Source organism: Furipterus horrens, unplaced genomic scaffold, assembly GCF_987537825.1.
Source record: "Furipterus horrens unplaced genomic scaffold, mFurHor1.1.pri manual_scaffold_3, whole genome shotgun sequence".
Taxonomy (NCBI): domain Eukaryota; kingdom Metazoa; phylum Chordata; class Mammalia; order Chiroptera; family Furipteridae; genus Furipterus; species Furipterus horrens.
This window is the reverse complement of record NW_028327173.1, coordinates 155,838,928-155,947,332: the sequence shown is the minus strand read 5'-3', so window position 1 is coordinate 155,947,332 and position 108,405 is coordinate 155,838,928. Positions and strand designations below refer to the sequence as shown.

The 108,405-nt window shown below is 37.2% G+C and overlaps 1 protein-coding gene and 1 pseudogene across 1 annotated transcript; both read right to left on the bottom strand.

Moving 5' to 3' along the window:
• Positions 1-16,162: 16,162 nt before the first annotated feature.
• On the bottom strand, positions 16,163-76,289 carry AP4E1 (adaptor related protein complex 4 subunit epsilon 1). The gene is made up of 21 exons (XM_090270598.1): positions 76,048-76,289; positions 74,267-74,338; positions 70,748-70,871; positions 66,489-66,562; positions 64,891-65,012; positions 61,265-61,424; positions 59,477-59,643; positions 56,189-56,262; positions 49,239-49,361; positions 49,027-49,136; positions 46,723-46,862; positions 45,454-45,566; positions 45,229-45,347; positions 40,502-40,804; positions 38,552-38,666; positions 33,863-33,986; positions 29,634-29,892; positions 23,253-23,810; positions 21,880-22,070; positions 20,231-20,388; positions 16,163-19,239 (listed from the first exon to the last, which is right to left on the bottom strand). The coding sequence occupies exons 1-21, from the start codon at positions 76,195-76,197 to the stop codon at positions 19,079-19,081; spliced, it is 3,417 nt and encodes a 1,138-aa protein (XP_090126724.1). The 5' UTR covers positions 76,198-76,289; the 3' UTR covers positions 16,163-19,078.
• Positions 76,290-87,155: 10,866 nt separating this feature from the next.
• Positions 87,156-87,330, bottom strand: LOC150016475 (small ribosomal subunit protein eS27-like pseudogene; annotated as a pseudogene).
• Between the last annotated feature and the right edge of the window lie 21,075 nt (positions 87,331-108,405).

Genomic DNA, 108,405 nt, shown 5'->3' with positions numbered 1-108,405 from the left:
ATAAGCCAAGTCATGAATAAGTCATTACTGATTTGAGTCAAATACCTTAGGAGATTATCAGACTAATGTTTAAATGTATTAAGGCCATTTCCCCCAACAAATGGGACATTTTATGGAGTTCTCAAATTTTTCTCCCCACTGTTTGAAATATTTTGAATACATGTCTTTACATAATGTATTCCATGCACCCCAGTGTGGTGAAATAACACTATCCTTCTTCATGTATAGAACTAGCATTCTTTGAAATATCTCTAACATATGTCTTTAGACAGTGTATATACCATGCAACCAGGGTTGTGAACTCACCTTTTTTAATGAACAGCTTTATTGAGATATAATTCACATAACATACAACCCACCCATTTAAAGTGTACAAGTCAGTGGATTCTGGTATATTCACAGATATGTGCAAGCATCACCACCATTTTAAAACATTTTCATCAGCTCAAGAAACCTGGTACCCTTTGGCTCTCACCTCCCTCTGCACACTCAAGACCTTACTAGCAACACAAAAGATGCTCTTTGCCACATACCACACATGATAGTTTCTCTACATCGGAACTGCACTATGCATGTAAATTCAGAACAAACAAATCCCAGTGGCATGTAACTAAGACTCTGTGCAGAAACAGGCTGAGCCTCAAGCACCCCATGCATCACTCCCAAAAAGACAAGCCTCATTACGCTTTTGTTTTTGAAAATTTAATTATTTTTTTTAATTGTCATATTACCCTCTTAATGGGCGGTCTCTGCAGGGAGGTGGATTCATCAAGTTTAAGGATGATGGGATACTGAAGTCTCCAGTTTTTGCTTCATAGATTTTGATTGTCATTAAGTGCATAAACAGTTATAACTGTCTTGCCTTCTTGCTGTATTGAACCTTTTACTAATATGTAACATCCTTTGTCTCTTGTAACCTTTTTGGACTTAAAGTCTATTTTGTCTGATATTAGTATAGCCATTCCTGCTCTCTTTTAGTTACTATTTGCATGGAATATTTTTTCCATCCTTTCACTTTCAATCTGCTTGTGTCTTTGGACCTAAAGTGAGTCTCTTGTCAACAGCATACAGTTGGGTCATATTTTTTTTTCCCATTCTGTCAATCTCTGTCTTTTGCTTGAAGAGTTTAATCCATTTACATTTAAAGTAATTATTGATAAGAAGGGACTTCTGTCATTTTGCTACTTGTTTTCTACATGCCTTATAGCTTTTTTCCCCTTGTTTCCTGCACTTATTTTGTGTATAGTTGATATTTTCTAGTGAAATGCTAAAATTCTTCCTCATTTCCTTTTGTGTATGTTCTGTACCTATTTTCTTTGTGGTTACCATGCAGATTACATTTAACACCCTGGAGTTATAGCATTCTAATTTGAATTTATGCAACTTAACTTCAATAACATACAAAAACTCAGCTCCTTTACAGTTCTGTCCCCATCCCTTTCAACTGCTATCACACAATTATATCACTTTACACGTGTCCAAAAACAGAAATTAGTAATTCTTTTAAATATATTAGTCTCTTAAATCATGGGGAAAAAAAGAGTAGTTATTACAATAATAGCTTTTATAATTGCCCATGTATCTACCTTTATTGTGATCTTTCTCTCTTCATCCTTTCATTTCCCTGTAGCGTTTTGTTTGTTTTTGCAGGATCCGTCTAGTGATATTGAACTCCCTTACTTTTATCTTTCTGAGAATCTTAATTTCTCCCTCACTTTGAAGGACAGGTTTGCCAGATGTAGGATTCTTGGTTGACAATTTTTTGCTGAAAACTGAACATTTGAATCTAAAAATGTAGTAACTCTGGATATCAAGATTCTCCCCTTCCAAGTTTGCTAGTTTAAATTTTTGTTGTCCTTATTTTTCTCATTATAGGCTGTCTCTATGATAAAGATCTGCCTGAGGTATAAACATTAGGTCTTTTCAGGTCTTTCTGGGCCTGTGCCTTTCCCTGGGCATGCACAGTATTTTCTAATTATCCCCGTATATGTAGTTGCTTTTGAACGTCTGAGTTGTTAGTATCTGACTCCCAAAGGGAAAAATGAAAACTATGAAGGGAGAAGATGCTGGCTCTTTAAGCCCCCTGGGAGTCACATCAGCTGGAGAGTGAAGCTCTTACAACAACTGTGGGAGCTGCAGCAACAATGACCACCTGTCTCTTTGCATCTCTCATCAGAGGCAACAATCAGTGATCGGAACCCATATTTGAGGACAGAGTCCTTTTTGCCCATCCTGATTCCCGCAGATTGTATGCAAGCTGCTCCAAGAACACACGTACAGCTGCCTGCCACATGGATGAGAATAGGGAATAAGTAGCTGCTACTGTGCTAAGAGCTGAAATTGACCAAAATTAACCATCCAAACCTTCCCCTGAAAGTTGTAAGCCTTACTGGATAGACCCCAGAGTTCCAAAATAGTTACATCAGACATATTCTGTCAGTGCAACTGTTGCCGAGGTGGGGAGACAGATTTCCTGTTGCCTCTTACTCCACCATCTTCTCCGAATGCTCCTTGCACATTCACTAGTCTCCCGCCTCCTCATGCCGTGCCCTATCACATGGACACATGTATGACATCCATTTTCATGCTTGGGTTCAGACCATTAAAGATGTCGTGAATTCTGCTCGGCAATGGTCACTGGCCAAATGTCAGGATTCATCAATCTGGGAGAACCAAGGACCCACCTCTTTAAATCACTTAACTACATTTTTGCAGTCATGTATCCTCTCCCATTTTCTCCAAATTTTCCACCAATGTGATCAAAATCCCGAGAAAAAGAGAAGGATCTTTATGCTGTGTTTGTGTAAGTGTACACGTGTGGATGTACAAGCACGTTCTTTATAATTCCCAAAACCACAAAGTGTGTGTGTGTGTGTTTTTTTTTTTAAGTAAAATCCTATTGACAAATCTCCCAAACTCTCAAAGTTAACTACAAACAACAGGATTGCTTGAAAGATTCTTGGCAAAACTTAGCATCTCCAAGAACTTGAACAAGGAAAACCAGTCCATGAGCACAAATACTTGATGCCTCTGAGCCTGGAGCAGCTCCTCTGACCGTAACTAGTGAAGAGAAGTGACATTTCTCCTCGCTCCTCTCCCCTCTCTGATTCTTACCCTCTGAATGATGGTCTCATTGTGGACTAATTAACACCGGGTTGATGTGAGGGGAGATTGTAGGCCCCTTCACCCAGACAGGAACTTGACTGGGCTGCTGAGCTGGGCCTTTGTAAGGAATGGGTTCCCCCTGGCTCTCCTCCCCCACCTTGTAAATGCCCAGGGAGAAAAGACTCACAGGGAAGTGGGTGGCCTCACCGTTGTAGCTGGCCAATTCCTCACTCGCCTGTGAGTTCCCAGAGGAAATGCAAACAAATCAGACTACACTTGGCTGTTGGCCAATGAATCTTTGAACTTCTTCAATAAGTCTTTAAAACTTTGGTTCTGACCCAAATCTTTTGCTCCAGCATAAAAACTGCTGGGCCTCAAGTCTCTCTGTTTAGGGAAACAGTGTGTCGGTGGCATTTGAATAAGGGTGTTTATCTAAGAAATGGTTCCTTGAATTCTACCAGATTCTATAGAAAGTTCACTGTGCCCTCAACTTCAGCCTTCAAACCTTCCTGGATATCTAGTGTTTACCTACACCCTTTACTTCGGTTGTTGTATACTTATATTTACTTGCGAATGTTCCTCACTTGGTCTTTTTTCTTTGTAAGTCCCCAATTGTGCTTTGTAAAAGGGCCCAGAGGCTGCTGAGTTTCCAGGAGGAGCGAGAACAAACTCTTCAGCGGGAGGAGGCATTTGAAAGATATTGGCCACTGGTATTCACTAAGCAAAGTAGCCCTGGTGCTACCACTGTTACAAAAATATTTTTTTTAATTATAGAAATTGGTGAGATATAAGGTGCAGTTTCCCTTTTCTTTTAGACTAAATAGTACATTAGGGTTTTGTTGTTGTTGTTTTTGCATTCCCTCTTTTGTTGCTGCTTACTTCCAAAGCAGATTATATGGCAGACACCTGCTCTCCAAAGCCACATCTCCTGCCTTTAAAAACAGAAGTCTCAGGAGAAGGGAGAACCAAGCGTTCCAGACCTCGGCATTCCTCTTAGTCCCAAATCAGTACCCTCACCACCTTCACTCCCACACCCTCCCGGAAATAGTATAACTGAGTTCACTTTAAGTCTTTGAAAGGAAGTCAGTTGCCCGTGAACCACTAACCAGTGATTTTTCTAATCTATCCTATCACCAATTTACCTATGCAACATGGACATTCAAGTAGCAGCCGAATCCTCCCTAGAGCGTCTTCTTAGGAACTAGATTTGAACCTCCTCAACCTGAAATCCGCCTGCTCCAAACCTACAGCAGTTCTGGCAATGAAAGGCATCAAAAAAGTTACCCAGAATCACGAATAACTGGAAAAGTAACTGGGAGCAAAAGAAGACACAGACTCAAGGAAAGAAGAGTGAATCACAGTACATATCCTAGTCATATTTTTAAAGAAAACTCTAGTGATCGATAATTGTTAACCCACTTCCATAACTGCTCTTATAATTAACGCCTTCAGAGTCAAGCTTGAACTGCTCGTTTATAGCTGAATGACTTTCAGTGACAATAGATGGAAACCAATTCCATTTCAGAATTAGTTTTCTTTTATGGCACACTTCCAGACATGTCACAGAGCATTGTGCTGTAAAATAACATTTGTGTTACTCTTAACATGTCAGTTTAAATTTATATGTATAAAAATGTGCTGGGTCTAATATTTCAGGAGCCCACCAAATCATTTACAAAGATGGGCACCATTAACCAAAGAAAAAAGAAAAAGAGGTTCCAAAGATGCCTGCTTCCTGCATTCCCTATTTAGGCATCCTTTTTCTTTTTAGACTGGTGGCAATACACATATCTTCCTGCCATCCCCCAAAAGGGCTTACTTTAACCACTCATAAAACAATTTCATGTTCTATCATAATATTTGTGGTTTAAATGTGCTACTTGACCTCACTGTGTTCTGTTTTCATTTTTTTTCTTACCATTATATTCATATATTTACATGGAGATTTCTGAAATTGGCCAGAACTCTGATAGAGCAGACAAGTTATGTGAGCAGATGAACTAACATATTCATGGATATTTATGATGCTGTAACTTTCTAAAATGCTATAACGTCAACTCCGCATATGCAGATAATATTGTTAATGCTGGTATTTATGGCATGACATAACTGAATGTGTGGGATGCCTATTTTGGGTAATGGCTGTTTTTAGGGCTTTGAAAGAATCCCTCCCTGTAGGTCACTTTGACATTACTCCCTCCCCCTCCTATAGAGAATTTCTGGATGGCAGTTGAAGAGCAGGCTGATCCTGGAGGGAGGCAGCCAAGGCTGCATGTAAAGGGGTCACTGTGGTTTCTGCTGTTCTCAGGTTGTACCCTGTCCTATCTCAGGTGTCTTGAGCCAGCTGGGGATTCACAAAGCTGTGCATTGGCTCCTGCTTCTCTCCTTGTTCTTGTTATCCCTACAAGAACTGGAACCTCATTGCTCTGGAGCTCAAACACAATAACAAATACAGAAAACCCAGTAAGGGATAGCTCAGTGTCCCTAAATAGATTGCTATAATGGGTTGACAGTGAAGTGGGCAATAGTAAGTACCCAAGGATTATGACGAAAAGACAATAGGGGAGAGGTCTGAATCAACCAAGGTTCAATCAGGAAAACAGAAAGCACTCCAGACATTTCAAACTGAGAGCGCTTAGTACAAGGAACTGATTATCAAGCTGATGAAAGAGCTGAGCAATAATGCACCCCAGAGATCGACAATAACCATGAACCCAAATTCCATCAACACTTAGGGCTGGAGGGACCAAGAAAGGGAGGTAATGTTAAAATACTGCTCTTAGGGGCGAGGCCATCCAGTTCAAATGAAATTTGAAGCAGATTTTGGGCATGTTCCAACCTCCATTTCCATATAACACCCTTTTTCAGAACTCCCAGCCTGGGGGGGGGCAAAGCTTTCTTTTACATAGTATTTAAAAGGTTAAAGAAAGCCACTGTACCCCATGGTACTCAGTCTAGATCCCATTAGGCATCAAAGGAATGTTGGGTCCTTTAAGGTCTTTTAATAAACATAAAGGAAAGATAACAAATACAGGGTGTGGCAAAAGCAGACTTACAGTTTTAAGTATGTGAAAGTTTACTCATATTCTTTATTATTGTATTATTTTCCATATGAACTGTAAACCTACTTTTGCCCCACGCTGTACATATTGTTAACATTAACACAATAATCATTTATATAAGTGTAAGTCCTGTATAAACATAAAGGATTTTATAAGCCTTTGCCCCACCCCACCCCCCAGCGGGCTCCCATCTCCATCAAAAGTAGGGAGACCATATTTCATGGTTGGCGAGGGAAAACTCTAATATACTTGTTGTTCTGGCATCCCATCTTTTTAGCAGATATCCTGGAATTTTCATCTTTTTAATTATTTATTTTAGACAGAGGGGGAGAGAGGGAGAAAGAGAGGGAAGGAAACATCACTGTGTGGTTGACTCTCGCATGTGCCCTGACTGGGAATTGAACTGGTGACCCTTTGGTTCGCAGGCTGGCGCTCAGTCCACTGAGCCACACCAGCCAGGGCTCATCTTTTTTTAAAAGCTAAAACTTTGAAACTCTTAGAAGGAAAAAATCTGCATGATCTTGAATTAAGCAACATTTTCTTGGATATGACACCAAATGCACAAGCAACTGAACAACAACAAAAATAAATAAACTGGACTTCATCAAAATTAAAAACTTCTGTGCTTTCAAAGGATCCTATTAAGAAAGTGAAAAGACAATCCACAAAATGGGGAAATTATTTTCAAATTATATATCTGATAAGGGTCTGGTATCCAGAATATACAAAAAACTTATAACAATAAAACAAGTAACCCAATTTAAAAATAGGTAAAGAACTAACTGACATTTCTCCATGGCATTAAGCACATGAAAAGATGCTCAACATCATTATAATTAGGGAAATGCAATCAAGAGCACAATGAGATATCACTTCATCCCTAGCATGAATATAATAAAAGTAACAGACAATAACAAGTGTTGCTGAGGATGTGGAGCAATTTGAACCCTCACACATTGTTCCACGTATCATGCGTCCCTTGTTCTCTTAGTGGAGGGTCTGGGGAGAACCATGGGTACCTATATAAGTAAAAGTTAAAAACTTCAAACATGTTTATTTCATCAAACAATTATACACGTTCCTATGTCTGTGTATCTATGTATGTATTCTGAATCACTCATTTTGGGTGATGGTTGTTCTAATACAAAACACAAAAAATACCAGTGAATCATCAATCATCATTGATTAACTTGTCAAAAATAATTTTCCTCTGCCTTCACAATTACCAGCTTCAATTAAATAAAATAATCACAGCGTTATTTAATTTCCTGACCCAACTACCAAATTAATCTAAAATAAAAACAAATTATTGTCATTTCTCAATTTTCTTTAGACTATCTGGACTCTCAGCATTCAGAATGGCTTCAAATCTGTAAGTAACCAAGAAGAGAAAACACAAAATGTGTCTCTCTCTAGTAGAAAAAGAACCCTCCCAGAGACAGACTTGTCAATCTGCTCACAGAAGTTATGGCACCTTTTAATTTAATTGGCAGAACTCCTAAATGGCCAGCTGCTTCTCACCAAAGCCAAGAGGTGGGGAAGAAAATTAAAAAATGAAAGAAAATAGGCAGAGGATATTTAAGGACGATCATAAAATCCCTAAGAACTAACCCTACTGCAATATATCTGTATGACCTTCGGCAAGTCACATAAGCTCTCTCAGCCTCAATTTTCTCAACAATAAAATAAGAAAATAATATCAGTGTCCAGGGGTTTGGGGAAATAAACCCACGGCAGTGTTTGGAACAGCTTCTGACCCAGTGGCACTCAATGAATGTTTCCTTGTTTTTGTAATGACAAATCACTTTTCTTTGGAGGCTTTAATTACGGAGAGTGAATCAGTGTAGATAGTAGATAAATTACATAAAGAGGTAAGGTTGAGAGGTACCTGCAGTCTACAAGCTAGGAATCCTCTAATGTAAGGGATATTTTAAACCAACTATGTTCTCCTTAAGACAGAGAGGCTTCCTTGTGAGTAGCTAACTCAGACTAAACAGGAATGGATGCCTGCAGCACTATGGTAGGAAGGATTCTGAAGCTGAGTCTTGAATTCAAAGGTAGGAGGGATGTGGCTGTGCCCTGATCTCAGAAGAGGAAGCGATGGCATGTTCCATTCCTAATCTTCTATGCACAAAGTTGGTAGCCAACTTCACAAGAGAAACTCAGACAAGTAACAGTACTTCTTAAATCAAGGAATAATTTAGTAACGAATCACTTCATTTAAAAAATATCTAACAAAAATGCCAATACTGATCAGATCCACGGCATGACAAAGACAACTTGAAACCAGAGGGAGAGGCTGGGAAGGGAGACTCTGTTGGACAGCCCAGGACCTGACAACATTTTTAACCTTTGTTAAGTGTCATGTACATTAGGAAACTTAAAGAAACAAGAACTCTCCTCCTCCTCCAAAAAAACCCCTGCTATATATTATGCAGACAAATCAGTAGTTCCAAGTCCACAATATTCTTCCACAAAGAACAATCCCAAACACCACTCCCAACGCTAGGGAGAGCTCAGCTCAGGCTGGCCTACCACACAATTCTTAGCCTGGGGCTGCAAAGGCCTTCCCTTGTGCCCTCCTGGCCTGTTGGGCAGCGTCTGAGGATGCAAATCTTCAAAGGCTTCATTCCAATAGGAATATTTCAGAAATCCTTTTCCACTCCATTCTACTTTCTTTTTTCTTTGTTTATTCGATTACAGTTGTCCCAATTTCTTTTTGTTCCCTTTTGCCCCTCTCCACCCAGCCCACCCCTCTCGCCAGTCGATCCCCTCTCCACGGTCCATGTCCATGAGTCACTCACACATGTTGACTAGTCCCTTCCCCTTCCCTCCACCATTCCCACCTCCCTCCTCCCCTCCTATAGCTGTCAGTCTGTTCCACGTTTCCATGTCACTGGTTCTATTTTTCTCGTTAGTTTATTTTGTTCATTAGATTCCAGTTGTAAGTGAGGTCATATGGTATTTGTCTTTCATCAACTGGCTTATTTCACTTAGCATAATAGTCTGCGGTTCTATCCATACTATCACAAAAGGTAGGACTTCTTTCTTTCTGCTCCATAGTATTCCATTGTGCAAACGTGCCATGGTTTTTTAATCCACTCATCTACAGATGGGCACTTAGGCTGTTTCCAGCACTTAGCTGTTGTAAAGAATGCTGCTATGGACATAGGGTACATAAGTTCTTCTGAATTGGTGTTTCAGGATTCCTAGAGTATATTCCCAGCAGTAGAATCACTGGGTCACATCCACTGTACTTTCTTAATCAGCACCTAGCTGCCACAAAAAGGGGCTCTTCCTTTTGATCCTAACTGCACTCTCTAATTGTAGGTTTGTATCTTTAATAATCTGGCCAAACCTAAAACATGCAGAGAAGGGTTCTATATTTATACACAGGAATACATATCTCTCCCTTCAAATTCTATATTGAATTTATTTGATCAAGTGCCTCAGGAATTCCTAGAATAGAGTAGGAATGTGCCCTTCATGAACTGAGAACCTGGCTAGGGCACTACCTCTTCTGGACAAGAGTAACAAAGACTGGATTTACTCCCCTGCATTAAACAACTAAGAAACTTGAGAAATTATATGAAATCGTGATTTTTTTTTTAGACATTGAAAAATAAGCAGCACAGGACTCTGATTTCCCTGAGGGAAGGGAAACAAGAGCAAGGAAGGTCCTGGACTGTTCCAGCTTACTGCCTAGAAGCAGTTTCCAGGTCACAAGATAGGGAGGAAAAATTCTAAGAGTTTGGGAGGCCAGGATGGCTAGAATTTAGGACGGAAATAGTTCATGTTTCCACAAGCCACAGTACTGCCATGATAGGAAGTGTTATCATCAGAAGGGTGTTCCCTTTCTGGGGATAAATTAACACTAGACTAAAGACTGCTCTGGACCCAGCATAATAAAGCTTAAAGGCAGGTCTTGAAAGGAGCAATTGCTTCCAAGTAACTTAACTGTGCACCAGAACAAATTCCAACACTATGTAAAGGAATACAGTAAAATCTAACACCCAACAGGGTAAAATTCAGTGTCTGACATCTAGTAAAAATTACCAGGCATGCAAAAAGGCAGGAAAATACTACCAATAACCAAAAGAAAATTCAACAGAAACAGACACAGGCCCCATAGTATAGTGGTTAGCATTCTGGATGCTGAAACAGACACACAAATCACAGAGATGCTGGAATTATCCATCAAAGGCATTACCACAGCTATTAAAAATACACTCCATATATTTAAGGAAGTAGAAGAAAACATAAGCATGACAAAGACAGAAACTGAAGATATAAAAAAGATCCAAATGGAACCTATTATATCTGAACTGCAGAACACATTAATAGCAGTTTAGACAAAGATAAGTTAGAATATAAGAGAGACAAAGAATAGGTCAAAAATTCTTCCAGAAGTAAAGGGAAATGCTTCCTGTGAAGAAGACATGATTCTCTCTGGATTGCCATTAAAGTTTAAAAATAATAGATTTAATGTTAGGATTAGCAGTAAAGGATATAATAATCACTGACTGTTTTTTCTAGATTTGATCTTTGCAGAACTATAAATTGAGATCTTGGTTGAACATTAGATCCAAGACAGGACCGTCCAATAGATATATAATGCAGTCACATATGTAACTTCAAGTTTTCTAGTAGTCACATTAAAAAATAATAAACATGTAAACTTAATTTTAGTATTATAGTTTAGTCTATACCAAAATATTAAAATTTCAATATTATTAAATTTTTAAGTATTTTATATTTCTGTACTAAATCTTTAAAATCCAATGTTTATTGTATACTTAGAACACACCTCAATTCTGACCAGCCACAGTTCATGTGCTCACTTACCGCATGTGGCTAGTGGCTGACACTGGACAGCGTGGGTCTAAGCAGCTGCATCAGTCAAGGTAATGCTAGGCATTCTAAGAAATCCAAAAATTTCAGAGGCTTAACACAACCCAAGACTTATTTTTAGCTCAGGTTACAGTCCAAGGAGGTTGACAGGGAAAAGAACTCTGCTTCATCCATAAACTCGAGCTTCTTCCAGCCAGTGACTCCACTGTCTCCTTTCTGGAGACTTTCACTGGATTTTCTTCATCTAGCCAGCTGGTGAACAAAAGGTGAGGGCCTGCCACTGAAGAGCAGCAGCTACCAGCTCCTCATCTCCTCGTGGCAAATCACAATTATAAAAGAGCCAATCCAAACCACAGACACATTTAAGACCGCTGCTCACTCATATTACATTACCAAAAAATGGAAGGGAAAGGAGAAGAGGAATGAAATGTGCTGAATAAAGAACTATCACATCTTGTGGATGGTTCAATATGAAAAGTCTTCAGAAAAGAGAAAAATTAAAGCTAAGCAAATAATGCTTAGCAGTGATAATCTTGCTGACCCTATCTTGTCCAAAGAGCAGACAACAGAGATTAATATATTATAATTATAGATTAACAATATGGGCCAAAAACAATGATCACTATAGGAAATGACAAATTTCATCAGTAGGGGCCTCTTAATGACCTAGAACATTTTAGAAAACGCTTTTTTTAAACTGTAAAATAAATTATAGATACAGAAAGCCACACTATAGAAATGAGTAACAATAAATTATTATTAAGGGGGAAAGTGTTGTTATACCACATAGATTTTAAAAAGCCCCTTAGAGTGCCCAATTCCAATTACAATCTCCTCCTTACACCCAAAGTAATACTACCCTGGCATTTATTACAATCACTTCCTTCTATTTTTTAGTTTTAATACCCAACTGTGCATGCCTAGACACTATAGTCTTGCCCATTTTTAAGAAACTTGGTATGTCCCCTTTAATCTGAAGATTCCTCTTCATACCTTTCTTTTCCTTATCTGTTGAAGAACCCAGGCCATTTGGCCCCTAGGATTTTCCAGTCTAAATTTTGCTGATTGCAAACTTGTGGTGCAGTTAAACTTATTCCTCTGTCCTCTGTATTTTGAGTTACAAGCTGGCAATTCAATATAAAGACTTGAACAGACACATTATTCTACCACTTTGGATAAAACCATAGGTGATTTGAATTCCTTCATCAAGAGACACAAAACCTCTGCCTGCCTTTCTCTGTGGTATTAGCAGTCATTGATTGGTGTTAAATGCCTAGATCCAGAAGACATTGAACACTGCCAAATGTAGCTATTCTATCAATTGTTTTCATTTATTAGCAAGAATACTTTAAGAAATGCTTCTCTTCATCTACTATTTTGCTATCTAGTAATTTAACCTCTTTATTTGCTAGTTTTCAAGACAATAAATTTATTCCCTACAATCCTCCACTGAAGCTCAAATTATGTCAGTTTTTTGTTTTTTAAAAAGTATGTATTCCTTTTTACTGAATATATTGGGGTGACACTAGTTAACAAAAGTAAATAGGTTTCAGGCACACAAATCTACAACACATCATCTGTACACTGTTGTGTTCTCCACCCCAACTCAAGTCTCCACATGAATTATATCATTTTTGGCCAGTAAGAATCCCTTCAAGTTAGCTACTGTGTCCTTTATTACGACTTTAGTAGCCTTTGATAGATTCTTTGCTACCTGGCATAAAAGACATTCCAGGCTCATTTTGTATAATTTCTTCCCCAGACCTAGAATGAACCATATCTCCAAGAAGCATTAGTTTCTTTTATTGGGAAATGGGGTTACAGTAATTCAGGACCATAATCTGGGTAGTTATGGGTGTGTGTGCACGTAACCTAAATACAAAATGAGAACTATATGTAACTGTCTACTTTCTTCTATGGAGAATCCTGATCTTCAGGATACAGATTATGATAAAATTGAAATATCCCATAATTGTTCATTTGTTTTATCTCACATTAATCTTAAGATAATACTACCACTACCAATTACGAAAATTATTTTTTTAATTTTACATATGCTTTTTCTATTTCCCCCCTTTTTTCAGTTGTACTTTATCTACATCAGTTTTACTGAGCATAAAATCCTTAGTTCACATCTTTCCTGGAGTATCTAAAATGTATTATTCTATATTCTTCTGGTGTAAAGCAAGTGTCAGAAAGTCTGATAATAACCTAACTTCTTTTCATAATAGGTCATTTGCTTTTTTTTCTTATGTGGCAAAGAATTTTTTTCTGTTTTTAAAATGGTTCAGTAACCTTATTAGAATGTCTTGTCTTGGTGTTTATCAATTGAGATCCTCAGGCATGCAGTGTCCTAGTTTCAACTCATTTTTTAAAACTGTGCTTTTAGGAATGTTTCCTGAAATTATCGGGTTTCTTATTTGTTTTGGTTCTGTGCTTTGAGTTTATTTTTTGAGGAGCTCCTACAATTCATATGTTGGACCTCCTTTGCCTACCTTCAATATCTGACACTTTCTTTGAGCTTACATAGCTCTAATTTATGCTGTATTCCTCCCTTCACCCCCTACAGAGTTTTTATGGGATTTGAGCATGGTATCTTTCTATTGTTTGTATTTCTATAAAATTAGTTTTCCTAAATATTTTGAAGGCATGATTCAGAATAACTTTTCTAACTTTACAAAGCTTTTTTCCTATAGTTAAAATATAATGGCAACTTGCTTTCTGATGTTTTTTGGCTCTGCTAAACGTTCCCACTCTTTCCTTTATCTTTATTTCCCCCTCTTTTATTCTTTTCTCATAATGATGTTAAGAAACTGATACAGAAACTGACAAATATGATCACATAGGCCACCATGTGCATTACCTCATTTCACAATCCTATAAGGTAGGTATTATTACCCCCATTATACAGATGGGAAACTGGGACACAGAGTAAGTAATTTGTCTAAAGGTACAAAGTGTTAATAAGTGGAGCCAGGAATCAAATTGGATAATATGGCATCAGAGTCTATGTATTCTGCTCAATTTTGATATTTCTCCAAGCCAGTTCTACTGAGTATGTTGTCCTTTTCTGGAAGAGAACTTTAACTAGTTAGTTTCAAGAGTTGATATGGTCTAGAATGCTTCAGATCTTACTGTGACTTCCACTCATGCCCTACGAATTGCGCAAAATCTTGTCTAGTTTAAGATGCTAACCTCAAATTGACCCACTGTGCTTTCCAGAGACCTGTTGGCTCTTCTGAGATCTATTAGGTAACTATTGTTTCCCTTTGCTTCCTCCTTCACAGAAGCAAATAATATGCACATATTTTGACTTTGGTAATGGTGTTATCACCTGCTTGCATTTGAGGCTCATGGGATTACCATGGGTCTTTCTGGTGACCAACCTCATTTTGAGGTTACGTAGGGGCCCCACTTTCTCACCTCATTGGCATAAACTCAGGTGTACTCAAAAAGGCTCCTTATGAGTAACAAAAGACACTCTTATCACTTAAGTGAAGACTGGTCCAATGTTTGGGTTCAAATCATTTCATCTTTCCCATAGTTCGCAATCAATAACTCCTATTTCAATCCATCAACCATTAATCAGTTAACTAAGATGAAAAATCAATTCTTATACCTTGATATGTATCATCAATGGGGACCAGCTTGTTCCAAACACTGGTTTTGCGCTTACCTTCATTAAATTACATGGTAACTATTCAGACCAAATGCCTCTCCATAAGAATATCTATACCTTGCCTCTGTTTCTCCCTGTCACATACTATAAGGGGGTGGAAGAGATGTACAATTAAAGAGTTCTAATTACTTTTATCTCACTGAAATAAAAATAATCTCTGGGTTCCAGTCTCTATCCATTTGGCACATGTCCTACCAGACCCCATTAGGGAGAAACTTCCTGAGGCCAGCCATTTGGTCACATTGGCAATTTAATGTTTTGGGGAAGGAAAGGTACTCATCCACTTAGGAAAATAGTTTAAAATAACTAAAGGACATTGATTCCTTCCCTTGGAACAAAGCCCACAATCGAACTGCAACCATTTATAAGGACCCATTGTTTTTTCAGCATTACAGGTGCTCCAAACAACTCACGATGTTTGACATCATCTGTACTTTCCCCACATCCAGACCCATCTTCAAGTTCTCAGGGTTCTCTGGGACTCATTTTGGGGGTACCCTCCTATCTTGGATTCATGCACCTACCATAAAGTTTCCCATGTGATTCAAATAAACACATTTCCTTTAAGCAACTCCTTTTTCTGATGCTTTATCCCAGAGGGCTTGTCCCTTCCCTACTTTCCTGATGCTGTTGATTTTATTAATGTCAATATAGTTGTCTCTCCCATTATCATAGTGCTGCCTTTTCTAAACAAATAGGTGATGCTAATTTAGCTGGTAAATCTGCCTTGTCATACTCATTAGCTCCCTGTCTTTAACTTTTAACTTCACTCACCAAATACTTGCTTTTCTGTCCCAACACAAGTTTTTCTAGACCAGTAAAACTTTATGGACATCTGCCATAACTCAGAAAAGTCCCCCTCCTAAAAGTCATAATTTCTATCCATAATCACATTATATAAGCTGGGAGGGGGAAGAGAGAGAATGGTGCAGGGAGTAAGAAGCACAATTGGTAGGAACAAAATAGGGGGATGTTAAGAATAGTATGGGAAATGGAGAAACCAAAGAACTTACATGCACGACCCATGGGCATGAACTGAGGGTTGAAGGGATTGCTGAAGGGTAGGTAGATATCGGGCAGAGGGGGAAAAGGAGGGAAAAATTGTGACAACTGTAACAGTAAAATCAATCAAACATACTTTAAAAAAATAAAGAAATGGAACTCTGGAATGCTCTGGTCAGGCTAGAATGAAAGCAGGGGATACGGACAGGCACCTGAGGATCAATCCACATTCTAACCTGTCTGAAGCCCACACACTTATCTCAGAACCTAATATAAAACAGCAGTATCTTTATTTTTAATAACCAATTAGTCCAGATTCTTATGGGACTTATTGAGTAAATTACTCTTTTCATCTCATTCCAACTGTTTCTACTCTTTAGCTAATGCTTATCAAATGACTGAATAGTACTACTTATTATTCAGCTATTTAGATAATAAAGAATGTATAGACCAAAGAACAGTATAGATCACTTTGCATTTATTACATATTTAACTAAATTATTTCAAATTACAGAATTCAGCTTCAAAAGAAGATAATTAATGCTTGTGAAGTTGTTATTCATTTGCATTTTTCCCTCCTAAAATTTTAACACAGCAAAATACCTTAAAGACATGTGAATAAGTTCAGTGCACTTTAGTGGCTCAAAATTATGAGACAAAGATCACATTTATCTAAAAAAAAATTAAGACAAATAGCTCAATATTTTAAAATATTGACATGAAATAAAGAAAAAAAAATACTGCATTTTTACCACACTGTTTTGGTAGATGAAAGAAGAGTATTGTTTAAAATAATGCCCCTCTGCAGAGCACTCACTGTGGTTGGCATGCTTGGCACATAGCACTTGGTAACTGTTCAGCTGCTATCTCCAGTTTTTTAGGACCCTTATTTGGGCCTACTTCCCCCTGAGCCTGATCCACCTGCCTCCACCGGCACTACTCTAGTGGAAGCCTGATCCTTCTTTTTCCACCTACTCTTAAGACTTTGTTGTCTTTCCTTTATTCTCCCCAGATTCACACTTGCTGCTATCTGCGTTCTCAGCAAAGATGCCTGACACAGAACTCAACAGCTCATAACCCCACCCCCAGCTCTTATTCCAGATGATGCCCCTTCACTTGACTAAATTATGACTATAAGGTAAGAAGACGATACACCAACAGTAATCATTCTCCTGAGTTTACAGTCACATCTCCTACAATGCAAAAGAAGTTGGTGATATCTGATTTAGAACTTAAAACATTAATTAGTTTAGGCAGAATATATACTTCTTCAAAGTTCTTTCCTACTGTTGTTGTTTATAAAAACATAAATACAAAAATTGTAAACATTCTACTGAACAATTCAGTAGAAATTCTGTAACCCTTTCTATTTAGTGGGTTTAGAAAGAACACACATTCCCTCTAGAAGACCCAAAATCATGTTCCTAGCCCTAACCTATCATTACACGTCCCCCACCATTAGATAACTCTATAGGCAAAGCATGTCTCTTGTGACAGCTGCTGCAGCCACTCATGAACACCCTTGTAGCAAAGCAGCAGCTCAGTGTGCTCTCTCCCAGATAAGCTGTCCACGGGCTTGCTGGATTCCACACATCCATTCCTCTACACTCAACCCAGCCTTGGTGGCAATGCAAACCACGGAGGTAAGGACACAAAAAAATTGGGGGCACCTCTTCTGCCATATGCTGCACCCCTATGAAAAGTGAGAGGGTACTTCCTATCTCTTTGTCAGAGTAACAGCAGAATCAGGTGGGGGTGTTGCTGACAGAGGCAGGAATAAAGAGGAGGCTGCCCAGTCCAGCTACCTGTGTCCGCCATACCTGCAGAGGCCGCACATCCCCTTCACCCTGGCACTGCTGGGAGTGCGAGCATGAATCTCATCTTCTGTTTAAAAGCAGAAGCCTACACAGGAAATTCCAGTCACTTTTCATTGCTCTTATAGCAAGGTTTTACTGTGTTTTTAAAAGCATTAAAGTAACAAGGTACGAATTACATTTTTTAAATGAATAACTTAAAAATTAACTTTAAAAAATACTGCTTTGTGTTTTAGGAAGGAATACAGTAAACACAAATGACTAATGAAATCTATCAACTCTGGGGAAATCCCCTTAGCATCTGTCAGATCAGCTATGATTACTGAGATAACCTAAAACCAGAATTCCACACCAAGGTGATAAAAAGTACCAATTAACCAGAGTATTAACTGCAATGACTTAAAGCTATAATATCTGAAGAGTCTCCATGGTGAAGTGTCAGAAAAAGTAAAATAGTAAGTATTTTCACAGCACCATAAGGTTTTATAAAATGCAATATCAGTTTTTAACATTAATGTACAATCTCAAGATTCTGGTCCATCATTCTTATTAGACTGATAATAGTTCTGACAGAGGCACGTAGGCACAACTATAACCTAAGAATGATATATTTTACTGAAGAATCTTTATGGTATACTTACTCACTGTTTTTGGCTGCTTTCACTGAGTACTAGTGGATTTAAAGGCCAGGAAAAAATGATTTTGCCATTTATACTCTAATCACAAATTTTAACTTTCTAAAAGACCCAAAGTAGTAATTGGCTAAGATATTTACCACAACTAAAAAGCCCTTTTATATGATTGCTTTAGTACTGTGTGTTCTTGTGGATTTTGTTTCTATGTGATAATATTTTGTAAATGGCTCTGAGTTTTTAACTTACAACTACAGTGATTCACTTTTTGTTTTAAAAATAAATGCAAATGGAAAAGACAAATTTTGTGGCCAAATTATCTGCAATTATATATAACAAGTTATTTATAATAAAAACTGTATTACAGATTGGACGTCCCAATATCCAGCATGGTCACGTATCTCTTGAACTAAGTGTGTGCTGTGCCAACTTAGTTCAACACTGATCTAAGCAAAACATAATTAAAAATAATGACTTGCATACCAAAAAGCATACGCTGCATTCCAAAGCCAAATATGAATTAGGTTTAGGGTGATCAATTCCATGTCTCCCCTCCATTAATGCAGAGAACTCAGACCTGGCTTTCTTACAAATCAGCTAGCACTAGAGTAAATTTGCTATAAAATTACTTATAACAAAATAAATATTTTCAGTCCCTCTACACTAAGTGATATATAAATCATTAGCAGTTTATAACATTAGCTTAGGTCACTCTTTAGGACCCAAACATACTGTACAATCCTGAGTAAAAGGTTAGGGATACAGTTTCTTGGGGACCTTTCTTGATCAGAAATCATAAAGGAAACACATAAAACCATGATTTGCAATTATGCCCATTTTCATTAGAAGTACCATGAGTTCTTTTTTACTTTGGTAAATAAGTTTATCTATGTAAACCATTTATTTTGATGGAGTAAAATATAAGAGCTTCTGCTAGGAGCCCTCCATCACCTTTTGACACTGATACAATAAATAGTCAGGAAGACTGGAACAGGAGGATCTGAACCATAGAGCTAATACATCACCATGAACTCGGAAATGCAGCAAACAGGGGATGGATGGGAGCAGCTGACAGGCCAAGAGCCCTTCATTGCCTACAAAATAAATAATAAATAAAAATTCTTTAATACAAAATAACTTCAATAGACATTTCTACAAAAAAGATATACAAGTGACCAATAAGCATACGGGAAGATATTCAACAGCACTGGTCATTAAGGAATTGCAAATCAAAACCACAAAGGAATACTTCACATCCATGAAAATGTCAATTATCAAAATAAATAAATAGCAAGTGTTATTGAGGACACAGAGAAATTTGAACCCTGTACACTGCTGGTGAAAATGTATATGGTGCACTTGCTGGGAAAAACAATATGACAAGTTCTCCAAAAATTAAGTATAGAATTACTGTATGGTCCAGCAATTCTATTTCTGGGCATATAACCTCAAGAATTGAAAGTAGGAACTTGCACACAGGTATCTGTACATCCATATTCACAGCAGCGTTGGTCACAACAGCAAAAAGTGGAAGTAACCCAGGTGTCCATCAACAGATGAACGGATCAACGTAATGTGGTACATTCATACAATGGAACAGTCCTCACTAGGAAACTCTGACACGCGCTACAACAGTGATGAAGCTGGGAGACATCATGCTATGTGAAATAAGCCAGTTACAAAAGGGCAAATATTAAATAATGCCACTTATGTGAGGCACCTAGCGTAGTCAAATTCATAGAGACAGCAAATGGGACGGTGAGTGTCAGGGGCTGGAGAAGGAAAGGGAATGAGTTAATGTTTAACAGGTACAGTTTTAGGGGAGAAGAAACAACTGGGGGGTGACGGTGGCGATGGCTGCACAACAACATGAATATACTTAATGCTACTACACTGAATGATTAGAAGTGGTTAAACGGTAAATTCTGTTATGTATATTTTACCACAAAGAGTATTTAATGATAATCTAAAAGATAATAATAGGCAACATAGCGCTAAGAAATCTGGCACTTGTAAGAGCTGACTTGTGCTCTGATTGTGAGAAAGCCCTTATAAACAGGAGTGCTTTTCCATAACTCTACAAACCTATAATGTCAACAACATGAAGTCTCAGTTTCTGTTGCAGTGTCTCTAGGGCAGAAGGCAGAGCAGCTTGAGATTCTGATATTTTTACATTTTGCTTCACATCATTGGCGAAGGATAACCAGAGTTTCCCAAAGTCTTCAGTTGAGATTTTTAATGGTCTGAAAATAATTCTTAAAATTAGATGGATGTCCAAAAGAATGAAATGATTCTAAACAAATAAAGACATTTCAAATCACTCATGGGAATAAAACAATCATTGTAAATCTGGGTCCCATAAAATTTGTTTTTAAGCCAAATATGATGGGGACGCTAACTATCATGCTCAAACCTGATGAAAATAATGAAAGCAAGACATGTTTTCAAAGTACAAATGTTTCTTCAATAAATCACCTAGTTCTCTCTTTTTCTGAGTATTTGTGATTTCAGTATAATTTTACTCAGAAATTTCATGAATCACTCAAATAGAATATAAAACATTTCTTTCATGTACACTTCATATTTGGGGATAATAAGACTCTCTATCAAAGTCATATACAACAGTATGAATATAAAGACCCAGCACCTTAAGTAAATCAGACCAAGAGAAAGGATTTTAGCAAATGTTGTTTTTAAAATGGTTCATGAGACTAAACATCAAATAGTTAATTAACACTGTGGTATCTCAAGGAACTTTTATATTCCACTTATATTTTTCTACAGCATTTGAATTTTTTAAATATGTATATGTTGATTTTATAATTAGGAAAATATTTTTAAAGATACAGAGCATTTTATTAATATGCACAGAACTGCGTTATATATATTGTGCTTCTTCAGGTTATGAATGCTTACCATGGAAGATACATCATAGTCAAAAAATGTAAGTTTTTCTTAAATAAAACATGGGTATAAATACTCTTTGACAGATTAATAGACGCATTCTTACTAAAAAATTTTAAAAAGCAGATAAAAATTGTAGTAGTGTAACACAAGTGGATGTGTGGCAATTTTAAAATTTTACAAATAACTGGTAATCTGCACTACTGGTTCAAGCAGTCTTCATTTTTTAAAAAATGTTTGACGACAGTACAATATATTTGTTACACTAAATGAGAGGAGAAGAGTTAAGAGGTTGTTTTCAATAATTTTGGTAACACTGTACAATGCCTCGTACAAAACTGAATACTTACTGTATGTCTAATAAAAGTTAAATAACTTTGAATAATTTTCTTGCAGCTCTCTAAAACTTAGCAGACTTTATGAAAAAATTAATCAAATAAATCAAATACACAAGAGAAATTTTAAAAGCTTTTTAAAAAGGCATGCAGAATCTTTAAAGTTATTTTAGTTTAAACATTACTTTAATGTCAGTTTCCCGCAGAAGTTTTCCAGGATCACTAACCAACCCCAAGCTAAATCAGGTCCCATATTATAATCAAACATTGTACTACTTACTTTCTCTTCAAAGCACAATTCACAATTATGTATGCATTTATATAATTGTTCAACATCCCCTCGCTAGGCTGGAGACTCCCTAAAAATAGGGCTGTGTCAAGCTGTGAACTGCTATACTCCCCAGCAACCAGCAGTACTTCTGTCCAGAGAAGAGGCCCAATAAATATTTGCTGGATGAATGAATAACCTGAATTAACATTCCAGAAAATATTTACCTAACGAAGTCTAACAGTGATAAGTGTACTGAAAAGTCGAGCTGAACAACATGAGCATCCATCATTTGATAATTTATAAAACCAGAAAGATTCCCTTCTGTAAAAGGTTTTTCCATCTGCACACTATATTGAAAGTTTTTGATGTTCTCTGCTTCTGTTATAGGCAAACAGCATCCAGATTGCTCAGTGATCTGTAAATAAAAGCAATAAAAAGTATTGAAGAAAAAATCAATACAGACTATCATCTGAATACAATTTTCTACTTACCTGAAGCGGTATAAAAGTATAATATTGCGAGATGATAATAACAAACCACATTATGAAGATGACTGACAACTTCATCTGAGAAAAATTCACTAGCACAGATAATTAAAAAATAATAGTACACAGGTCAAAAATCTGTAACATATATTATTATAATGAAAACCTCTGTATAATTTAAAAACAAAACAAAAAAAGATTATTAAACTCCAGTGGCTCACAATCCTGGCTAGCACCAGATTTTTAAAGCTAGGAAAGGTAAAAAATACATATATATAAGTGTCTTCCCTTCTCATTCTCTACCCTTACTCAAGCTCTGGAGGTAGAGCTCAGGCAACTGAATTCAGTTTTGTTGTGTTTTAAGTTCCACAGGTAATTCTAATGCACATCAAGAGTCGGGAACTTCTGCCCTTGTCAGGGTCAGGTTAATATCCCTTTCCACACATTCAAGCTCATAAAAGAAACTGGGTCAGTTTTGTGGAATGCTGATTTACTGGTCAAATCTCATGACAACTCCACCAAGGACATCCACACAATAACACAATCTTAAGAGCCAGGGCAGAAACAATTGATGCCTGAGCATTCAGCACAGTGCAAAGGCACACACTATTAATATCTTCACTTTAACCACGAGGAACCTGAGGCACAAAGCAGGTATATACCTTGACCATGTAATACAACTAATAAGCATCAGAAGCAAGATTCAAAGCCAAGCAGTCTGAGGCAAGAGTCTATATTCCTAGCTACTGTGCTCTATCGAAACTCACTTTATACAGGGTAGGACAAAAGTAGGTTTACAGTTGTTCATATGAAAAATAATACAATAATTAATTAATAATATAAGAGTAAACTCTATGTTTTGTACTCACCACTGTACACTGACTTTTGCATCACCCTGTATTTATGGTTTTCCCCAGTACAATCTTCATTATATTTCCCTGTCTCTTTTGAATAATTCATCCCTACTCAAAATAGCAAAAAATCTGGAACATCTTTTACCTTTTTTGCTAAAGGTGAAAGAAATGTATAAACCATCAGAAGAGCCAACAGCAGAAACACTAAGTAAGCACTGTACATTTAAGGCAGAAATAATGAACCATTCATTGTCTTACCTTGAAGTTTTCTGCAGGAGCAATTTCTAAGTTAGTACTTTTCAATTCTGAACCGCTTTTATTGGAAACTAACCACACCATCAATAAACAATCATCTTTCCAAATTTTGTAAGAAGACACTGATATGGTTTCATTATTACAGACCTCCATAAGATCTGAATGCATGTGTTCAGCAGTTTCTTCCAGCAAAGAAGAAGCTAAAGAGATTTCATTGGCAACTGAGGCTGCAGTGGATTGAGGAGGGTGAAAAACTTCCATATTGTTATCAGCAAACAAAGACGGTATTGAGTGCCTGTAATTTGAGAGTTTCTCAGCCAAGGGCAGTTCTGTGAATGTTTCAGAATCCAAAAGTTCTGAACTAAGAGTAAATTTCTTTAGTTCTCTGTCTTCTCCATCCTGCAAATTATCCAAATAATAATCTTCTTCATAAGTCACATTTGATGAAGAACTAAAGGAAGAACAGGTCATATTATGAGCACTGGTTGTTTCTCCACTTTTGGTTTCCTTGACTTTTGATTTCCTTCTGAACTTGTGAGAGACGGTGTCTGCTTTTCCTAGCTAGAAAATAAAATATTATAACAAAAGAAAAAGAAAATTTTTTCTGGTGATGAGTTTTAAACATTTTTATATAATTTCAAATGAGCAATTTACTAACTTGCTAAAGTTCTATCTATAAAGCATAGATAAAAAGAATCCAAGATGAATAAAATTTAAGCCCTGAAATTCTGCCAGCTATGTAACTTTGAACTAATAGCTAAATATTATTTCTCATTAAAAACACATGAAATCAGAAAAAGAAAGAACATTAAAAAAGTCAATCGTAGCCGTGGCCAGGTAGCTCAATTGGATAGATCATCATCCTGATACACCAAGGTTATGGGTTTGATCCCCAGTCAGGGCACATACAAGAATCAACCAATGAATGCATAAATAAATGGAGCAACAAATCGATCACTCCTTCTCTATCTCACTTCCTCTCTCATAAAAAAAGAAAAAAGTCAATTGTGAAAAATTCTACAAACTTTTTAGATTTCAGAATACTAGAGTACAGAACTGCACAAACTAAAAACAGTAAGAAACCTAGCTATATTTTTAGTTCCTAGAGTTGTCCTATAGAAAGTAAGATATTCTCAAATACAGGGATGGCTCAAACTCTGATTCAGCGATCTATAATAATCATGATTTCATGGCCCATGAGTCAAGAAACAATGAAGACAAACTGATTTTACCTCAAGAATCAACTGGCAATGGCTGACTGAAACACATAGCATGGAAGAAGTCTGTAAGAGACCAGTGATGTTTGCTACAAACTCAAGAGATGAGAACAGTCAATTTTCCATCCTTGAGCTAACTCTCCTGATGAAAAGTCTGCAAATCTATGTAAGAAGAGATAAGTGTCCCCTTGCCTCTCAAAGCTCTAACTAAAATCAGTAGAGCAGATTGGCATTACTCTAAGTCCAAGTCCATGCCACCATCCTCCTGGGGTCTGTAACACTATGTGGCCCTCCTTCACATAATTCTAGTTAATCAGAATTCTAGTTCCCTTTTCATACCTTCTCACTCTCTCAAGTCCCAACATCTCCTACCTTTCAGGTCAGTCAGATGAGTTTGTCTCCTACAGGTCAAGTCAGAAGTCATCAAACAAGAACATTGTTTTAATACGAAAGCAAGTGAGGGTAGGAGAAGGACCTCCATTCTGGTAGCCATGGCACTTGAATTAGACACACAGTAGTCCTCCCTTATCTGTGTGTCTAATTCAAGTCCCATGGCTACTGGAATTGTTTCCATGGTTTCAGTTACCTGCAATCTCAGTAACCTGCAGTCAACCACCGTCCAAAAATATTAAGTGAAAAATTCCAGAAATAAACAATTTGTATTTTTAAACTGCACATCATTCACAGTAGCATGAAAAAATCTCTCACTGTCCCACTCTGTCCATCCCAGGGTGTAAATCATCCCTTTTTCCAGCATATCCATGCTGGATATGCTACCCACCCATTAGCTACTAACTAGCCATCCGGGTTATCAGATCACTTGTCTCTATAGTGCAGTGCTTGTATTCAGGTAACCCATATTTTACTTAATAATAGCCCCAGAACACAAGAGCCGTGATGCTGGCAATTCAAATACACTGAAGAGAAGCAGTAAAGTGCTTACTTTAAATGAAAAAGAGGAAGTTCTCATCTTAAGGAGGAATGAAAAAAATTGTTATGTTGAAGTTGCTAAGAACAAATCTTCTATCCAAGGAAGGAAAAAGAAATTTGCGCTAGTTTTGCTGTAGCAATAGCAACTCAAACTGCAAAGTTTCAGCTACCGTCAGTGATAAGTACTTAGTTAAGATAGAAAAGACATTAAATTTGAGGCTGGAAGTCACGGAAACGTGTTTTGAATGATGGCAGCATGTTGCACCAGAAAGCATTGAGTTTATACAAAGACTTCAGCATGGGATTCCCTGAAATGAATGATACCCAGCCATTTACTGCAGGCAAGAGGGATGGTGACACAGATTCAGGAAGGTCTGGCATTTTGTCGTATCACAGCACAAGAAGGATGAATACAGTACAACAGGGTATTTTGAGAGAGACCACATTCAAACAACTTTTATCATAGTATATGATTCTCTCTTATTATTGTTGTTAACCTCTTACCTGTGCCCAATTTATAAATTAAACTTTATCATAGATAAATATGTATAGGAAAAAACATAGTATACATAAGGTTCAGTACTATCCACAGTTTCAGGCATCTGCTGGAGATCTTAGAACATATCTCCCATAGGTAAAGGGAGATTATTGTATATTGGACTGTTCAATATTATTCCTCAGGTCACAGATGCTCTTGGTTTCTTTGTTTTATATTTTCTTTCTCTTTCTTTTTTTTTAAATAATTTATTTATTTGTTTTGTTTTTATTTTTAGAGAGAGAGGAAAGGAGAGAGGGAGAGAAACATCACTGTGTGGTTGCCTCTCACTCGCGCCCCAAACTGGGGACCTGATGTGCAACCTAGTTATGTGCCCTGACTGGGAATCGAACCAGCAACACTTGGCTTGCAGACTGACGCTCAATCCACTGAGCCATTGCAGCCAGGGGATTTCTCTCTGTTTCTGTATTTCATTTTGGATAGTTTCTATTACTTTGTCTTCAAGTTTAATATTTTCTTCTGCACTAATATGCTATTAATCAGAAGCTACACGAGGCAGAAGACACTCAATTGACATTTTTGTTAAAATACTTAAATAAAAGAAACGATCAATCTAGAATTCATTACCCGGAGAAAATGTCTTTTAAAAATGAAGGTGAAAAAAAAGGTAAAGGTGGGGACTTCTGGTCAAGATGGAGGTGTACGTAGACACACTTCACCTCCTTGTGCAACCAAAAGAAGGATCACAACTAACCTCAAACAAAAATTACCCAAAACTTCCAGAAAATCCAACTGTATGGAAGTCTGACAACCAAGGATTTAAAGAAGCCATATTCACCCAGATGGGTAGGAGGGGCGAAGACAGAGAGCCAGGGCAGAGAGGAGGTGGTGTGGCAGTGGCAAGGCAGCAGTGGCCAGCAGAATGGGCGGTCCCAACATTTGCGTATGGTGAATAAAAAACAAAGAGGGATACCTTGAAAGCGAGCGAACACAGCCCCACGCCAGACCACTCAGCCCAGGGTTCCAGCTTAGGGAAAATAAAGAATCATAACTTCTGGCTGCAAAGACCAGCAGGGGTTGGGGCAATGGAAGAAACCACTGGTCTCTCAAGAGAGTCCATTTAAACGGCCAGCAGGGTCCTAGAAACTATGCAAACCCACCCACTCTGGACCACCACTAGGGCACAGCTAGAAGGGTGCCAGTCGCATATGGAAAGGGAATGAAGTGACTGGAAATGAAGCAAGTGCTGAGCAAGCCTCCAGCAGCCACGTAGCTGCACTGTCCCCTCTCCGATCTCTTCCCACATACATAGCCACAAAGCAATGAAGTGGGTTCCCCTACCCTGGCAATTACTTAAAACTCCAACTCATAAAATTTAACAGGTGTGCTAAGTGAGGGAGTCAAAGCAGCTCTGCCTAATACACAGAAACAAACACATGGGAGACTGCCAAATTGAGGAGGCAAAGAAATATGGCCCAAATGAAAGAATAGACAAAACCCCAGAAAGCCCTGGCTGGTGTGGCTCAGTGGATTGAGCACTGGCCTGAGAACCAAAGGGTCACCAGTTCAATTCCCAGTCAGGGCACATGCCTGGGTTCCGGGCCAGGTCCCCAGGTGGGGGCACAGAAGAAGCAACCACACATTAATGTTTCTCTCCCTCTCTTTCTCCCTCCTTTCCCTTCTCTCTAAAAATAAATAAATAAAACAAAACAAAAAAATAAAACCCAGAAAAAGAACTAAATGAAACATTGAAATAAAACAGAGATAGCCAATCTATCAGATGCAGAGTTCAAAACACTGGTGATAAGGATGCTCAGAGAACTCACTGAGTATGGCAAAAGCATAAGGAAAGGAATGAAGGCTACAACTAAGTGAAATTAAAAAATCCACAGGGAACCAACAGTGGAGGGAAGGAAGCCAGGGTTCAAATCAATGATTTGGAACATAAGAAATAAACATTTGACCACAATAGAATACAGAAACAAGAATTTTAAAAAACAAGAAGGAGAGAATAAGAAAACTCTGGGACATCTCCAAAAGTACCAACATCTGAATCACAGGAATGTCAGAAGAAGAGAAAGAGCAAGAAATTGAAAACTTATTAATGAAAGAAAACCTCTCTAATTTGAGGAAGGAAATAGACATACAAGTCCAGGAAGCACAGAGAGTCCCAAACAAGTGGGACCCAAAGAGGACCACACAAAGACACAACATAATTAAAATGCCAAAGATTCAAGAGAAAGAATCTTAAAAGCAGCAAGAGAAAAGAAGAGTTACCTACAAAGGAGTTGCCATAAGACTATCAGTTGATTTCACAAAAGAAACGTTGCAGGCAAGAAGTGGTTGGCAAGTATTCAAAGTGATGAAAAGCAAGGACCTACAACCTAGATTACTCTATGCAGCAAAGCTATCATTTAGAATGGAACGGCAGATAAAGTGCTTCCCAGACAAGGCAGAGCTAAAGGAGGTCATCATCACTAAGCCCTTGCTATATGAAATGTTAAAGGAACTTATTTTAGAAAAAGAAGATCAAAACTATGAACATTAAAATGACAACAAACTCACAACTATCAACAACTGAATCTAAAAAACAAAAACAAAAACAAACTAAGCAAACAGGCAGAACAGGAACAGAATCATAAATATGAAGATCAATAGGAGGGTTATCAGCAGGGACAGGGAAGGTGCAGAATGGGGGAAAAGGTGCAGGGATTAAGAAGCACAGTTGGTAGGAACAAAATAGACAGGGGAATATTAATAGTAAAGGAAATGGATAAGCCAAAGAACTTACACACATGACTCATGGACATGAACTAGGCGGGGGATTGCTGGAGGGAAGAAGGGTATGAAGCAGAGGGTAGCAAAAGGAAAAAAAATTGGGACAACCATAATAGCATAATCAATAAAATATACTTTAAAAAATTTTTTTAAATTAAACTGTAGCTCTAATCACAATTTTGCACTAGGTGGGTTCAGCAGTCTACCAAATGGAAAATCACATGGCATTCTCAGATGCTCAAAAATACTGACTATCCTTCACTATAATTTTTCATTCTTTTAATTTGAGAATAGCATATTAGCATAAAAACTTTTGAAAACCATCATTCGTAATGCAGAATGTAGTTTTCATTTTTGTATAATTTCTTTCAATCTCAAAATACTTTTATCTTCTTAACAGTTACAAGCAAGTTGTAAATAAAATTTTATCTTCTGTTTTTGATTTATCATAAGCATTTTTATTTAACAATGCAGTATTTATCATATTTAATGGCTGAATAATATTCTGAGCTAATATAATTTATGCACCCATTTTCCTATTAAGACATCTAAATTGATTCTTAATATTCACTATTAAAAACACCATTTTGAGAAATACTTTTCCCATAGACAAATCAATATTGTTGAACTATTATTATTGACAGTATTTCCATCAAGTCCCCTTCCCACTGAGAATTGCCCTCCACCCACTCCTGTGAAAATACCCCTGGTTATATTTGTAACTTTCTTTGGGCCCAGACTCTTGCCCTAGCTGAGTAGGCAGACTAGAGAGACCACCTGACTCAAGCTGAGCCAATCAGTTTTTCTCATTCAGGAACATAAAGGTGTGATTGGTGGGTCTGGAGCTGGGAAAGCCTTTTCCCACCACGTATATAGATGATGGCCAAGAGCTTTTACAGAGCTGGGTTTTCAGGTACAAAACAGGAGACACAGATTCTCAAAGGAACGTAACTGGCTACTTACCAAATTGACTGTACTTTCTGATCCTAGGCCAACAAATAGTGATGATGCCAGCAGCTGCTTTTCTTTCTCCTCTTTAGATTGGGTAAGGACTTGAGACTGATCCTTTTTTGTTATAGTTTGATCTACAGTCTCCATTATTATACTCTCTTGAGGATTAGGTGGAGCTTCCATTTCATCACTAGTTTTGCTTTCCTTCTTGGGAAGATAGCCCTCTTTCCCCCACAGTTTCTTTACACCTTCCAGCTTCAAGCTATTTGTCCTAAGGAGATTGATAATGAAATTAAGTCAAATTAAATAATTGCTAAATAATGACTTTCTTGGGGCATTTTAAAAAAGACATCATTGCTACAGCCTTTTAGAAACAGCTTTTATATTGTATTCTACATGCCAGAAGTAAAACCTAGATCTCTAGATTTTATTTTAGTTACAGCCAACCACCCCCGAACCTTCAGCCAAAGGATTTAAGGCAACAGAACTCTAGATTTAGTTTAAATTTCACATTATTTAATTTTCATTTAATTGCTTAAATAAATTGTCCAAAAACAGAACTACTGTAAATCAGTTACTTTACCTCACTGACTTTTCAAAAGTATCTTTTCTTTAATTCTGATGAGTTAAAGATAAGAAATGACTCTTATGTTTCTTAGCTATAATCACTCAATGAAAGAATTAACCCTAAATTCAATAAATAAAATCCTGTTGAAAGCAAAAAATATATATATATATCATTCAAATCCACTCCACTGTGTCAACTTATCTTTAATCCATAAGGTTTTCTTAGTATGAACACTAGCTACATTTCCAACTATTACAATATACTTTATAAAAATGAAGTGAGGTTTGTTCTATAAAAGAAAAAAAGGTTTTTGGAAAAAGCATGAAGGATTGGGATTTTTTATACCCGAGTTAAATAATTAAAGTAGTGATTAGAATTTGAATTCACCTACTGTTGTCCCAAAAGTTACAGCTATGAATCTGAAAGGTATAATATAATCATAAGTGCTGGCAGAAATAGCCATAGATTGCCTCTATTGTGTTTATATAAGAACTATGTGTCCTTGGCACTTGGCTCAGTTAAGTAGCCCTGCCATGGTCCAAAATAGCATTTTAAAAATTTGTACTACCAGATAGGCAGATCATGAAATGAATCTAAAAGAAAGACTCAGAAATGTTTGTACTGATTATTATTCCCTTCTACTTTGTTAGAATCATGATCAATTTGATTTTCTGTACTATGCCAGAAACAAAATTAGGTTGTATACCTCATACTGAGTGAAGAACAAATGCTAGTAAGTACTAATTGGCTGAAAGAAAATCTGAACGTTATTAAAGAATGACCTAATGGAATTAGTCCATTCCTCCTCAATAAATTTTGTTGCTTAACGGTCCTTTAAAAGTAAGTTAATTTCTCCTTTTCTTTCAGGTACCAAAGAGTTTTCTAAAAAGTTATTTAAAAAATAAAAACTGTTATCTATGAACCTCTTAGAAGAAAACAGGTTGTCCCTGCATGAGCATATCCAAAAGTGGTCATGAGAGCCACTGAAGTGACTCCCAACATCTTTAGGATGCTCCACAGCAGCAATTCAAATGGATTCATGAATGTCCAAAGCAGGATTATAGTGTTTCTATAACCCCATTTACCAAGACATAGCCTTTAATGATTTTTTTAAAAAAGAAAGTCCCCAAATTTTACTAATAAATGATTCAAATATTAGTTTAACCACAATGACAACAACAACAAAAGCAGGTATGTTGGACACTGGAATGCTCCATCCAGGTTTCCCTTCAATGAAGGACTTTGTTGTCCCTGCTGTTGGCAGTGCAACCCCGAGGGCTGCCTTAGGGGCAGAGGGCTACCTCACCAAAGATAACACCCCTTCCGGGGGCACCCACATGCAATGACTGATGAACAGAAGAACAGAGCCCTGTCCACCCATTTTGACCCAACTCGGGACAACTCTGAAGGGTCATTCTAGCTTCATAACTCCCTATGGGGTCAGTAAAAGCTGTCATTAGCACTACATCACATCTTAACTTCTTCCTCTGTCCAAACCTGCCTCTTTCCCCTTCCTTCCATAGGTACTGATCCCAAGAGCACCCCTTAATATTCGACATGTTAAATTCCATCATGCTGTGTGCTTCTCAGGGAACCCAGCCCACAACAATAAGCAAAATGGGAAAGGGGAAGAAAAAGAAGCCTAAAAGTAGCCCTGAGCTATTTCAAAGGTTTTTCTTGGCTTATTTCATCTGCATAACATGTCAATTATCAACATAAATTTTTTCTGTCATGCATTATATACAGTCTAAAAAATAGAAAAATAAACAAGAGCAGCATATGGTCTTCATATATAAAATATGATATGAAACATATTACAAAATAATTTTTTAAACATGAATCACCTTTGCATGGATTTTGACAATAAAAATATAATTTGTGGTTTTATATGGTATACCTTCGTATTATTTTGAATTAGACCATTCATACAGAAGTAAATTCTGGCCAAGCAACCTTCAAAAGATCAGGGGTATATTTTAGCTCAGCTTTAGAAATTCCCATATGAGGCAGGGTGCTGCCTGTAATAGGGCTTAAGGTAAGTAATCCTACATTGGTCTGGCTACTGCCTTATTGTCAGCTTGGCAGAGACTACAGAAGAGTGACTGTCTCCTCTATAAAGCTGATTCACCTTGCCAATTACCACATAGGTTCCTAATCTAAAATAATGTGTGAGCGATGGTCCTCTTTGGAAAAGTATTTTAAATTCACTCTTTGTGTTCTGTTTTATGGTAATACAGCATATATGTAACTCCTTAAGTACTCTGCCAAATGTCCCTTCTCTGAGGGTAGCACATGCATGCATACTAAACTTACAAGGCCCTGTCAAGTCCTCCCCCAGATCCTAGCTCCATACTAAAAAGCAGATGCTGTCGATTGTTGTACAGGTAAAAAGAACTAAGTTTCCTCCTTGGGTTTGGAGCATTCCTATCTCCCCTTGCTCCTCAGTTCCCCATTTGAATCAATTAATTGCTATTACCTCCACTATCACATGCCTACAAACCATATCTCTTAACCATGCTTGGAATACCAAAATTAAATGTCTGGGTGTCCACAAAGCAGGAAAAAAAAGGCTAAGAAAGAGAATTTGAACTTATGCCACTTCATTCAGCATATCATCCTGCATGTCTCATAATCTATGTGTGTTTCTTCTGAGAAGTACTTCTTATAATCATCTCCCTGGAAGACCAACAAATACAAAGATGAACATAAAATAAGGTGATTCCTTAATGAAGATATGAAAACTCAAAATTCAAATGTCATCATTCAAAGTTGTCACCTTTGAGATTTTATCACATTTATTCCAACAATGCGCTGCCATTACTCAACACACCTGAACTCTTTTAGAAGAAGCTCCTACACTAATAAGAAAGCCATTTTCATTACTTTTATATCACAATAGGATATTGACCAAAGTCATCCAGATTGATCACAATTTTAATTCTAAAAATTCAGCTTTTGGATAATGATGATAATTATAGCAATGACTATTAATAATAGCAGCTACCATTTATTAATCACTATGTACTCGACTGTATGAGGCACTTTGCATAATTATCTCATTTTATTAATTTAATCCTGTTTCTGAAAGTAATTTACTTATATTTCCAAAATCAAAGTCTACTTTAAAAGGATGAAGGTTTGGCTGCACATAAAACATTCAGACATATGTATCCCCCATTTTCAAGGTGGCTAGAAAGAAGCTCTAAAAGCATTTTGAGTAAAAGTACACAACTTACTCAAGTGAAGTCAATCACCTTATTTTACATTCATCTCTGTATCTGTCAATCTTCCAAAAAGACAGTTATAAAAAGTAGGTTATGAGAAATGTAGAATTATATGCTCAAAACTCACCTGGGCATGTAAGCTTTGATACACTTCTTTAAAATACATATATACATACACACACACACATATATTTATATATACACACACATACATATAATATGTAATAATAACACACATCATTACTATGTGTAAAGCTTATACACATCCTATACTGTCTTGGAAATAAGCAAGCTCTCTTAAAGTATAAGGGCATCCTATACAATAGCAACACTTTGAGAGCAATAAATAGAAACAACAGCCCATACAAAATTCAGCTTTCAGGAACTCTTCTACATTTAAAGACATTTAAATGCTCCCATGGTCTCCATTTTAATAAAAAGGAACTTACTCTTTCAGCCCTGTCTCAGCACTATTTCCAGATATATCTGAACCCAGAGAAATGCCAGCAGGAGACTGTCGTCCAGTAAAGCCAGATGAAGAAAAGGAGAGTCCATATGGTTCAAAATTGAGAACTAGAATTTTAAAACAGTAGCAAAGGTTCATATTTAAAACAAAGCAAAAATTATTTTTTGAAAAGCAAAAATTATCAAAGTTACCATTCATTACTGAAATAAAATAATTGAAGATGAGAATCCAGTGACAGTTTTTAAATTGGTGGAGACTTTGGAGAGGATCTAACCAAATATTTATAGTAATAATAATAAAGCAGCTATGATTTATTTAATTCTACTTCATACTATTAGTCGATCAAAGACAGTCCTTCATTTTTATCATTTTACCTCCCTTTACTTTGAAAGGATGAAGGTTTGGCTGCGCATAAGAAATTTAGACATAGGTATCCTCCATTTTCAAGGTGGTTGGAAAGAAGCTCTAAAAGCATTTTCAGTAAAAAGACACAACTTCCTCAAGTGAAATCAATCACATTATTTTATATTCATCTCTGTATTTGTCAATCTTCCAAAGAGATGAAGCTAAAAAAGAATTAAATTAGGAAAAACAACTGATAAACCAGATCTACTGAAAAGTTGCTGCTCTCATGCAAAAATGTTTAGGAAACTGCGAGTGAAGAGAGGACTGCATTTTTGCTTAACAAAATGGCACATTTCTGTACCAAATGGCCAGACATAGCCCTCAGTGAGAAATCTCCCTTACTAACGAAGAACAAGGTTTACTCAGGTTCAGATTCCTCTGAGCTGTGTACCCAAATGAATCAGTCAGAGCCATGAAAACTCATATTGCATTGTGGTAGAGCAGATGCCAGTATCCACTCTCTTCTTTCTAACTAATAGAACCCTTCTTAGCTAGGTACATGGTCACCCAGAAGAGAGATGTCATTTGCCATTTGACTGAGTTCTGGCCAATGAAATTACACACACATTTTGTGCACAACCTCTGGTAGGAATCCTCCTGGAAGAAAAAAAACATCTTTCTTCTCTCCTTCCTCTTCTATATTCACAAAGCCAACATCAATCCTAAACTGCCTACTTATACATTTCTTTAATGAGAAAGAGTAATAACCTTCTGCTTTGCATAAGGCCCCACTATGTTTATTTGCTTTCTAATATGCTATTTAGCTAAATAAACCTAATCCTAAATGGGACATATATCTTTTTCATCTGTCTGGATTATAATACAAAGAACCTTCTTAAATCATAAAAAGTACTTTAGAATATATAAGTGTGAACTTCTCTAATTATTATCCTCATTTTACATATGAAGAAACTGTGGCAAAGAGTCTGCCACAAACTTACCCAACATTACAAAGACAGGAAATGATATAGTCAGAAAAGAAATAAGAAACTCTGGTATCAGAGCTTCACTCTCAACTATTAATATTATACTGCCTCCTTCAAAGAAACACCACCTAGTCCAAAGAGCATTAGGTAAATGTTTGTTTGTTAGCTACATGAATGATACAGAAGAGTAATCAATGTGTAATAGAAAAAAGTAATGGGCTAATTAATAATCAGGAGAACTAAGTTCTTGATGTAGGTCAGGTGTTAACGAGGTGTATGAACTAGACCTTAATTTCTTTGAAGAGTTTGGACTAGGTCAGTAGTGTCCAAATGCTGATCTGATAATCAGAATCAAGCTGACTTTACAGATCACCCACGGACCTTTTTGTACATACAGCCAAGCTTTCAGAGATTTAGAAACAGAAGGTATAGAAATGGGGCCCAAAACTCGGTATTGCTTTTTAAAACTGTCTTTGTGTTTATTATTCACAATCATATTTGGGAACCACTTGTCTAAATCTTTCTAAGATCCTTTTCAGCTAAAATGTCTTCTCATTTTAAACATTTCAATGATCTACTTTAACCTTCTATCCTACATTGGTCTCTTTTTAATAGCATCTGTGACAGTGGGTCTTCCAGCTTCTGAAGTAACACAGTAAAAGCGGATAGCTCCCGAAATGTGCCCTGTGCGCAAGACAAAGAGTTTAAGCCAAAGAGTAAGTAAGTGTAAAGAGTTTAAGCAAAGAACAAAAAGAATTCAAAATTAGATGTAAGAGTTTGACAGAAGAGAGAAAAAGACTAGACACGAAAGAGGACAGTATAAGAACAGTCTGACCAAGTGACAAAAGAATTAAAGATTGTCATCTATAGATAGCCTAGAAAGGCTCAAGGTTGAGAATGAAGTTCAAACCACATTATTTTTATTCTTTAGTGAAAATATCCCAGGATCCTTACAGAAGTGAATGACGAGAGGGCCAAAGATTTTTAGGTGTTAACTAGATATAAAGGGCAGTTCATGCAGAAGAGAAAGCATGAGCTGAAGGCAAAGAGTCCTTGGGAGTTACAAGTTATAGAAAGTAATCCAGGTGAAAGATAAAATACAAACTATTATGGGCATAATTAAGAAATTCAATATTTAATCTGTTTATATACATCATGACTTTGGAGGCCTTGATTATACTCACACTCCCTTTAAAAATTTTTTTACTATGTAAGTTTCAGGTGTACAGCATTATAATTTGACATCTTACACTACAAAGTGATCATCCCCAAAAGTCTAGTTACTATCTGAACACTCCTTCATTGTCTTACCTTATACTGCAGTTTCTTTATACCTGATCACTTGGCTATACTTCCCTGGTCATTCATCCCCAGTAGCTTTTTTTTTTCTTTTTTGCATGAGACTTAACAATTTTAACTTGATGTTTTCTAAAAGCCATAGTTCTGTACACAGGAGATCATACTGCTATTTCCCCTTGCTATTTCTGGTTTTATCTAACACTGGGGTTATAACATATTCAAATACAACATAGTCAAGTAATGTTTTAATAGAATAATCCACACTGATTCCTCAATGCTTTTCTTGGATGGGAACTGGTAATAAAAGTTTGTTCTCTACCGTCCCATCAGGTTTTTTACCAATTTTAGTATCTTACAATAGTTTCCTGAAGTTTATTATAAACTTGGTTTCTTATAAACTTGGCATTTTTCTACCCAAGAAAGCTAAGTATCATTCATAAAAGTGACATTTAACCACTACTCTCTGCAAATGACACAAAAATCTCAAGTAAGATCAGTATCAGAACTGATTGATACTAGGATTCCAGAATTAACACCTTTTTAAGTCAAAAATACCTGTTTTTCCCTATTCTTTATTTTCTGTCTTAGAGCCAGTCCAATTGTAAGATATATAATTTTATAACTTATTCCTCAAGTATTTGTTAAGCATTTGTTATGTCCTGTCTCCTGATTTCTTTTCCCATGATCTAAGCTCATGAAATTTTAATTTTACTTTAGAGAACTTTTGAAAAATAGATTTGGGAAGAAAAAGGAGGAGCCTAATTTGAGAGCTTAACCCCATTTATAACAATGGTTCTTAGGGAAAAAGGATACCTGGCAAAGGAATACATTAGCTTGGGAATGCCAGGACGATTATATTTACCTCAGCCACTTAACTTCTTTTAAGAAAGGAGACAGCCAGTGCCAGGAATTAAGCTCCTCATCCTACCTCCCCTTCCCTACCCAACCCCTGAATTACAGTAATTGCAACTGATGGTCCCAGACATATTAAAAGTAAGGAAAATGGCAACTGGATCACGTGTCCCACTCTGGAACTCCAGATTTTCACTCCATGTATCAGATATCATAAGTCCTATATATGTACTAGAGTCACAGGTTGGGCAATTTTAACTTCAAAAATTTATTTTTCCCCTCACATATTTTATCAATAAGAATGGGGCAAAAGTAGGTTTACAGTTGTTCATATGGAAAATAATACAATAATTAATAGTAATACAAGAATAAACTGTGTTTTGCTACGCACAACTGTAAAACCTTTTGCCCCATCCTGTATATGAGAAGATAACGAGAAGGAAATCGATTACCCTTTGAAAGTAAATTGAATTTTCTAGGCCATTTAGTATCACTGTGCTAAATAATATGTCAAAAACTTTAAAAGAGGAAATACTCCTACAAAAAGATAATATCAAGCTTGTTATTAGTGTTTATAGTTTTTGGTCTCATTGTAGGGTCAACCATTTAGTTGTACTCATATGCTTAGCACAGAGCCTAGAAGCAATTCGGTACTCAACAAAATCATTAAGTGATGAATAGAAGCAAAAAAGACTTTTCACAATGAAATATTTCAGTATTAACATTTTGAACTCCTATAGAGATAATATTCAATGGTCTCCTTTTAGTCACATGCATAACTTCCATCCACCATCCAAATATCTCAATAATTTTCTCTTTAATAAAATAATGACAGAAATATTTCCCTGGCAGGCTACATTTCTTAACTGTAGTTTAAATAATTCTTTCCTTTCTTAGATGTTCCAAACTTCAGTGATCAGATATTTTGTTGAAGGAAGTGTTCTAACACACTTAAGATATACAAGACTGCTCAGAATGAAAATTCACTAGTCCATAGCAACCTGAAACATTTTCCACATAATATGCTCACACTAATATCTGCCAGCCCTCTATCACAGTGCCTAGTCAGGGTAAACAAATCACAAACAGATGTAAAGAGGGAGAATAAAAATAGATATCCTCAATTATTTACTTACATGCATAAAAAAAGACGTCGCTTTAATCTAACTTTTTAACTGATAAAAAATTACCTTTCTCCTGAGAAAGCTTTTCCTCCTGCCGTTGGTGGTGAGGTTTGTAAGGTGCTGCTCCCTGACTGAGTTCTTCAGCCACAAAACCATCCAGAAAAGATAAGGAAGCATCTACCTGTATTAAATTGAAGCAAAAATTAGGAATTAAAAAAACTTACCTTAAACAATAGACTAGACATTCACATAAGTACCTTCAGCCCATACATACCCTAGAAACAATTTTTAGGTGAAAAACAGAACTTCAATTCCAAAAGTGCTACCTAACTTTCTAGCTTTCTGAAACACCTACAATCAAATCACTCAGCTATGTCATTTGCAGTTATTATTAATTTCACTGCACTGAGGAAAACATTTTTGAGCATCCAATATATTAGGGCATCACATTAGATCTTATGATTGAGACAAAGGAAGCCACAGTTCCTGCCCTCATGAGACTTGGAACCTACCAGAGGAGAAGACATATACTATGAGCTACAATCTGTATGTTTCCTGCTGCTGGGGATAAAAACAAGGTGCTGACAACAGTAGTTCCTCTAGAAGCTCCAGGGCAGAGTAAGTTCCTGTCTCTTCTAGCTTCTGAGAGGATGCCAGCATTCCTTGGCTTAAGGCCATATCACTCATCTCTACTTCTGTTGCTACTTTGCCTTCTCTTCACTGAACCCTTGTGATTATCTCATGCCTACTTGGATAATACAGGATAATCTCCTTCATCACAAAAGCCTTAATCACATCTACAAAGTAACTTTTACCATGTAAAGTAACATACACACAGGTTCCAGGGACTGAGACGTAGACCTCTTGGGAAGCTATTATTTGGGCTCCCATAGTGCCTTTGATTTAACTATCCAATTCTTTTCTCCTTGAAAATGCTTTTTCACAAATCTATAAAAAATGATTTAATTTACTTAATTTCAGCAGGAAGAGAAAGGTACAAGAGAATGAGTAAATGAAAAAAATAAGAGCTGAGGAATGAGTAAGGGGAAAAGGAGAAGAGGAAAAGCAAGGGGAAAAAGAAAAATGAGATACACACAGGAGGATATAGTAGTGATGACCTCAGAAATCAGAGACTTGCTTCACCTGATTTAGTCAAATGTATGCAAACAGCTCATATAATTTTAAACAGCAGGTAATTCTCATACATTTAAGTGGCATGTCACATTCTTAATTTGGAAAAGCTTAGTTTCAGTAAGATTCTTGGAGAAAAGGGGAAGTATGGTTATTTCATACTTTAATTTTATATGCAGCATATTTATTCATCATTTCAATGAACATCTCTGAAATGTCTAACAAATGTTAAAGCAAGGTCTCTGTCTTTAGGAGCTATTGAAAGAACTAATGAATCAAGGTTCAAAATTAATACAAGTCATGGAAATCTGATTCAGAATTAGTGGAAATATTGCCCATCCTCTCCTCTTTACCAACTACATGACATCTAATGCATAAAAAGTTGAGTAAATCTGGTTTCCTTTTGGAAGTTTTCTGATTTACACCAATCTGAGGGAGAGACTGGTACAAATTCAAAGGCTAAGTAGTAACTGAGTTCTTTGGATTAAAGAAGGTGGGAGAAAGAAAGGTGAGTGGTCAGGTTACAAAGTAGTAAAGAATTTAGACAGTAGATGGACAAAATAAAATGGAGAACTATATTTTACATTCTCAAAGAAAAGAGTAATATAATGACATATTAGAGAAGTTCAAAGAAGATAAAAATTCTTGAGTTATTATATATTAAAAGATTGTCAAAGACTTTAAATCCCTTCACTACAGTTCTCCAGAAGATACACTTCAATTCCTGACTATTCAGAATCACTACTAAACTGAAGCTCTCAAATTCTCTCATACTAATGTGAGAAAAATTCCAACCTTCATCTTAAGTGCTACAGAAACTATATTTTGATATATTCTGTTTAAAGATTATGCAACTTTTAAAAAGATGGAACGCAGATGTCTTACCACCATGTCTTCACAACTCTTATTAACTGGAAGCAAGCTCTTCATAAGTTCCACATTCTCATGCAAATGCTTTAATTCAAATGCATGCTGTCTCAAACAAGTATCTAAAGATACAGTAAATTCCTGGATTAATTTCTCAACAATGTTAGAAGAGTGTGCTTGGGGCGTCAACTTGGTTACAGCAGCAATTAACCAGGCTTTTGTTTCTGAAGAAATGGAGTCATTCATAAGTAACTTGTACAGCTTGGTTATAACTTCCTCTGGTGTCTCCTTATCTGAGAGGTAGGAATATTCCCCTAATACCTGTAAGTAAAACAAGGAGATGTTCATATACAAATATCCTGTTACACAGCAAACTATATTTGGAAATCTAAACAAAGTGCCTACTGCTAAAGTGAGTTTAATGTAGATTAAACATATTCTCATGGTAAAGAAACTGTTAGATAAAGATAGTTGTACATTTTAGGTTCAAAATTATACCAAGAATTGGAACCAATACAAAAATGTTTTCCACATCTTTATCATTAACAATATATAAAACAGACACCTTTACAGGTTAGCTTTCTCTGAACTTCCAGGTTTCACTGATGGTTTTTACAAGCACTTTCATATTGTTATTATTCTCCAATGAGCATTTAAACATGTGGTTCTCATAAGCTAATACGCATTAAGTATTTCATTAAAATTCTGGGCTTTAACCACAGATATTCTGATTTTCTGATTTAGTATTTTTCATGGTAATCTGCATTATCCATTTTGAACAAGCATCAGCTGACTCTGAGGGAGACAACCCATGAACTTCGAGAAACACTGACCTGTCACTGATATGTCACGTATCCTTTTTCTAACATCTAACTTATCCAGGTGATTAAGATCCCTACTGGTCTAAAAATCATAATAAACTGAAATTTATGGAGTGTGAGATCTTTCCTAAGTTGTAATTAGGAAGTATTTTCATATCTTTGGCGTAATGCTGGCAGTCACAAGGAAAAAACGGGAGGTGAGGTGACAGTCAAGGGAACATGTACAGCTAGTAACAAGAAGATGACAAAAAAGATAGTTTTTTGAGGTGTTTAATAAAAGTGGTTACCTCTCTAGAAGAGCAGGTAACCTAAATTCCAGTTCAAAAATCTGGATTTATATTTCTGAGATGGAGTAGAAGCATTTTCCTCCTATCCTTCCCATTAAATACACCTAAAAACTCTTGATGTTATATATAACATCATATATATATATATGATGATATATATATGAAAGGTGAAGAAAATAAGGCAGATTGCTAAGGACCTTGGGACCTAAGGAACAAAAGTTATCTCTTGATTCATAAACTCCAGATGGGGTATTGGAGAGCCAACAACCTGGAAACACCAACGGACTCAAACAAAAAACTCCCAGGAAAAGCCTGCCCTCTAGTCAAATAGCAAGGAAGACAGAAAACTTTCAGACAATAACCCTTCAACTCCAACCAAGCACCACACAGAAAAAGCTGCAGTCCTACCCATACCAGCAAAGGCAGGGTGGAGAGCCAAGACATCAACCCTACCAGGCTGTAAGAGGCACCACAACTGCCCCATAGGATGGTGACAAAGGAGGCCGAGTGAGTGGTCAGGACTTTTCACCCCCACCAAGCTGCAGAGGTCCACTCCTCTGCAGTGTCTGTGAAGACCACACAGAAAGCCTGCACTTCACCTCCACCCAGTTTAAAGAGGTGCCCCTTCTCTCTGCTAGGGTGGTTTCAGGGAAGTCGGTGGAGAGTCAGGATTTTCACCACTGCTCAGGAATAACAAGGCCACCCCATCAGTGTCAGTGAAGGTTGAAGGTCACTTGGTTAATCTCAACAGCCCTGTCTCAACACCATTTCCAAAACAATTTAATCAACATTTATAGAACATACCACCCAACAATAGCAGAATACCCATCCTTTTCAAGAACACACAGACCGTATCATAGACCATAAAACAAACCTCAACAATTTAAAAGGAATTGAAGTCACACAGTGTTTTCTCTGACAATAGAATCAACCTAGAAATCAGTTAACAGGAAAGATAACAGGAAATTTTCCAAACACTTAAAAACTAAATGACTCTCTTCTACAAAATCTTTCCAAAAAATAGAAGAGAACACCTTCAACTCATTTTATGAAGCCAGTATTCCCTTGATATCAAACCAAACATATAGAGTAGAAAAATATGAAAACTACAGACCAATATCCCTCCTAAACAGAGATGCAAAAATTCTTAACAAGGTTTCGAGAAATCTAAAAAAAAAAAAAAATCCTAAGCCCTGGCTGCTGTGGCTCAGTGGATTGAGCGTCAGCCTGAGAGCCAAGTGTCGCTGGTTCGATTCCCAGTCACAGCACATAATTAGGTTGCACGTCAGGTCCCCAGGTTGGGGCGCATGAGAGGCAACCACACAGAGATGTTTCTCTCCCTCTTTCTCCTTTCCCCTCTCTCTAAAAATAAATAAATAAATAAAATTGTAAAAAAATATAGTGCTTTCTTTAAAAAAAAAAAAAAGGCAGCAGCTTTGTTTAAAAAAAAAAATCCTAGATTAATAAGTGACTTCAAAAAACTAAAAATAAAAATAAGTGGCTTCAGCAAGATTGCAGGGTACAAGACCAAAATATAAAAACCAATTAAATTTGTACATAATAGTAGCAACATATAGAAACTACAATTAAAAAATACATTACTGCTCTAAAAAAAATGAAATACGTATAAATCTAACAAAACATGTACAAGATTTGTATGCTCTAGAAAGAAATAAAAACACTCTAAATATATGGAATGATATGTCACATTCATGGAGGAAAAAAAACAAATGGCCACCAAATAAAATAACCAATTTAGGCAAGGCTTATCAATGCTAAAACCACTGGTGAACGAGAATTGAGGAAAAAACGTTAACATAGCCTCAAAGAATCTCCTCATAGATTAGTTATAAATTAGTAAGGAAAAAGCACACCATTACAGTGAACAGATATGATGGTCAACGTCTTCACCAAAAAAAGAAACTTCCAATCACCAATAATTGGAAGAACTGAAATTATATGCATCCTGATATGATGTAGTGGGAAATATATAAGATTGCTGATGTAAGAGTCCTGCTACAAATGTTTAACTGAACCAAGAATAATCACACAAATTCAGAAATGTTGGGCATTCCAAAAGAAATCAATGTCATGGAAACAAAAAGAAACTGAGGCTCATTATAAAATTTTTAAAACACTAAAAAGACCTAACTAAATATGATTTGTAAACCCTGACTGGATCTAGGATAGGAGGAACAGAAAAACAGCCAGAAGAGACATGTTTCTGGACAACTAAATAAATCTGAATATGAACTATATAGTAGGTGATATTAACCCTGTGAGCGCCAACATCGCTGTGAGCAACGCTGACAAATTTTCCCAAAAGTGCCAGCGACGTTCGCAGTGACTCTTTTTTTGATGGCTATAAATGTAAATAACAATGGAATGATTCGTATTTTATGTTTTGGTCTCGGTTTTTGTACCTCAGGTTATATATTGATATAATTTTTTCTCATGGCGATCCAAATTTCAAATTATGCATGGCACTCAAAGGGTTAATAAATGTTCCGTTTCTTAGGTATATTAATGGTTTTATCATTACCTAGAACAATGTCATTCTTATGAGATTCATGCTGAATTTTTAATAGGTAAAGTGTCATGATGTCTGCAACTCAGTTTTGAATGGTTCAGCAAAACAAACTGTATATAGGTAGACCTAGATAGAGGTGTTGATAGAGAAGGCAAAGGTGATTAAAAATAATAACTGGGAATCTAGAAGAAAAGTACAGGAGTACTTGTTATACTAGTCTTTCAACTTTCCCATAGCTAAGAAAATTAAAATTCTTAAATAAAAGTCTGGGTAAAATTTAAGTTAACATGCTAAGTTTGGGCAAAACTTAAAATATTAAAATGTGCATATCCTATGATCCAGCAGCTGCACTTCTCCAAACCTCCCCCATAAAGAAACACTCACCCATATACATAAGAAAGAATACACAAAGGCGATGGGATATATATGATGACTTATGATTAAATTACCCGTACATAAAACTGTGACTTTCATCTTACAAAGAGATGATCTCCCTTGCTGGCTTTGATGAAGCAAACAGCGATGCTGGGAGGCCCACATAGCAAGACATTAAAGGCTGTTCAAGGACCTGACAATTGACAGTGTAAACCTCAAACCCACAGTTTTAGAGCTGAAGAAACTGATTTCTGAGCTTGGAAGTGGATCCTTCACCAGTCATGCTTCAGATGAGACAGCAACCCCAGCCAACGGCCTGACTGCAATCCTAAGAGGCCTTACGCACACCCAGCTAAACCATGCCTATACTCCCGACTGACAGAAAGTATTAGATAATAAATTTATGTTGTTTTAAGCATTAAGTTTGTGGTAGCATTATTATGCAGCAATCATTAATATATCATAGATACACTGAGTATTCACACATTCAAATATAGATTCACAAAGAAAACACAACAAATACCCATACTTAAAAGACTATACTAGTGAGGGGGCAGGGAGAATGGACAAGTAAACAATTAAGTGACAGAAGGCAGCCACTGGGGGGAAAACTGACAGCTGAACGAGTTAGCCAAGCAGAACTGAATGCTTTCTGAAGGAAATATATTGTTAGTATTGGGTTTTATAAAAAATAATGTCATAAACATTTATGACTGAATGTCCTTAGCTCACCCAACTCATAACTTGAAGAAATCTCTGTGGATAGAACACATTTTCCACATCTAGTAAAGTGAGATAGGACTGAACTGCATAAAGTCTTAATTGTTGATCTTCTGCTTCATCATCAAAACCTACAAAGAAATTGATATTTTAATTTCCATTAAATTCTCTAAGGACTCTGTAGTAAAACATTTAATTTAAAAATCTTTACTTTATAGACTGCAATAGTTTACTAACCTTCCGCTAGCAGTCTCAGGAAGTTATTGGGAATATCAGGATGCATTACATCTCCTCCCACAGAAAACACAGCATTCATTGTCTGAATAAACCACGCATTATCAGGAGCATATGTGTCCACAGTGTTAAGAACAAGTACACTTCCAAATGCCATTTATTAAAATTATCCTTTCTGCAACAACCTTTTAAAATTAGCCCCCAATTCATCCTAGTTTGGCATTTTTACCTTTAACCTCTGCTAATAAATTGTTCTATACTCCAGTTTTATGTAAAATAGATGCTCAGTAAATCTTATTTAATAAACTAAAAAAAAAAAACAGTTCATGTTGCTTTATTTAGGACTCTGCCTTGTACAAACAGGCATCCAATAAATAAATGTAAAATATTTGAAAGAAATGTTCCAGTGAACTATAGACAAATAAGTAATGGAAAATGACATACACTTTACAGACTAAATGTTGTGATGTGTCTACTTGAACAAGTAAATTGTTTAATCTCCTTTCTAATCTGTCCCTCTTCAGTTCTAATATTTTATCATTTTGCTGACCAGAGCTATAGTACTGGCTAGGAATTAAGCAATTGCCAAGATAATTTGATTAACAGTATTCATTCATTTTTAGCTTTAAAAACAGACATCTTAAAAACAATGGAATATCCCTATGATCTGTAGAAGTTCTTCTGAATTAAAAAAAAACTATGTTAAGAAAAGTAACACGTGAATGGAGTTCCCAACTATATACTTTATTGTGCCAATTTCTAATATGATAGAAACAATACAGGGGTAAGCAAAAGTAGGCTTACAGTTGTGAGTACACAAAATAGAGCTTATCTTGTATTATTCATTACTGTATTATTTTCCATGCAATGTAAACCTACTTTTGCCAACCGCTGTAAAGAATAAATTTTAGCATCCTGGTCCCCCCTCTCAAAATAGCAGGAAGAACTTTTACTCAGAAAAGAATTGGAGTAGGAGGTCAAATCAAAGACAAGGAGGGACTAACAGAGAAATCAGGCAACAGTTCCTGTATCTTCTCGCTCACATTACTGACCAACTGAATGAAAAGAGCCAAGAAAAAAGCCAAGAAAGAAGCCATCCCCTAAGAAGTCTACACAAATTCCTGTTTTTGACAAGAGAGGCTTGTATGTGAGGAATGGAAGTTATTGCTGGGTCTCTCAACTCAACTTGCATGTGAACATATCTATACCAATTATTTTAAAATCACTGGGTAACTAAAGATATTTTATGATTATTGTTTAAATAAAGGATATTTCTCAGCCAGCTCAGCTATTTTGCCAACCAAATTGATGATAATATACTCTTCTTTGCTCTGATGTAAATATTCAAGCATTTTCTGGACAATCACTGTTACATTCTGTACATTAGTAATTCTGTAAAGAAGTTCCAGAGTCTGTTTAAGTAAGAAAAATAAAGAGTATTATAAAATTATGCACAATAACACCAATAAATACAGTAACATATATGTTTATAACACGGTTGATTCTTTCACTTTTACATAGATGGCCTGAGCAGGCCAGCTAACAGGTGCTCAAGAAATGCACAAAACTTAATAAAGGTAATTTCTACATATTCTACATGTCATGCTTGTTCAAAATATCCTTCGGGCCTTTTCTAATTTTTCAATCCTTACAGCCAGAACTTCAAGTACATAGTTATAACTGATTTTGAAAGAATAAAAAAAAAAACTATTTCAGTTAATCCTTAATTCCATTTAAAGTCTATAAATACAAAGGTTCCCCCATCAATAGCTTTCAATTTAAGAAGCTGCTTCAGACATGCTCCCTGTAGACTCTAAATTATATGTTACATATTTTTAGGTAATCTACAACAAATTTATTTCTTACTCTAACACCATGAAATTTAACATTACTAGGACTGAATGTGGTATGGTATTAGGAACTGCATGAATAGAGAGAAGTCTTTTCTGTTAGCCTCTTCTTGCCTTCTTTCTCCGTGTATGAAAGAAAGGTAACAAAACCAGGTAAAAGAAAGTCCTGGCCCCAAGCAACAGGTCAGTCCAAACCCTAGGACCAAAGTTCTTTCCATGCCATTACTAATAGAAGTTAGAAGTGACAATGGCATTGAGGAGACTGCTGCAGTGGCTTCTTGAGGCACCACTGATACTCAGTTCCTTCCCCAAAGAATTCAAACTACTTTTCTCACTGCAGATATAAGGTTAAACATATCAGAATAGATCATTTTAATAGTTGCCTGTTTTCCCTTTGACTCTGGTTTTTAAACGAGAGCCCAATAATTCAATATAACAATAAGAAACTGTACCTAAGTCAACCATGTTCAATTTAGTAGTCACCCACACAAAAAAAATGAATGCTCTATGTCTGTTCAAAGTTGAAGAGCTGTATAATCATGTGTTATTGTCCCTTGGTACGTTCTCATTATTCTACAACACCTACACACAGAAATTAGTACATCTATAAAATTCCCAGATTCATTCAAGGCAGATAACAATTTCCAAAGATTAAAAATATGAATGCAAAAACTGTATACACACACGCGTGCGCACACACGTACATACATGTAGATGGCCACTTATCAAAAAAAGTTTTGTTTCAAAAATAGTACCATTTAAAATTCAAAATTAAGAATCTTATCCTTTAAAAATTATGTGTTTTGTCAATAATTTTAACTCATTGCTTTTAAGTAATTTAAATATTTAGTAGGTCTTTTTATCTTTATTACTTTTAAAATCAGAAATAAAACTATCCATTCTTCTTAACTAGGTCCTATATAGAATTTTAAAGATTTTATTTATTTTTAGAGAGGAGAAGGGAGGGAGAAAGAGAGAAGAAGAAACATCAACATGTAGTTGCCTCTCATGCGCCCCAACTGGGGATGTGGCCTGCAACCCAGGCATGTGCCCTGACTGGGAATCAAACCGGCAACTTTTTGGTTTGCAGGCCGGTGTTCAATCCACTGAGCCACACCAGCCAGGGCATAGCATTTTAAATGAAGATATAGAATGATGTCTCTACATGAAAATTAACAGATATATTTATATAGAAAACCAAGAAATTTAACAAAAGGAAAAAACTGAAAAAAATTAAGCAAATTATACACCTTTCCTTTCAAAAAGTTAAAATCATTTAGGAATGTTTTTACTAATTCTTTCAACATTCCTACGTATGTAATAGGGAATGCATTAGCCCATTTCACAGATGTTACAGAGAATAATGGAAAATTATTAATCACCATATAATACACCTTAAAATAGTACTAAAAGGAAGAACTGGGAATATATTCAGGTCTCCTATTAATACAATTCTGGGACCAAAAATATATTAATGAATCTATACAGGTAATTGGACCTAACTCCTCCAACTCATTTAAAATCGTTCTTGTGGATAATGATACAAGAATTTTTCAGAGAAGTTCCTTAAACTTTAGTAGAAAAAATGCTTGCAAAAGTTAAAATACACATGTGCGCACGCACACACACTCATACACGCTGCCCACCGCTTGAATCTCTCTCCATAATAGCAACAAAAAGTTTAAAAATTACAAGACTTCACACCCACTTTAAAATATCAGTTTACCTCTCTTTTAATGATGGGATCAGAATGATCTAAACATTCGATTATTGTCATCTGGTGTTGAAGAGCCAGAGTAGGATCCTGTTGGATAACATAGGTAAGAGCCTTCAGTCCTAAAAACAAAGACCACATTATACAAAGTGGCTTGAAACAAATGCCAGACAAATTTCTAAAGCTCTCTTTGTAATTTCTGGCAAAAGAACCAATCATCTTACCTAAGTATTTAAGATTTATTTTAGGTGATAGGACAAATTTTCCAATGCACTTGGCAGCCTTCTCAAGTAATTCTGATTTGGGATAAATAGAATAGACTGTATGTACACATTCAAACAGAATAGCTAGAAAAAGAAAATATAAAAATATCAGGGATCATGTGAAGGCATAATAAAAGAACATATTTGTGAAGAACTCATAATGAAACAAACAAACTGGAAGGCCAGTTTTAGTCAAAATCTTTTTATGGAAAATTTTCAAAGACATAAACTTTACTGTTTTCAGGCTTATACAGTTATTAGGAGTATGTTACCACAGTATAAAGACAATTATGTGTAGTAATAGATAAAAATGATACATTCATTCATGCAGCAAGTATTTACTGAACACCTCCTATGTGCCAGGCATTGTCCCAGTAATACGGATACAGCAGTGAACAAAACAGACAGAGGCCTGCCCTCAAGAAGCTCAGATTCCAATGGACACAGAAGTAATAAATTCATTGTTCCTATATAAATAGCTATTTCTAATACTCTTTGAATGCTTTAAAATAATTTTCAGGCAGTTTCTACCACTTGTATACAAAAACTGTATATGTGATTTTAACATAATCATTTTGAAATGCTCTAACATTTATTTCAAAGTAGAGCCACTGCTCAAAAATCTTCAAGTCATTTCTTTAAAATTAACCTCAAAGAATATAGAACAATCTACTGAACATCGTGATAGTGTTCAATATGATTATCTCATATAGTTAAAGATCTTATAACTATGACAAGATGATCTAAGTGGACACTAAAATTGTTTTCCGAAGTCTTTAAAAGAGCAGGAGTCAAGGAGCTGGAGCTCTGCCACGGGAAAGAATCACTGAGGGACCGTTAAGCCCTGCATGTCCTACGCTATTGTAGTATGGGAGGGGAGAGAATCAGCAGACTTAAAAACAGTTCCAATACAAGTTGAAGTACATCAAGTGTCCTTGACATAACCACTGCTTCCTTATTTCCAAAAGCTTAAAACATAACAATCAGACATTTCTTTGTGTACAAGATAGATTTTGAATATTCAACTAGCTATGTTTTACACTAAGTTGCCTATCAATTGGGGCAGACATAAATATTGTGTAAAAAACTTTATATAAACCCTTTCTACAAAAGGAGAAAAGAAATCAGAAATATAAATTACTCATTAAGAAGAGAACTGGACAGCCAGACTTGGTGCCTGAGTGATTCCCAGAGCCCAGCAAAGGGACCAAGTTTCCAGAGCGCTGAAGACAAGGGGTAACAACCCAAAATGTGGACTCATTTTCCACTCCACCTTCATTGGCCAATGAGCTGCCAATAACAAAGGCCGCACCTCCTGATACCTGACAAACAAATGCAGTATTGCCTCACAAACTGATTGCTTCTCTGAAGAACCCACAAGTGTATTTGAGGAGAATCTCTGAAGAACCCGCAAGTGTATTTGAGGAGAAACTTCAAGAACAAGTGAAGGAACAGCTATCCTCTGAGACCAGAGAGATTCCACAAAAGAATCTGGCGGTGATAAAGGAGGCAATGATTTGGGTGCAGGAAGCGGCCACTGAACTTCCAGGAAGCTGGAGAAACAGAAGAAAACATCTGAAGAAGGAAAAGAAATGTCTGGCGGCAACTGCCCTCACATCTTCAGAAAACAGCAGTAGTATACCAGAGGAGTGTGAAGAGACAAGTGAAAAACCCAAAAATAAGAAAAAGCAAAAGCTCCAGAAGGCTCCTCAGGAGAACAGAATGGAAGATCCACCTGTTTCTGTATCCGAACCAAAGAAAAGAATTTTTTTTTTCCGAGGAGACAACTGGCAGTGGAAATATTTCCCCAAAGAGGAACCAGTTAGTGACCCTGAAGAGGCAGGAAACAAGAGGGTCCCCAAGGAAAAGAGGAAATTCTCCTCAAGGAGGAGCTATTCGGAGAAAGAGCTGAAGAGGCTGCTGGTAGCAAGAGCAGCAGCTCCAAGAAAAAGAAAAAGCTCCAAGAGCTTAGAATGGACAGTACCCTGGTGGGTTAAAACCACCCAGTGACCCATCCCCTACATCCCAATAAAAACAAATACACAAGAAAAAAAAAGAAGAAGGGAACTGGACCCTGGCCTGGTAGCACAGTTGGTTAGAGCATTGTCCAGATACGCCCAAGTTGTGGGTTCAATCCCTGGTCAGAGCACATGTAAGTCAACCAGTGAATGCATAAATGAGTGGAACACATCAATGTTTCTCTTTCTCTCTCTTTCTCTGTCTCTCTCTCTCATCAATAAATAAAAAGAAGGGAACTGACTTTAATTAAAGGAAAACCTACAAAGTAAGTTAATTGAACCTAAAGACACTTCACATATCCGGACTTTGTGTTACAAAATGTTTACTCTGTGCTATGAAAAAAGTTGACTTCACAACTTTATGAACTAAGTAAAGAGAGTCTTAACTAATCAATAATCAATTAAGGCAGGAGTGGGCAAACTACCACTAAATCCAGCCCTCAGTCTATTTTCACAAACCTGTGAACTGAGAATGGTTTTTACATTTTTAAATTGAGATATAATTGACATATTAAACTACTTTCAGGTATATACTTATATATTTTTAAAGGTTGTAAAGACAAAACAAACAAAAATACAGAGGAAAATATGTGACAGAAATTTAATGTGACTTACAAAGCCTAAAATATTTACTATCTGAACCCCTTTTCAGAAAGTTTGACAAACCCTAAACTAATGTGACAATCCTAGGCAAGATTAAAAATGATGATGCTCCATTTTCTGTCACAATTGACATATTTTCCTTTATGTATTCCTGTCATTCAGAACTCTCCTGCTATCAAATTGTTTTACTACAAAAAACTTCTTTACTCTTCTAAAAATCTGAACTTTTATATATAATCATATGATTCCTGGAAAGCTAGTATAGGTAAAAATTAATAGTTCGGAGACTGTACTTCCTAGTCAACTTAAGTGTAAATTAGCTGAAAATGAATTTAATAGGTTTTAAAATTATTTCCCCACTTAGAACTAAGTCCCTTTACTCTCCAACTCTACAAAAAAATGAATTTAAGTCCATGAATGAAAAAGCAGCCACTCTGCTGTCTTCTCGCCACCGTGGGTAAAAGAAAAATACTTCTGAGGATTTCTAAACATAAAAACATAACTTGGAATGTAATTTACTCTTCTGGAACAACCCAGGTCCTAACTAAAATATCATCAAGAAAAAATTACCAAATTAAAAATTTGATAATATTCTAACATCTGTGACACCACGGATCTACCATAAATATTTTGAAATATGCACAAAAGAAGTTGTACTGATCTCTTATCCTTCAGACTAGACTTTAATTTTAAGTAAGTTATGTCTCTATCTACTGACACCACTCTGCCACAGAGATGGAGGTACCGCCCAACGGGAGTGGAAGCCCAGGTTCTCTGCTTGCTCTGCCCACTTAAGACACTTTGAGAGGAGGGAATCCTGCTCCCTTGAGGGTGGGCGATGTGCGTATCTGCTGATACTACCCTGCCTGGGAGAAGTAGGGGTACCTCATTACTGTTCCCTATGTTGCCTCCACTGACGCTGAGGGGGTGGCCTTAGAATACCTGAGCAGTGATGAAAGCCCTCTCTCTCCACTAGCTTCTCTAGCACCTACTGGGCAAAGAGGGGGAGAGGTACCTTGTTACTACCTGACCCTGGATAACGTGAAAGCCAGGCTTCCCACATCATCTCTACTGACAGTGCAAGGGAGGGTGCCCCATTAACACCTGGCGGGGATGAAATTCCTGCTCCCCTCTTGGGCTTCTCTGCCACTAGCCCACTGGGAGGGTTGGGGCGCCTCCCTATACCTGATGAGGGTGGAAATCTAAGCTTTCCACTAAGCCTTTGCTACAGTGGGTAGATCCACAGTTTTTTTCTGTATGGTGCTTGGCTGGAAAAGAAGGGTTGTTCTCTTAATGTTTTCTATCTTGCTAGTTTGCTCTTTTCTTCTTGGGTTGTTTTGTCTGTTTATCTGTCGGCATTTCCAGGCTGCTGACTCTCCAGTACCCAGTCTGCGGAATGTGAGGCAAAAAGAAAACCCAGGGTACTCACTGTGGTGTTGTTCCTTGTGTCCCAAGTTCCCTAATCGGCCTACCTTCATTCCTCTGCCTTTCAGACTCATGTTTAATTTAGAGTGCCCAGGGCTTTTAGGTATATCTAGTGTGAAAATGAGGGAAAGGCACGTCTATCTACTTCTGATGGTTCTGTCCCTTGTATTCCATTTTATATAATTCTCCCAATGTACTAGTACACTAAAAATGTCATCTTCATCTTATCAGTGTCCTGCCAAAAAAATCTTCCACCCTCCAGATTTAACAGCGTGAAGTCCAAACTCACCTGGCTGCCATGGAAAGATCTTCATATGGTGGCCTTTCCACTGCCACTGCTCCCACTAAGAATGGTCCACTAAGGCTAGTGAGTCAGTGTTCTCTGAAAGTGCGTTAAACTTCTCCACTTCTGCACCTTTTCTCATGTCTCCTCTTCCTAGAACTCCCCTCTGGCCATCCAAATCCTACCCATCTGTCAGGGTCCTATTATATCAATAAATCACAGTGATCTCTACCACCTCGGAACTCCTGCCATATTTACTTCCAGTACCACCTCTTTGCATTCTGCCTTATACTCATACTATGCTTTCATAATTGTTATCTTTTCCATTACATTATAAATTCCTTAAAGCCAAAATTACATTTTATACTTCTTCATATTCTCTACATCACTTTATACAATGCCTGGCACATAGCAAATATTCAATAAATGTCTTTGATGTGATTTATTTCTTGATTTGACAAGAAAGCTAATAATGGAATTTTCATAAAAATACAGTTTAAGACTAAAACTCAGATAGATAACTGGTAAAAGTAAAATAACTTTTTCTTCCTTCCATTCAAGTAAAACAAATTATTCATTGATTAACGCAGTGCCAGATACTGGGATATGCTGGCGAATAAGACAGACACGGTCCCTTCCCTTATAAAGCTTATAATTTAAAATTCACATTTTTAAGCAATAAAATATCAGATTACTAGAGAATACTCTGCTATTGATACAATCAATGTTACCTATAAATTATATCAATACATATACGGGATAAAAAGAATGATGATGGAAAGATGAATAAAGGAAACAAAACAACAGAAACTCTAAGGTTCCTGAGGCCGAGTGAAACACTAGACTGACGGCCTACAGAGAAACAAACTGTTGGTGTGGATTGGGTCCAGCAGTCTTAGTGAGAGAAGGGTGTCCTAGGGGAAAACATTAAAAAATATTTCACCAGGTATACAGTAGTCTCCAAATTAAAAGGAACAGCTAACAGTGGTTATCTCCAGAGGTAGGGACTACGTGGTGGGTGATAAGGATCAAAGGGACACTTACTGTTCACTGTATACCCTTTTGTACCTTTTGAATTTTGAACCATGTGCATATATTACCTATTCAAAAAAATAAAAAAATTAAAGCTGAAATGCAATTACAAAAAAGAAAAAAACCTTTCTACAAGTAAAACAAGATTGTTAACTAATTTTAAACAGAATTCCTGAGAACCTTTCAGACTTTAATCCTAGACACTGATAATATCTCAAACAAAACTTTTTAACTTACTTTAGCTGCCTACCAAAACTCTGACACTTCTCTGGATCTTCTGACAGCTCCTAGCCGAACCACCTGCCTCAAAAACAGTCATCCTTATCTCTGGCTCCTTACCCTTCTCATTACATAGCAGGGTCCTATGTAATATCAACTGTTCTTGTACTATACACTCTTAAGAGCAAGGGCTGTGTCGACCTTATTCCTCCTTTCATTCCTCCACATGTAGCATGGAGGAATGTAAGTCAATCAACTCTTTCCTCGACCTGTACCTAGTTTGCAAATCAAGGTTTTGTTTTATAGGCATTCAATAAATACTCATTGAACAAATGAATACACCACTCTTACTGCCTTTAATTACTATTTATACATGCAAAACATAAATCTATCCTTTTATATTTACTATGCCAATTCACTACCATTTGCATTATTTTTCATGTACTAGTCTTATGTATGCAATCCTTTCTCTTAATCCCTACATCTTTGTCAAGCACTTTTATTATAATTAAACTAGCCCAATTTCTGCCCTCTACCCTACATTTCTACAACTATTGCTCTTGAAGATCCACAGTTTACCAATTTCTAAAAGAATCAGTAATGCTCTCCACAGTACCTCACCAGATTAAGAAATGACTTATCATTTGAGTTCTCTCTCTCAATGCCTCTTCCACTAATCTTTTCCACCACGTGCAAAATTCAAACTGTTTTACATCTAGCTTTTAAATATCTCCAAATATCCCAATTTCTTCACAGAGTTTTCTCAGACTGACCAATAAAGAACTAATAGTTCCTCCCTCTGGCTATTTAGACTGGATGCATTTTTGGTTCCTTTTCTGAGTTCTCCACTTTCCTTCCCCAACTTATTCTTGTCTCCTATCACTAAATTACTTTTTCAAATTAATGATAACACTGTTTTATCCACAGCTGTATTCCAAGTATCTTGCACAAGGCCTGACAAAAAAACAGAAATCTAAGAAATATTTGACAACTAGTTGACTAATTGATGTATTTAAGAACTGTCTAATTAAGTATGCAACAGGTTTACCAAGTTAATAAGTATTTTCAATAAAGAGATGATTTCTCTTAAAAGTAAAGTATTAAAAGAGAGACAAATATAATGATGAAATTAGGTCAACATTTAAAAGAATGCCATAATGTCAAATTTTTTCTATTAGGTATTCAAGGCTTTCATTGAAAAATAATCCAAAGAATCACCTTAAAAATTGACATATAAAATTCTATCGGAATTTGTAGTATTCTAACACAGATTCAGTTATAATACTGAAAAATATTGTTAGTTATTAGAGTAGTATTTACACATTACCTACCATATGTGACATTGTGACTTAACTCGGCTCTTCGTAAGGATTCATCAAGAACATCATACATTAATTCGCTTGTCCTGTTTAAAAGATATTTTATTTGCAGTAGAATTATAGTATTACAACCCAATAAAACATAGTTTTTCTAACTTCTCTCTTTAAACTGAGGATCTACAGAAAAGAAGTGAAAAAATTTCATTTTATGAAGTTATAGGAATTTCACTTCTTAAAGATTCCATTTGCTCTTTTTCATGAGGTTAAATTAACTTCTTGCTTTATCGAAGTTGACTAGTCAATGAAGATAAACATAAGTCACTCAACTCTTTCCTCAACCTGTACCTTGTTTACAAATCAGGTTTTTATTTGGTTGAACACACTATCTTTTATAATTTTATTTATAATAAAATACTTCTACCTGTTTCAAGTTACTACAGTAACACCTCACATATCCAGATTATTCCAGACAGTAGATTATCTGTATTTAAACCATATAATTTTTCTAAAGTGTTTAAATACTACTCTTCCTATGAACAGTACTGAGTTCTTCAGAAAGAAAACTTTAACTTTCATTGATGTTAACTATAAAGAAAATACCATTCCTATGTCTTTCTGATCACTGACTACTGTTACAATAACTGGGTTGAGGTAGACACTGTAAGAAAATGCAGCATTTTATTGCATCATAGCACACGTCCTCCTGCCTAGAAAAGTCCTCTCCAAGATGGCAATGTGAAAGCTATGGCTTTTCAGCTGGTATTTTTGTATATTTTACAAATTCAGAAAACACTAATAGGAATAAAAACTGCCTCAACATACAATACACACAGTAGTCTTGCAGAGAAAGTGAACTGTAAAGCAAACAAGCATAAAGATAAAAATAACAATGTAATACCATGCAGCTGTAAAAAAGAAGAAACTCTTATGTTTTGCAACAACATGGATGGAAGTGGAGAATATTATGCTAAGTGCATTAAGCCAGTCAGTGAAAGACAAATACCACATGATCTTGATCTCATTTACATGTGGAATTTAATGAACACAATAAACTAAGGAACAAGATAGCAACGCAAGCTTAGATACGCAAAACAGATGTACAGCTGCTGCAGGGGAGGGGGACGGAATAAAAGATGGTGAAGGGATTAACCAAAGAACACTTATGCACACGGACAATATGGGAACTGACTTAGGGAGGGGTAAGGATGGGGCTGGGTGGAGGTGGTGAAAGGGAGAAAACACAGGAACAACTGTAATAGCATAAACAATAAAAAGAAATATAATTTTAAAGATTAAAATAATCTGGGGCTACACAAATTACTTATCATGTATATCTTTATCAAAAATTTCTTCTTCTTCTCCAAATATACAGCTATCAAATTCAACCTGAAGTGCATGTATTTTTATTCTGTCTTGACCAAAGTATAAATATCCAGTGAGAATCCAAAACCATATTCTAAAACACATCATTTATTGTGTAAGTATTTCTTCCACAGATAATAACCATATAGTAGATGTTGCAAATCCCCCACTACCACCCCCAAAATTTAGTAATACTACACCTAGATTACAGTCTAGTTTTCTTAATTTTAAAAGCCAATGTCTGGCATAAGGATAATAGCGACATGAAATGTATAAACATTAGCAGACATAAACAAGCTAAATACAAATAACCTAAGAAGCAGAATGCTGTAAAATACAAGAAAATACTCAAACAATAGATATAAAAATCCATAAATATAAAGACTTCTAGTAAATTAATTATTTCAATTAACTACATTAGAATCTGTTATAAAATCACATTTTTACTTTGCCACACTGAGCTAATTGTGTCTCAAGAAATATAAGATTTAGGTTGACATAATATCTCATTACAGTTGGGGCAACAAAGGAGAAAACATTTTAATGTTCCACAACATTATAAAAGAGTTCCAATCTTTATTCGCTTTAATTGAGCCTAATTTCTGTTCAGCTGAGCTCTTTGAAGGTAAGCACTCCCTTAGTCATCTTTGCAAGTATTCTCCAAATTCATCCATGAAAGAAGGAAGGAAGATAATGAGTTAGTGCATTTAGTAATTCAATAAAAGCCTCAAAGTTACTTCACTTCCCCTCTCTCTAAAAATCAATAAACATATCCTCAAGTGAGGATTAAAAAAAAGTTACTTCACTTCCTGGCAACATATGATGGCATTAAATCTTTTTAGACCCATAATGTCTGGATGCATTACTAAGAAATTTGTGGTTTTTAAAAGAGAATTCCAGTGAACTACAACTAGAGCTCCACAATAAGATAAGTTGGGTTACATAAAATAAAATATAATTAGGACAAACATTTCTAATGTGTGTGTCTTCTCATCACACCATAGGTTTCAATCAAGGTTAAGATTCATAAACCCAGAAAAATGTAAAATAGTCTTCCGCAGAGTGCTGCAGCCCCGTAAGCACTTAGGAGCTCATGCGCAAATGGATGCTGGCATGACACTGACAAGGCATTACTAGGAGCAACAGCCTAGAAGCCAATCCCTTCATAAAGCCAGGCTAAGAATCAGAATATAAATGAACCCTATTATATATATACATATCTATTATATCCATATATACACACACATATATGTTATATACAGATATATACATATATATATAATTGGATACCCATAAAAAGTTTAATATAAATTTTTAGCTAAAAGGGTAATTCAGACAAATGAATTAAGAAGGTAAAGCGCTCACATTCAACTAGAGCAAAGGTCAGCAAACTATAGTCTGAAGGCCTCATGTAGCTGGTTGTCTATTTTTGTATGGTTGCTGGCTATGAAGGGCTTTTACATTTTGAAGTGATTGGGGGAAAAAATCAAAATAATAACATTTCATGACACATCAATATATGAGATTCAAGTTTTAATGTCCATAAAAAGTTTTTCTCTATTAGCTGTGTCATTTATTTATGTACTGTCTATGGCTGTTTTTGAGCTATACAACGGCAGAGTTGAAGGCTGCAACAGACAACACATAGCTCACGAAGCCTAAATGTTTATTATCTGACCCTTGAGATAAAGTTTCCCATCCCCTAAATTAGAATGACTAAGAAAGCTTCACAGAAGACATAAAACTTCAGAGGTACATTTCACTATAAGTAGGCTTTAGATTAGCAGAACCAGGATTATCCCAGCAACCTGAATCTATATACTTCTTATAAAGTGGTTTAATATCACTACTAAGTCAATTAAGCTTTCTGAAGAATCTGGCTTATTTTAAAACCGCCAGGTGACTATAACCTAAAGCTATCAAATCTACTTAGTTTACCTTTGATCATCTTTTCCTAGAAGTCCTAGTATTCTCAAGAGCTGAATTTGTAACCATGGTGCTGGGACGCTGTGGTAATTGAAATCTACTGGGAGCTTTCCTCCAACTACTTGCTTCAAAATTGTTACAAAACTCCCAGTCAAGTCTTTATATCCAGATGAATTCTCCTACATTCAAAAAACAAAACAAAATTTTTTAAAAAAAAAAAGCTTTTCTGTTAATAATCATGTCTTAATGCACATAAAAGAGACTTGGCTGAAATGCCATATATAATCTAACTTAATACATGTCGACTTAGAAGTTTCTTCCATGATGAAACTCCTCTGGCTACTTAATCCAAAGCTGAATCATCCCCCACAAATATTCCACCATTCCCTGCCTGTTCCCACACACAATATAATCACATTTCAAAAGTTCTTATAATTACATCTTATATAGAATTTTTAATAGTCAGTAATCAAAAAGTAAAAAGAACTGGCTTACTGAAAAAGGGCTGTAATATCTCTACTTTTGATGAAAATTCAGACCTGTTTGCAATCTCTGAACTTTGCAAAAGACTTCTCAAGTAAATGAGCAAAATTTGTTCTGAGTGGCAGAGCACAGAGCACAGCCAAGACTACTCAAACATTTAAACCCTCCAAAATCAGTGAATCTTGTCTACTAAAAACTAATTTACCCTATAGTATTTAAATACGTTTGTGTTTCTGAATGAGTGCACCTTGACTGACCTCTTGGACTGGGGAAATTAAATATAGATTTCTCAAAATGAAGATTCATCATTGTAATTTTTATTATATAATAGATTAAGGACACATTTTTAGAAAGGAAATAATAACTCTTTCAAAGTTTAGTAAATGTTACAGGAAAAATAAGATTTAATATCAAATATTACTTATATCATATTATTATAGAACACAAAGCATAAAAGTGAAGATCTCTTCAGTGCTATAATTTTAAATCGAATTCAACAGCATATTCCATTTCATTATGAGGTACCCATGAAATTTCTCACAAATACATACTTTCGGATATAAAGGGTTTCAGGCAATACATTGGAGCTGAATTAGAATAAACCCATGTCATCATTTAGAATTTTTTTTTTTTTTACCATACCATTCAACCCTCCTAGCTTCTCTAACACAGTATCAATGGATGGCATCAACACTGTAGCCTATACTTTCCACAACCTCTATGGGCTCTCCTCATTTCTATAAGCTGTTATGCATCCTAAGAAGTTGTATAAAAGACAATCACTGTAAGAAAAACCACAAATCTGCCAATTTCAATCACCTTCCTACCTACCATTTTTCTATGCTTCTTTAACATGAAAAAATTTTAGGCATTAAAAAAGAAAAAAAAGACTAATTCTGTAATGTACCTTACAACGCATGCAATCAACAACTTGCAAAAATTACTTTTTAAAGGTCATTAATAAAAACTTAATTAAAATGTGTCCTAGCTGGTGTGGCTCAGTGGATTGAGTGCTGGCCTGGGAACCAAAAGGTTGCCGGTTCAATTCCCAGTCAGGGCATATGCCTGGGTTGTGGGCCAGGTCTCCCAGTTGGGGGCGTGTGAGAGGCAACCAATCGATGTATCTCTCACACACTGATGTTTCTGCCTGTCTTTCTCACTTTCTTCCTCTCTCTCTAAAACTAAATACAATCTTTTAAAAAAAAAAAAAACTTAAGATGTTAAGCATTTAACTAAAAAATATGAGGGTTTTTTAAATTCCATAATTATATTTTCCTAATGGCAACTACCTAGTACCTGCTGAAATTTCCAACTCACCTTAATCATCCTATGGTATATGTGCAAGGAAGCAGCCATGACCCCAACATCTCTGTCACAAAGTGCTTTCCGAAACTTAATGTGGATATGTTGTACTTGATTAGGGGCAATGAGATGGAATTTGTATAATGCCAGAACAGCTTTTCTTCGTATAATCTCCCTAAAGATAAAAAAAGAAATCTAAACAAATGATCTGAATTGTCAGGCATTTAATTTGAAAAGATTATGGGCCAAATGATCTCTATGTATTAGCTATCACCTTAATCTAAAAAGAGAAAATTATACATTTATTAATAATTTCTTTATTCTAATCCACCGAATTATAAAAAGTGGCATCTCTAGGAGGTAAGATGTCAAGAGACTTTAACTGACCATGTTATATATTTATCTAATTATGAAATTTTTTGTTAACAAGCATATATTACTTTTGAAATCAGAACAAACAAGAAAAATAAATTTTTAATTCCCTACTTCCATCTTTGAAAGCCACATCTCTAGAAATCGAGAATCAACAGTAAGTTTAAATCAGTTAAGGGTAATTACAGCTAGTAATATTAAAGTCTTTTTATTAATGTTAAAAGTCCCTTTAACATTCTAGCATTTTATTACACCACACACGAGAATAAACTCAAGATGGATCAAAGACTTAAATGAAAGCCATAACACCATAAAAGTCCTAGAGGAAAATATAGGCAGGAAAATTTCAGATATCCCACGTAACAATATTTTCACGGATACATCTCCTAAGGCAAAAGAAATAAAGGAAAAAATAAACAAATGGGACTACATCAAACTAAAGAGTTTCTGCTCAGCAAAAGAAAACATCAGCAAGATGAAAAGGAAACCAACCATATGGGAAAACATATTTGCCAATGATACCTCAGACAAGGGACTGATCTCCAAAATATATAAAGAGCTTATACGAGTCAACATCAAGAAAACAAACAACCCAACTAAAAAGTGGGCAAAGGACCTGAATAAACATACAGAAGGTCCATAGACACATGAAAAAATGCTCAACATCACTAGCCATCAGAGAGATGCAAATAAAAACCATGATGAGATATCACTTTACAGCAGTCAGAATGGCCATCATCAACAAATCAACAAACAACAAGTGCTGGCGAGGATGTGGAGAAACGGGAACCCTACTGCACTGCTGGTGGGAATGCAGACTGGTGCAGCCACTGGGGAAAACAGTATGGAATTCCCTCAAAAAGCTAAAAATGGAACTGCCTTTTGAACCAGCGATTCCACTGCTAGGATTATACCCGAAAAATCCTGAAACCCTAATTCAAAGAGAACTTATGCACCCCTATGTTCATAGCAGCCCTGTTTACAATAGCCAAGTGCTGGAAACAGCCTAAGTGCCCATCTGTAGATGAGTGGATCAAGAAACTGTGGTACATTTACACAATGGAATACTATGTAGCAGAAAGAAATAAGGAACTCCTGCCATTTGCGACAACATGGATGGAACTAGAGAGAATTATGCTTAGTGAAATAAGCCTGGCAAAGAAAGAAAAATAGCATATGATATCATCTCATACAGGAGACTAATGAACAACACAAATAAATGAACTAAGTAGAACAAGGAACAGAATAGCAGTCAATAGGGGGTAGGGGAGAGGGAGAGAAGGGGGATAAGTAAGGGAAGGGTTTAGTTAAGGAACATGTATAAATGACTCATGGACATGGACAACGGGGAGGGATATGATTGTGGGAGAGGGGGTGGGTTGGGTGGGGGGGAGCAATGGGGGAAAAATGGGACAACTGTAATTGAAAAACCAAAAAATAAAATAAAAATAAAAAATTCTAGCATTTTATATATTTTTTTATATCATGAGTGAGCATGCTCCAAATATCTTAAGGGAACAGAGAAGTAAGTACAGGATTCAGTTACTCCTCTCCTTGCCCAGCTCATGTTTCAAAAATCTCACTGTAATGAAGAGGAAAGCACAGATAATGTCTAGCATAAAAGAAGTAAAAATAGAGTTCCTATTCTAAGTTCATAATGTAGTTTCCAAGAACATATATTCCTTGTTATTCTCTCTCATGCCATTTCTACATATCTCATATTCAGATATGCCGGCATTGCTCACAGCAGCAGCAAATGTCACAAAAGTATTTACCTTTACTTTTATGTACTGCTGTTACTTAAAATCATAGAATATCAAAATTGAGATTATTCAATGCAATCCTCTGTGTTCCACTTAATACCTTTCTTAAGATTCCTAACAAATGGTCATTTAGATTGTACTAAATTCCATTAACAAACAACTTACTTTCTCTCTAGGTAAGTTATGCCATGATTGAAAATTATTTTCACATAGAATTAACAACAAATTTGCTATTAATATTAATATTATGGTGACTGTAAACTACATCTCAATGTATTGGTCTTGGGTATTAACCCATATCAGTTCTGGGAGGGAACAGGTGAAATAGGTCAGGAAAAACAAACTCTGAACAGGCTCAGGAATGCGTAGGCCTGGACCTAAGTGGTGATATTAACACAAGTCATCGAGAGCACTTGTTCGGGCTCTACATCTGGCATGCTGAAATACAGCCAGAAATTCAGATATAATGCCTCGCATCCTCTTTGTGACATTCACTAGCCTACCTGTAGCTCTGTCCCATATCCTTTAGTCCTTCACCGCATAACATGGAATTAGATATAGCCATAACTGCACAAACAGCCCTTCAAAAGTCTAAACTCTTAACTTATAGAAAACAGGAGAGTCCAGGATTTGAAATTAGAGCAGATGGGAAGCAATGAGAAAAAAATTTAAAGGGTAAATGAGAAGCAATAAGGAAAAAGGCAATTCTCAGATAACTTTCACACAAAGAATAATTAAGTATGATTGCCACAAAAGAATGGTGGTATGGAAATTTTATATAAAAATATGCTCTGCTATGATCAGAATCAACCTATAATTATCTAAGAAAAGCTAATATTTTATTTCCAATAATTAATTACCAACAGTCATCATGTGTTCTAAACACAGACTTGACATAAAACATTATAACAAGTCCGAGCTTTAAAGACGATAAAGTTAAGGAGCATGGTCAAAAACAAAATATTCAAGTGCAGTGAAGAGGTAAGCCAGGCATTAAGGAATTAAGGAACCTTACAAGATAAGTTTATCAAAATACTACAAGTTAAGTTTTATTAAGATATATTCTAAAGTAGAATTTGAATGCTTTAGTTTTAATAAAAAAGCATCCCCAATACAGTGAAGATCTCTGCATTCATAGCACTTGAATTATTTCCAAATGTTTTCCATTATTTCACTTTATCCTCAAAACAACTTCGTGAGAATTATGGCTTCAACCAGCCCCATACAGCCAAGGGAAAACCAGAATTAGTGCTGGTTAGTGGTAGAAGTGGGAGGAAAGCCAAGGATTCCTGACACTAATCTCCTCACTATCCCTCAGTTCAACTTTAGAAAGCTGCCTAATATTTTTCTAAACCCATATAAAAATAAGGACGATGTTATTGGGGATTTTTGCATTTTATCTGATGAAGAATATCCTCTACCTTGGTAGCATTGTTATTTATAATAAATTTTTGAGTATACATTTTTGTTTTGAAATATACGCCTATCCAAAAAGAATTTACTTACTTAGAATGTTGAAGTTTATCTTCTATTAATGGAAGAACAGCTGGGATCATTTCTCGAGGGAAAATCTGGCTGACAATAGTAAGTGCCATACATACTTCCACCAGGTTAGTGCTCTGCAAGTCCTGACATAATTATAAAGCAAAGAAAACATTCAGTGCAAATTTCAAAACTAGGAATAGCAAGCTCAACACTGCAATGGTCCCACATACTTAATAGTTTTCTACTAACTTTATAGGAATATCCCTGGCTCATCTGCCTTAACAGAGTCAATAGATAAACATGGCCAGAAGTCAAGTGATCCCAAAGGAAACTGTATTTCTGTTCTGACACTGGTCAAAGCAGTCTCCTTTGTAACAGCTTCTAAAGCTTTTCTAAACTAATAACAAACCAATTTTATGAATTTTTTCCTGTTAATCAATATTACGTGTGGAACTTTAAAAGAAAGTAATTCTCAAATACATACAATAAAGTGCACGCATTCACACATACTTATATATGCACAAATCTTCTAAATCATTCTAGTAGAAACTGAAAATATGTTTTTGAAAGTTTGGAAAAATTAAAGCTACTAGTAACCTTAATAGAGTATATGACTTAAAATTCAGAAAGTATTACACACACATATACCCCAAAAGACTGATACAAGATAAATATGTAAAAGCTCAACAATTCAATTGTACTTTATTAACAATTTTGATTAAAAATTTAACAGGAAAAATATTGTATGAATTAAATTGTGTTTTTATTATGTGTACACTCCAGTTACTCAATTATACTCTAGTCTCCTTTAAAATGACTTTTAGAATTTAAAACACTTAAATTATTCAGTTTATAGCTATATCCCTTTAGAACAGATCCTAGAGAAAGAGACAACAGTATGGAAATACGCTGAACTAAGAGTCTGGAGATCTGAGTTATAAGTCTTAACACTACTTTTTTATTTTTTTATTTTTTTAATGTATTTTATTGATTATATTGTTACAATAGTTCCAATTTTCTCCCCTTTACTCCCCTCCACCCAGTATCTCCCTCCCCCAGCAATCTCCCTGCCCAAGTCCATGCCCATGGTTCGTAAAAAATAACTATCCCTCCCTCTCAGATATTAAGACCCTTTGTAATCTTGTAAAGGACAATGGGCGAAGGTCTCAAGCTCCTCTAGCTACTTCAAGCTGGACATGGTCGTCATCCTACCTACCCTTGGATCCAGAAATCCCTAATAGTAGTGGGGGTGTGGATGGGGAGGATGGTCTTCCCACATGGGGAAGGATCGTGCAGACTCCAGGTCAGTTGGCTGTCTCCGGACAATGGTATGCTTGGTTTAACAGGCTGGCATCCTTGTTGTTAACACTACTTTTTTAAATGAAACAATAATAGCAGCAATAGTAGCTACTACTTCACAGAGTGTTTCATTTAACACTCACACCTTGGTTAAGTTCTATTATTATCCCTATTTTACCAGATATAAAAACTGATCTAAAAGATCTAAGCCCATTCTGTAAGCCTACCTTCTTCCAAAAATTCAATATCATTGGGGAAAAATATCAGATGCCTGCAGAAATAACTTAAAACTTCATAATAACCAACATACAATACAGTACCTTTACAACTGTATTCACAAGGAGAAGCAACAGTTCATGACTTTCATGTAGAAATAAAGAAACCGCCAAATAACCTATAAAATTTGAGGGGGAAAGTCTCATTATAATGTTTCCTAATAAGTTAAACAAAGCAATAATATATTCCAAAATTTAAGTGTGAAAGATACAAGTTGCAGATAAATAGAAAAACATCAACTGCAAAATATGAGGTTCAAAACCTTTAGTAAGGAAGATTTCAGGTGCTCTTCTTCCTGAAATCCTTTAGAATTTGTATTTCACAGGATATACCTAAAACAGAAAAGAGGCTAACGTGTACCAACTTGAAGTTATAATGATATCAGGAATACATGCCTTCTATGTTCTGGCAAGTCTCTACATGATCAATGAAAACATTTTCTATCCTGTAGCCAAAGAGAGAATTACTCAAAAACTAATAGCTACTGTAATTAATAGTGAGTAACTGCCTATCTGTATTATTGAATGAACTACCACCTAACACCAATCCATATGATACGAATCATATTTTAACAATACCTTATTTTCTCAATTTGAAGATATACTGTTGAATGAGTAACAGTTGTTGAGGAAAAAAAACTATCTACTCCATTAAATGTAGTCATTGACTTAAATAAGCATTTTTATTTCAGTAATAATAAAACATTAAAATGTATATCTTAGGACTGAAGAAATACATTAATACTAACACAAATGCCAGGTACATGGAATCTAAATGCTTCATGTCATTTTCCTGTCACCCTTCATATTGATAACATTCGTTAGACAGTTACCGTCAGTCAAGTACATTACAAGCCTCATCTCATTTAATGCTCACGACTCTAACAAAGCCCCAAGGTCTATAGCTATTGCGTGGTGGAGCCAGGGCTCAAACCCACCAGTAGGAGTTAGTTCATGTTTTTAAGCCCAATGCTGTTCTGTCTCTCCATACAGTCTACCTTGAGGCCCTATTCCCTGAAGCCCATCTTCACTAGTTTTCATTCTTCTGAATTCTTTCACTGGGAATTCTAATGTTAACTATCCTCATCATTACCTAGCATCCACACTGTATGTGTGTGTTGGGGAACATGGGAAAAATGTAGAAAGTTCCTATTCTCACAACCAAGTAGCAGTGTGACCCATTGTAACATCTTTACCAAAGGTCAGAGGAGAAGAGCTATTACTCCCACAATTAAGAGGAGAAAAAGAAGCAACCAGGGCCAAGACAGAGGCAAGAAAAACTCTAGGGAGCATTAAAGCAGAGATTAGGTCTTATCAGGTTGCTAAGAACTCTTCTGTTCAGTTAAGATATCAATCACCCACACACTAGTCACCACTATCAAAGTACAAGATCGACAAACTAATCCAAGGATCATCTCAATGAAACTCTAATTCTATCTGTTACAAAAAAATTCCTGTTTTGACAATCAGGAAACAGGGGAAAAAAGGTAGTCTGTGAAAAAATGAAAAAGGTTATAGGAAAACAAAGAATAACAACTCTGATTATAGAGTATATTTGCTACTAAGTGATGTATAGCATAAGAATAGAGACTCTGACTCAAAAGAAACTTGGGTTCACATTCTGGCTCCACCATTCATTAGCTCTATGACCTTGGACAAGTGACTTGACCTTTCTTAGCCTGTTTTCTCCTCTGTAAAATGAAATACTATCTCACAAGATAAAGCACCTAACAATGCCTGGCTTAATCAGTACTGAAATTTATTAATTTGACAATATTTATACAAAAAATAAGAAGGCATTCTTCATCAGAGAAAGCACCAAAACTAGCCTCAGTAATCTCAGGAGAGTTAATGAGGCAATAGTACCAGAATGAAGACATGCAAAAGGTTTAAATACTATCATAAAAAAACAATTTCCACTCATTAGCACACATAAAGAAAAACTGATACTGCCCTGGCTGGTGTGGCTCAGTGGATTGAGTGCTGGCCTGAGAACCAAAAAGTCACTAATTTGATTCCCATTTGGGGCCCATGCCTGGCTTGCAGACCATGTCCCCAGTTGGGAGTGTGCAAGAGGCAACCCATCAATCCATCTCTCGCACATGAATGTTTCTCTCCTTCTCTTTCCCCCTCCCATCCTCTCTCTAAAAATGAATAAAACATTTGTTTAAAAAAAGAATATCTGATACCTGCAGATATGTCTCTGTAGTTGGCAATATTTTCTTAAAGAAGATCATGAATCTCAATAAAAATGACTGTGAGGTCTCCTTTAAGATAAGCCTCCACACAAAAAATAAAATAAAATAAAATAAAATAAAGATAAAAAGATAAGCCTCCATAATTATGAAATAATACATGCACAAGGTTATTCATTGCAACACTATTTGTATGAGAAAAAAAAAAAAAATCCATATGTCTACCAACACAGACCTGGCTAAAAAACTATGTTATGCCTATTCACCCAATGAAAATCTATAGAAGTATATAAATGTCAAAATAAGGTGTAGAATAGTCTATATAGCATGCTATCTTTTTTGTAAGAGTGTGTATGTACTCATACATTTGCTTTAAAAAGAAAAGAAATAATAGAAAGACTTAATCAGAAACTAATGAAAATAGTTAGCTGTGGGGTAAGAGGCAAACTAGATAAGAGGGGCTAAATATGAATGTGAGACTTCTCTGATTATACAGATAAAAGGTCTTAACTTTTGAACCATGTAACACTTTACATATTTTAAAAAGAAAATTAAACTGAGAAAAATTATATGAAATTCCAAGAAGCAGAATACAGAAATAGTTGTACAAAATAACTACACCACCAACCATCTAATATTTATTGACTATAGTGCTGTCAAAATTTCTTGCCTTTAGGAATCTTAGAAATAGTTTGGGAGCTAAAACATTAACATATGAAAAGACAACACCATAAGATAACAGATCGTAGGAGCCACCTGAATGATCACGGACGAGTTCAAATTTGATTTGAAATATGAAAAAGGAGAGACAGGATACCAGAGGACATTCTACTTGGAGGAAAGAATACAAGAAGTCTAGGACTGGGAGAATATTTTGGGTGGAGTGAGGTTCAACAAGTGAAATATTGCATGCGTATAGTCTGAGAATCTACCAAGGCATCTCCGACCCCGCCCCATCACCTGACAGCACAGGTCAATATCACTTCCAAAGAATGCTCATCCTTGACAACATGGCACTATCAACTCTTTCAATAAAGAACACTTTCTAGTCCTATATTATTCTAAAGTGCTTCCTTCTTGGGATTCTGATATAAAGCCAAATCTATATGAATTCAAGATTTAAGTCTTTGGAAGAATTTTTCCTAAAAGTCCTAAAGGTTGGTTATAGAGACAAAGATTTTTAAAAGATGCCTCTAATCCACATAGCTAACATTTGTGAAACTAAGAACAAGATATTTAAAATTATTCAAGTCAAGCCTGGCCAGGTGGCTCAGTTAGTTGGAGAGTCATCGCATACACCAAAAGATTGTGGGTTCAATTCCCAATTAGGGCACATAGGTTGCAGGTTCGATCCCCAGTCTGGGCGCATAGGGGAGGCAACCTATCATGTGTGTGTGTCTCTCTCTCTAAAAATCAATAAACATATCCTCAGGGGAGTATTAAAATTATTCAAGTCAATTTCAGTTTTTATTGTATAAACATTTCTGATCATTAAATTGATGACATTAGACATTTTTAAATTATCTCTACTGAGGTATATATAATTTACATACAAAAAATTCACCCATTTTTTCCTGTTTTTTTAATTTTTATTACTTATTTTTAGAGAGAAGGGAAGGGAAGGAGAAAGAGAGAAGGAGAAACATTAATGTGAGAGAGAAACATTATACGTGCCCCAACTGGGAACTGAACCCACAAGCTGGGCAAGCACCCCCACTGGGAATGAAGCCAGAAATCCCGGCTTTGCAGGACAACACCCAATTAAGGGGCTCACCCATTTTTAGGTGTATACTTTAATGAGTTTTGACGTGTATACTTTAATGAGTTTTGACAAATATATAAAGTCATCCAACCACCATCACAAGAGCAGACAATTTATAATCTTCTCTATAACTTTAATCTTCTCTATGAATCAGGAAAACTGACTATATTTATAAGCTTTAAGTTTTTGAAGTAGTATTACCTTCTTAAAGCTTTGGAAGCTACAAGGCAATGTTCTAAAAACATACTATATACCTGCCATAATTCATTTCATATAGTAGCTGGAATTTATAGGACAACATTGAGTCTTAAATACACACATACCTAAAGTCTTAAATATATACATACCTACTCTTTTTTCTAAAAGGTTTCCTTGTTGTGCCAACTTGATTGCATGTATGTAGCCAAAGGAAGCATCATATCCAAGCATTTCACAATATATAAGTCTCACCATACATTCCTTCATCATTTTCTGAAAAGCAAAATATCCAGTAACTGTATAAATAAATAGAATGTTTTGATTTTTTTTTATTATGTTGTAATCATTTAACAGGGAAATCCTTTAATACCGGCACTGGAAAAAACATACATATATAAAATAAATCGCCTGTCAGACTTAATAAAGTCGCTCCGTAACTTAATTACCAAGAGTATTTATTTTAGTAAAATAATTTCAATATTTTGTTAGTGGCAACACTATAAAATAAATCAACTGTAGCTATTTATAATTCTAGATGCCCCTCATGTAAAATGTGATTATAACATGAAGCACATGATCCTCAGACAAAATGTTACCCATGGTAATTTGACTTGGCTTCTAGAATGCAGCACAGTATTTTAATATATTTTGTCAAATGAAAACATCCATAAAATTCCCACAAGTTGGTAATAATTTCTGTGATGAAATATTTTTCACATTTAAAAACCAAATTGCATGTGGACTTCCTTCAGAATTATTTTGCTGTATATAATACACAAAAGTTTGCTTTATAGGCATTCTTTTTCCACCACTCTCACAATTATTATGAACTAAAGGGCATATGTTCATTACTGATAGAGCCACTCCAATATTTAATTTTTTAACTGGGTCTTTTAATATTTACAACAGTAGCAAATAAGTTGTGTTAGAAGAGTCTATAAATTTGTTTTATTAGCATAATATTTGCATTTTTGAGCATTTGCATCATTGAGTATTCTCAATACCTATAGCAAACAAACTTTATTCAAAAATGAAAAATATAAGTCCTTTGTGCCCAGCCTAATGATTCTAAAGTTTACATAGAGAGTCAAAAGTCTCAGAATAGCCAACAAAATATTGAAGGAAAAGAAAAAAGTTGGAGGTTTGAAGCTACCAGACTTCAGGACTTAATATAAAGCTACAGTAAGCAAGACAGTGTGATGCTGGAACAGAAAAGAAAGACTGAAATAGATATACATTACTAGAGTCAGCTGATCTTTTAACAAATTAGTGTTTACAACTAACGGTGTTGGAACAACTGGATATTCACACGGACAAAAAATGGATCTAGGTACAAACTTTATACCCTTCACAAAAATTTACCATAAATGAATCACAGATATGAATGTAAAATGCAAAACTACAAAACTCACAGAAGATAACATAAGAAAATCTAGATAACCCTGGATATGGTGATGACTTATTAAACATCAAAGTCATAATCCATGAAAGAAATAATTGATAAACTGGATTTAATTAAAATTAAAAACTTCTGCAAAAAATAAATAATAAAAAATATAAATAAAATGTGCTTCAAAAAAAAGAAAAGTTCACAGACTGTCTTAATATCTAAGAATTAATAAAGGTTAGTATACACAAAAGTCTTAGGAAACAATAAAGTAAAATATTTTAAAGGATAATAATGCTTAATGTATCACACATATGTCGACATGAAGAGTTTAAAAAGAAATTATAGGAAAATCTTAGGGGAATAAGATTTAATTCAGGTCACTTGTGTTTAAAGTACTATAAGTTAATTCATTAGCACATTAAGACTACTAAATACTGAGAAAATAAGTTTATACAGTAAGATCTTGGAAGTCCTCCTCAAAAGGCTTCTCTATCAATTAGGAGTGAAAGTGTTCATTTAAGCCATTAACTATCAACCCTGGTTTTGTAACATTCACTTTAAGAGTTTTTCAAAAGTCATTATGAACTAAAAATTATATTACATACATTGCTGTTCTCTTATTTTTAGGAAAGTGCATTCTCCATTGTAGGAATTCTCTTAACAATTCTCTAACAAACGTATCCAGCTTCTTCATGACCACCTCAGAGACAGACTAGATGGCCATAATTATAAAATCTTACTTCCTAACTTCTACCTATTTATCTTAGTTCTGTTCTCACCAGGTTTATGCCTGATAGCAAGAGAAATTATATTTATTGATGCCAATTACAGAAAACAGAAATCTAACAAAGTAAAAAGAGGAAAGCCACTTCTGCTTATCATTTTTTTAAAAAAACAAGTGAAGTTAATTTAATTTTGTTATCCTCACCCAAGGACATTTCTTCATTTAGAAGAGAGAGGAAGGAGGGGGGAGAGAGAAACATTAACTGGTTGCCTCTCATAGGCTCCCCAACTGGGATCAAACCCACAACCAAGTCACGTGCCCTGACCAGGAATCATTCCACAACATTTCGGTGTATAGGACAACACCCCAACCAACTGAGCCACACTGGCCAGGACTACTTAAAATTTCTGTCAAGTATCATGAAGCACAGGAACTTTTATACACATACAAACATATATACATATATGTATATACACACAGAACAGATTAGTTATGCTTTGAGTTTCATTTGTCCACATATCCTTGTGATCATAAAAGGAAATATATATTCTCATACTTTACAAGAGTTATTCATGTACATGCACGTATTCATGAAAAATGATCACGCAATATTTTTGAGAGGAGAAAGAACATTCGCACAATGACTTACACACAGAAGACACTCACAAAATCTCTGCTGAATAAATATTGCTTGGAAAATTCTCATTATGTGAAACCATATTAAAGTTAGGAAAGAAAAAAAAAGAACCTAGGCCTTAATCTAACTATGGGGAAACAGTCATGCAAATGACTTGCATATAGTAGCCACTCATTAAAAAGTTGATGAAATGAATGTTGTTTGAAAAATCTAATCATACGAAACCAATTTTAAAAACAACTGGATTCTGATTTAGCTGCTGGGAATATTCTTAGTTTTACATCAAGAAAACCATTTTTTTTTTACCTTGTCAGTCAGCCAACCTATACTCCAAGATGTATACCAGTAAAATGAGAACTACAATATGTCAATTCTGGTATGAAATAGATATTTTTTAAATCCTCACCTGAGGATACGTTTATTGATTATTTTTATTTGAGAGAGAGAGGAAGGTGTCGGGGGGGGCGGTGTGTGAGAGAAACATCTATGTGAGAAACATTGATGGGCTGCCTCGTGTGTGGGCACAGAGTGAGGACTGAATCCACAACCTTTTGTGTATGGGATGATGTTCCAATTAACTGGCCACCCAGCCAAGGCTAAAACTATTATTTTAAATGATACATACTCACCTTTTCCCAGTGCAGGACAGGAAGATCAGCACTGGAGTCCCAGTATTGCCACATTTATGTAATTACCATCACATTGACAGTAAGTTGACATCAGCCAAGCAAGTCTTGCTTGATGCAGCCAGTCAATAATAAAAGGCTCAAGTTAATACCCGACTTTCTACCATCCATAACTGGTTGTGACTATGATAAATTACATCCTAGCAAGAGATAAATTAGATGTCGCTATGGAGTCCAGAGTGGACCAGATATCAAATTCAAAATGTGCCGGCACTGACTATGCAAACTTACCAGTGTTGTTGTAGGAGCAGAAACAGTTGCTTTCAGATTACTCAGTTCCTGCTGGATTAATTTCTCTTCCTCCTGAAAAAGTGAAAATACTTAAATGCATGAATAACTGTCTTTCAAAATAGTAACAGTATTTTTAAAGGGAAAATACAATTTATAACATTCTAATAAAAGAAACATTATTTTAAAGGAGAGTTATAAAAATTATGTGCTTCAGGCATTTCTCCAATTCTCAGAAGAATTTCTGAAAAGAATATTCCCAGTCTAACCCACCTTCCTCTTTTCTTCACTCAGTTACTGTCTCCTTAAAGACACTTTAGCAGAAATTTTTTTTTAAATTAATGGTGGAGAAAAGGAAAAGAAATTCTTCATATACTGGCCCACGATAAGGTTCTCACACATTTCCCTTAAAATGAGTCTTCATGGAATAAAGAAATAGGGGAAGAAGGCAGAAACAGAAGTCGGTCTGCTTCCCTTACACGATCTTCTTCTTCCCTGCCCTTTCCTCCTCATTCCTTACACCCTTTCCCTCACTTCCCACCTCCGTCTAACACACAATAAATGCACCAATATGGTCACTTCTACTCTCTGTATCTTACCTCCCTCAAAGCACTTGAAAACTGGCCCCAATTTTGGCTAATATAATACTACTGTTGAGTTACACACTGAATTAGCAGATGTCCATCAGGTGGCTAATCAAGAACTACTGATAATGTTACACAAAGATACCTTATGTACCGTTTCAAACTGCAGTTTGGAACCGAAAATACTTTTTACATTTCATACATCATCTCATAAAAATTAGCAAAGGACAAAACATTAAAACAAACAACATTAAGTCCACAAATAACTAATTTTGAATGCGAAGCAAACCCTCTCCAGTACAGTATCATCCCATCTCAGTTTTAAAAGAATATCTTAAACACTTAAGAGTTCTTAGAGAAAAACCTCTTTTTTCTTCTCTCCTGGCACAAGTATATTGGTAATACTTGTTTCAAGACAAGATGAATGACCAATTCCTTAGGAAAGGAAAATGTGTTTTTCTCTTTCCTCAGTGTCTAATACATAACCTCTTCCATAAATATCTTCTGAACTGAGGACATAACATGATTTTTTAAAGATACAATGTCCTTGGAGTTTTGAATCAGTATCTTACACAATCTCTGCAGCTACCAAAAGTATGGGAACTGAATAACTCGTGAAATAACTGCTCATTTTCAAAGCCCATTTGAGGCCGTGCCTTATTCTGCAAATTTTACATTTTGGGAGAATTATACTTTTTTCCTTTGCCCTACCCACTGGTCTAACTAAAAACCTCAATCTCCCCAAAGATATTTAACACCAGGTGCAGAGGGCAGGGTCTGGTCCAATGTGACATCCAGCGGTTGCAAGGACTGGGGAGAGAAAGAACCTGAGTAAGGAAAGAAACTTCGTAGCAGGTGAATGCTGACACTGCTATTGGACTTGTATTTTCAGACGTTTGATGTCTCAAAACAACCTATGAACTATGTACTGGTACTCTCCCACTTCAACGCTCAGAAAATATCGGAGCTTCAAAAATCAGGCATCTGCCCGCAGATTCATAGGAGTCAGTGTCGGGGCCGACAGTGGAAACCCGGGCTCCCAGCTGTCAGTCCGGGCAGGAACGTGACGCCTCCAGGAAGACGCAAAGACTGACCGACACACACACAGTCCCGGAGCCCCGCCGTAGGGCCAGCACCGTAAGCTCGCGGCGCGACCAGGGCCTCCCCGGGCGTCCCGACCTCCCGGCCACCAGCACTTACGTGCTTGGACGTAAGCGCGGTGATGCCGCGGATGAGGCCGCCCAGCCGCGAGGAGAAGGCCGCCCTGGCGGCCGCGGGGCCGCCAGCCCCCTGGTTCTGCAGGAAGAGTCCCGGCAGCGCCGTCAGCGTCTTCTCCACTATGTCGCTCATCGCCTCCGCCACCGACCGCGCTCCGGCCGCCTCCCGGCTTCATGCCCGGCCGATGCCCTACCACCGGCCCGGCCTCCGTAGGCACTTCCTGTTTGTTTGAAGAAGAAATCTTTATTCTTGTCCCGCGTGGACAAGCACAGTGTAGTTCTCCACAGGAGCCGCAGGAGGGCGCGAGAGTCCGCGGTGGTGGGAATGGCAGCTGGCACAGCCGGCGCGAGGTTGAGCTCCAGGGAAGGACTCGATTCTAGGAGCTGTTTCAGTGGCAACCCAGGTCCCGCGCATCTGAGTCAGTCCTCCTGAGGTTGTCGCTCGGACCGTCCCTCTGACACTTCGTCCCCCAAGGTTTTCCCCTCTGTGCAGCCGCCTCCGCGCTGCCCGAGACCGCGTCGGGAAGTGCCTATTCTGGCCCCCCATTCGGCCACCGCTCACTGTCCCAGGGACCCTGAGCAGTCGAAGGACCGGAACGTTGCGGCCCCGGCGCCACGCGCTGTCGGGGGCAAGGTGGTGTTGAATGAAAGAACGGCTGACCTGTGGATCCATCCTGCCGGTTCCACGCTGACCGCGTAGGGGCGACGCGCGGCCACTGTCGCTTCTCACCCACCCACCCCTCCTGGGATTTGGGCAACTGCCAGGAAGGGAGGTGGTCGGGCGGCAGGGCCGACTCCTCCTCTGCAGTTTAAAGGTCACTCCTGGAGCGGACTGCCTGGCCCAGCAGGCGCGGGAGGCGAGGGGTCCAGGCCCGACCCGCTCACACGCGCCGTTCTTTCCCGCTGTAGAACTCAGCACGGTGCCACTACGTAAATATCTATTTACCTCCTTACGGAGAGGATGCCTACTGCTCCTACCCCAGTTTCTACCTATTACAGTGGTTCTCAAAATGTGATCTGATGACTTCCGAGGGTTTCTCAAAACCTCCCGGCGATCCACGAAGTCAAAACTAGGTCCCTGTTGCTGAAATAGTTGTTGTTTTGACTCTCATCCTCTCGAAAGTGCCCAGAGGAGTTTTCAAGAGAATAGATAACATACAATCGCTCTATTGGAAGGTGAAATGTGTGCTGAGTACTGTTGTGTTTTCTATTCTAAGGTTTAGAATATGCATATGTGCATTTTCAGAGAAGAACTCACTTTTTCTTCAGTACTTCCAGTGTGTTCTTAGGCACCATCTTCACTTATACCTAATCTCTAACTTCATTAATCTTCCGACAAGTGGTTGTTGTCCTTGTACCTTGTCTGATTCAACAGAACATTTTCAAATACTATTTTGGTGCCAGTTAGGTTGAGGCATCATTTTGAGACCGCAGTTTAAAAGAAAGGGAATTTAAAATTTTAAACATGGTAAGATCTTTAAAAGCCAAAGCTTTTTTGTCACCACTTTTCAAATTAGAAATGAAAAATCCACTGAAGCATCTTACAGGTTAAGTTACTGTATTGCACTGGCTAGAGAGGGGCATGCAATAGCTGAGACAGTCTTAAAGCCTGTACGTGATTCAGTGAAAGCCTGCTACGTGAAAAAACAGGCAAAGAAAATCATGGCAGTGCTACTTTCCAAAGATGCAGTAGCTCACCACCTTAGAAAATTAGTTTCAAACATAAAGACTGAGTTACCATCTCATGTGCAGAATTATACTGCCTTTCAGATGGACAACAATTACATAATTATAGATTTACCTAGACTTGTTGCTTTGCTTGTCTCTATCCAGTGTGAGCACCAACTAATACTTGAAGAAGCTCTTTTAAAGATTTTCTTTATTTATTTTTAGAGGGGGAAGGAAGAGAGAAAGAGGAAGAGAAACATCAATGTGTGGTTGCCTCTTACACGCCCTGCAAGTGGGACCTGGCCCACAACCCAGGCATGTGCCCTGACTGGGAATCGAACCGGCAACCTTTCAGTTCACACAGGCCAGTGCTCAGTCCACTGAGACACACCAGCCAGGGTCTGAAGAATATCTTTTATATAAATGCTTAGCACTAATCACAGGGGTACAGAAATAAAGCGATAAAAATATTTTTTTAATCTCACAGTTTATCCTGGAACAACTATGCAATTTGCACTAATGGTATAAAAGCCACTGGCACCTTAAGACAAATCAAGGCAGAGCCTCCGAAATCTGCTCTTTACACACGCACAAATAAAATAAAATAAAAAATCCAGTTTCACCTAAAAGTAAGAATTTTTAATTTTATTACATCTTGATCCTTGACTACATTTCTTTTAAAATTGTGTGTGACAAAAGGGAAAGAAGACAGAAAGTAGTTCTGATGCACAACAAAGGTTTGTCAAGGAAAAGGACTTGTGCAGTTGTTAGACTTAAAGCCACTTTTCTTCCTGAACCACAATTTTCAATTAAAATAATGATTAACAGTGGTTTTCTTGAAAACAGAGGGCCAGTCTGTCACTTTAAGAAAAATAGATGGCAGTATTTGTTGCCACTCATAAAATTCAAGCTTTCACGTGAAATTTAAAATTTTGGAAAATATGTATTTACCACCAGGAACATGATAACTTCCCAATATGCAAGAACTATTTTTTTAAGTATATTTTATTGATTATACTGTTACAATAGTTCCAATTTTTTTCCTTTGCTCCCCTCCACCCAGCACCCCACCTCCCCCAACAACCCCCCTCTAAGTCCATGCCCATGGGTCATACATACAAGTTCTCCTGCCTCACCCTTTCATATATTCTTCTTCTTCTTTTTAAATAATTAATTAATTAATTTAACAATAAAAAATAATAATCCCTCCCTCTCAGACTTAAGACCCTTTGTAATCTTGTAAAGGACAATGGGCGAAGGTCCTCGAGCTCTTCTAGCTGCTTCAAGCTGGACGTGGTCGTCGTCCTACCTACCCTTGGGTCCAGAAATCCCTAATAAGAGTGGGGGTGTGGAGGGGAGGGTGGCCTTCCCACATGGGGAAGGATTGTGCAGACTCCAGGTCAGTTGGCTGTCCCCGGACAACGGCGTGCTTGGTTTAACAGGCTGGCATCCTTGTTGTATTCTGGGGGCAACAGATTTGGCAACAGGGTTAAAAGACACCATTCAATCCATAACCACTAGATGACAAAAGACAGGTATTAATTTTTCAATGTCCCACATTAGGGAAAAGAAGGGCTTCTTTGGAGGAAGGTGTGCCAGGTACATCTCACCTGTCCAAAACCCTTTTGCCCATTATACTTACTTAGTTTGGGCTGAGGGAAATAGTTTAGGATTCCCCCCTCTCAGACCTCTGGGCTCTTTCTGTCCAAGCCATTAGGACAGAAAACAGAAACCAGTTTTAAAGTGAAGCCCCATTCTTCACCAACCAAACCACTTAGTTCAGCCAAACCATTGAGTCTCAGGAGGCAGCGATGCAGACAGGATTAAGTGAGGCCTATACATACAGACAATCACTCAGGTAATGAGATCATAGGCTTATGCCCTTTGAAAACAGAAAATACATGTTAATTTATGTAACATAACCCATATACAAGTCTCTAAATCTGTAGGACTGTCTTATCGGAAAGACATCCAGTTGCAAGGCATTTGACATTCTTCTTGCCTGTAAATTAAACATCTTTGATAATACCACAGACATAGTTTAACTTTCAAATGAAAACAAATTTTAAATGAAAAGAAACTTTAAAGACGGTTAGCTGCACTACTTTATAGTCTGCCACTGAGCATTGTGATTTTCCTTGCATCACAGTTTTTCTCCCTAAGATTACCCTCCTTGTCATTAAAGGGACTGCATTAAGTCCACTTTTAATCTATCCTGTTCATTTGCATAAACACAACAAGAGCAGAAAATGATCACTTATGATCTTTAGTTCTGCTTTGCTGGAACTTACACAAGGAACATTTAGGGTGACCTTCAGTATGCCCTTCAGGGCACAGAAGCAGGACCACATACCTGGCATTCAGCCTTGCCTGTAAACACCTGTCTTTTCCAAGTCCTTCTGGTTTTCCATTGTGCCTTAAGGTCCCTTCTAGCCATCTTTCAGGAAAACAACCTTCATTCTTTCCCTGGAAAGATTGCCATGGACTGCGCATCCAACCAAGGTACCAGGCCTTTTATCTCATGGGCTTTTATTACCTTTGAAAGTCAATCCCAGTTCCTCAGGGCTTTTTGGTAACAACCAGAGCCCAAGCATGTCTCCTTTAGTCATGACATTCCAAAGTTTTAGTCAAAAAAAAATCTCTATTAATAACTGGTCTTATTAGTTTTATGCAAAGAAACTTATGTCATTACTTACTTCTTTAGAATGCCAAACTCTGGAGGGATCAGATAGGAAGAAAAATACACAGTGTGAAGGAAAATCCTTGTCCTTCTAATATTCACTGAACTTGCATTTCCATTCTTTATATTTTCATTTTTCCCCCCACTAAAAATTTCTCTTGTTTGTTTTTCCATTGCAGTTGTCCCACTTTTTCCCCCTCTTGCTTCCCTGCATCCTGCCCCCGCTTCTCCCACATTCAGTCCCCACCCAGTTGTCCATGTCCATGGGTCATATTATACATGTTCTTTGACTAGACCCTTCCCCTTCTTACCCCCTTCTCTCCCTCTCATCTCCCCCTTTGTTACTATTAGTTTATTCCTTGTTTACATACCTCTGGTTCAATTTTGCTCATTTGTTTGTGTTGTTCATTAGTTTCCTGTAATAGGTGATAGCATAAGGTATTTTTCTTTCGTTGCCTGGCTTATTTCGCTAAGCATAATTCTCTCTAGTTCGATTCATGTTGTTGCAAATGGTAGAAGTTCCTTCTTTCTTTCAGTGCTTATTCATTGTCACTGTCCCCCTTTGTACTCGTGTTCCTCTCCGTCTCTCTCTCTGCTTCTTCATCTTCTTAAAGCAGACCCTTTAGCATCTCTTGCAATGCTGGTTTGGTGGAGATGTATTCTTTTAGCCTTCTTTTGTCTTGGAAACTCCTTATTTCACCTTCCATTTTCAATGAGAGTCTTGCTGTGTTGAGTATTCTTGGTTGTAGGCCTTTGTTTTTCATTGCTTGGAATAGTTTTTGCAATTCCCTTCTGGCTTGTAGTGTTTCTGCTGAGAAATCTGATGATAGCCTTATTGGAGCTCCCTTGTACGTTATTAGTTGTTTCTCTCTTGCTGCTTTTAGGATTCTCTCTTTGTCTTGGAATGTTGCCATTTTAATTATGATGTGTCTTGAAGTGGGCCTGTGTGGGTTCATCTTCATTGGGACCCTTTGTGCTTCCTGGACTTGCGTGACCCTTTCTCTCCCCATGTTAGGGAAGTTTTCTGTCATTAGTTTTTCAAAGAGGTTTTCTATCCCTTGCTCTTCTTCTCCTTCTGGAATTCCTATGATACGGATATTATTACGTTTCATGTTGTCCTGCAGCTGTCTTAGAGCCTCTTCAGTCTTGTTCAGTCTTTTTTCATTTTGTTGCACAGTCTGGGAGAACTATTTTGATAAGATTAGTGGTGATATTAATGAATGTTATTGTTCTATAATGTATAATTAAATGCATCGATATTTGGAAGATCTGTATAACTCAGTGAATCAATATTTTCCAAATGATCAATGTGTGATGCTATAAAATTATGCATGGACTGAATATCCATTGAAAGTGCATTACAGACCAATTATTTCAATATAACCCAGTACCAAAAGTTCACTGATGTTTTCAAATTCCACATTGCCACAAATCTTCAAGAAACGACTTATTGTTGAGTTGTGGTGTTGTATCAAAAAAGAATATTCACAATTACTTGAACAGGCTATTAGAATACTTTTTTCCTGAACTACATTATCTGTGTGAGACCACGTTTTCTTCATTAACTTCAAACAAAATAGCAACCCTGTGGTAGGCTGATAATGGTTCCCCAAGATAAATCCACATCCTAACCCTTAGAATTTGTGAGTGTTAACTCATATAGTAAAACTTGTGCTGATGTGATTAGGGATTTTGAGATAAAGAGATATTCCTGGATTATTCCCATGGGCCCTAAATGCCATCACAAAGTCCCTAGAAGAGAGAAGCAGGCTTGGGGTGGTGAACACACAATCCAATATACAGGTGATATATTATAGAATTGTGCACCTGGAACCTATATAATTTTGTTAACCAGTATCATCCCAATAAATTCAATCAAAAAGAAAAAGTAAATCAAAAAGAGAGAAAGAACAAGAGAAGCAGAGGGAGATTAGGCACCACACCCAAAACAGAAGTTGAGGTGAAGATGGAGGCAGACATTGGAACCATGACGCCACAAAGAAAGAAATGCCTGCAGCCTCCAGATGGAAGCAAGAAACGAATTTTCCTCTAGAGCCTCCAGAGGGAGCACTTTCCCGCTGCCCAATGAAACTGACGGTGGAGATGTTGGCCTCCAGAATTACAAAAGAATATATTTATATTGTTTTGAGCCACCAAGTTTGGGGTGATTTCTTACAGCAACCGCAGGAAACTAATACAAACCCTAAAGCAAACGCTTAAGTGCAGAAACAATCATGGGAATCCAGCTGTCTTATATTAAGCCTGATAATAAAGAAATTTGCAAAATTGTGAAACAATGCCACTCCTATCACTATTTTTTTGTTTTGAATATATAGCTATTTTTAATTTTTTTAATGTTGTTCATATGTAATGGTTTTTTGTGCTATTTAAAATCAATTAATAGTTTAAATTTTTCTCAGTTTCACTTTTTATTCAGTAAATATCTATAGATATAATCCATATAATAAACAAGAGCTTTCGGAGGCCCTCAATAACTTTTAAGCATGTAGAAGTGTCCCGAGATCACAAAGTTATAAACTGCTTATCTAGTATATAGTACGTGTTCAGTTATTTGTTGAAATAATCATTGTTTATTGTTCAATCACATCAATTGACATGTGAGTATAGGCCAGTCAACAGCAAACAAGTTTAGGGGGAAGGCAAATGGTTGCAAGAAAGGACAGAGGAATTCTCAGAAAAGAGAAATTTGGAAAAAAGACAAAAGTACCTCCTATTGACCAGATTATGAAGTTGTTGCTGGAGCAACTTCTAGAGCTTCTTACTCTGTGACCCAGACACAATGATAGTTGAGTTCTCACCATTTCCTACCATTCCTCCTCTAGCTTCTACCTTGCAAAGTTAAAAATTGAAAATACAGCCAAGAAACCAATGTAAAAAGCCCAGAAGTGAAATTCCTGGTAGAAAAAGGCTATAAAATTGTATAGCAGGACTTCCTACGATTTAGAATTGTAGGATGTCACCTAATTTTGTAGAAAATGATACTGATACTTAGACTGGGAAAGCCACTTGACCAAAGTAGCACAACTTTAGGGGTAGAACTAAAATTGCAGCCCTAAATCTAGACTTTGAGCCTGAAGCATTCCACTCCCCTCCATCTCCCCCCCTCCCTCATATTTTCATGGTATTGACAGGGAAGTGGTTGCCTGTGGCTTCCTTTTCTGAGACTCTGGCTCCAAGCCCTGCTCTGAAATGAACGGGGTATAGATGTTTTCTTTCAAGCTTATAATTTTGAACTGTCCATTTTTTCATAAATATAGACTCCTTTTCTCCTTCTCCCTTCTTTACTTCTGTCCCAGGTAATTTCACTCAGAATGCCATACTATCATGGGAATTGAACTTGTTAAATTAAACCCTCTAGAACTGGATTTCCTGTGTCTCTTCCAGTCAGGGAGGAGGGTGGCTTCACTGAGCTAAAAATAGGGCAGAGAAGGGACTCAGTACCTGAGTAAGGCACATGTACCTTAAGAAGGTGAAGTGGTCCTAAGACAGCAGGAGGACAAGCAATAAGTTTATTTCCCATAAGAATATCAGAAGCCTCATCGCAAACTCTCCAAACAGGGCTGTCTCACTTGTCTCACTTGGAAACACATACAGATATGTGAAACGACAATAAAACATTTTTTTTAATGTTTTATTTATTTTTAGAGAGAGGGGAAAGAAGGGAGAAAGAGAAAGAATGAAACTTCAATTGGACCTCTCACATGCCCCTAACTGGGGACCTGGCCCACAAACCCAGGAATGTGCCTTGGCCAGGAATCGAACTGGTGACTGCTTGGTTCACAGGCCAGCGCTCAATCCACTGAGCCACACCAGCCAGGACAGGATTTTTTCTTCTGCGTAGTTCCTAAGCTTCCTTTTTAAAATCTTTTATTTTGAGCAGATGTTAAACTCACCTTATCAACAATTCAAAATATATAAAAAGTTATACTTAGAAAAGTCTTTTTTCCTTCCCATCCCCCAGCTACCCACTTGCTCTCCCTAAAAACAACTGCTATAATCTAATTCTTCAGAAATATTTTGTACATAAACATTAGCTTTCTCTTTGAAAGCCTTAGGCTCCACCCCCATGTCCACAGAGAATTCAGCCCACTTTTTTTCCAGGATATATCTCTAGGGAATCATTCTTTCATGTAACATGTTTTTTTGAAAATTTCTGCCCTCGCTCGATGGGACTGTTGACGACAGACAACAGTTGTTCTCCCTTACTTACTCCAGGGCTGCTGTGCTATCCTGGGAATTTGCCTGGGAACCACCTGAAAGGGGAGTGCCGGGACATACACATACCCACCCAGTTCTCACCCTCTTTCCTCCGCCAGGCTCTTTTCCATAGGCTCCAAGTCATCCATGCTATTCCCAACCCCTTAAATGTCTAAACTCCATTTAGGTTTCTACAACCCCTTGCTCTTTGGGTTTAACATTTGGCAATGCTTTCCCTGCGAAGCCCTTGTCAGCTTTCACCAGTAATCCTGATTTCCCATTCTAGCTAAATTGCCTTAATTCATCCTTAAAAATATACTTAATACACCCCCCTTGCTCCATTTTCCCTGCCACCATCTTACTTTAGTACCTCATCTCTGTCTTGGATTATTATAAAAATACTGTAATTGGTCATCCATTATTACTAATTTCTTTTCAGCTAACTCTTCAGAGAGCTTTCTATCTTAGAAATCCGATCATATTATTATCACTTCAAAATAGTCTAATGAATGAAATGCAAGCTCCTAAGATCTAGACGTGGATAAATTTCCTGTTGTGAGAAATGCTCACAATAAAACACGGGACACAGGACTTGAGCAGGAAAGCTAGGTGTTTATTCACAAGTTTACAGGGTCGGGCGCACAGCCAATCAAGGGCAAGCGCACGCAAAGTAGACAAAGAAAACTGGTTTTATACTAATGTGATTAGCTCCCCCTCCCCTCTCCTTCTCCCTCATTTCTCCATTACTGTTTAATCCGGGTTCACAATCTAATGTGACTAACTGCTTAATTCAGGGTGTGATTACTTTAGGGTAATCTAGTTATAGGTCTATCTCCAACTTATTTGCAAAGTTATCTAGCTACATCTTCCTATTTTCTGTGTTTGGTGATGACAATCTTCCTCCTTTTGATCCCAGAGATATGTGCGAGGAGATGCAGAATGTCATTTCCTCTCCCCTTTTCCATGATTCATCTGTTAATTATCTCCTCCTGGTTTGAGAGTCACTGGCTTCTTTATCCCTAACACTGTCACCCACCTCTCTAGCCTCTTCACCTACTAGACTTAAGTTAGCATTTTTTGTTTTGGTGACATTAGCTTCTGACAGTTCCCTGAATACACCATGCTTTCAACTCCTCGTGTTTTTGCACATACTCTCTGGAATATTCTTCCACTCTTTATTGAACTGGAAAATTCCTGTTTATCCTTTAAAAGAGAACTCAGGCATCAGTTCTTCTATGAAGTCTTCCCTGCCCCAGGTTTATATCTTATATTATACAATCTCTACTAAAATTGAATTCAAATGATCTATTTATATGTCTCTCTCCCCTGTTAGAATTCAACCCTCAGGGAGAGGAGCATGTTTTTGTTATTCTCAATTCTAGCACAGAATCTGTATGTATCAGCATGATACACTGATATGAGAAGAAAACAGTTTATGAAACATATACAGCATTTTTCCAGAAAAAGTCCAACCATTGTTAATATAATGAGAATGGTTAGCTTGGCATCGATGTAACCTGGCAGTCAAGGAGAGAGGACTGGAATGTGCATCCATGAACAATGACAACTTCACTATACTAGTCAGTGGGGGCAGTGGACAGCTTTGAGTGAACATGTGTACTGTGTGACTGTCACATTCAAAATGACTGAGCAAGTAGAGCAACAAATCTGCATCAAAATTTCCATTAAGCTTGAACATTCCTCCACAGAAACTATTTGGATGATCTGAAGCCCTCAGCTATGGGCACCTGGTGATGGGCAGCTTCATCACGACAATGCGCCTGCTCGTGTATCACGTCTCAAGCAGTTTTTTTGTGAAACATCAAATCACTCAGCCCCACTACAGCCCAGATTTGGTGCCCTGTGCCTTCTGCCTTTTCCCAAAACTAAAATCGCCTTTGAAAAGGGAGAGATTTCAGACAATTAATGAGATTCAGGAAAATACAACAGAGCAGCTGATGGCAATTAGAACTGTGTGAGGTCCCGAGGTGCTTACTTTGAAGGGGACTGAGGTGTCATTGCCCTATGCACAGTGTTTCTTGTATCTTGTCTCTTCTTCAATTACTGTCTGTTTTTTCATAACACATGGCTAGATACCTTCTGGACAGACCATATATATATTCTTACTATCTGATTTCTTTTTTAATGAATAGGTGCTGCTTGGAACACATTGAGTGTCTAGGTTTTTAATTTCCAGAGTGGAATTTTATATCATTCTGAGTAAGCTCTTTGTGACTTTCTGACAATGAGGACCCTCAAGATTTCTATTTATATTGATAACCTGAAACCAAAATACATGTCAATTTCACACTTATCGCAATTTGTAAATATAAAATTTATTTGCCTGATTTACTTAATGTCTTTCTCACTCCCTCGGCTGGATACTTCTTGAGTACAGAGATCAGGTGTTCACCACCATTTTCCTGGAACTTAATGAGCATTTGTTGTAATTTCTTTTTTTTTTTTTTTTTAATCCAAAATGTGTCTGTTGGGATGATTTCCTACTCATCTTTATTAAGGGTGGTTTTAGTGCTGCTTCCCTCTGAAGGAGCATCCTTCTGTAAGCCTTGCTTTTCCTCCTGTAGGCTGACAGCGCACAGTAGAGCAGCCAACACACAAAACTACTGTTTGTGCATGACTGAAGATGGTGGTGATTTTATAGCCTCCTGGGCACTTCACATCCATGAAGTAGGAACTGGGGCTCTACGCCAGGAGCTTCTTTTTGTGTTTCCTCTTCTCCTTTTCTGGAGAGGGATGAAGGAGATCCTTAGTGAGAGGCATGTTGTCGTGGGGAGGTCATTACTGCCAGAAAAGTGTTGTACATTTCTTAAAAGAAGCATGTAGCAGGAGGGAAGGGTGTACATAGAAAACTGTAAATACCCAAATGTTAGAGGTGGTTGCTAGGATGGTGGAATTATTATTACTCTGTACATTTGTTTATACTTCTTGCTATTTATTGAATCTTTGAAAATGATAATATATATTAATTTTAATATATTTTATAAAGTAAAACTATTTTAGGATGGAAGGAAGGAACCAGGAACTCAGAGGCCCATTCAAGACCCAATTCTACCTTCTCTGTAAGGGTAGATGACATGGGTTTGCCTCAGACATGGGACTTGTGCTAATTGAGAGTTTCAGAGATTAAAACATAACCAGAGGAAGAATGATAAGGAGAAGGAGATTCTAGGAGGGCATCTGGTTGTTTGCTCCCCAGTACTGGTCATAATCTGTGGAAATTTAAAGAAGTTCTCATTGGTGATCATTTCTAGTGTGACCAATCTCACAGTTGTTCATGTGGAAAATAATACAATATTAATAAATAATCACAAGTAAACTCTGTTTTGTGTACTCACAACTATAAACCTACTTTTGCCCCACCCTATATTTGTCACAAAGCCTAAAGAGTTGTTCCCAGCATTTACCTGTGTTTTTTAACTTATTAATAGATATTTATTGTAAAAGGTAATCTGTGGCAAAATAATTAGACAAGGCTGCACACTTGTATTCTATTCACAACCCTGCTCTTAGAGATGTAAAATGCAGCTTGTCATATTCATGGCCCTGTGAAGTCCTATCATAAAGAGCCCCATTTAATTTTATTTAACTAAACATTTCCCTAACATTTGTAAAATATGAAAGAATTTTTTTTTTTTTTTTACCAGACAACAATCTAATATCTCATAGAAAACTGCTTGGTAAACATAATTTTATATAACACAAAAATGGATTCAGGAGGACTTCTCAGATGAAGGAGAAAGGAGATGAGCAAATCATCTCTATGGAAAAATAGCTATAAAGCAAAATGATCAAAAACACTCATTTTAGTGCGCTAGAAATCAATCAAACGCACACAACAAACTAAGAGGTGTCAATTCATGAAAAAGTACTACACATCAGACAAGAGTAGAGGGAGTCTGTGGCATTCCTCCGTGGGGCTGCTCCTCCATGTCCCACCCCCTCCAACTTCGGTTGGTGCTGTGATCTACCAGGGCGAAGCAAGTCATGAAACCAACAACTTCATTGCTAGTGGGGACTCATTTGACTTAGAGACTGTGAGAAACGCTCACAATAAAAACACCAGGACACAGGACTTCAGCAGCAGCCTACGTCTGCAGGGCAGGCACAGCCAGGGGCATGTGCAGCGAAGCAGACAAAGCAAACTGGTTTTGTACTAATGCAGGTAGCCCCCTCCACCTCCATCTCTCCCTTTTCTCCATTACTGGATACTCAGGAGTTACAATCTAACCTGACTAACTAAGGATAAGGGTAATTTAGTGAGGGGTCTGTTCCAGCTCTCCTTTGCCTTGTGTTTGGGTTTGGTGATAAACCTATCTCTAGCTCTCCTTTGAAGAGTCCCAGAGTCCCCTGCGTTTGGGTTGAATATCTTCCCCCTTTGATCTTAGAGACATCTGTGATGAGCTGCGGAATGTTTTTTCCTGACTTATATGCTAATATTTTCCCTTGCTTTATCCTAACTTGCATGCTAATATTTTCCCTTGCTTTAATGTTGACTCAGAGACCAACCCCCTAATTCAAGATTCAATTACATATGTCCTTTGCTGTTAATTATTTCCTACTGGTTTGAGAGTCACTAGTTTCTTTGTCCCTTACAAGACCAATGTGAAAAATCCAGTGACATCTGCTAACCTGGGGTTGCCGTCCTGATTGGGATAAACAATAGACCAAGGACTAGCCAGTAAATTTAAAAGAGAGACCAGGAACCAGGGGCTGCATGCCCACACAAAAGAGACAGAGCAGGACCCATTGGAAGTTAAAAGTTAGACAGACTTGAACATGGCCCACACTGTGAAATTTCTCCCCCAACTACATGCACATCTATCAGGAGAGGACTGAAGTCTTAACTGCTTCTGGGTGTTTGAACACAAACTCTGACTGAGCATTGGCTAACTACTAAGGTCTACAGATGCAAGGGTGATCCCTAGAAAGCCTAGAAAGCCAGAGACATCAGTGAGCACACAATGTGAGAGAGATTGACCCATGGGTTTAGTCCAGGCAAATTGCCAAAGAAAAACCAGCAACACAACTATAATTGGGGGGTGGAAGTCAGAAACCAGATTTGCTACAGAATTTTATCTAAAATGTCCAGCTTTTAACACCAAAACTATAAAAGCTTCAGATAAGCAGGAAAGTATGACCTATACTCAGAGAAAAAAAAGCAGTCAATAGAAACTGTCTCTGAGTGAGGCCACATGTTGGATTTATCAAACCACTTATTATAAATATGTTCAAAGAACTGAAGGAAATCAGGTTTAAAGAATTAAAAGATTATATGAAAACAATGACTTAAATAAATAATCTTTATAAAGAGATGTAATTTATTTTTTTAAAAAGAACCAAATGTTGAAAAGTTGGAAAGTATAATGTTTGAAAATGCATTAGAGAAGTTCAAAAGCAAATTTGAGATGGCAGAAGAAATAATCAGTAGATCAATAAAAATAATTTAATCTTAAAAAAGAGAAAAAAGAATGAAGAAAAATAAACAGAGCCTCATAGATCTGTGAGATACTATCGAGAACACCAACATACATGTAATAGGAGTCCCACAAGAAGAGGAGGACGAAAAAGGAGTAATAAGAATATATAAAGAAAAAAAAAGAATATATAAAAAAAATAATGGCTAAAAACCTTCTCACATATGATTTTAAAAAACAAAGAAAAATATTCAAAACAGCAAGAGAAAAACCAGTCATCATGTAAAAGGGAAAACCAATTCAATTAATCACTGACTGATTTCTTATCAAAGCCATGAGGTAATATAGTCAAAGAGCTGAAAATTCAAGAATTATATATCCAGCAAAATGAACCTTTGAAAATGGAAGTGAAGGTCTTTTCCTTTTAAGGATCACATGTCATGTAAAACTTATATTAAATAAATTCTTATGCTTTTCTCCTGTTTAAAAAAAGAAAGTGAAAATAAAGACATTTCAACATAATCAAAGAATTTGTTGTTTACAGAATTGTCCTAGGAGAAATATTAAATAAATTTCTTCAGGTTAATAGGAAATGACCCCAGACAGTAACTCAAACTATACAAAGAAACGAAGAGCACAAAAAAAAAAAAAAGGTAACTATATGGGTAAATATAAAATACTATAAATATATGTTTTCTCTTTTCTTCTAAAAAGTCTTTAAAAAACAAAAGATTTTATAAAGTAAATCATAACACTTATTGTTGGGTTTATAACATATATAGGCATAATATGCATAACAATATTTACACAAAGGAAGGACCGGTAAATGAAATGCTATTGGAGGAAGACTTCTATGTTTCAGTGGAATATTACTATTATTCTAGTTATTATTAATATGAAATAAATTGTGATAAATTAAGATGTATATTGTAATTCCTAGCACAACCACTTAAAAATAACAAAAAATGTAGGAAAAACACAGTAATTAAAATGAGATGCAAAAAACATATATTCGTCGGCGGCGGCGGCAGCCGTCCGTCTCGAGAGACGATGGTGTAGCTTCTTAAGAGTCTATCTGCACCGCCGAGAATGGTTGTGCAGTCCGACTCGGGAGTGACACGGTATCTGTCTCCTCCCGTGTTGAATCGACATCTTGCGATGTCGCTGGAGTGTCCTCTCCAGTGAAGCTGAAGCTACAGAGCCTGGGCAGGGTGATATGGAGGGTCTGCTGTTGCCCATGCAGCAGACCCCCCCTCTCTTCGCAGCTGAAGGGTCCAAGGGAAAGACGGAGTCAATACAGCTTGGCTTCAGGTGCGCCGCAGGAGTTGCCGGTGTTGACTACAACGTCAAACCGCCTTAGGGACTCCGGCTCCGGATTTTCTGTCGGGGTTTACTCCCTTAGCCTTTCCCCTGAAGAGGTATGCCGCAAGGCAGCGGAGGTTTTTTGGAGTCAGAGTTTTCCTTCTCTGATGTGCCCTGACTGGAAGATCGAACCAGCGACACTTAGCTCGCAGGCCGACGCTCAATCCACTGAGCCAAACCAGCCAGGGGTGAAAAAAAAAACATATATTAAACATAAGAAAAGGCAATAAAAGAGGAACAAAAAATGTGGCCTATAGAGAACAAATAGCAAAATGACAGACATGAATCCGATCATATTTATAATTATATTAAATCTACATGAGTTATTTCCTTCATTCTGTTAATGTGGTGTATTGCAATGATCAATTTTTGTATGTTGAATTACCATTACATTCCAGAAATAAATCCCTCTTGGTTATTGTGTATCATTCTTTTAATGTTCTGTTGAATTCTGTTTGCTAGTATTTTGTTGAAGATTTTTGCATCACTGTTCATGAGAAATATTGGTCTGCTGTTTTCTTTTCTTATTGTGTCTTTGTCTGACTTTGGTATCAGGGTAATGCTAGGTTCTTGATTTGAGTTTAGAAGAGTACACCCCTCCTTTTTTAAAAAGAATTTTAAGAGGATTGGTGTTCATTTTTTAAATGTTGGTAGATTCACCAGTGACCCCAATTGATGCTAGGCTTTTCTTTGTTGGGACATTTTGATTTCTGATTCAGTCTCCTTACTAATAATGGGTCTGTTCAGATTTTCTATTTCTTCATGATTCAGTCTTGGTAGGATTTGTGTTACTAGGGGTTTATCTGTTTCTTCTAGGTTATACAGTTTGTTGGTATACAATTGTTTGCAGTATATTCTTATAGTCCTTTTTATTTCTGTGGCATCAGTTGTAATGTCCCCTTGTTCATTTCTCTTTTAAAAAATATTTTATTTATTTATTTTTATAGAGAAGGGAAAGGTGGGAGAAAAAAAGGGGGAGAAACATCAGTTTGCAAGAGAAACATCAATTGGTTACCTCTTATATGCCCCAGCTGGGGACCCATCCCACAACCCTGGCATATGTCCTGACTGGGAATTGAACCACCAATTTTTTGGTCTTCAGGTTGGTGCTCATCCACTCAGCCATACCAGTGAGGGCTCATTTCTGATTTTAGTTTTTGGGGCCTTATCTTTTTTTTTAGTCAATCTAGTTTGAAAATTTTGTTGATCTTTCTGAAGAAAACATTTTGGTCTCATTGACTTCTTTAATTTTTTTTGTTTTTCATTTGTATTTATGTCTGCTCAAATCTTCCTTTTGTTAGCTTTGGGTTTAGTTTTATCTTCTTTTCCTGGGCTCTTAATATGTACAGTTAGGTTATTGATTTGAAATTCTTTTTTATTTTTAATGTATATGGTAAAAGTTATAAATTTTCCTCAGCTTATTCTTCTGCATCTCATAACTTTTGGTATGTTGTGTTTTCATTTTCATTGATCTCAAGGTATTTTTTCTAATCTCCCTTGTGATTTCTTCTTTGACCTATTGATTGGTTAAATGTATGTTGTTTTTCAATTTCTACACATTTCCAGTTTTCCTTCTGTTATTGATTTCTAGTTTCATTCCATTGTGGTCAGAAAAAAATACTTTGCATATATATATATATATATATATATATATATATATATGATTTCAAACTTTTTAAATGCATTAAGATTTGTGTTGTGGCTAAATATATGCTCTATCTTATCAATTGTTCCATCTATACTTGAGAGGAATGTGTATTCTGCTGATTCTAAATTTAATATAGAATGTTCAAAACAAATTTTAAAAAGAAGAACAAAGTTGGATGACTTAACAATAGCCAATTTCTAAACTTACTGTAAACTTACAGTAATCAAGACAGTGTGGTATTGAAATAAAGATAGGCATATATATGAATAGAACAGAGTTAAGATTCAAGAATAAATTCTTACATTGATGGTCAATTGATTTTCAAGGAACTGACAGTTCAATGGAGAAAGGACTGTCTTCAATAAATGATGCTGGGACAATTTGAAATCTACATGCAAAGAAGTTACTTCATATCATATACAAAATTAACTCAAAATGAATCTTAGACCTAAATGTAAAAGTAAAATATTAAAATTTTAGAAGAAAACATAGGATAAAATCCTTATGACTTTGGGTTAGGCAGAGTTTTGAAAAATAACATCTAAAGCAAGTTCACAAAAAAATTTAATAATTTGAACTTCATCAAAATGAAAACTCTTATGCTTTAAAAAATACTCTTAATAAGTTGCAAAGGCAAGACAGAGACTAAGAAAAAGTATTTACAAATTATATATCTGATAAAGGACTTGTATCCAAAATATACAAAGAACTCATCACTAAAAAGAAACCTAACAGTCCAGTTAAAAACTGAATGAAACATTTAAATGTACATTTCATTGAAAACATATATGCATGACTAAAAAGCACTTGAAAAGATCCTTCATATCATTAGTCATTAGGTAAATGCAAATTGAAACCACAATAAGATAGCATTACACACCCTCTAGGGCTGTAATCAAAAGAACAGATGACCTGGCTGCTGTGGCTCAGTGGATTGAGCGTTGGCCTGCGATCCAAGTGTCGCTGGTTCAATTCCCAGTCAGGGCATATGACTAGGTTGCATGTCAGGCCCCCAGTTGGGGGTGTGACTGAGAGGCAACCACACAGTGATGTTTCTCTCCCTCTCTTTCTCCTTTTCTCTCTCAAACAAACAAACAAATAATTTTTTTTTAAAAAGGACAGATGATACCAAGTGTTGGAGAGGACATGGGAAAATCTTCATATATTGCTGGCAGGAATGTAACATGAACAGTCACACGTAAAAAAAAAAATCTTGGTAGTTTAAAATTTTTTTAAATATATTTCATTTTATTTTTTTTAGAAAGAGGGGAAGTGAGGGGAAAAAGAGAGGGAAAGAAACATCAATGTGCAAGAGAAACATCAATCAGTTGCCTGTTGTACCTGCCTTGGTTGAGAACAAAACCTGCAACCTAGGCATGTGCCCTGACTGGGAATCAAACCAGTGACCTTTTGCTTTATGAGATTATGTCCAACTAAATGAGCCACACAGGTCTGGGCAGTAGTGGGGTTTTTTTGTTTTGTTTTGTTTTTTATTTTAGCTAAAAGAATTTGCCATATGACCCAGAAATTCCACTCCTAGGTATCTCCCCAAGAGAAATGAAAATATATGTTAACACAAAGACCTGTACATAAATGTTCATAGCGGCACCATTCATAATAGTCGAAAGCTGGGAAACAACCCAAATGTCCATCAACTGATGAATGGATAAACAAAATGTCGGATTGATAAGGAAACTCAAGAGTGAAAGGTTTTAGTTTTATAGTTGATAGGCTTACATGAGTAATGAGTATGGAAAGCTGTTGTTCCAGGAACTGGAATGCAGGACTCCAGGAGGTCAAGCAATTCAACCTTTGCGTCCTGGGGGGGTCTACAAGCAATGGAGAAGGTATCTGAGCCATTATGTTCCAAGGAGGGAACTCTGGGCCATAGATAAAAAATTGTTGTTCAGTAGATAAAGAGTTGTTGATCATAACTCTTATCTGATTAACCTGTTTCCAAACCCCTTACCTACTTTTTTCTTCACCTTAGTAAAAGATCACTTTGAGATGAGATGTTAATATGGTTTTTTAGGATACTAACCTGCCACCTTCTCAGATCGCTGGCATCTGAATAAAGCACCCAAAAGATTCTATCTTTGTCTCTACTTATTGGTTCTGGTAGTCACAGGCAGCGCAAATGCCAATTTTTTCAGTTTCAGCATAGCCATACAATTGACTATTTTTAGCCATAAAAAGGAATAAAGCACAGATACATGTGACAACACGAATGAACTTCAAAAACACTGTATTAAGTGAAAGAAGCCAGTTGCAAAACACTCCATATTTTATGATTTTGCTTATTTCATGTGACCAGAAAAGGTAAATCAGGTCAGTAATTGCCAGAAACTGGAGGGGAAATTGAGGATTGATTGCAGATACTCAAGAGGGAACTTTATGGGGTTTTGGAAATGTTCTAAATCTAGATTGTTGGCATGGTTGCACAGCATTATTGATGGGGGACTCAAATGTTGGAACATTTTAGTTTCAGGTAACAGCTAATAAGCTTAGTAACCATTGTGAGTAAAAAGCTATTGTTTCAGGAACTGGAGGTATGACGCACCTTAACTCCAGGAAACCATAAGCAGTTCCACCTTTGTGCCTCAAGAGGACTGCAAGCAATCAAGATGGTACCTAAGCCATTGTATTCCAGGGTGGGATGACCACCACCCAGGACACAAGGGCCACCACCCAGGGCACAAGGGCCACCATCCAGGGCACAGATGAAAGAATGCTGAAGCTTTTATCCAATTAACCTTTACCCTGAATTCCAAACCCCTTACCTACTTTTCTTCTCTTTATAAAAAGGGCCTGTTTATAATGGAATTGAAGACAGTCTGTTAGGGTACAAACCTGCTGTCTTCTCAGATCACCGACCATCTGAATAAAGCACCCATAAAGACTCAATCCTTGTCTCTGCTTACTGGGTCTGGTAGGTGACAGACAGCACAAACACCAGCTCTTCCGGTTTTATTTTTTTAAGATTTTTATTTATTTACTTTTAGAGAGAGGGGAAAGGAGGGAGAAAGAGAGGGAGAAAAACATGAATGTGTGAGAGATATATCGATCAGTTGCCTTTCGCAACCCAGGCATGTGCCCTGACTGGGAATCAAACCAGTGACCTTTAAATTCACAGGCCATTGCTCAATTCACTGAGCCATACCAGCTAGGGCAATACTTCTCCATTATTGATTGATAGTTTGCTACAGGCTTTTTCTGGGACTTAGTGACCAGAGATGCATGCAGAAATGGAAAGAGAAAGAATTTGTATAGAAATATTAATACGCTGAGGAGGGTCTATAGAGGCAACCAGAGAAAACCTTCAAGAGATGAACCTTGGTAATGGCTAGAAGCTGGTGAGGAAATTCTCCAGGCTGAAAGGCAAGGCGTAGAAAAGGAGATACTGGATTGAGTTCTGGGGATTGAAATGGTGGAGATTTAGGCAACTTCAAAGAACACAGTTCCGCCTTCGTGCCCAAGGGGGCGCCAGAGGAGTGAGCCCCAGTTGTGACTGTAGACCTTCTCAGCCTGATGGCAGGGCACTCTGGGTTCATTCAAAACCCAACCCAGGTTCTTCAGAGACCAGGACTCTCAATTTCCCTTTATTTTCTTTCTTGGGCAGAAGAAGGAATTTGCCTGAAGGTGGCTTCCTTTTGAGTCTGCAAATGTGGCAGGAAGAGCCAAGAGAGGCCCTGTGACTCTCCAGGGGAGAGGCAGCTGGTACAGCCAAAAGCAACTGCCCAAGATGAGCTTTTTAGAATGACACATGCTATTTTCTTCCTCTCCCTCTGTGACTCAGATTCACATTTCACACAGACCTTTGCCTGTTTTTTCTTTTCTCTTGCCTTGACTGCTAGCCAGCAGACTATGTACACAATGTTTTCCCACTCCTGCTCCCAGTCTGGATCAGCCTGGTAAAAACATCAGCTGGAGGACAGCTATGTTTACCAGGTAAATTCCTCTACGGCAAACAGCTTCACAATGAAAATTTGACCAGGAGTCCCACAGCACTGTTTATGTGTGACCTAATTCAAAGTAGAGTCAATAAAACAGAATTCTAATACATACCATGTATTTGTACAGTCCAGTGGAGCTTACTTGTAAAAAGATTTGACCTGTAGTACTTTCTTTTCCCCAAGGAACTTGAGAAATAAGTAGAGGAAAAAACAGAGCGCCCTCTCTATTTGGAGAGTATTTTCCCACAGACATTTGTTTTAAAAATCCAGTTCCCAGGAAATCTTTGTAAGGACTTTTCCCAATAGCTGTACCTAATCCTGGACAAGAGAAAGAGGTGGCTCTAGATTTGATAAGCAGGGATCTTCTCAGAAGGAAACCATGGGAACTTTCTCAATCTTGAAACAGACCCCGATCCCTGTACAGAGCACTGTACAAAGTGATCAAGGGATCCAGAAATGAATTAAGTTAAAGGGAACAAAAGTAGCATTCCATAGATATGACAGTACTGTTGAGGCCTGAAGCTATACTTATGTACTAATGAGAGTCAAGTCTTTAAAAATACAGTACATAGATTATCTGACTTAATTACATCAATTGTTCTTACATATTGCTAAGTGCAAGATGTTACTCAAAGGGCATTCTTGCTGGGGGAAGCCATTATCTCCCTATCTCAGCTCCATAAGATAGAAACTTCTACTTCTTCAAAATTGTAAAGAGCATTTACCTTCCTGCTACTCTCCTCTCTATTAACCCTGGCTGGTTTGGCTCAGTGGATTGAGCGTCGGCCTGCGAGCTAAGTGTCGCTGTTTCGATCTTCCAGTCAGGGCACATAAGAGAAGGAAAACTCTGACTCCAAAAAACCTCCGCTGCCTTGCGGCATACCTCTTCAGGGGAAAGGCTAAGGGAGTAAACCCCGACAGAAAATCCGGAGCCGGAGTCCCTAAGGCGGTTTGACGTTGTAGCCAACACCGGCAACTCCTGCGGCGCACCTGAAGCCAAGCTGTATTGACTCCGTCTTTCCCTTGGACCCTTCAGCTGCGAAGAGAGGGGGGGTCTGCTGCATGGGCAACAGCAGACCCTCCATATCACCCTGCCCAGGCTCTGTAGCTTCAGCTCCACTGGAGAGGACACTCCAGCGTCATCGCAAGATGTCGATTCAACACGGGAGGAGACAGATACCGTGTCACTCCTGAGTCGGACTGCACAACCATTCTCGGCAGTGCAGATAGACTCTTAAGAAGCTACACCATCGTCTCTCCAGACGGACGGCTGCCGACGACGACTCTCCTCTCTGTTCTCCTCAAGGAAGGAGTGACTCATCCAACTAGGCACTGGGAAAGAAATTGAGCACGGTCCCCCCACCGTCTGCACCTTCTCTGGGACTAGCCTGCCTACCAGACGTGTGTGAGGAGCCCCCAGCCCCTCACACACACGTACACTGACTCCTGCCTCCCCAGAAAGTCTAGGGAGCAAGTATTAGAAAGTCTGGTTGTAAAAAATATATAAATAAATAAATACAGCCTGGTCGTAAGCCCTGACCTGTGGCCATCCATTTTAGCCTCACCCCCATCAAAGCTGACACTTTTATCTCCATGGGTCTTATTTGTGTGTCTGTTTTTCAAAAGGTTCTGAATACAAGAGGGGGTAAGAGCTATGTCTTGTTGGACTTTTCAAAGCCCCCACAATTAAGACTTTAAGTAGCCCTGCCACTGAAAAACTTGAAAACCAGGAAATAACTCAAAGAAAATTACTCTAGCAGGAGACAATTCAGCAAATGCCCTTGAGCTTCTCAGTTAGGAAGGGAGCCACGTCTTCCAGAAGAGAATGTAGCTTGAGGGGTTAGTACCTGAGGGATGAAGAGACAGCTTTGCAGAAGCCTGGAGAGAAAAGACCAGCATCACTGCCAGATTCCCTCATATCTTAAGTGTGAAGTGGTGGGAAGAGCTCCAAACTGAGACCAAGAAAATTTGGGTTGAAGTCCCAGCTTATCCAAAGCGCAGCCTTTACCATTCTGAACCTCAATTTTTTTATTTGTGAGTGTAAATATCATTTCCACCTACACTGTAGAGTTACTGTGAGAATCACATTGTATTTTGTACATGAATGTTCATGTACACTGGAAAGCATGGTAGAAATATAACATAGTATGACAAAATGGTGAGAAGAAGGTACTTGAAAATATTTTGGGGTGAATGTGCTGATGTTTTCCATTTGCTCCTCCAGATCCACTCTACACTCTGATCTGTGTCCTGCATGCTGCTCTTTCTGAACTGAGCCAATGGGCTACCTTGCCTTTTGGCTGCTGGTTGAGTTTACTCAATGAGAATCAACAGAAGGGATTGGAGAGGGACCTGTTCCTCTTATTGGATTAGATTTCTCCTGCTGGGTCTCCTCGAGTAGGCTATACTGCTCTGTGGAGGATATAGCTCAAGTCAAACTGCTTTCTCCACACAGTTTTCTCCCAAATCACCAGCATTACCCTTGTGGAGGAGGAAAATTAATTTTCCTTCTACCTTTCTAAGTTCTTCTGGCTGGTCTAGTAATCAAATTAACATGAAACTGATTGAGAAAATAACCAAATTTATTATGTATACAGGGGTTCCATAAGAATATGGGGGCAGAGGACAAACTGGGGAGTTGAAGCTTAAATTGCCACCTTCAGCTAAGGAGAAGGGGTGAGGGGGTTGTAGTTTGGGACTTCAAAGAGCAGGAAGGTGATTCAATTGAGTTTGGTAAACAAATGTTTGCTGGGCCATCTTTAACACTGAGACACAGAGAGGACTTTGATCAGTCCCTCCCTCTCTATCACACTTAGTTTATATTAAACTATAGTTTATCTATAATAGCTCCCTGGAGTAAGGTCTCTATTTAAATTGCTTTAGGTAGGTAAAGGAGAAGGTCAAGGTTCTTTCTGAGTCTTTTGTTTCCCAAGAACAACCAACTTAGAATAATCAACATTCCAGCCCCGGCTTCTGTGGCTCAGCTGGTTGAAGCATTGTGCTGTAGACTGAAAGGTCATAGGTTCAAGCCCTGATCAGGGCACATACCCACATTGTGGGTTCAATCCCTGGCTGGGACTGGTATGAGAAGGCAACCAAATGACGTTTCTCTCTTACATTGATGTTTCTCTCTCTCTTTCTCTCTCTCTCTCTCTCTTTCTCTCTCTCTCTCTCTCTCTCTTTCTCTCTCTCTCTCTCTCTCTCTCTCTCTCCTTCTCTCTCCTATCCTCTCCTTAAAAGCAATGAAAGAATGTGCTTGGATAAAAACAACAACAACAATAATAATAATGAATATCCAAGGCCCATCTTGGGGTGGCAAACTCTACAAATGCACAGTCCTACCCCAACCCCACTGAAGCAGAAGCTCTGGGGTGAGGCCCAGCCATCTTGTTTGCACAGGCTCTCTAGGTGACTCTGATGCTGCAAAGTTTGAAACCACTGCTGCAACTAACTGCTCCCTTCCCTTCCCTTTGCTTGCAGCTACTAACCCTGTGATACTGTCCAATCCCTTAGTTTTCTCCCCCAAAACCCTGTTTACCTTTCTAAATAGTCCTTTTGTTACACTCTCCACCAATCTCTCATTTTAAGGGTGCCATCATTTCTGCAGGACCGTAACATTGCCTACTAGGGGCTGCTTGGGGTCCCAATGTTAGACAACAGCTTTGTATTCTGCCTGTGAAAGGGACAGGTCCACTATTCAGGGTGGGGGCCCAGGGTGGGGGGCTGTTTTCAGGGTAGCTGAGTAAGGAGATCTAGTTACAGATCTTCCCAAATCCTTCAGGCAAACTCTAGCAGTGGATCTCTGTGTTTCAGGAAATGTCTCCATTTAGTAAACTAAGAGATGATGTAACATCCTTGTGAGACGTATGACTAAAATCTGAGGTTTTTGTGTGGGCATGGGCTGTAATGTTGGTTTCTACCAAGGGCTTTAGTCTGAACAGGGGAAATGCTAAAATAAGTTGCTACTTGCCAAAGGAAGCTGCTGTTATTTCCGTCCTTTAATTAAGGCCAAAGCTATAACAAGCTAAATTCATACCATTTATTTTTCATCCGATATGAAAGTTGTGCAGGCCAAGATAAAACATTCGAGCAGCTGTGGAGAATAAGCAAGTTCAAAGGGGGAGCCTGACGAGAGTACACGAGGCCTACAACAAAGAGAGACTGTTTCTAGGTGTTTGTTTCCTCGGGTCTCTTGTCACGGGGACTCTCCTTGTTTCCAGGGCATAAATGGGACACAGAAATAAATATTCAACAGAGGTCAGGAAAGGAGTCTAGAGTAAAACTGAGAAGCCCCACTCCACCAAGTCACTGCCTTTGGGAATGTAAAGGTTAAGAGGCCTTGAGTCAGGGTAAGAAAGAGGCTTTGGGAAAACTTAGCCTAAAGTTCTACACTAACCCAGGTTTTGTTTTTTTGTTTATGTTTTTGTTTTTGTTTTTTGTTTTCCTGTAAGGAAGTTAATTTGTAGCAACATTTATTACCATACTATAAATCAATAGATTTGTATTCATTTAAATTGTAAGGAAAATATACTTTCTGGATATGTTTTTTGTTGTTGTTGTTATTATTTCTTTTTGTTTGTTTGTTTGTTTGTTCTATTATAACCCAGGTTTTTCTTGTCTGTGTGATTTGAATCTATTGCTTTCCTAGCAAATGAAGAAACTGGTTTTCAAAGTAGCATCTCTTATTTATCCCTCATGATTTGTTCATTTAACCAGTAAGAGCTAGACCCTGAAAAATAGTGAGGCAGGCTAAGTTTGTCTTCCAGTTGTTTGTTTAATCCACTTTTTAAAAACCATTTCTTCATTCTCCCCACCGCCCCACCCCTACGTTCATGGTATCCTCAAGCCTGTGTGTTTACAGCCCACCACTTTAAAAACCTTTTCAGATTTTCCTATCTTGGAACTTGTCCAAGGCACACTTAGAATTCCTCAGGGCCTGTTGCTGCTGAGATGAACTGACTAACCAATGGCTTTTGGTCCAAGGCAGACCCCTAGATTAGACTAATCTCAGGAACGAAAGACCTTGCCACTTAGTAGCTGTGTGATCTTGGGGAAGTTACAAAGAATCATAAATTCTTGGGGTTGAAAATGACCAATGCTTGTATACATATTCTAATACCTTCCCAAAATGTTATCTACCTTCTATTCAATTTTCTACTAAAAATAATTTCTACCACTTATTGAAAACCTCCTATGGACCAAGGCCGGTGCTAGGTGTGTTGTAGACATTATCACTAATCCTGAAAGGAACTCTACAAGGTAGCTGGTGCCAGCTCTATTTTACAGATGTGGAACTGAGACTCGATCGAGTGACGTAGTCCAAGTAAATGGCAGAGCTAGGGTTCATACCCAGTTACAGTTGCCCAGGAAGTCGGTGCTTAATCCACTGAACTGTGTAATCTCCTGAGAGACCCCATTCTAACCCCGCAATTGAAGCATCCTTTATAATAATGCTGTTTTCTGTCTGCCTCTGCTTCTGCCCCCAACCACCTCCAAGTTCTACCCCTCACAGGGACAGCAAGCAAAGTCGGCTTCCTCTTCTGCATGCCACTCCTTCAGAAATTTGAAGACTGCAAACTACTTTCTTTGAACATACTGAAAACACTCAACCTTTCTTCCTAGGAAGGTTTCAATTCACTATCCTGCTGATTCTCCTTTAGTTTGTCTATGTCCCACACATCAGCAATAAAAAAATAAATAAATAAACTGAAGCTTAACATACACTAAGAAAACCACACAAATTGTAAGTATGTTTACAAAGTCAACACTCTTTGATCAAGAAACTGAAGCATTATAAGAACCTAGAAGTCCATGCTATCATGGCTCTGCCTTCCCCAGAGGTGATGGCTACCCTGACTTTTAAGGGAAGCACAGTCTGCATTCTTTTGTGTCTGGCTTCCTTGGTTCAACAGTGTGAAGATTCCATGCCATACTATGAGGAGTCGATTCATTCTCATTGTTTTCTGTGTGCTAAAAGAAAAAAAAAAATTGGTAAGGAAATAAAAGGAATAAAATCAATGTGGTAAACTATATGTAACATAAAATTTACCTCCTTAACCACTTTTAGTGTGCAGTTCAGTGGCACTCAGTATATTCCCAATGTTGTATAATCATCACCACCATCCAGCTCCAGAACTTCTTTATCTTCCCAGAGTGAAATTCTGTACTCCTCAAACAATAACTCCCCATCTTCCCCTCTCCCAGCTCCTGGCAACCACCCATTCACTTTCTGTCTCCATGAATTTGACTACTCTGAGAACCTCATGTAAGTGGGATCATTCAACTTGTCTTTTTGTGTCTGACTTCTTTCACTTAGCATACTGTCCTCAAGGTTTATCCATGTTGTAGCATGTGTCAGAATTTTCTTCCTTTTTATTTTTTATTTTTTTTCCTTTTTAAAGTTAAATAATAATCCATTGTACAGATGTACCACATTTGGTTTATGCTGTGTGCTTTTCCATGTGTGTTGCCTTATATGAAATCCAGTGTCCTCAGTGGGTCTGGCATGAGCAGGTCTTCTGCACAGTTCCACCCCTGTGCTGCCACAATCTTTTTTACTTGCTTTGGATTCTGATTCCCTCTAGACAGAGTGTGTCTAATCCATTTTGCTTCCCCAGCACTTCTCTTTACCTCTCTGAGCCTCAGTTTCCTCCTCCTTGAAATCAATTTCTCAAGTCTGCCTACCTTAACATTTCTGACTATGACATACCTGCATTTTACAAGGCTCTTCAGTGACCTATTTTCAAGAGTTTGACTAACAAAAATGATACCAGTAGTTTTTAAAACTACATTTATATGTCCCAGTTTATGTAATTTCAGCTTATCCCCTTGGTAATCCTGTTAGGTAATATGAGAATCTAAGGCTCTCTGAGGGATGCTTCTGGACAAAGAGAAAGACTTGTAAAGTGGGTCATTAAGGTGGTCCCCCTTAGGGAGAGGGTTGCCAACCTCCTTTCTCTCATTCCACATCTGAATTGACAAAACTTCCCCTGTTGTAGACGAACTGCAATTCCCAACTCAGTCACTAGGTGGCCACTTAAAAGCACTCAGAGGGGACAGATGAGGAAAACAACTCCTTCCCCAGAGCCAGAATAGGTCCCCAAGTGGCAATAAACCACACTGGGCATTTTCTGGAACCTTTCTAGAGATAAAATGGTTGGGAGTCCCTGAGTATTCTGAAATACACTAGTAAGGGCATTAGACTTAAAATGCTCCTTGCTCTCTTTCTGGATAAGTTAAAATATGACCATAATATTTTATCCTCCATCTTGTGACTTCTGGGTCTTATTCTCTCCTCCCTGCCTTCTCCCTCAGCCATTAGAATTTATGAGAAAGGCACAAAGCCAGATTTTGATGGGCCCACAAAAGAAACACACTGACTTAAAATGTCTCAAGGGACAGTAAGTTTACAGGCAGATCAGTAGCTCTCCAGCTGGAAGTTTTAAAGGAGACTGAGCTTACTGTCTTATGAAAGAGAAGACTCACATATTTCAAGAATATTTGGAAACTTCCATGTGAGTTCAGATTAAGGTCCATACAAATAAATATTCTCTTCTTGACAAATGCTGCTAATAAAATGGTATATATGCCTTCACGTATTTTTTCCTAAATACATATTAGCACATGTTTCTTCCTTGTAACAACTAACACTTTCTTTCTTTCTTTTTTTTTTTTTTTTAAGATTTTATTTATTTACTTTTAGAGAGGGGGAAAGGGAGGGAGAAAGAGAGGGAGAGAAACAACTGCCTTTCACACACCCCCAACTGGGGACCTGGCCTACAACCCAGGCATGTGCCCTGCCTGGGAATTGAACCCATAACCTTTTGGCTCATAGGCCTGTGCTCAGTCCACTGAGCCACACCAGCCAGAGCAAAACTAATACACTCAAATAATCTTTAAACTTTATTATAAAAAGGACTATTGATTAAACCATGATACCTAACTGTTAATCTCATGCCACATTTTCTTCTCTTACTTTGACTATTTATGGGTTTTGGTAAAGTTGCGTTCAATTATTTTGTTTATCTTTTTAAAAATAGTTAATTTTTTAATAATTTATTTTGGCCTCCTTCTCTTGGAAGTATTATTGGCGTTTTTACTACATGGTTATTTTTGGCCAATTCCTCCTTACTTTCTCTTATCCTTTCAAATTGCACACTTGATTGCTGAACCTAGCTTATATTTTTTAAATTGACTTATAACTTTAAAACACATGTGGCTGTATTTTATCACTGTTGCTTCCTTGCCCTACTAACTTGAGGGGGGACTAGCACACTTCACTGTTTTTCATGGAAATTCTGTGACCCTCTTGTTGTATTCACTCTTTAATATTTGTAATGCCCCAATGCGTGAAAAGCAGACAGAAAATCAAAGACTAAATAAGTGAATAGCGACTGAAGACTATAGAGAACAACTTTATCCTACACATTAGCATTTTGTAAGGAAAAAACAAAGTAGTGAATGTGAAAGCCCTTTGAAAAATACAAAGATATGCCTTGCAAATGTAATATTTGGCCTGACTTCAAGTAGAAACCAAGAACTGCTGAAATGATGGCTTCTTAGGATTCACAAATTCCTGGTGTCAAATATCTGAGGAAAGAACTTGGGGACGCTTAACTAGCATCCTTTCTTAAACTAGTTGAATACTCAGCATTGTTTACTTAACAAGTGTTCTGGCTACTACTGTGACTTACATTTTAGTAACAGAGCACTTGGAGAAAGCATTATGTTTTGCAGTAACCTAGAAGTTCCAACAAAATCAGGGGACATAAATTAGCACAAAGTCTTAAAAGTGGCTGGTCTGACAAGATGGAGCCAGTGTGATGTGGCTTTTCTTATTAGCTTGGTTATAAAGTTGGCTATTAACTTAACACTTAATTGGATCCTCCTACAGTGGAATCATAAGAGCATTCAGTCCTGCAGGCTAGAGAACATGTTGTACCTGTTGAATAGTGTTTAAGGCACTTTAAAAGTCTAGTTATAATTGGGTAATAACTAAACACGATTTTATCGCACTGGGCTTTTAGAGACGGTAGGCCTGGTGTGCACTGCACAGGGCTGTGTCTGCAGCACTGCTTCTGAATCCTAGCTCTCCACCACTTACAAACCGGATGGCTTCGGTCATGTATTTTTACCTTTACGAGCCTCAATTTCTTCATCTGTATAATGAGGTAATAGTATCTGTCCTTACTTCACAGAATTAAAGAATTAAGTTCGACCATGCACAAAAAAGAGCTTCGGATAATTAAGCACTATACACACATTACTTACAATTACCAAATGTAACCATCATATTTTACCAGCAAGGAAACTGAGGCCCAGAGAAGGGGAATGGTTTGGCTAAGGACCTATGGTGGCAGAGTTAGATCACATTTCCAAGCCCTTTTCTCTTGCAGTATACCAATCAGTACTGTCTCTTGACATTTTATATAAACTAAGGTCTCCATCTGTGCCTTATTTACATACAATTTATTATCCAGCTATAAAAGGTCATTAAAATTTAACTTTAAGCTTCTTAGAAGCTAGATTTAATTACCATGTATGTGTAGATGCATTACTGAACTTCCAAGCTAAAACTATGGCTAGGCTAGTCCCTGAAGAAAAAGTGTTTTGTTTATACTTTGCCTGTCAATGCTTGGCTAAAACTTCTATTTTTATAATGGTCACGTGAGCTAATCTAAACCCTAAATCTAATTATAAGGAAGAATCTACAAAACAAATCCAAACTTTGTATGAAAGCCAAAACTTTCACTGTATTTTCATAGTCTTCATAAAATAACCTTTTTCACCTTTATCCAAACATATATTTCAAATCAGTAATTTTATCATTAATATAAAAAAACCAGCATGATCTCAAAGATATCTTATTCTAAAATGTACTTTATCTCAATAGATTAATTTATCAATAATGTATCTATGAAAAGAGCATTAGCTCTCTCTAAAGGGCACTTTTTTTGTTTTAAATAAAGCTATATTTAAATAAAGTATAAGGAGTTTTCCTTATACTTAAAATTTATGATGGATTTGTAATAAGTAATATCTAAAATATGCTTACAGCTCTAAGCTCCAATGATGTATAATTCATCGTTATTTATTTTTCCAGCCATAGTTACATGGAGATTCAGGGATAGTTTTTTTTTCCACAGTGGGAAAAAATACATAGGAGCATTTTCAACCTTGGGGTCTTATTAAGGAATGTCTCTCAAAGTGTTTGTTAGTTTATAGCAGTTTACTTTTACAGTGTTCTACAATGAAGACTGCATGGAATATATATCTAAAGATTTGGGCTCATGTCCTGGCTGCTCTTGAGCAAGATATTAAGACTCTCTAAATCTCAGTTTTCTAACCTTTGAAATGGAGTTGTTTCAATAGGATGCACAGAAATTATAAGGTTTTTAAAAAGCAGGGGCGTTTGAGAAAAAGCTATTGTTTCAAAGCTAGAGAGTTTTTCAGTCCAGAAAAAGGTGAAAACTTGACAACTCATCTATGTCACTTTTTGTTTTCATGAAATGAACCCACTGGACCCTTTACAAAGAATGAAACTCATAGCTTCTTGGGTCAGGGAGAGCAGTTTGAGGAAACCTAAATACAGATTTTCTCAGAGAAGAAGTTGACTAGTTATTCTCGTTGGTAACATAGTTGTTGTTAACTTCTGAGACTGTGCTTTAGCTCTGCCAGCTTTGTCACTTTTGAGGTGGAGGTAATGTCTCTTTTCTTTCCATTTGAATCTAAGTGGATTAGTTCAGGCCTGTCCCCTGTACCTAGAGAAAAAAATGTGCATTCTTGCTAGAGAAAGTGCTATCTAGAAACCTGAAACTGAGGCCTTAGAGACAGCAGGGTGTTTGCACATAAAAAGTAAGGACAGTGAAACTTACCTTGGAATGTGGTTGTGGAAATTAAGTAAGCTGATGCATGTAAGGCTCCTGGCACATACCAGATACTGATAAACTGTAGCTATTATGAATATATCCAATATTGTTTTTCTAAATCCTACCAAAGTCTCTTCCTCTGGCAGACATCAGAAATGGCAGAAAGCAGGGCAGCTCTCAGCTCTCAGTGGTGCCTATACAGGTGCTGCCCTTCACGGTCCCACCTTACCCCTGGGGCATGCACCTGCAAACCTCGGGCAGGGCTCAGGGTGGCAGCTCTACATGGTTAACAGCAGTGAGAACCAAAGCAGTCTGTACACTTGGCATTCGCTCAGGGAGACATGTGAGCTGACGTTCAGCAGAAATGTAGGCTGGAAACGTTCACTCAGTCCCTAGTTTAGGTTGGCTTACATTCACTTACTGAAGTTTCAGACAGAACAAGTGCAGTAACACGAGGCAAAGGGACACTGCTACCAGGGAGCATACCCAGAACAGTGCTATCCTGACAC

Excerpts from the sequence above, each read along its gene's own strand:
- AP4E1 (XM_090270598.1), bottom strand. The coding sequence starts at position 76,197 with ATGAGCGACATAGTGGAGAAGACGCTGACGGCGCTGCCGGGACTCTTC. Across the intron at positions 56,263-59,476 it reads CTAGGAAAAGATGATCAAAG|GACAAGCGAATTAATGTATG; the intron begins GTAAACTAAGTA and ends TCTTTTAAACAG. Across the intron at positions 38,667-40,501 it reads AGAGTTGTGAAGACATGGTG|GTAGATGCTTCCTTATCTTT; the intron begins GTAAGACATCTG and ends AATTTAATACAG.